This window comes from Pan paniscus, chromosome 19 (assembly GCF_029289425.2).
Source record: "Pan paniscus chromosome 19, NHGRI_mPanPan1-v2.0_pri, whole genome shotgun sequence".
NCBI lineage: Eukaryota > Metazoa > Chordata > Mammalia > Primates > Hominidae > Pan > Pan paniscus.
The window spans coordinates 185,893-330,071 of record NC_073268.2 but is presented as its reverse complement, the minus strand read 5'-3'; positions in this window follow the sequence as shown (position 1 = coordinate 330,071).

Genomic DNA, 144,179 nt, shown 5'->3' with positions numbered 1-144,179 from the left:
ATGTTTATACAGATCATGGTGTAGATATTTCCATGTTTATACAGATAGCGGTGTAGATATTTCCATCTTTTTACACATGGCAGTGTAGGTATTTCCATTTTTTACAGATGTCGGTGTAGTTATTTCCATGTTTATACAGATGTCAGTGTAGGTATTTCCATGTTTATACAGATATTGGTGTAGATATTTCCATGTTTATGCAGATGACTCTGTAGATATTTCCTTGTGTATACAGATGGCACTGTAGATATTTCCATGTTTATAAAAATAGAGGTGTAGATATTTCCATGTTTATACAGATAGCGGTGTGACTGTTTCCATGTTTATATAGATAACTTTGTAGATATTTCCTTGTTTATACAAATGGCTGTGTATATATTTCCATGTTCATAGAGATCACTGTGTAGATATTTCCATGTTAATACAGGTGGCTGTGTAGATATTTCCATGTTAATACAGGTGGCTGTGTAGATACTTGCATGTTTATACACATGGCGGTGTAGATATTTCCATGTTTATAGAAATAGTGGTGTAGATATTTCCACGTTTATACAGATGACTGTGTAGGTATTTCCATGTTTATACAGATGGTGGTGTAGGCATTTCCATGTTTATAGACATAGACATGTGGATATTTCCATGTTTATACAGATAGCGGTATAGACATTTCGATGTTTATAGAGATAGCGGTGTAGATATTTTCACATTTATACAGATAGCCGTGTACATATTTCCATGTTTATAAAAACAGCGGTGTAGATATTTCCTTGTTTATGCAGATTGCAGTGTAGGTATTTCCATGTTTATACTGATAACGGTGCAGATATTTCCATGTTTATACAGATAGCAGTGGAGGTATTTCCATGTTCATATAGATACCGGTGGAGATAATGCCATGTTTATACAGATGGCGGTGTAGATATTTCCAAGTTTATAAAGACAGTGGTGTAGATATTTCCGTGTTTACACAGCTAGCGGTGTAGATATTTCCATGTTTATTCACATTGCGGTGTAGGTATTTCAATGTTTATAGAGATGGCAGTGTAGATATTTACATGTTTATAGAGATGGCTGTGTAGATATTTCCATATATATACAGATGACTGTGTAGTTATTTCCAAGTTTATAGAGATGGCGGTGTAGAGATTTCCATGTTTATACATTTAGCGGTGAAGATATTCCCATGTTTATAAAGATAGAGTTGTAGATATTTCCATGTTTATAGAGATAGCTGTGGAGATATTTCCATGTTTATACAGTTAGCGATGTAGATATTTCCATATTTATACAGATAGAAGTGTAGATATTTCCAGGTCTCTACAGATAGTGGTGTAGATATTTCCATGTTTATACAGGTAGCGGAGTAGATATTTCCATGTTTTTACAGATAGCCGTGTAGACAATTCCATATATATAGAGATAGCGTTGTTGATATTTCCGTATTTATACAGATAGCGGTGTAGATATTTCCTTGTTTATACAGATGACTGAGTAGATATTTCCAGGTTTTTACAGATGGCGGTGTTGATATTTCCATGTTTATACAGATAGTGGTGTAGATATTTCCATGTTTATAGGGATGGCTGTGTAGATATTTCCATGTTTATGCACATGTCTGTGTAGATACTTCCATGTTTATACAGATGGCAGTGTAGATATTTCCATGTTTATACAGATAGTGGTGAAGACGTGTCCATGTTTATAGACATAGCCATGTCGATATTTGCATGTTTATACAGATAGTGGTGTAGACATTTCGATGTTTATAGAGATAGAGGTGTAGATTTTTCCATATTTATACAGATAGCGGTGTAGACATTTCCATGTTTATACAGATAGCAGTGTAGTTATTTCCATGTTTATAAAGATAGCGGTGCAGATATTTCCATGTTTACAGAGATGGCGCTGTAGATATTTCCGTATTTGCACAGATTGCGGGGTAGATATTTCCATCTTTACACAGAAAGCGGAGTATATATTTCCATGTTTACACAGATAGCTGTGTAGATATTTCCATGTTTACTCAGATAGTGTTGCAGATATTTCCATGTTAATACAGATAGCGGTGTAGATATTTCCATGTTTATTAAGATAGCGGTGTAGATATTTCCATCTTTACAGAGATAGCGGTGGAGATATTTCCATGTTTATACAGACAGCTATGTAGATATTTCCATGTTTAAACAGATAGCGGTGTAGGTATTTCCATGTTTATACATATAGGGGTGTAGATATTTCCTTGTTTATACAGATAGCGGTGTAGATATTTCCATGTTTATACACATAGCGTTGGAGTTATTTCCATGTTTGTACACATAGAGGTGGAAATATTTCCATGTTTATAGAATTAGCATTGTAGATATTTCCATGTTTATACACATAGCGGTGGAAATATTTCCATGTTTATAGAATTAGCAGTGTAGATATTTCCATGTTTATACAGATAGCGGTGTGGCTATTTCCATGTTTATACAGAAAGCGATGTATATATTTCCATGTTTATAGAGATGGCTGTGTAGATATTTACATGTTTATAATGATGGCAGTGTAGATATTTCCTTGTTTATACAGATAGTGGTGAAGATATTTCCAGGTTTATACAGATGACTGTGTAGTTATTTCCATCTTTATACAGATGGCGGTGTAGATATTTCCATGTTTATAGAGATAGCCATGTAGATATTTCCATGTTTATACAGATAGCGGTGTAGAAATTTCCATGTTTATAGAGATAGCGGAGTAGATATTTCCATATATATTCAGATAGCGGTGTAGGTATTTCCATGTTTATACAGATAGCTGTGTCGATATTTCCATGTTTATACAGATGGCTGTGTAGATATTTCCATATTTATAGAGATAGCCATGTAGATATTTCCATGTTTATACAGATAGTGTTGTAGCCATTTCCATGTTTATAGAGATAGCGTTGTAGATATTTCCATATTTATACAGATAGCGGTGTAGATATTTCCATGTTTATACAGATAGCGGTGTAGATATTTCCATGCTTATACAGATAGCGGTGTAGTTATTTCCATGTTTATACAGATAGCGGTGTAGACAATTCCATGTATATAGAGATAGCGGTGTAAATATTTCCATGTTTATACAGATGTCAGTGTAGATATTTCCATGTTTATACAGATGGAGGTGTAGATATTTCCATTTTTATACAGATGACTGTAGATATTTCCATGTTTTTACAGATGGCGATGTTGATATTTCCTTGTTTATACAGATAGCGTTGTGGCAATTTCCATGTTTATACAGATAGTGGTGTAGATATTTCCATGTTTATATAGATAGCAGTGTAGGTATTTCCATGTTTATAGAGTTGGCTGTGAAGACATTTTCATGTTTATAGAGATGGCTGTGTAGAAACTTCAATGCTTATACAGATGGCAGAGTACATATTTCCATGTTTATACAGATGGAGGTGTAGATATTTCCAAGTTTATACAGATGATTGTGTAGACATTTCCATGTTTTTACCGATGGCGGTGTTGATATTTCCATGTTTATATAGATAGCAGTGTAGGTATTTCCATGTTTATAGAGTTGGCTGTTAAGACATTTTCATGTTTATAGAGATGGCTGTGTAGAAACTTCAATGCTTATACAGATGGCAGTGTAGATATTTCCATGTTTATACAGATAGTGGTGTAGATATTTCCACGTTTATACAGATGACTGTGTAGTTATTTCCATGATTATACAGATGGCAGTGTAGGAATTTCCATGTTTATAGACATAGCCATGTGGATATTTCCATGTTTATACAGATAGCCGTGTAGAAATTTCGATGTTTATAGAGATAGCGGTGTAGATACTTCCATATTTATACATATAGCAGTGTAGATATTTCCATGTTTATACAGATGGCGGTGTAGATATTTCCATGTTTATGCAGGTAGCGGTGTAGATATTTCCATGTTTATACTGATAGCTGTGGAGATATTTCCATGTTTATACAGAAAGCGATCTAGATATTTCCATGTTTATAGAGATGGCAGTGTATATATTTCCCTGCTTATAGAGATTGCGGTGTAGATATTTCCATGTTAATAGAGATAGCGGTGTAGGTATTTCCATGCTTATAGAGATAGCGGTGTAGATATTTCCATGTTTACAGAGATAGCGGTGAAGATATATCCATCTTTGCACAGATTGCGGTGTAGATACTTCCATCTTTTCACAGAGAGCTATGTAGATATATCCAAGTTTACACAGATAGTTGTGTAGATATTTCCATGTTTACACAGAGAGCGTTGTAGGTATTTCCATGTTTATACAGATAGTGGTGTAGATATTTCCATATTTATAAAGGTAGCGGTGTAGATATTTACATGTTTATACAGATGGCAGTGTAGATATTTCCATGTTTATACATATGATGGTGTAGATATTTCCTTGTTTATACAGATAGCGTTATAGATATTTCCATGTTTATACAGATAGCAGTGGAGATATTTCCACGATAATACAGATAGCGGTGTAGATAATTCCATGTTTATACAGATGGCGGTGTAGATATTTCCTTGTTTATAGGGATAGCGGTGTAGATATTTCCATGTGTATAGAGATAGCGGTGTATATATTTCCATGTTTATAGAGATAGTAGTGGAGATACTTCCAAGTTTATACAGATAGCATTGAAGATAATTCTATGTTTATACAGATGACGGTCTAGATATTTGCATGTTTATACAGATAGCTTTGCAGATATTTCCATGTTCATGCAGACGGAGGTGTAGATATTTCCATGTTTATAGAGATGGTGGTGTAGATATTTCTATGTTTATAGAGATAGCGGTGTAGATATTTCCATGCGTATAGAGATGGCATTGTAGGTATCTCCATGATTATAGACATAGTGGTGAAGGTATTTCCATAGTTATAAAGTTAGCAGTGTCGATATTTCCATGTTTATACAGATGACGGTGAAGATAGTTCCATGTTTATGGAGATGGTGGTGTAGATATTTTCATGTTTATAGAGATGTCGGTGTAGATATTCCCTTGTTTATAGAGATAGCAGTGTAGGTATTTCCTTGTTTTTAGATATAGCCGGGTAGATATTTCCATGTTTATACAGATGGCTTTGTAGATATTTCCATGTGTATACAGATGGGTGTGTAGATATTTCCATGTTTATTGAGATGTTGGTGTGGATATTTCCATGCTTATACAGATGACTGTGTAGATATTTCCTTGTTTATACAGATAGCGGTGTAGATGTTTCCATGTTTATACAGATAGCGGTGTAGATATTTCCATGTTTACGGAGATAGCAGTGTAGATATTTCCATCTTTGCACAGATTGCGGTGTAGATATTTCCATCTTTACACAGATAGCTGTGTGGATATTTCCAAGTTTACACAGATAGCTGTGTAGATATTTCCATGATTACAAAGATAGCGGTGTAGATATTTCCATGTTTATACACATGGCTGTGTAGATATTTCCATGTTTATACAGATGGCTGTGTAGATATGTCCATGTGTATACAGATGGCAGTGTAGATATTTCCTTGTTTATAGAGATGGTGGTGTAGATATTTGCATGTTTATACAGAAAAATGTGCAGATATTTGCATGTTTATATAGATGGCAGTGTAGATATTTCCACGATTATAGAGATAACAGTGTAGATATTTCCATGTTTATATAGATAGCGGTGTAGATATTTCCATGTTTATAGAGATAGCGGTGTAGAAATTTCCATATTTATACAGATAGCGCTGTAGTTATTTCCATGTTTATACAGATGGTGGTGTGGATATTTCCATGTTTATACAGATGATGGTGTAGATATTTCCTTGTTTATACAAATCCCGGTGTAGATATTACAATGTTTACAGAGGTAGCAGTATAGATATTTCCAACTTTGCACAGACTGCGGTGTAGATATTTCCATCTTTACACAGATAGCTATGTAGATATTCCAAGTTTACACAGAGAGCTGTGTAGATATTTCCATGTTTACACAGATAGCATTGTAGATATTTCCATGCTTGTAATGATAGCGGTGTAGATATTTCCATGTTTATACAGATAGCAGTGTACATATTTCCATGTTTATACTGATAGCGGTGGAGATATTTCCAGGTTTATACAGGTAGCGATGTAGATATTTCCATGTTTATAGAGATGGTGGTGTAGTTATTTACAAGTTTATAGAGATTACGGTGTAGATATTTCCATGTTTATACTGATAGCGGTGTAGGTATTTACATGTTCATTGAGATAGCGGTGTAGATATTTGCATGTCTATACAGATAGCGGTATTGTTATGTCCATGTATATACACATAGCGGTCTAGAGATTTCCATGTATATACAGCTCGCGGTGTAGATATTTCCATCTTTATACAGATGGCAGTGTAGGTATTTCCATGTTTATAAAGATAGTGATGTAGATATTTCCCTGTTTATACAGATGGCGGTGTAGATAGTTCCATGTTTCTGGAGATGGCGGTGTAGGTATTTTCAAGTTTATAGAGATGGCGGCGTAGGTATTTCCATGTTTATAGAGATTGCAGTGTAGATATTTCCATGCTCATAGAGATAGTGGTGTAGGTATTTCAATTTTTATAGAGATAGCGGTGTAGATATTTCCATGTTTATACAGATGTCTGTGTAGATATTTCCATGTGTATACAGATGGCAGTGTAGATATTTCCATGTTTATACAGATGGTGGTGTAGATATTTCCATGTTTATACAGATGACTGTGTAGATATTTGCATGTTTATACAGATGGCGGCGTAGATATTTCCATGTTTATAGAGATTACAGTGTAGATATTTCCATGTTTATAAAGATAGGTTTGTTGATATTTCCACATTTATAGAGATAGCGGTGTAGATATTTCCATATTTATACAGATAGTGGTGTAGATATTTAAATGTTTACACAGATGGCGGTGTAGATATTTCCATGTTTATAGAGATGGCGGTGTAGATATTTCCAATTTTATACACCTCGCGGTGTAGATATTTCCAAGTTTATACAGATGACTGTGCAGATATTTGCAGGTTTATAAAGATAGCGGTGTAGATATTCCCATGTTTATACAGATGGCGGTGAAGATATGTCCATGTTTATACTGATAGTGGTGTAGGTATTTCCTCGTTTATACAGATAGCGGTGTAGATATTTCCATGTTTATACAGATAGCGGTGTAGATATTTACATGGTTACAGACACAGTAGTGTAGATATTTACATCTTTGCACAGATTGCGGTGTGGATATTTCCATCTTTACCCAGATAGCTGTGTAGATATTTCCAAGTTTACACAGATAGCTGTGTAGATATTTCCATGTTTACAGATAGCGTTGTAGATATATCCATATTTATACAGATAGCGGTGTAGATATTTGCTCGTTAATACTGATAGCAGTGTAGATATTTCCATGTTTATACAGATAGCGGTGGAGATATTTCCTCGGTTATACAGATATCGTTGTAGATATTTCCACGTTTATACAGATTGTGGTGTAGATATTTCCACGTTTATACAGATAGCGGTGTAGATATTTCCACGTTTTTCCGATAATGGTGTAGATATTTCCATGTTTACACAGATAGCGTTGCAGATATTTACATGTTTATGCGGATAGCGTTGTTAATATTTCCATATTTATAAGGATATCGATATAGATATTTACATGATTATACAGATAGCGGTGTAGGTACTTCCATGTTCATAAAGAGAGCTGTGTAGATATTTCCGTGTTTATAGAGATGGCTGTGTAGTTATTTCCATGTGTATACAGATGGCCGTGTAGATATTTCCATGATTATAGAGATGGTGGTGTAGATATTTCCATGTTTGTACAGATGATTAGGTAGATATTTGCATGTTTATACAGATGGCGGTGTAGATATTTCCATGTTTACACAGATAGCGTTGTAGATATTTCCATGTCTATACATATAGCGTTGTAGATATTTCCATGTTTATACAGATAGCGGTGTAGATATTTCCACGTTTATACTGATAGCTGTGTAGATATTTCCATGTTTACACAGATAGTGGTGGAGATATGTCCACGTTTATAAAGATAGCAATGTTGATATTTCCACGTTTATACAGATAGCGTTGTAGATATTTCCACGTTTATACAGATAGCGGTGTAGATAGTTCCACGTTCATAAGACAGCGGTGTAGATATTTCCACGTTTTACAGATAGCGGTGTAGATATTTCCATGTTTACCAGATAGCGTTGCAGATATTTCCATGTTTATGCGGATAGCGGTGTTAATATTTCCATGTTTATAGGGATATCGGTGTAGATATTTCCATGTTTATACAGATAGCAGTGTAGGTATTTCCATGTTTATACAGGTAGCGGTGTAGATATTTCCGTGTTTATAGAGATGGCTGTGTAGATATTTCCATGTGTATACAGATGGCCGTGTAGATATTTCCATGTTTATAGAGATGGTGGTGTAGATATTTCCATGTTTATACAGATGATTGTGTAGATATTTGCATGCTTATACAGATGGCAGTGTAGATACTTACATGTTTATAGAGATGGCATTGTAGATATTTCCATGTTTATAGAGATAGCGGTGTATATATTTCCAAGTTTATAGAGAAAGCGGTGTACGTATTTCCATGTTTATAGAGAAGGCGCTGGAGATATTTCCATATTTATACAGATAGCGATGTAGATATTTCCATGTTTATGCAGATAGCGGTGTTGCTATTTCCATGTTTATACAGCTCGCGATGCAGATATTTCCATCTTTATAAAGATGGCAGTGTACATATTTCCATGTTTATACAAATAGTGGTGTAGATATTTCCATGTTTATACAGATATCGGTGTAGATAGTTCCATGTTTCTGTCGACGGTTGTGTTGATATTTTCATGTTTATACAGATTGCGGTGTAGATATTTCCATGTATATAGAGATAGCGATGTAGGGATTTCCATGTTTATAGTTATTGCGGTGTAGATATTTCCATGTTTATACAGATGGCTGTGTAGATATTTCCACGTGTACACAGATGGCTGTGTAGATATTTCCAAGTGTATAAAGATGGCCGTGTAGATATTTCCATGGTTATAGAGATGGTGATGTAGATATTTCCATGTTTATACAGATGATTCTGTAGATATTCGTAAGTTTATACTGATGGCGGTGTAGATATTTCCATGTTTATATAAATAACTGTGTAGATATTTACATGTTTATAACGATTACGGTGTAGATATTTCCAAGTTTATAGAGATAGCGGTGTAGATATTTCCATATTTATACAGATAGCGGTGTAGATATTTCCATGTTTGTACAGATGGCAGTGTAGATATTTCCTTGTTTATACTGATAGTGGTGTAGATATTTCCATGTTTATACAGATGGTGGTGTAAATAGTTACATGTTTCTGGAAATGGCGGTGTAGATATTTTGATGTTTATAGAGATGGCAGTGTAGACATTTCCATGTTTATAGAGATAACGTTTTAGATATTTCCATGTTTATAGAGATAACGGTGTAGGTATTTCCATGTTTATAGAGATAGCGGTGTAGATATTTTCATGTTTATACAGACGGCTCTGTAGATATTTCCACGTGTATACAGATGGCATTGTAGATATTTCCATGTTTATAGAGATGGTGGTGTAGATATTTCCATATTTATGCAGATGACTGTGTAGATATTTGCAAGTTTACCAGATGGCCGTATAGGTATTTCCATGTTTATAGAGATATCGGTGTAGATATTTCCATGTTTATAAGGATAGCGGTTTAGATATTTCCATGTTTATAAAGATAGCGGTGCAGATATTTCCATATTTAAACAGATAGCGGTGTAGATATTTTCATGTTTATACAGATTGCAGTGTGGTTATTTCCATGTTTATACAGATGGCAGTGTGGATATTCCCTTGTTTATAAAAATAGCGGTGTAGTTATTTCCATGTTTACAGAGATAGCGGTGTTGATATTTCCATCTTTGCACAGATAGTGGTGTAGATATTTCCATGCTTACACAGATAGCTATGTAGATACTTCCAAGTTTACACAGATTGCTGTGTAGATACTTCCATGTTTACACAGATAGCGTTGAAGTTACTTCCATGTTTATACAGATAGCGGTGTAGATATTTCCATGTTTATACAGATAGCGGTGTAGATATTTCCATGTTTATAGAGGTAGCGGTGTAGGTATTTCCATGTTTATACTGATAGTGGTGTAGATATTTCCATGTTTATACAAATAGCGGTGTAGATATTTCCATGTTTATGTGGATAGCGGTGTTGGTATTTCCAGGCTTATTGGGATAGCGGTTTAGATATTTCCATGTCTATACAGATAGCGATGTAGATATTTCCCTGTTTATACAGATAGCGTTGTAGATATTTCCTTGTTTATACAGATAGCGGTGTAGATATTTCCATGTAAATAGAGATAGCGGTATAGATATTTCTTTATTTATACAGATAGCGGTGTAGATATTTCCATGTTTATACAGATGGCGGTGTATATATTACCATGTTTATAGAGATGGCGGTGTAGATATTTCCATGTTTATACAGATAGCGGTGTAGCTATTTCCATGTTTACAGATGGTGGTGTAGATAATTCCATGTTTACAGAGATAGCGGTGTAGATATTTCCATCTTTGCACAGATAGCGGTGTACATATTTCCATGTTTATACAGTTGTCTCTGTAGATATTTCCATATGTATAGAGATGGCGGTGTAGATATTTCCATGTTTATAGAGATGGTGGTGTAGATATTTCCATGTTTATACAGATGACTGTGTAGATATTTGCATGTTTTTACAGATGGTGATGTAGGTATTTCCATGTTTATATAGATAGTCGTGTATATATTTCCATGTTTACATAGATAGCGGTGTAAGTATTTCCATGTTTATACACATAGCGGTGTAGATATTTCCATGATTATACAGATATTGGTGGAGATATTCCCATGTTTATATAGATAGCGATGTAGATATTTCCATGTTTATACAGATAGCGGTGTAGATATTTCCATGTTTATACACATGGCAGTGTAGATATTTCCATGTTTATAGAGATAGTGGTGTAGATACTTCCATGTTTATAGAGATAACTGTGTAGATATTTCCATGTGTATGGAGATGGCAGTCTAGATATATCCATGTTTATAGAGATGGTTGTGTAGATATTTCCAGGTTTATACAGATGAGTTTGTAGATATTTGCATGTTTATACAGATGGCGGTGTAGATATTTCCATGTTTTTAGAGATAGCGGTGTAGATGTGTCCACGTTTATACAGATAGCGGTGTAGATATTTCCATGTTTATACAGACAGCACTGTAGATATTTCCATGTTTATACAGATAGCGGTATACATATTTCCATGTTTACACAGATAGCGGTGTAGATATTTCCATCTTTGCCTGATTGCGGTGCAGATATATCCATCTTCATGCAGATAGCGGTGTAGATATTTCCAACTTTACACAGATATCTGAGTAGATATTTCCATGTTTACACAGATAGCGTTGTATATATTTCCATATTTATACAGATAGCGGTGCAGATATTTCCATTTTTATACAGATAGCGGTGTAGATATTTCCATGTTTATACAGATAGCGGTGGAGATATTTCCAGGTTTGTACAGATAGCGGTGTGGATATTTAGATATTTATACAGATAGCGGTGGAGATATTTCCATATTTATAGAGATGGCGGTGTAGATTTTTCCATATTCTTAGAGATAGCGAAGTAGATATTTCCATGTTTATACAGATAGCGGTGTAGGTATTTCCCTGTTTATACAGATATCGGTGTTGGTATTTCCATGTTCATACAGATAGCGGTGTAGATATTTCCATGTTTATACAGCTCGCGGTACAGTTATTTCCATCTTCATGCAGAAGACAGTGTAGATATTTCAATGTTTATTCAGATAGCGGTGTAGATATTTCCATGTTTATTCAGATGGCGGTGTAGTTAGTTCTATGTCTAAGGAGATGGCAGTGTAAGTATTTCCATGTTTATGGAAATAGTTGTGTTGATATTTCCATGTTCATACAGATAGCGGTGTAGATATTTCCATGTTTACAGAGATAGCAGTGTAGATATTTCCATCTTTGCACAGATTGCGGTGTAGATATTTCCATCTTTACACAGATAGCTGTGTGGATATTTCCAAGTTTACACAGATAGCTGTGTAGATATTTCCATGATTACAAAGATAGCGGTGTAGATATTTCCATGTTTATACACATGGCTGTGTAGATATTTCCATGTTTATACAGATGGCTGTGTAGATATGTCCATGTGTATACAGATGGCAGTGTAGATATTTCCTTGTTTATAGAGATGGTGGTGTAGATATTTGCATGTTTATACAGAAAAATGTGCAGATATTTGCATGTTTATATAGATGGCAGTGTAGATATTTCCACGATTATAGAGATAACAGTGTAGATATTTCCATGTTTATATAGATAGCGGTGTAGATATTTCCATGTTTATAGAGATAGCGGTGTAGAAATTTCCATATTTATACAGATAGCGCTGTAGTTATTTCCATGTTTATACAGATGGTGGTGTGGATATTTCCATGTTTATACAGATGATGGTGTAGATATTTCCTTGTTTATACAAATCCCGGTGTAGATATTACAATGTTTACAGAGGTAGCAGTATAGATATTTCCAACTTTGCACAGACTGCGGTGTAGATATTTCCATCTTTACACAGATAGCTATGTAGATATTCCAAGTTTACACAGAGAGCTGTGTAGATATTTCCATGTTTACACAGATAGCATTGTAGATATTTCCATGCTTGTAATGATAGCGGTGTAGATATTTCCATGTTTATACAGATAGCAGTGTACATATTTCCATGTTTATACTGATAGCGGTGGAGATATTTCCAGGTTTATACAGGTAGCGATGTAGATATTTCCATGTTTATAGAGATGGTGGTGTAGTTATTTACAAGTTTATAGAGATTACGGTGTAGATATTTCCATGTTTATACTGATAGCGGTGTAGGTATTTACATGTTCATTGAGATAGCGGTGTAGATATTTGCATGTCTATACAGATAGCGGTATTGTTATGTCCATGTATATACACATAGCGGTCTAGAGATTTCCATGTATATACAGCTCGCGGTGTAGATATTTCCATCTTTATACAGATGGCAGTGTAGGTATTTCCATGTTTATAAAGATAGTGATGTAGATATTTCCCTGTTTATACAGATGGCGGTGTAGATAGTTCCATGTTTCTGGAGATGGCGGTGTAGGTATTTTCAAGTTTATAGAGATGGCGGCGTAGGTATTTCCATGTTTATAGAGATTGCGGTGTAGATATTTCCATGCTCATAGAGATAGTGGTGTAGGTATTTCAATTTTTATAGAGATAGCGGTGTAGATATTTCCATATTTATACAGATGTCTGTGTAGATATTTCCATGTGTATACAGATGGCAGTGTAGATATTTCCATGTTTATACAGATGGTGGTGTAGATATTTCCATGTTTATACAGATGACTGTGTAGATATTTGCATGTTTATACAGATGGCGGCGTAGATATTTCCATGTTTATAGAGATTACAGTGTAGATATTTCCATGTTTATAAAGATAGGTTTGTTGATATTTCCACATTTATAGAGATAGCGGTGTAGATATTTCCATATTTATACAGATAGTGGTGTAGATATTTAAATGTTTACACAGATGGCGGTGTAGATATTTCCATGTTTATAGAGATGGCGGTGTAGATATTTCCAATTTTATACACCTCGCGGTGTAGATATTTCCAAGTTTATACAGATGACTGTGCAGATATTTGCAGGTTTATAAAGATAGCGGTGTAGATATTCCCATGTTTATACAGATGGCGGTGAAGATATGTCCATGTTTATACTGATAGTGGTGTAGGTATTTCCTCGTTTATACAGATAGCGGTGTAGATATTTCCATGTTTATACAGATAGCGGTGTAGATATTTACATGGTTACAGACACAGTAGTGTAGATATTTACATCTTTGCACAGATTGCGGTGTGGATATTTCCATCTTTACCCAGATAGCTGTGTAGATATTTCCAAGTTTACACAGATAGCTGTGTAGATATTTCCATGTTTACAGATAGCGTTGTAGATATATCCATATTTATACAGATAGCGGTGTAGATATTTGCTCGTTAATACTGATAGCAGTGTAGATATTTCCATGTTTATACAGATAGCGGTGGAGATATTTCCTCGGTTATACAGATATCGTTGTAGATATTTCCACGTTTATACAGATTGTGGTGTAGATATTTCCACGTTTATACAGATAGCGGTGTAGATATTTCCACGTTTTTCCGATAATGGTGTAGATATTTCCATGTTTACACAGATAGCGTTGCAGATATTTACATGTTTATGCGGATAGCGTTGTTAATATTTCCATATTTATAAGGATATCGATATAGATATTTACATGATTATACAGATAGCGGTGTAGGTACTTCCATGTTCATAAAGAGAGCTGTGTAGATATTTCCGTGTTTATAGAGATGGCTGTGTAGTTATTTCCATGTGTATACAGATGGCCGTGTAGATATTTCCATGATTATAGAGATGGTGGTGTAGATATTTCCATGTTTGTACAGATGATTAGGTAGATATTTGCATGTTTATACAGATGGCGGTGTAGATATTTCCATGTTTACACAGATAGCGTTGTAGATATTTCCATGTCTATACATATAGCGTTGTAGATATTTCCATGTTTATACAGATAGCGGTGTAGATATTTCCACGTTTATACTGATAGCTGTGTAGATATTTCCATGTTTACACAGATAGTGGTGGAGATATGTCCACGTTTATAAAGATAGCAATGTTGATATTTCCACGTTTATACAGATAGCGTTGTAGATATTTCCACGTTTATACAGATAGCGGTGTAGATAGTTCCACGTTCATAAGACAGCGGTGTAGATATTTCCACGTTTTACAGATAGCGGTGTAGATATTTCCATGTTTACCAGATAGCGTTGCAGATATTTCCATGTTTATGCGGATAGCGGTGTTAATATTTCCATGTTTATAGGGATATCGGTGTAGATATTTCCATGTTTATACAGATAGCAGTGTAGGTATTTCCATGTTTATACAGGTAGCGGTGTAGATATTTCCGTGTTTATAGAGATGGCTGTGTAGATATTTCCATGTGTATACAGATGGCCGTGTAGATATTTCCATGTTTATAGAGATGGTGGTGTAGATATTTCCATGTTTATACAGATGATTGTGTAGATATTTGCATGCTTATACAGATGGCAGTGTAGATACTTACATGTTTATAGAGATGGCATTGTAGATATTTCCATGTTTATAGAGATAGCGGTGTATATATTTCCAAGTTTATAGAGAAAGCGGTGTACGTATTTCCATGTTTATAGAGAAGGCGCTGGAGATATTTCCATATTTATACAGATAGCGATGTAGATATTTCCATGTTTATGCAGATAGCGGTGTTGCTATTTCCATGTTTATACAGCTCGCGATGCAGATATTTCCATCTTTATAAAGATGGCAGTGTACATATTTCCATGTTTATACAAATAGTGGTGTAGATATTTCCATGTTTATACAGATATCGGTGTAGATAGTTCCATGTTTCTGTCGACGGTTGTGTTGATATTTTCATGTTTATACAGATTGCGGTGTAGATATTTCCATGTATATAGAGATAGCGATGTAGGGATTTCCATGTTTATAGTTATTGCGGTGTAGATATTTCCATGTTTATACAGATGGCTGTGTAGATATTTCCACGTGTACACAGATGGCTGTGTAGATATTTCCAAGTGTATAAAGATGGCCGTGTAGATATTTCCATGGTTATAGAGATGGTGATGTAGATATTTCCATGTTTATACAGATGATTCTGTAGATATTCGTAAGTTTATACTGATGGCGGTGTAGATATTTCCATGTTTATATAAATAACTGTGTAGATATTTACATGTTTATAACGATTACGGTGTAGATATTTCCAAGTTTATAGAGATAGCGGTGTAGATATTTCCATATTTATACAGATAGCGGTGTAGATATTTCCATGTTTGTACAGATGGCAGTGTAGATATTTCCTTGTTTATACTGATAGTGGTGTAGATATTTCCATGTTTATACAGATGGTGGTGTAAATAGTTACATGTTTCTGGAAATGGCGGTGTAGATATTTTGATGTTTATAGAGATGGCAGTGTAGACATTTCCATGTTTATAGAGATAGCGTTTTAGATATTTCCATGTTTATAGAGATAACGGTGTAGGTATTTCCATGTTTATAGAGATAGCGGTGTAGATATTTTCATGTTTATACAGACGGCTCTGTAGATATTTCCACGTGTATACAGATGGCATTGTAGATATTTCCATGTTTATAGAGATGGTGGTGTAGATATTTCCATATTTATGCAGATGACTGTGTAGATATTTGCAAGTTTACCAGATGGCCGTATAGGTATTTCCATGTTTATAGAGATATCGGTGTAGATATTTCCATGTTTATAAGGATAGCGGTTTAGATATTTCCATGTTTATAAAGATAGCGGTGCAGATATTTCCATATTTAAACAGATAGCGGTGTAGATATTTTCATGTTTATACAGATTGCAGTGTGGTTATTTCCATGTTTATACAGATGGCAGTGTGGATATTCCCTTGTTTATAAAAATAGCGGTGTAGTTATTTCCATGTTTACAGAGATAGCGGTGTTGATATTTCCATCTTTGCACAGATAGTGGTGTAGATATTTCCATGCTTACACAGATAGCTATGTAGATACTTCCAAGTTTACACAGATTGCTGTGTAGATACTTCCATGTTTACACAGATAGCGTTGAAGTTACTTCCATGTTTATACAGATAGCGGTGTAGATATTTCCATGTTTATACAGATAGCGGTGTAGATATTTCCATGTTTATAGAGGTAGCGGTGTAGGTATTTCCATGTTTATACTGATAGTGGTGTAGATATTTCCATGTTTATACAAATAGCGGTGTAGATATTTCCATGTTTATGTGGATAGCGGTGTTGGTATTTCCAGGCTTATTGGGATAGCGGTTTAGATATTTCCATGTCTATACAGATAGCGATGTAGATATTTCCCTGTTTATACAGATAGCGTTGTAGATATTTCCTTGTTTATACAGATAGCGGTGTAGATATTTCCATGTAAATAGAGATAGCGGTATAGATATTTCTTTATTTATACAGATAGCGGTGTAGATATTTCCATGTTTATACAGATGGCGGTGTATATATTACCATGTTTATAGAGATGGCGGTGTAGATATTTCCATGTTTATACAGATAGCGGTGTAGCTATTTCCATGTTTACAGATGGTGGTGTAGATAATTCCATGTTTACAGAGATAGCGGTGTAGATATTTCCATCTTTGCACAGATAGCGGTGTACATATTTCCATGTTTATACAGTTGTCTCTGTAGATATTTCCATATGTATAGAGATGGCGGTGTAGATATTTCCATGTTTATAGAGATGGTGGTGTAGATATTTCCATGTTTATACAGATGACTGTGTAGATATTTGCATGTTTTTACAGATGGTGATGTAGGTATTTCCATGTTTATATAGATAGTCGTGTATATATTTCCATGTTTACATAGATAGCGGTGTAAGTATTTCCATGTTTATACACATAGCGGTGTAGATATTTCCATGATTATACAGATATTGGTGGAGATATTCCCATGTTTATATAGATAGCGATGTAGGTATTTCCATGTTTATACAGATAGCGGTGTAGATATTTCCATGTTTATACACATGGCAGTGTAGATATTTCCATGTTTATAGAGATAGTGGTGTAGATACTTCCATGTTTATAGAGATAACTGTGTAGATATTTCCATGTGTATGGAGATGGCAGTCTAGATATATCCATGTTTATAGAGATGGTTGTGTAGATATTTCCAGGTTTATACAGATGAGTTTGTAGATATTTGCATGTTTATACAGATGGCGGTGTAGATATTTCCATGTTTTTAGAGATAGCGGTGTAGATGTGTCCACGTTTATACAGATAGCGGTGTAGATATTTCCATGTTTATACAGACAGCACTGTAGATATTTCCATGTTTATACAGATAGCGGTATACATATTTCCATGTTTACACAGATAGCGGTGTAGATATTTCCATCTTTGCCTGATTGCGGTGCAGATATATCCATCTTCATGCAGATAGCGGTGTAGATATTTCCAACTTTACACAGATATCTGAGTAGATATTTCCATGTTTACACAGATAGCGTTGTATATATTTCCATATTTATACAGATAGCGGTGCAGATATTTCCATTTTTATACAGATAGCGGTGTAGATATTTCCATGTTTATACAGATAGCGGTGGAGATATTTCCAGGTTTGTACAGATAGCGGTGTGGATATTTAGATATTTATACAGATAGCGGTGGAGATATTTCCATATTTATAGAGATGGCGGTGTAGATTTTTCCATATTCTTAGAGATAGCGAAGTAGATATTTCCATGTTTATACAGATAGCGGTGTAGGTATTTCCCTGTTTATACAGATATCGGTGTTGGTATTTCCATGTTCATACAGATAGCGGTGTAGATATTTCCATGTTTATACAGCTCGCGGTACAGTTATTTCCATCTTCATGCAGAAGACAGTGTAGATATTTCAATGTTTATTCAGATAGCGGTGTAGATATTTCCATGTTTATTCAGATGGCGGTGTAGTTAGTTCTATGTCTAAGGAGATGGCAGTGTAAGTATTTCCATGTTTATGGAAATAGTTGTGTTGATATTTCCATGTTCATACAGACAGCGGTGTAGATATTTCCATATTTGTACAGATAACGGTGTTTCTATTTCCATGTTTATAGAGACAGCGGTGTAGATATTTACATGTTTATAGAGACGGTGTTGTAAATATTTCCATGTTTATACAGATGACTGTGTAGATATTTGCATGTTTATACAGATGGCGGAGTAGATATTTCCATGTTTATAGAGGTAGAAGTGTAGACATTTCCATGTTTATACAGATAGCGGTGTGGATATTTTCATGTTTATAGAGATAGCGGTGTAGACATTTCCATGTTTATACAGCTAGCACTGTAGATATTTCCATGTTTATGCAGATAGTGGTGTAGATATTTCCATGTTTATAGAGATGGCGGTGTAGGTATTTCCATGTGTATAGAGATGGCAATGTAGATATTTCCATGTTTATTCAGATAGCGGTGTAGATACTTCCATGTTTATACAGATAGCGGTGTGGGTTTTTCCATGTTTATACAGATAGCGGTGTAGATATTTCCATATTTATACAGCTCACGGTATATATATTTCCATCTTTTTACAGATAGCGGTGTAGATATATCCATGTTTATATAGATAGCGTTGTAGATATTTCCATGTTTAAATAGATGGCGGTGGAGATATTTCCTTGTTTATAGAAATAGCGGTGTAGATATTTCCATGTTTATACAGATAGCGGTGTAGATATTCCCATGTGTATACAGATGGCTGTGTAGATATTTCCATGTTCATATAGATGGCTGTGTACATATTTCCATGTGTATAGAGATGACTTTGTAGGTATTTCCATGTTTATACAGATGGCGGTGTAGATATTTCCATGTTTACAGAGATAGCTGTGTGGATATTTCCATGTTTATACAGATAGCGATCTAGATATTTCCATGTTTATACAGATCGCGGTGTAGATATTTCCATGTTTATACAGATCGCGGTGTAGATATTTCCATGTTTATACAGATAGCGGTGTAGATATTTCCACTTTTATAGAGATAGCGGTTTAGATATTTCATATTTATAAAGATAGCGGTGTAGATATTTCCATGTTTATACAGATTGCGGTGTAGATATTTCCATGTTTATACAGATAGCGGTGTAGATATTTCCACGTTTATACAGATGGCAGTGTAGATATTTCCATCTTTCTACAAATGGCAGTGTAGATATTTCCATGTTTATAGAGATGGTGGTGTAGATATATCCATGTTTATATAGATGGCAGTGTAGACATTTTCTTGTTCATGTAGATGGCGTTGCAGATACCTCCATGTTTAAAGAGATGGCGGTGTGTATATTTCCATGTTGATGGAGATAGCGGTGTAGATATTTCCATGTTTATAGAGATAGCGGTGTAGATATTTCCATGTTTGTAGAGATGACTTTGTAGATATTTCCATGTTTGTACAGATGGCAGTGTAGATATTTCCATTTTATAGAGATAGCCGTGTAGATATTTTGATGTTTATACTGATTGCGGTGGAGATATGTCCATGTTTATACAGATAGAAATGGAGATATTTCCACGTTAATACACATAGCGGTGTAGATATTTCCATGTTTATACAGATGGCTGTGTAGTTATTTCCATGTTTATACATATAGCGGTGTAGATATTTCCATGTTTATACAGATGGCGGTGTAGATACAGCCATGTTTCTGAAGATGGCAGTGTAGATATTTTCATGTTTACATAGATGGCGGTGTAGATATTTCCATGTTTACAGAGATTGCGGTGTAGATATTTCCATGTTTATAGTGCAAGTGGTGTAGGTATTTCCATGTTTATAGAGATAGCGGTGTAGACATTTCCATATTTATACAGGTAGCGGTGTAGTTATTGCCATGTTTCTACACATGGCGGTGTAGATATTTCCATGTTTCTAAACATGACGGTGTACATATTTCCTTCTTTATACAGATAGCGATGTAGATATTTCCATGTTTATACAGATTGCGGTGTAGATATTTCCATGTTTATAGAGATAGCGGTGTAGATATTTCCATGTTTATACAGATGGCTGTGTAGATATTTCCATGTTTATAGAGATAGCGGTGTAGATATTTCCATGTTTATACAGATGGCTGTGTAGATATTTCCATGTGTATACAGATGGCGGTGTAGATATTTCCATGTTTATACGTATAGCGGTGTAGATATTTCCATGTTTACAGATATAGCGGTAAAGATATTTCCATCTTTGCACAGATTGCGGTGTAGACATTGCAAACTTTACGCTGATAGCGGTGTAGATATTTCCAAGTTTACACAGATACCTGTGACGATATTTCTATGTTTACAGTGATATCATTGTAGATATTTCCATGTTTATAGAGATAGCGGTGTAGATATTTCCATGTTGATAGAGATAGCGGTGTAGGTATTTTCAGGGTTATACAGATAGTGGTGTAGATATTTCCATGCTTATAGAGATAGCGGTGTAGATATTTCCATGTTGATACAGATAGCGGTGTAGATATTTTCAGGGTTATAAAGATAGCGGTGTAAATATTTCCATGTTTATACAGATCGTGGTGTAGGTATTTCCATGTTTATACAGATTCTGGTGTAGATATTTACATGTTTATACAGACCGCAGTGTAGATATTTCCATGTTTATAGAGATAGCGTTGTAGATATTTCCATGATTGTACAGATGGCGGTGCTGATGTTTCCATCTATACAGAGATTGCCGTGTAGGTATTTCCTTTTGTATACAGATGGCATTGTAGATATTTCCATGTTTATACAGATGGTGGTGTAGAAATTTCCATGTTGATACAGATGACTGTGTAGATATTTTCATGTTTATAAAGATAGCGGTGTAGATATTTCCATATTTAAACAGATAACTCTGTAGATATTTCCATGTTTATACAGATAGCGGTGTAAATATTTCCATGTTTATACAGATGATGGTGTAGATATTTCCATGTTTATAGAGATAGCGGTGTAGATATTTCCATGTTTATACTGATCACGGTGTAGATATTTCCATGTTTATACAGATCGTGGTGCAGACATTTCCATGTTTATACAGATCATGGTGTAGATATTTCCATGTTTATACAGATCGTGGTGTTGATATTACCATGTTTATAGGAATGGCGGTGCAAATATTTCCACATTTATACAGATAGCATTGTAGTTATTAGCATGTTTATACAGATAGCGGTGCAGATATTTCCATGTATAAACAGATGTCTGTGTATATATTTCCATGTTTAAACAGATGTCGGTGGAGATATTTCCTTGTTTATAGAAATAGCGGTGTATATATTTCCATGTTTATACAGATAGCGGTATAGATATTTCCATGTGTATACAGATGGCTGTGTATATATTTCCATGTTCATATAGATGGCTTTGTAGATATTTCCATGTTTATAGAGATGACTTTGTAGGTATTTCCATGTTTATACAGATGGCGGTGTAGATATTTCCATGTTTATAGAGATAGCTGTGTAGATATTTCCATGTTTATGCAGATAGCGATCTAGATATTTCTATGTTTATACAGATCGCGGTGTAGATATTTCCATGTTTATACAGATAGCGGTGTAGATATTTCCATGTTTATACAGATGGCGGTGTAGATACATCCATGTTTCTGAAGATGGCGGTGTAGATATTCTCATGTTTATAGAGATGGAGGTTTAGACATTTCCATGTATATAGAGATAGCAGTGTAGATATTTTCATGTTTATAGAGAAAGCGGTGTAGTTATTTCCATGTTTATACAGATGGCACTGTAGATATTTCCATGTTTATACAGATATCGGTGTAGATATTTCCACGTTTACAGAGATAGCGGTGTAGGTATTTCCATTTTTCCACAGATTGCGGTGTAGTTATTGCCAAATTTACACAGATAGCAGTGTAGATATTTCCAAGTTTACACAGATATCTGTGTAGATACTACCATGTTTACAGAGAGAGCATTGCAGATACTTCCATGTTTATACAGATTGCGGTGTAGTTATTTCCATGTTTATACAGATAGCGCTGTAGATATTTCCATGTTTATACAGGTAGCGGTGTAGATATTTCCTTGTCTATAGAGATAGCGGTGTAGTTATTTCCATATTTATACAGATTGCGGTGTAGGTATTTCCATCTTTATACAGATGGCGGTGTAGGTATTTCCATGTTTATACAGATGGCAGTGAAGATATTTCCATGTTTATACAGACAGTGGTGTAGATATTTCCATGTTTATACAGATAGCGGTGTAGATACATCCATGTTTCTGAAGATGGCGGTGTAGATATTTTCATGGTTATAGAGATGGAGGTGTAGATATTTCCATATATATAGAGATAGCAGTGTAGATATTTCCATGTTTAAAGAGAAATCGGTGTAGGTATTTTCATGTTTATAGAGTTAGCGGTGTCGATATTTCCATATTTATACAGATAGCGTTGTAGGTATTTCCATGTTTATACAGATTGCCGTGTAGATATTTCCATGTTTCTACAGATGGCGGTGTAGATATTTCCTTGTTTATACAGGTAGCGGTGTAGATATTCCCATGTTTACAGAGATAGAGGTGTAGATATTTCCATCTTTGCACGGATTGCTGTGTAGATATTTCCATGTTTATGCAGATAGCTGTGTAGATATTTCCAAGTTTACACAGATAGCTGTGTAGATATTTCCATGTTTACACACATAGCGTGGTAGATATTTCCATGTTTATACAGATTGCGGTGTAGATATGTCCATGATCATACAGATAGCGGTGTAGATATTTTCATGTTTATACAGATAGCGGTGGAGATATTTCCATGTTTATAGTGACTGCGGTATTGATATTTCCATGTTTATACAGATAGTGGTGTAGGTATTTCCATGTTTACAGAGATAGCGGTGTAGATATTTCCATCTTTGCACAGATTGCTGTGTAGATATTTCCATTTTTACACACATAGCTGGGTAGATATTTCCAAGTTTACACAGATAGGTGTGTAGATATTTCCATGTTTACACAGATAGCATTCTATATATTTCCATGTTTATACAGATAGCGGTGTAGATATTTCCTTGTTTATGCAGATAACGGTGTAGATATTTCCATGTTTATACAGATAGCGGTGGAGATATTTCCCTGTTTATACAGATAGCGATGTAGATATTTCCATGTTTATACAGCTCGCGGTGTAGATATTTCCATCTTTATACACATCGCGGTATAGATATTTGCATGTTTATACAGATAGCGGTGTAGATATTTCCATGTCTATAGAGATAGCGGTGTAGATATTTCCATATTCATACAGATTGCGGTGTAGTTATTTCCATCTTTATACTGATGGCGGTGTAGATATTTCCATGTTTATACAGATGGCAGTGAAGTTATTTCCATGTTTATACAGATAGTGGTGTAGATATTTCCATGTTTATAGAGATGGAGGTGTAGATATTTCCATGTATATAGAGATAGCATTGTAGATATTTTCATGTTTATAGAGAAAGCGGTGTAGTTATTTCCATGTTTATACAGATGGCACTGTAGATATTTCCATGTTTATACAGATATCGGTGTAGATATTTCCATGTTTACAGAGATAGTGGTGTAGGTATTTCCATTTTTGCAGAGATTGCGGTGTAGTTATTGCCAAATTTACACAGATAGCGGTGTAGATATTTCCAAGTTTACACAAATATCTGTGTAGATATTACCATGTTTACAGAGAGAGCATTGTAGATACATCCATGTTTATACAGATTGCGGTGTAGTTATTTCCACGTTGATACAGATAGCGCTGTATATATTTCCGTGTTTATACAGGTAGCAGTGTAGATATTTCCTTGTCTATAGAGATAGCGGTGTAGATATTTCCATATTTATACAGATTGCGGTGTAGATATTTCCATCTTTATACAGATGGCGGTGTAGATATTTCCATGTTTATACAGATGGCTGTGAAGATATTTCCATGTTTATACAGATAGTGGTGTAGGTATTTCCATGTTTATACAGATGGCGGTGTAGATACATCCATGTTTCTGAAGATGGCGGTGTAGATATTTTCATGTTTATAGAGATGGAGTTTTAGATATTTCCATGTATATAGAGATAGCAGTGTAGATATTTTCATGTTTACAGAGAAAGCGGTGTAGTTATTTCCATGTTTATACAGATGGCACTGTAGATATTTCCATGTTTATACAGATATCAGTGTAGATATTTCCACGTTTACAGAGATACCGGTGTAGGTATTTCCATTTTTCCACAGATTGCGGTGTAGTTATTGCCAAATTTACACAGATAGCAGTGTAGATATTTCCAAGTTTACACAGATATCTGTGTAGATACTACCATGTTTACAGAGAGAGCATTGCAGATACTTCCATGTTTATACAGATTGCGGTGTAGTTATTTCCATGTTTATACAGATAGCGCTGTAGATATTTCCATGTTTATACAGGTAGTAGTGTAGATATTTCCTTGTCTATAGAGATAGTGGTGTAGTTATTTCCATATTTATACAAATTGCGGTGTAGGTATTTCCATCTTTATACAGATGGCGGTGTAGGTATTTCCATGTTTATACAGATGGCAGTGAAGAGATTTCCATGTTTATACAGACAGTGGTGTAGATATTTCCATGTTTATACAGATAGCGGTGTAGATACATCCATGTTTCTGAAGATGGCGGTGTAGATATTTTCATGGTTATAGAGATGGAGGTGTAGATATTTCCATATATATAGAGATAGCAGTGTAGATATTTCCATGTTTATAGAGAAATCGGTGTAGTTATTTTCATGTTTATAGAGTTAGCGGTGTCGATATTTCCATATTTATACAGATAGCGTTGTAGGTATTTCCATGTTTATAGAGATTGCAGTGTAGATATTTCCATGTTTCTACAGATGGCGGTGTAGATATTTCCTTGTTTATACAGGTAGCGGTGTAGATATTCCCATGTTTACAGAGATAGAGGTGTAGATATTTCCATCTTTGCACGGATTGCTGTGTAGATATTTCCATGTTTATGCAGATAGCTGTGTAGATATTTCCAAGTTTACACAGATAGCTGTGTAGATATTTCCATGTTTACACACATAGCGTGGTAGATATTTCCATGTTTATACAGATTGCGGTGCAGATATTTCCATGATCATACAGATAGCGGTGTAGATATTTTCATGTTTATACAGATAGCGGTGGAGATGTTTCCATGTTTATAGTGTCTGCGGTATAGGTATTTCCATGTTTATACAGATAGCGGTGTAGGTATTTCCATGTTTACAGAGATAGGGGTATAGTTATTTCCATCTTTGCACAGATTACTCTGTAGATATTTACATTTTTATACACATAGCTGGGTAGATATTTCCAAGTTTACACAGATAGGTGTGTAGATATTTCCATGTTTACACAGATAGCATTGTGTATATTTCCATGTTTATATATATAGCGGTGTAGATATTTCCTTGTTTATACAGATAACGGTGTAGATATTTCCATGTTTATACAGGTAGCGGTGGAGATATTTCCCTGTTTATACAGATAGCGATGTAGATATTTCCATGTTTATACAGATAGCGGTGTAGATATTTCCATGTTTATAGAGATAGCGGTGTATATATTTCCATGTTTATACAGATGGCTGTGTAGGTATTTCCATGTGTGTACAGATGGCAGTGTAGATATTTCCATGTTTATACAGATGGCAGTGTAGATATTTCCATGTTTATACAGATAGCGGTGTAGATATTTCCATGTTTACAGAGATAGCGGTGTAGATATTTCCATCTTTGCACAGATTGCGGTGTAAGTATTGCCAAATTTACACAGATAGCTGTGTAGATATTTCCAAGTTTACACTGATAGCTGTGTAGATATTTCCATGTTTACAGAGATAGCATTGTAGATATTTCCATGTTTATACAGATTGTGGCATAGATATTTCCATGTTTATACAGCTGGCGGTGTAGATATTAACATCTTTATGCAGATGGCAGTGTAGATATTTCCATGTTTATACAGATAGCGGTGTAGGTATTTACATGTCTATAGAGGTAGCGTTGTAGGTATTTCCATATTTATACAGATGGCGGTGTAGATATTTCCATGTTTGTACAGATGGCAGTGAAGATATTTCCATTTTTATACAGATATTGGTGTAGATATTTCCATGTTTATACAGATGGCGGTGTAGATACATCCATGTTTCTGAAGATGGCGGTGTAGATATTTTCATGTTTATAGAGATGGCGGTGTAGATATTTCCATGTATATAGAGATTGCAGTGTAGATATTTCCATGTTTATAGAGAAATCGGTGTAGGTATTTCCATGTTTATAGAGATATCGGTGTGGATATTTCCATATTTATACAGATACCGGTGTAGGTATTTCCATCTTTATACAGATAGAGGTGCAGATATTTCCATGTTTACACAAATAGCCGTGTGGATATTTCTATGTTTAAACAGATAGAGTTGCAGATATTTCCATGTTTATACAGATAGCGGTGTGGCTATTTCCAGGTTTATACAGATAGCGGTGTGGGTATTTCCATGTTTATACAGATAGCGGTATAGATATTTCCATGTTTATAGAGATGACTGTCTAGATATTTCCATGTTTATACAGCTTTCCTTGTAGATGTTTCCATGTTTATACAGATGGTGGTGTAGATATTTCCATGTTGATACAGATGACTGTGAAGTTATTTCCATGTTTATACATATGTCAGTGTAGATATTTTCATGTTTATAGAGATAACTATGTAGATATTTCCATGTTTATACAGATAGCGGTGTAGACATTTCCATGTTTAGAGAGATAGCGTTGTAGATATTTCCATATTTATACAGATAGCGGTGTAGATCTTTCCAGGTTTATAAAGATAGCGGTGTAGATATTTCCATGTTCATACAGATAGCGGTGTAGATATTTCCATATTTATAGAGGTGGCGTTGTAGGTATTTCCATGTTTATAGAGATAGCGGTGTAGATATTTCCATGTTTATACAACTCGCAGTGCAGATATTTCCATCTTTATACAGATGGCAGTGAAGATTTTTCCATGTTTATACAGATAGTGGTGTAGATATTTCCATGTTTATACAGATGGCGGTGTAGATACAGCCATGTTTCTGAAGATGGCGTTGTAGATATTTTCATGTTTATAGAGATGGCGGTGTAGATAATTCCATGTTTATAGAGATTGCGATGTAGATATTTCCATGTTTATAGAGAAAGCGGTGTTGGTATTTCCATGTTTATAGAGATAGCGGTGTAGATATTTCCATATTTCTACAGATAGCGGTGTAGGTATTTCCATGTTTATACAGATGGGGGTTGATGATATTTCCATGTTTCTACAGATGGCGGTGTAAATATTTCCTTGTTTATAAAGATTGCGGTGTAGATATTTCCATGTTTTCAGAGAAAGCAGTGTAGATATTTCCCTCTTTGCACGGATTGCCTTGTAGATATTTCCAAGTTTACACAGATAGCTGTGTAGGTATTTCCATGTTTACACAGATAGCGTTGTAGATATTTCCATGTTTATACAGATAGCGGTGTAGATATTTCCATGTTTATACAGATAGAGGTGTAGATATTTCCATGTTTGTATAGATGGCAGTGAAGATATTTCCATTTTTATACAGATATTGGTGTAGATATTTCCATGTTTTTACAGATGGCGGTGTAGATACATCCATGTTTCCGAAGATGGCGGTGTAGATATTTTCATGTTTATAGAGATGGCGGTGTAGATATTTCCATGTATATAGATTTGGCAGTGTAGATATTTCCATGTTTATATAGATGGCTGTGAAGATATTTCCATGTTTGTAGAGATTGTGGTGTTGACATTTCCATGTTTATAGAGATAGCGCTGTAGGTATTTCCTTGTTTATACAGATAGTTGTGTAAATACATCCATGTTTATACAGAAGGCTGTGTAGATACTTCCATGTGTATACAGATGACTCTGTAGATATTTGTATCTTTACACAAATGGCGGTGTAGATGTTTCCATGTTTATACAGATAACGGTGTAGATATATCCATGTTTATACAGATAGCGATGTAGATATTTCCATGTTTATACAGATAGTGGTGTAGATATTTCCATGTTTACACAGAGAGCGGTGTAGATATTTCCATCTTTGCACAGATTGCGGTGTAGATATTTCCATCTTTACACAGATAGCGGTGTAGATATTTTATATTTATGCAGATCGTGGTGTAGATATTTCCAACTTTCCACAGATGGCAGTTTAGATATTTCCATGTTTATTCAGATGACAGTGTTGATACTTCCATGTTTATACAGATAGCGGTGTAGATATTTCCATATTCATGCAGATGGCGGTGTAGATATTTCCATGTTTATAGAGATGGCGGTATAGATATTTCTATGTTTATAGAGGTAGCGGTGTAGATATTTCTATGTTTATAGAGATGGCGGTGTAGGTATTTTCATGTTTATAGATATAGTTGTGTAGCTCTTTCCATGTTTATACAGATAGCGGTGTTGGTATTTCCATGTTTATACAACTAGCGTTGTAGATATTTCCATGTTTATACAGCTCGCGTTGTAGATATTTCCATCTGTATATAGATGGCAGTGTAGATATTTCCATGTTTATAGAGATGGCGGTGTAGATATTTTCATGTTTGCACAGATAGCGGTGATAATATTTCCATGTTTTTACAGATAGCGGTGTAGATATTTCCATGTTTACACACATATCATCATAGATATTTCCATGTTTATACAGATTGCGGTGCAGATATGTCCATGATTATACAGATAGCGGTGTAGATATTTTCATGTTTATGCAGATATCGGTGGAGATATTTCCATGTTTATAGAGACTACAGTATAGATATTTCCATGTTTATACAGATATCAATGTAGATATTTCCATGTTTATACAGATAGCGGTGTAGATATTTCCATGTTTATATAGATGGCTGTGTAATATTTCCATGTGTATACAGATGGCGGTGTAGATATTTCCATGTTTATACACACAGCGGTGTAGATATTTCCATGTTTACAGATATAGCGGTAAAAATATTTCCATCTTTGCACAGATTGCGGTGTAGACATTGCAAACTTTACACAGATAGCGGCGTAGATATTTCCAAGTTTACACAGTTACCTGTGTCGATATTTCCATGTTTACAGAGATAGCATTGTAGATATTTCCATGTTTATACAGATAGCGGTGGAGATATTTCCATGTTTATACAGATAGCGCTGTAGATATGAGCATGTTTATGCAGATAGCGGTGTAGATATTTCCATGTTTATACAGATAGCGGTTTAGCTATTTCTATGTTTATACAGATAGCGATGTAGATATTTCCATGTTTATAGAAATGGCTGTGTAGGTATTTCCATGTTTATACAGATGGCAGTGTAGATATTTCTATATTTATAGAAATAGCCATGTAGATATTTCCATGTTTAAACAGATAGCGGTGTAGACATTTCCATGTTTATAGAGATAGCGGTGTATATATTTCCATATTTATACAGACAGCGGTGTAGATATTTCCATGTTTATACAGATAGCGGTGTAGATGTTTCCATGTTTATACAGATAGCGGTGTAGCTATTTCCATGTTTACAGAGATAGAGTTGTAGATATTTCCATATTTGCACTGATTGCCGTGTAGATATTTCCACCTTCAAACAGATAACGGTGTACATATTTGCATGTTTACACAGACAGCTGAATAGATATTTCCATGTTCACACAGATAGTGTTGTAGGTATTTCCATGTTTATACAGATAACGGTGTATACATTTCCAAGTTTTTAGAGATATCGTTGTAGATATTTCCTTGTTTACAGAGATAGTGGTGTAGCTATTTCCATGTTTATACAGATAGCGTTGTAGACATTTCCAAGTTTATACAGATAGCGGTGTTCGTATTTCCAAGTTTATATATATAGCGGTGTAGATATTTCCATGTTTAAACAGCTCACGGTGTAGATATTTACGTCTTTATACAGACGGCACTGTAGATATTTCCATGTTTATACAGATGGTGGTGTACATAGTTCCATATTTATACAGATGGTGGTGTACATAGTTCCATGTTTATGGAAATGGCAGTGTAGATATTTCCTTGTTTATAGAGATAGTGGTGCAGGTATCTCCATGTTTATAGAGATAACGGTGTAGATATTTCCATGATTATACAGATGGTTGTGTAGATATTTCCATGTGTATACAGATGGCAGTGTAGGTATTTCCATGTTTATACAGATGGCAGTGTAGCTATTTCCATGTTTATAAAGATAGCGGTGTAGGCATATCCATGTTTATACAGATCGCAGTGTAGCTATTTCCATGTTCATACAGATAGCGTTGTAGATCTGTATACGGTGAAGATATTTCCTTGTTTTTAGTGATAGCCATGTAGATATTTCCATGTATATACAGATAGCGGTGTTGACATTTCCATGTTTATAGACATAGCGGTGTAGATATTTCCATAATTATACAGATAGCGGAGTAGACACTTCCATGTTTATACAGATAGCAGTGCAGATATTTCCATGTTTATACAGATAGCGGTGTAGAAATATCCATGTTTATACACACTGTGGTGTAGATATTTCCATGTTTATACATATAGTGGTGTAGATATTTCCATGTTTATACAGATATTGGTGTAGATATTTCCATGATTACAGAGACAGAGGTGTAAATATTTCCATCTTCACACAGATTGCGGTGTACATATTTCCATGTTTCCACAGACAGCTGTGTAGGTATTTCCATGTTTACACAGATAGTGTTGTAGATATTTCCATGTTTATAGAGATTGCAGTGTAGATATTTCCAGTTTTATATATATATCGGTGTAGATATTTCCATGTTTATACAGATAGCGGTGTACATATTTCCATGTTTATGGAGATAGCGGTGAAGATATTTCCATATTTATACAGAGAGCAATGTAGATATTTGAATGTTTATACAGATAGCGGTCTAGATATTTCCATGTTTATACAGATAGCGGTGTAGATATTTCCATGTATATACAGATAGCGGTGGAGATATTTTCAAGTTTATACAGATAGCGGTGGACGTATTTTCATGTTTATATTGATGGCAGTGTAGATATTTCCAAGTATATACAGATAGCGGTGTAGATATTTCCGTGTTTGTACAGATAGCGTTGCAGGTATTTCCATGTTTATAGAGATAGCGGTGTAGATATTTCCATGTTTATACAGATGGCTGTGTAGATATTTCCATGTGTATACAGGTGGAAGTGTAGATATTTCCATGTTTATACAGATGGGGGTGTAGATATTTCCATGTTTATACAGATAGCGGTGTAGATATTTCCATATTTACTGAGATAGAGGTGTAGATATTTCCATATTTGCACAGATTGCGGTGTACATATTTCCACGTTTATTCAGATAGCGGTGTAGATATTTCCATGTTTATACAGAAAGCAGTGTAGATATTTCCATGTTTCTACAGATAGCAGTGTAGATATTTCCATGTTTATACAGATAGCAGTGTAGATATTAACATGTTTATACAGATAGCGGTGTAGATATTTCCATGTGTGTACAGATTGTGGTGCAGATATTTCCATGTTTATAAAGATAGCGGTGTAGATATTTCCATGTTTATACAGATAGTGGTGTAGATATTTCCATGTTTACAGAGGCAGAGGTGTAGATATTTCCATATTCACACAAATTGTGGTGTACATATTTCCATGTTTACACAGACAGCTGTGAACATATTTCCATGTTTACACAGGTAGTGTCGTAGATATTTCCATGTTTGTAGAAATTGCAGTGTAGATATTTCCATGTTTATAAAGATAGCGGTGTAGGTATTTCCATGTATATACAGATAGCAGTGGAGATATTTCCATGTTTATATAGATAGCGCTGTAGATATTTGCATGTTTATACAGATAACAATGTAGGTATTTCAATGTTTATACAGATAGTGGTCTAGAGATTTCCATGTTTATACAGATAACGGTGTAGATATTTCCATGTTTATACAGATAGCGGTGTAGATAATTCCATGTTTATGCAGTTAGCTGTGGAGATATTTTCAAGTTTATAAAGATAGCGTTGGACATATTTTCATGTTTATAGACATGGCAGTGTAGATATTACCAACTTTATACAGATAGCGGTGCAGGTATTTCCATGTTTGAAGAGACAGCGGTGTACATATTTCCATGTTTTTACAGATGGTTGTGTAGATATTTCCATGTTTATACAGATGAGTGTGTAGATATTTCCATGTTTTTTACAAATGGAGGTGTAAATATTTCCATGTTACGCAGATAGCGGTGTGGATATTTCCATGTTTATACAGATAGCGATGTAGATATTTCCATGTTTATAGAGATGGCTGTGTAGTTATTTCCATGTTTATACAGATTGCAGTGTAGATATTTCCATGTTTATACAGATAGTGGAGTAGATATTTCCATGTTTACACAGTTGACTTTGTAGGTATTTCCATGTTTACACATATGGCGGTATAGATATTTCCATGTTTAGAGAGATAGCCATGAAGATATTTTCATGTTTATACAGACAGCGGTGTAGACATTTCCATGTTTATAGAGATAGCGGTGTAGATATTTCCATAGTTATACAGATAGCGGTATAGATATTTCAATGTTTATACAGATAGCGGTGTAGATGTTTCCATGTTTATACAGATAGCGGTGTAGGTATATCCATGTTTATACAGATCGTGGTTTACATATTTCCATGTTTATACAGATAGCGGTGTAGATATTTCCATATTTACAGAGATAGAGGTGTAGATATTTCCACATTTGCACAGAATGCGGTGTACATATTTCCACGTTTATACAGATAGCGGTGTAGATATTTCAATGTCTATTGAGATAGCGGTTTAGTTATTTCCATGTTTATACAGATGGCAGTGTAGATATTTCCATGATTATACAGAAGGCGGTGAAGATATTTCCATGTTTTTAGAGATAGCCATGTAGATATTTCCATGTTTATACAGATAGCGGTGTTGACATTTCCACGTTTATAGCGATAGCGATGTAGATATTTCCATATTTATACAGATAGCAGAGTAGATATTTCCATGTTTATTCAGATAGCAGTGTAGACATTACCATCTTTATACAGATAACGGTGTAGATAATTCCATGTTTATACAGATAGCGGTGGAGATATTTTCAAGTTTATACAGATAGCGGTGGACATATTTTCATGTTTATAGAGATGGCAGTCTTGATATTTCCAAGTTTATACAGATAGCGGTGTCGATATTTCCGTGTTTATACACATAGCGGTGCAGGTATTTCCATGTTTGTAGAGACAGCGGTGTAGATATTTCCATGTTTTTACAGATGGGGGTGAAGATATTTCCATGTTTATACAGATGACTGTGTAGATATTTCCATGTTTTTTACAGATGGCGGTGTAAATATTTCCATGTTACGCAGATAGTGGTGTGGATATTTCCATGTTTAGACAGATAGCGGTGGAGATATTTCAATCTTTATACAGATGACTGTGTAGATATTTCCATGTGTATACAGATGGCAGTGTAGATATTTCCATGTTTATACAAATGGCAGTGTAGATATTTCCATGTTTATACAGATTATGGTGTGGCTATTTTCATGTTTATAGAAATAGCGGTGTAGGTATTTCCATGTTTATAGAGATGGCTTTGTAGACATTTCCATGTTTACACAGATGACTGTGTAGGTATTTCCATGTATATTCAGAAGGCAGTGTTGATATTTCAATGTTTATAGAGATAGCAGTTTAGTTATTTCCATGTTTATACAGAAGGCAGTGTAGATATTTCCATGTTTATACAGAAGGCGGTGAAGATATTTCCATGTTTTTAGGGATAGCCATGTAGATATTTCCATGTTTATACAGATAGCGGTGTTGACATTTCCATGTTTATAGAGATAGCAGTGTAGATATTTCCATATTTATGCAGATAGCGTAGTAGATATTTCCATGTTTATACAGACAGCAGTGTAGACATTAACATGTTTATACAGATAGCGGTGTACATATATCCATGTTTATACAGATTGTGGTGTAGTTATTTCCATGTTTATACAGATAGCTGTGTAGATATTTCCGTGTTTATACAGATAGTGGTGTAGATATTTCCATGTTTACAGAGACAGAGGTGTAGATATTTCCATATTCACACAGATTGCGGTGTACATATTTCCATATTTACACCGACAGCTGTGAAGATATTCCCATGTTTACACAGATACTGTTGTAGGTGTTTCCATGTTTATAGAGATTGTAGTGTAGATATTTCCATGTTTATATAGATAGCGCTGTAGATATTTGCTTGTTTATACAGATAGCGGTGTAGATATTTCCATGTTTATACAGATAGCGGTGTAGATATTTCCATGTTTATAGAGATAGCGGAGGAGATATTTCCATGTTTTTACAGATAGCAATGTAGATATTTGAATGTTTATACAGATAGCGGTCTAGATATTTCCATGTTTATACATATAACCATGTAGATGTTTCCATTTTTATACATATAGCGGTGTAGTTATTTCCATGTTTATACAGATGACTGTGTACATATTTCCATGTTTATACAGATGGCGGTGCAGATATTTCCATGTTTTTAGAGATAGCGGTCTAGATATTTCCATGTTTATATAGATAGCGGTCTAGATATTTCCATGTTTATACAGACAGAGGTGTAGATATTTCCATGTTTATAGAGATAGCGGTGGACATATTTTCAAGTTTATACAGATATCGGTGGACATATTTTCATGTTTATACAGGTGGCGGTGTACATATTTCCAAGTTCATACAGATGGCGGTGTACATATTTCCGTGTTTATACAGATAGCGGTGTAGATATTTCCATGTTTATGCAGATAGCGGTATAGGTTTTACATGTTTACAGAGATTGCGGTGTAGATATTTCCATATATATACAGATGACTGTGTAGTATTTCCATGTGTATTCTGATGGCAGTGTAGATATTTCCATGTTTATACAGATGGAGGGGTAGATATTTCCATGTTTATACGGATGACTGTGTAGATATTACCATATTTTTACAGATGGCAGTGTAGATATTTCCATGTTTATGCACATATCGGTGTCATTATTTCCATGTTTATAGGGATAGCGGTGTAGCTATTTCCATGTTTATAGAGATGGCTGTGATGACATTTCCATGTTTATACAGATTGCAGTGTAGATATTTCCATGTTTATACAGATAATCGTGTAGATATTTCCATGTTTATACAGATGACTGTGTAGGTATTTCCATGTATATACGGAAGGCAGTGTAGATATTTCCAAGTTCATACAGATAGCCATGTAGATATTTCCATGTTTATACAGATAGCTGTGTAGACATTTCCATGTTTACAGAGATAGCGGTGTGGATATTTCCATATTTATTCAGATAGCGTTGTAGATATCTGCATGTTCATACAGGAAGAGGTGTAGATATCTCCATGTTTATACAGATCAAGGTGTAGATATTTCCATCTTTCTACAGATGGCAGTGCAGATATTTCTACGTTTATACAGATGGCGGTGTAGATGTTTCCATTTTTACACATATTGCGGTGTAGATATTTCCAAGTTTATGCAGATGGCGGTGTAGATATTTCCATGATTACTGAGATTCGTTGTAGATATTTCTGTCTTTATAGAGATAGTGGTGTAGATAATTCCATGTTTATAGAGATGGCGGTGTAGGTATTTCCATGTTTATAGAGACAGTGGGGTAGATATTTCCATGTTTACAGTCAGCGCTGTAGATATTTCCATGTTTATGCAGATAGTGGTGTTGGTATTTGCATGTTTATACACATAGCTGTGTAGATATTTCCATGTTTGTACAGCTCACGGTGTAGATATTTCCATCTTTATACACATGGCAGTGTAGTTATTCCCATGTTTCTAGAGCTGGCGGTGTAGATATTTCCATGATTATAGAGACGGTGTTGTAGTTATATCCATGTCTATAGAGATGATGTTGTAGATATTTCCATGTATATACAGATGACTGTGTAGATATTTCCATGTCTCTACAGAGGGCGGTGTAGATATTACCATGATTATAGAGATAGCGGTGTAGATATTTCCATGTTTATACAGATAGCGGTGCAGATATTTCCATGTTCATAGAGATAGCGTTGTATATATTTCCATCTTTGCACACATTGTGGTGCAGATATTTCCATGTTTACACAGATAACGGTGTAGATATTTGCATGTTTACACAGATAGCGTTGTAGACATTTCCATGTTTAAACAGATAGCGGTGTAGATAATTCCATGTTTATAGATATAGCTGGGTAGATGTTTCAATGTTTATACAGATAGCGATGGACTTATTTCCTTGTTTATAAAGATAGCTGTGTAGATATTTCCATGCTTATAGAGATACCGGTGTAGATATTTCCATGTTAATAGTGTTAGCAGTGTAGATATTTCCATGTTTATACAGATGGTGGTGTAGATATTTCCAAGTTTTTACAGATGGCGGTGTAGATATTTCCATGTTTATACAGAGAGCAGTGTAGATATTTCCATGCTAATACAGAGAGTGGTGTAGATATTACCATGTTTACACAGATAGCGGTGTAGATATTTCCATCTTTGCACAGATTGCGGTGTAGATATTTCCTACTTTACAAAGATAGCGGTGTAGATATTTCCACCTTTGCACAGATTGCAGTGAAGATATTTCCATCTTTACACAGATAGCATTGTAGATATTTCAATGTTTACACAGATTGCAGTGTAGATATTTCCATGTTTACAGAGATAGCGTTGAAGATATTTGCATGTTTATACAGATAGCGGTGTAGATATTTCCATGTTCATGAAGATAGCGGTGTAGATGTTTCTATGTTTATACAGAAAGTGGTGGAAATATTTCCATGTTTTTACAGATCGTGGTGTAGATATTTCCATGTTTATACAGATAGCAGTGGAGAGAATTCCATGTTTATACAGATAGCGGTGGAGATATTAGCATGTTTATACAGATGGCGGTGTAGATATTTCCATGTTTATAGAGATGACTGTGTTGTTATTTCCATGTTTATACAGAAGGCAGTTTAGGTATTTCCATATTTATAGAGTTAGCCTTGTAGATATTTCCATGTTTAAACAGATAACGGTATCGACATTTCCATGTTTATAGAGATAGCGGTGTAGATATTTCCATATTTATACAGATCTCGGTGTAGATATTTGCATGTTTATACAGTTAGCGGTGTAGATATTTCCATGTTTATACAGATAGCAGTGTAGATATTTCCATTTTTATACAGATCGTGGTGTAGATATTTCCATGTTTATATGGATAGCGGTGTAGATATTTCCATGTTTATACAAGTAGTGGTGTAGATATTTCCAAGTTTATACAGATCGCGGTGTAGACATTTCCATCTTTCCACAGATGGCAGTGTAGATATTTCTATGTTTATACACATGGTGGCATAGATATTTCCATGTTTATACAGATGGCGATGTAGATATTTCCATGTTTATAGAGACAGTGGTGTTCATATTTCCATGTTTATAGAGATGGCGGTGTAGGTATTTCTATGTTCATAGAGATAGTGGTGTAGATAATTCCGTGTTTTTAGGTATGGCAGTGCAGATATTTCCATGTTTATAGAGATAGTGGTGTGGATATTTCCATGTTTACAGATAGTGGTTTAGATATTTCCATGTTTATACAGAGAGCAGTGTTGTTGTTTCCATCTTTATACAGATAGCGTTGTAGATATTTCCATGTTTATACTGCTCACGGGGTAGATATTTCCATCTTTGTACAGATGGCAGTGTAGATATGTCCATGTTTATACAGATAGCGGTTTAGATATTTCCATTTTTACACAGATGTTGCTGTAGATATTTCCATGTTTATGGAGATGGCGGTGTAGATATTTTCATGTTTATAAATATGTCAGTGTAGGTATTTCCAGGTTTATAGAGATGGCGGTGTAGATATGACCATGTTTATAGAGATAGCTGTGTAATTACTTCCATCTGTATAGAGATAGCGGTGTAATAATTTCCATGTTTATGCAGATGGCTGTGTACATATTTCCATGTTTATACAGAGGGCAGTCTAGATATTTCCATGTTTATAGAGATGGTGTTGCAGATATTTCCATGTTTATACAGATGACTGTGTAGATATTTCCATGTTTATACAGATGGCGGCATGGATATTTCCATGTTTGTAGAGATAGCGGTGTATATATTTCCATACTGATAGAGATAGCAGTGTAGATATTTCCATGTTTATTCAGAGGGCGGTGTAGATATTTCCATGTTTATACAGAAAGCGGTGTATTTATTTCCATGTATATACAGAGAGACTTGTAGATATTTCCATGTTTATACAGATCATGGTGTAGACATTTCCACGTTTATACAGATAGCGTTGTTGGTATTTCCCTGTTTATACAGATAGCAGTGCAGATATTTCCATGTTTATACAGCACGGGATGCAGATATTTCCATCTTTATACAGACTGCAGTGTAGAAAACTCCATGTTTACACAGATGGCGATGTAGATAGTTCCATATTTATAGAGATGGCGGTTTAGATATTTCCATGTTTATAGAGTTTGTGATGTAGATATTTCCATGTTTATACAGATTGCAGTGTAGGTATTTCCATGTTTATAGAGATAGCGTTGTAGATATTTTCATGTTTATACAGATTGCGGTGGAGATATGTCCATGTTTATACAGATAGCAATGGAGATATTTCCAAGTTAATACACATAGCGGTGTAGATATTTCCATGTTTATACAGATAGCGGTGTAGATATTTCCATGTTTATACTGATGGCTGTGCCGATATTTCCATGTTTATTCAGAGTTCTCTGTAGATATTTCCATGTTTACAAAGATGACAGTGTAGATAATTCCAGGTTTATACAGTTGACTGTGTAGATATTTCCATGTTAATACAGACGGCGGTGTAGATATTTCCATGATAATAGAAATAGCGGTGTAGATATTTATATGTTTATAGAAACAGCGTTGTAAATATTTCCATATTTATACAGATAGTGGTGTAGATATTATCATGTTTTTACAGATAGCGGTGTAGGTTTTTCGATCTTTATTCAGAGAGTGCTGTACATATTTCCATGTTTATACAGATCACTGTGTAGATATTTCCATGTTTATACAGGTAACGTTGTAGATATTTCCATCTTTATACAAACGGTGGTGTAGACATTTCCATGTTCCTACACATGACTGTGTAGTTATTTCCATGTTTATACATATGGCGTTGTAGATATTTCCATATTTATAGAGATAGTAGTGTAGATATTTCCAGGTTTATACAGATACCGGTGTAGATATTCCCATGTTAATACCGACTGCAGTGTAGATATTTCTATGTTTATACAGATAGCGGTGTAGATATTTCCATGTTTGAACAGATGGCGGTGTTGATATTTCCATCTGTACACAGATTGCCATGTAGATATTTCCATCTTCATACAGATGTCGTTGTAGATATTTCCATGGATATGCAGATGGCGGTGTGGGTATTTCCATGTTTATAGAGATAGCGGTGTAGGTAATTCCATGTTCATAGACATAGCGGTGTAGATATTTCCATGTTTATACCGATAGCGGTGTTGGTATTTCCACGTTTATACAGATAGCGATGTAGATATTTCCATGTTTATACAGATGGCGGTGTAGATATTTCCATGTTTATACAGATGACTGTATAGGTATTTCCATGTTTTTACAGATGGCAGTGCAGATATTTCCATGTTTATGGAGATAGCGGTGTAGATATTTCCATGTTGGTAAAGATGGCAGTGTTGATATTTCCATCTATACACAGATGGCCGTGTAGATATTTCCATGTTTATACAGATGGCGGCATAGATATTTCCGGGGATATGCAGATGGCAGTGTAGATATTTCCATGTTTATACACATAGCGGTGTAGATATTTCCTTGTTTACACAGATGGTGGTGTAGATATTTCCGTGTTTATACACATGGCTGAGTAGATACTTCCATCATTATGGAGATGGAAGTGTAGATAATTTCAAGTTTATAGAGATGGCGGTGTAGATATTTCCATATTTATAGAGATAGCGGTGTAGATATTTCCATGTTTCTACAGATGGCGGTGTAGATATTTCCATATTTATATAGATGTCTGTGTAGATATTTCCATGTGTATACAGATGGTATTGTAGATATTTCCATGTTTATACAGATGGTGGTGAAGATATTTCCATGTTTATTCAGATTACTTTGTAGATATTTCCATTTTTTTACAGATGGCAGTGTAGATATTTCAATGTTTATAGAGATGGCGCTGTAGATATTTCCATGTTTATACAGATAACGGTGGAGATATTTCCATGTTTATACAGACAGCAGTGGAGATATTTCCATGTTTATAAACATAGCGGTGTACATATTTCCATGTTTATAGAGACAGCGGTGTAGGTATTTCCATGTTTATACAGATAGCGGTGCAGATATTTCCATGTTTATACAGATTCCTATGCAGATATTTCCATATTTATAGAGAGGGCTGTGTAGATATTTCCATGTTTATGCAGATACCAGTGTAGAAATTTCCATGTTTATACAGACCGCGGTGTAGATATTTCCATGTTTATTCAGATAGCGGTGTAGATATTTCCATGTTTGTACACATGGCGGTTTTGATGTTTACATCTATACACAGATTGCCATGTAGGTATTTCCATGTGTATACAGATGGCATTGAAGTTATTTCCATGTTTATACAGATGGTGGTGTAGATATTTCCATGTTTACACAGATGACTGTAAAGGTATTTCCACGCTTATACAGATGGCGGTGTAGATATTTCCATGTTTATAGGGATAGCGGTGTAAATATTTCCATATTTATACACATAACGGTGTAGAAATTTCCACGTTTATACAGATATCGGTGTAAATATTTCCATGTTTATACAGATCACGGTGTAAATATTTCCATGTTTATAGAGATAGCGGTGTATATATTTCCATGTTTATACAGATAGCGGTGTAGATATTTCCATGTTTATACAGACCGCGGTGAAGATATTTCCATGTTTATACAGATAGCGGTGCAGATATTTCCATGTTTGTACAGTTGGCGGTGTTGATATTTCCATCTATACACAGATGACCGTGTAGATATTTCCATGTTTATACAGATGGCAGTGCAGATATTTCTATGGTTATGTAGATGGCGGTGTAGATATTTCCATGTATATACGGATATTGCTGTAGTTATTTCCATGTTTATATAGAGAGCGGTGTAGATATTTCCATGTATATACACATAGCTGTGTCGATATTTCCATGTTTATACAGATGGCGGTGTAGATATTTCCATGTTCATACCGATAACTTTGTAAGTATTTCCATGTTTATACAGATGGCGGTGTAGATATTTCCATGTTTATACAGATGGCAGTGAAGATAATTCCATGTTTATACAGATAGCGGTGTAGATAATTCCATGTTTATACAGATGGCGGTGTAGATTCATCCATGTTTCTGAAGATGGCAGTGTAGATATTTTCAAGTTTATTGAGATGGATCTGTAGATATTTCCATGTATATAGAGATAGCAGTGTAGATATTTTCATGTTTATATAGTAAGCGGTGTAGGTATTTCCATGTTTATACATACGGCAGTGTAGATATTTCCATGTTTATACACATATCGGTTTAGATATTTCCATGTTTACAGAGATAGCGGTGTAGGTATTTCCATCTTTGCACAAATTGCGGTGTAGGTATTGCCAAATTTACACAGATAGCGGTGTAGGTTTTTCCAAGTTTACACAGATATCTGTGTAGATATTTCCATGTTTACAGAGATAGCATTGTAGATACTTCCATGTTTATACAGATTGTGGTGTATTTATTTCCAAGTTGATACAGATAGCACTGTAGATATTTCCATGTTTATACAGGTAGCGGTGTAGAAATTCCCATGTTTATACAGATCGCTTTGTAGACATTTCCATCTATCTACAGATGTCAGTGTAGATATTTCCAAGTTTATACAGATGGCAGTGTAGATATTTCCATGTTTATACAGATGTCTGTGTAGATATTTCCGTGTTTATTCAGATGGCGGTGTAGATATTTCCATGTTTATAGAGATGGCGGTGTAGTTATTTCTATGTTTATAGAGATAGCGGTGTAAATATATCCATGTTTATAGAGATGGTGGTGTAAGTATTTTCATGTTTATACAGATAGCGGTGTAGATATTTCCATGTTTATACAGCTCGCTGTGTAGATATTTCCATCTTTATACAGATGGCAGTGTAGATATTTCCATGTTTGTACAGATAGCGGTGTAGATATTTCCATGTCTATCGTGGTAGCGGTGTAGTTATTTCCATATTCATACAGATTGCAGTGTAGATATTTCCATCTTTATACAAATGGCTGTGTAGATATTTCCATGTTTATACAGATGGCAGTGAAGATATTTCCATGTTTATACAGATAGTGGTGTAGATATTTCCATGTTTATACAAATGGCGGTGTAGATACATCCATGTTTCTGAAGTTGGCAGTGTAGGTATTTTCATGTTTAAAGAGATGGCGGTGTAGATATTTCCATGTTTATACAGATGTCTGTGTCGATATTTCCTGGTTTATGCAGATAGCGGTGTAGATATTTCCATGTTTCTAGAGATGTCGGTCTAGTTATTTCTAAGTTTATAGAGATAGCGGTGTAAATATTTCCATGTTTATAGAGATGGTGGTGTAAGTATTTTCATGTTTATAGAGATAGCGGTGTAGATATTTACAGGTTTATACAGGTAGCAGTGTTGGAATTTCCAAGTTTATACAGATAGCGGTGTAGATATTTTCATGTTTATACAGCTCGCGGTGTAGTTATTTCCATCTTTATACACATGGCAATGTAGATATTTCCATGTTTATACAGATAGCGGTGTAGTTATTTCCATGTCTATAGAGATAGCGGTGTAATTATTTCCATATTTATACAGATTGCGGTGTACATATTTCCATCTTTATACAGATGGCGGTGTAGATATTTCCATGTTTCTACTGATGGCAGTGTAGATATTTCCATGTTTATACAGACGGGGATGTATGTATTTTCATGTTTGCACAGATAGCGGTGAAGATATTTCCATGTTTATACAGATAGCGGTGTAGATATTTCCATGTTTATACAGATCGTGGTGTAGATATTTCCATGTTTATACAGATCGTGGTGTAGATATTAACATGTGTATACAGACCGCGGTGTAGATATTTCCATGTTTACACACATAGCATGATAGATATTTCCATATTTATAGAGACTGCGGTGTAGTTATGTCCATGATTATACAGATAGCGGTGTAGATATTTTCATGTTTATACAGATAGCGGTGGAGATATTTCCATGTTTATAGAGACTGCGGTATAGATATTTCCATGTTTATACAGATCGCTTTGTAGGCATTTCCATCTTTCTACAGATGTCAGTGTAGATATTTCCAAGTTTATACAGATGGCAGTGTAGATATTTCCATGTTTATACAGATGTCTGTGTAGATATTTCCATGTTTATACAGATAGCGGTGTAGATATTTCTATGTGTATAGAGATGGCGGTGTAGTTATTTCCATGTTTATAGAGATAGTTGTGCAGATATTTCCATGTTTATACAGATGGCTGTGTCGGTATTTCCATGTTTTTACAGATAGCGGTGTTGGTATTTCCATGTTTATACAACTAGCGTTGTAGGTATTTACATGTTTATGCAGCTCGCGGTGTAGATATTTCCATCTTTATAGAGATGGCAGTGTACATATTTCCATGTTTATACAGACGGCGATGTAGATATTTTCATGTTTGCACAGATAGAGGTGAAGATATTTCCATGTTTATACAGATAGCGGTGTAGATATTTCCATGTTTATACAGATCGCGGTGTAGATATTTCCATGTTTATGCAGATAGTGGTGTAGATATTAACATGTGTATACAGACCACGGTGTAGATATTTCCATGTTTACACACATAGCATGATAGATATTTCCATATTTATAGAGACTGCGGTGTAGTTATGTCCATGGTTATACAGATAGCGGTGTAGATATTTTCATGTTTATACAGATAGCGGTGGAGATATCTCCATGTTTATAGAGACTGCGGTGTAGATATTTCCATGTTTATACAGATAGCGGTGTAGATATTTCCATGTTTACGGAGATAGCGGTGTAGGTATTTCCATCTTTGCACAGATTGCTGTGTAGATATTTCCATTTTTACACAGATAGCTGGGTAGATATTTCCAAGTTTACACAGATAACTGTGTAGATATTTCCATGTTTACACAGGTAGCATTGTATATATTTCCATGTTTATACTGATAGCGGTGTAGATATTTCCATGTTTATACAGATAGCGGTGTAGGTATTTCCATTTTTATACAGATAGCGGTGGAGATATTTCCCTGTTTATACAGATAGCGATGTAGATATTTGAATGTTTATGCAGATAGCGATGTAGATATTTCCATGTTTATACAGATGGCTGTGTAGATATTTCCATGTGTGTACTGATGGCAGTGTGGATATTTCCATGTTTATACATATGGCGCTGTAGATATTTCCATGTTTATACAGATGGCAGAGTAGATATTTCCATGTTTATACACATAGCGGTGTAGATATTTCCATGTTTACAGAGATAGCGGTGTAGATATTTCCATCTATGCACAGATTGCGTTGTAATTATTGCCAAATTTACAGATAGCGGTGTAGTTATTTCCAAGTTTACACAGATAGCTGTGTAGATATTTCCATGTTTACAGAGATAGCATTGTAGATGTTTCCATGTTTATACAGATTGCGGTGTAGTTATTTCCATGTTGATACAGATAGCGGTGTAGATATTTCCAAGTTTATACAGGTAGCGGTGCAGAAATTCCCATGTTTATACAGATCGCTTTGTAGGCATTTCCATCTTTCTACAGATGTCAGTGTAGATATTTCCAAGTTTATACAGATGGCAGTGTAGATATTTCCATGTTTATACAGATGTCTGTGTAGATATTTCCAAGTTTATACAGATGGCGGTGTAGATATTTCCATCTTTATACAGATGGCAGAGTAGATATTTCCATGATTATACAGATAGCGTTGTAGATATTTACATGTCTATAGAGGTAGCGGTGTAGGTATTTCCATATTTATACAGATTGCGGTGTAGATATTTCCATCTTTATACAGATGGCGATGTGGATATTTCCATGTTTATACAGATGGCAGTGAAGGTAGTTCCATGTTTATACAGATAGTGGGGTAGATATTTCCATGTTTATACAGTTGGCGGTGTACATACATCCATGTTTCTGAAGATGGCGGTGTAGATATTTTCATGTTTATAGAGATGTCGGTGTAGGTATTTCCATGTATATAGAGATTGCAGTGTAGTTATTTCCATGTATATAGAGAAATCGGTGTAGGTATTTCCATGTTTATAGAGATAGCGGTGTGGATATTTCCATATTTATACAGATAGCGGTGTAGTTATTTCCGTGTTATACAGATGGCGGTGTAGATATTTCCTTGTTTATACAGATATCGGTGTAGATATTTCCAGGTTTATACAGAGAGCGGTGTAGATATTTCCAAGTTTTACAGATAGTGGTGAAGATATTTCCATCTTTATACAGATAGCGGTGTAGATGTTTCCATGTTTACACAAATAGCCGTGTAGATATTTCTATGTTTACACAGATATATTTGCAGATATTTCCATGTTTATAAAGATAGCGGTGCAGACATTTCCATGTTTATACAGATAGCAGTGTGGCTGTTTCCATGTTTATGCAGATAGCGGTGTGGGTATTTCCATGTTTACACAGATAGTGGTATAGATATTTCCATATTTATAGAGATGACTGTCTAGATATTTCCATGTTTATACAGCTTTCCGTGTAGATATTTCCATGTTTATACTGATAGCGGTGTAGATATTTCCATGTTTATACAGATAGCGGTGGAGGTATTTCCCTGTTTATGCAGATAGCGATGTAGATATTTCCATGTTTATACAGATAGCGGTGTAGATATTTCCATGTTTATAGAGGTAGCAGTGTAGATATTTCCATGTTTATACAGATGGCTGTGTAGATATTTCCATGTTTATAGAGATAGCGGTGTAGATATTTCTATCTTTATACAGATAGTGGTGTAGATATCTCCATGTTTATACAGATGGCGGTGTAGATAGTTCCATGATTATGGAGATGGCGGTGTAGATATTTTCATGTTTATATAGATGGCGGTGTAGATATTTCCATGTTTGTAGAGATTGTGGCGTTGTTGTTTCCATGTTTATAGATATAGCGCTGTAGTTATTTCCTTGTTCATACAGATAGTTGGGTAGATACATCCATGTTTATACAGATGGCTGTGTAGATATTTCCATATGTATACAGATGACTCTGTAGATATTAGTATGTTTACACAAATGGCGGTGCAGATATTTCCATGTTTATGCAGATAGCGGTGTAGATATTTCCATGTTTATACAGATAACGGTGTGGATATATCCATGTTTATACAGATAGCGATGTAGCTATTTCCATGTTTATACAGTTAGTGGGGTAGATATTTCCATGTTTACAGAGATAGCGGTGTAGATATTTCCATCTTTGCACAGATCGTGGTGTAGATATTTCCATCTTTCCACAGATGGCAGTTTAGATATTTCCATGTTTATACAGATGACAGTGTAGATATTTCCATGTTTATACAGATTGCGGTGTAGATATTTCCATGTTCATGCAGATGGCTGTGTAAATATTTCCATGTTTATAGAGATGGCGGTGTAGATATTTCTATATTTATAGAGATAGCAGTGTAGATATTTCTATGTGTATAGAGATGGCGGTGTAGTTATTTCCATGTTTATAGAGATAGTTGTGTAGATATTTCCATGTTTATACAGATGGCTGTGTCGGTATTTCCATGTTTATACAGATAGCGTTGTTGGTATTTCCATGTTTATACAACTAGCGTTGTAGGTATTTACATGTTTATGCAGCTCGCGGTGTATATATTTCCATTTTTATACAGATAGCGGTGGAGATATTTCCCTGTTTATACAGATAGCGATGTAGAGATTTGAATGTTTACAGATAGCGATGTAGATATTTCCATGTTTATACAGATGGCTGTGTAGATATTTCCATGTGTGTACTGATGGCAGTGTGCATATTTCCATGTTTATACAAATGGCGCTGTAGATATTTCCATGTTTATACAGATGGCAGAGTAGATATTTCCTTGTATATACAGATAGCGGTGTAGATATTTCCATGTTTACAGAGATAGCGGTGTAGATATATCCATCTTTGCACAGATTGCGTTTTAATTATTGCCAAATTTACAGATAGCGGTGTAGATATTTCCAAGTTTACACAGATAGCTGTATAGATATTTCCATGTTTACAGAGATAGCATTGTAGGTGTTTCCATGTTTATACAGATTGCGGTGTAGAAATTCCCATGTTTATACAGATCGCTTTGTAGGCATTTCCATCTTTCTACAGATGTCAGTGTAGATATTTCCAAGTTTATACAGATGGCAGTGTAGATATTTCCATGTTTATACAGATGTCTGTGTAGATATTTCCATGTTTATGCAGACGGCGGTGAAGATATTTCCATGTATATAGGGATGGCGGTGTAGTTATTTCTATGTTTATAGAGATAGCGGTGTAAATATTTCCATGCTTATAGAGATGGTGGTGTAAGTATTTTCATGTTTATAGTGATAACGGTGTAGATATTTCCATGTTTATACAGATATCGGTGTTGGTATTTCCATGTTTATACAGATAGCGGTGTAGATATTTCCATGTTTATACAGCTCGCGGTGTAGATATTTCCATCTTTATACAGATGGCAGAGTAGATATTTCCATGTTTATACAGATAGTGGTGTAGATATTTACATGCCTATAGAGGTAGTGGTGTAGGTATTTCCATATTTATACAGATTGCGGTGTAGATATTTCCATCTTTATACAGATGGCAGTGTAGATATTTCCATGTTTATACAGATGGCAGTGAAGATATTTCCATGTTTATATAGCTAGTGGGGTAGATATTTCCATGTTTATACAGTTGGCGGTGTAGATACATCCATGTTTCTGAAGATGGCGGTGTAGATATTTTCATGTTTATAGAGATGGCGGTGTAGATATTTCCATGTATATAGAGATTGCAATGTAGATATTTTCATGTATATAGAGAAATCGGTGTAGGTATTTCCATGTTTATAGAGATAGCGGTGTGTATATTTCCATATTTATACAGATAGCGGTGTAGCTATTTCCATGTTATATAGATGGCGGTGTAGATATTTCCTTGTTTATACAGATATTGGTGTAGATATTTCCAGGTTTATACAGAGAGCGGTGTAGATATTTGCAAGTTTTACAGATAGTGGTGAAGATATTTCCATCTTTATACAGATAGCGGTGCAGATGTTTCCATGTTTACACAAATAGCCGTGTAGATATTTCTATGTTTACACAGATAGATTTGCAGATATTTCCATGTTTATAAATATTGCGGTGCAGACATTTCCATGTTTATACAGATAGCATTGCGGCTGTTTCCATGTTTCTGCAGATAGCGGTGTGGGTATTTCCATGTTTATACAGATAGCGGTATAGATATTTCCATGTTTATAGAGATGACTGTCTAGATATTTCCATGTTTCTACTGCTTTCCGTGTAGATATTTCCATGTTTGTACAGATGGCGGTGTAGATATTTCCATGTTTATGGAGATATCGGTGTAGATATTTCCATATTTATACAGATAACGGTGTAGAAATTTCCATGTTTATACAGATATCGGTGTAAATATTTCCATGTTTATACAGATCACGGTGTAAATATTTCCATGTTCATAGACATAGCAGTGTATATTTCCATGTTTATACAGATAGCGGTGTAGTTATTTCCATGTTTATACAGACTGCGGTGTAGATATTTCCATGTTTATACAGATAGCGGTGCAGATATTTCCATGTTTGTAGAGATGGCGGTGATGATATTTCCATCTATACACAGATGACCGTGTAGATATTTCCATGTTTACACAGATGGCAGCGCAGATATTTCTATGGATATGTAGATGGCGGTGTAGATATTTCCATGTATATAGTGATAGCAGTGTAGTTATTTCCATGTTTATATAGAGAGCGGTGTAGATATTTCCATGTATGTACACATGGCTGTGTAGTTATTTCCATGTTTATACAGATGGCGGTGTAGATATTTCCATGTTTACACAGATAACTTTGTAAGTATTTCCATGTTTATACAGATGGCGGTGTAGATATTTCGATGTTTATAGAGATAGCAGTGGAGACATTTCCATGTGTATACAAATAGCAGTGTAGTTATTTCCATGTTTATATAGATAACGGTGTAGATATTTCCATGTATATACACATCACTGTGTAGATATTTCCTTGTTTATACAGATGGCGGTGTAGATATTTCCATGTTTATACAGATAACTTTGTAAGTATTTCCATGTTTATACAAATGGCGGTGTAGATATTTCGATATTTAAAGAGATAGCAGTGGAGATATTTCCATGTTTATACAGATAGCGGTGTAGATATTTCCATGTTTATACTGATCACGGTGTAGGTATTTCCATGTTTATAGAGATGGCGGTGTAGATATTTCCATGTTCATAGAGTTAGCGGTGTTGATTTTTCCATGTTTATAGAGATAGCTGTGTGTATATTTCCATGTTTATACAGATAGGGGTGTAGATATTTCCATGTTTATAGAGATGGCGGTGTAGATATTTCCATGTTTATACAGATAACAGTGTAGATATTTCCATGTTTTTACAGATCGCGGTGTAGATATTTCCATGTTTATACAGATCATGGAGTAGATATTTCCATGTTTATAAAGATCGCGGTGTTGATTTTACCATGTTTATAGGGATAGCGGTGAAAATATTTCCACATTTATACAGATAGCGGTGTAGTTATTAGCATGTTTATACAGATAGCGGTGTAGATATTTCCATGTATAAACAGATGTCTGTGTATATATTTCCATGTTTAAACAGATGGCAGTGTAGATAATTCCTTGTTTATACAAAAAGCGGTGTAGTTATTTCCATGTTTATACAGATAGCGGTGTAGATATTTCCATGTATATACAGATGGCAGTGTACATATTTCCATGTTTATACAGATGTCGGTGTAGATATTTCCAAATTTATAGAGATGTCTGTGTTTATACAGACCGCAGTGTAGATATTTCCATGTTTATACAGATAGCGGTGTAGACATTTCCATGTGTGTACAGATGGCGGTTTTGGTGTTTCCATCTATACACAGATTGCCGTGTAGGTATTTCCATGTGTATACAGATGGCATTGTAGATATTTCCATGTTTATACAGATGGTGGTGTAGATATTTCCATGTTTATACATATGACTGTACAGGTATATCCATGTTTTTACAGATGGCATTTTAGATATTTCCATGTTTATAGAGATAGCAGTGTAGATATTTCCATGTTTATACAGATGGCGGTGTAGATATTTCCATGTTTATACAGATAGCGGTGTAGATATTGCCATATTTATACAGATAACGGTGTAGATATTTCCATGGTTAAACAGATAGCGGTGTAAGTATTTCCATGTTTATACAGATCACGGTGTAGTTATTTCCATGTTTATAGAGATAGCGGTGTAGATATTTCCATGTTTATACAGATAGCGGTTTAGATATTTCCATGTTTATACAGACCGCGGTGTAGATATTTCCATGTTTATACAGATAGTGGTGCAGATATTTCCATGTTTGTACAGATGGTGGTGTTGATATTTCCATCTATACACATGTGACCGTGTAGATATTTCCATGTTTATACAGATGGTGGTGCAGATATTTCCATGGATATGTAGATGGCGGTGTAGATATTTCCATGTTTATACAGATAGCGGTGTAGTTATTTCCATGTTTATATAGATAGCGGTGTAGATATTTCCATGTATATACTCATGGCTGTGTAGATATTTCCATGTTTATACAGATGACTTTGTAAGTTTTTCCATGTTTATACAGATGGCGGTATAGATATTTCGATGTTTATAGAGATAGCAGTAAAGATATTTCCATGTTTATACAGATAGCCGTGTAGATATTTCCATGTTTATACTGATCACGGTGTAGATATTTCCATGTATATAGAGATGGCGGTGTAGATATTTCCATGTTCATAGAGATAGCGGTGTTGATTTTTCCATGTTTATAGATATAGCGGTGTGGATATTTCCATGTTTATACAGATAGGGGTGTAGATATTTCCATGTTTGTAGAGATGGCGGTGTTGATATTTCCATCTATACACAGATGACCGTGTAGATATTTCCAGGTTTATACAGATGGCAGCGCAGATATTTCTATGGATATGTAGATGGCGCTGTAGATATTTCCATGTATATAGAGATAGCGGTGTAGTTATTTCCATGTTTATATAGAGAGCGGTGTAGATATTTCCATGTATGTACACATGGCTGTGTAGGTATTTCCATGTTTATACAGATGGCGGTGTAGATACTTCCATGTTTATACAGATAACTTTGTAAGTATTTCCATGTTTGTACAGATGGTGGTGTAGATATTTCAATGTTTATAGAGATAGCAGTGGAGATATTTCCATGTTTATACAAATAGCGGTGTAGTTATTTCCATGTTTATATAGATAGCGGTGTAGATATTTCCATGTATATACACATGGCTGTGTAGATATTTCCATGTTTATACAGATGGCGGTGTAGATATTTCCATGTTTATACAGATAACTTTGTAAGTATTTCCAAGTTTATACAGATGGCGGTGTAGATATTTTGATATTTATAGAGATAGCAGTGGAGATATTTCCATGTTTATACAGATAGCGGTGTAGATATTTCCATGTTTATACTGATCATGGTGTAGGTATTTCCATGGTTATAGAGATGGCGGTGTAGATATTTCCATGTTCATAGAGATAGCGGTGTTGATTTTTCCATGTTTATAGAGATAGCTGTGTGTATATTTCCATGTTTATACAGATAGGGGTGTAGATATTTCCATGTTTATAGAGATGGCGGTGTAGATATTTCCATGTTTATACAGATCACGGTGTAGATAATTCCATGTTTTTACAGATCGCGGTGTAGATATTTCCATGTTTATACAGATCATGGAGTAGATATTTCCATGTTTATTCAGATCGCGGTGTTGATTTTACCATGTTTATAGGGATAGCGGTGCAAATATTTCCACATTTATACAGATAGCGGTGTAGTCATTAGCATGTTTATACAGATAGCTGTGTAGATATTTCCATGTTTAAACTGATGTCTGTGTATATATTTTCATGTTTAAACAGATGGCGGTGTAGATAATTCCTTGTTTATACAAATAGCAGTGTAGTTATTTCCATGTTTATGCAGATAGCGGTGTAGATATTTCCATGTATATACAGATGGCAGTGTAGATATTTCCATGTTTATACAGATGGCGGTGTAGATATTTCCAAATTTATAAAGATGTCTGTGTAGATATTTCCATCTGTATACAGATGGTATTGTAGCTATTTCCATGTTTATACAGATGTTGGTGTAGATATTTCCATGTTTATTGAGATGACTGTGTAGATATTTCCATGTATTTACAGATGGCAGTGTAGATATTTCAATGTTTATAGAGATGGCGCTGTAGATATTTCCATGTTTATACAGATAACGATGGAGATATTTCCATGTTTATACAGACCGCAGTGGAGATATTTCCATGTTTATACACATAGCGGTGTACATATTTCCATGTTTATAGAGACAGCGGTGAAGGTATTTCCATGTTTATACTGATAGCGGTGCAGATATTTCCATGTTTATACAGATGCCTATGGAGATATTTCCATATTTATAGAGAGGGCTGTGTAGATATTTCTATGTTTAAACAGATGGCAGTGTAGATATTTCCATGTTCCTACACATGACTGTGTAGGCATTTCCATGTTTATACAGATGGCTTTCTAGGTATTTCCATGTATATAGAGAGAGCGATGCAGATATTTCCATGTTTATACAGATCGTGGTGTAGATATTTCCATGTTTATACAGATACCGGTGTAGAAATTTCCATGTTTATACAGACCGCAGTGGAGATATTTCCGTGTTTATACAGATAGCGGTGTAGATATTTCCATGTTTGTACAGATGGCGGTTTTGGTGTTTCCATCTATACACAGATTGCCGTGTAGTTATTTCCATGTGTATACAGATGGCATTGTAGATATTTCCATGTTTATACAGATGGTGGTGTAGATATTTCCATGTTTATACATATGACTGTACAGGTATATCCATGTTTTTACAGATGGCATTTTAGATATTTCCATGTTTATAGAGATAGCAGTGTAGATATTTCCATGTTTATACAGATGGCGGTGTAAATACTTCCATGTTTATAGAGATAGCGGTGTAAATATTGCCATATTTATACAGATAAGGGTGTAGATATTTCCATGTTTAAACAGATAGCGGTGTAAATATTTCCATGTTTATACAGATCACGGTGTAGTTATTTCCATGTTTATAGAGATAGCGGTGCAGATATTTCCATGTTTATACAGATAGCGGTTTAGATATTTCCATGTTTATACAGACCGTGGTGTAGATATTTCCATGTTTATACCGATAGTGGTGCAGATATTTCCATGTTTATACAGATGGCAGCGTAGGTATTTCCATGGACATGCAGATGGCGGTGTAGTTATTTCCTTGTCTATACAGATAGCGGTGTAGATATTTCCATGTTTTCACATATGGTGGTGTAGATATTTCCGTGTTTATACACATGGCGGAGTAGATACTTCCATCTTTATGGAAATGGCAGTGTAGATATTTTCATGTTTATAGAGATGGCGGTGTAGATATTTCCATATTTATAGAGATAGCGGTGTAGATATTTCCATGTTTCTACAGATGGCGGTGTAGATATTTCCATATTTATATAGATGTCTGTGTAGATATTTCCATGTGTATACAGATGGTATTGTAGATATTTCCATGTTTATACAGATGGTGGTGAAGATATTTCCATGTTTATTCAGATTACTTTGTAGATATTTCCATTTTTTTACAGATGGCAGTGTAGATATTTCAATGTTTATAGAGATGGCGCTGTAGATATTTCCATGTTTATACAGATAACGGTGGAGATATTTCCATGTTTATACAGACAGCAGTGGAGATATTTCCATGTTTATACACATAGCGGTGTACATATTTCCATGTTTATAGAGACAGCGGTGTAGGTATTTCCATGTTTATACAGATAGCGGTGCAGATATTTCCATGTTTATACAGATTCCTATGCAGATATTTCCATATTTATAGAGAGGGCTGTGTAGATATTTCCATGTTTATGCAGATACCAGTGTAGAAATTTCCATGTTTATACAGACCGCGGTGTAGATATTTCCATGTTTATTCAGATAGCGGTGTAGATATTTCCATGTTTGTACAGATGGCGGTTTTGATGTTTACATCTATACACAGATTGCCATGTAGGTATTTCCATGTGTATACAGATGGCATTGAAGTTATTTCCATGTTTATACAGATGGTGGTGTAGATATTTCCATGTTTACACAGATGACTGTAAAGGTATTTCCACGCTTATACAGATGGCGGTGTAGATATTTCCATGTTTATAGGGATAGCGGTGTAAATATTTCCATATTTATACACATAACGGTGTAGAAATTTCCACGTTTATACAGATATCGGTGTAAATATTTCCATGTTTATACAGATCACGGTGTAAATATTTCCATGTTTATAGAGATAGCGGTGTATATATTTCCATGTTTATACAGATAGCGGTGTAGATATTTCCATGTTTATACAGACCGCGGTGAAGATATTTCCATGTTTATACAGATAGCGGTGCAGATATTTCCATGTTTATACAGATTCCTATGCAGATATTTCCATATTTATAGAGAGGGCTGTGTAGATATTTCCATGTTTATGCAGATACCAGTGTAGAAATTTCCATGTTTATACAGACCGCGGTGTAGATATTTCCATGTTTATTCAGATAGCGGTGTAGATATTTCCATGTTTGTACACATGGCGGTTTTGATGTTTACATCTATACACAGATTGCCATGTAGGTATTTCCATGTGTATACAGATGGCATTGAAGTTATTTCCATGTTTATACAGATGGTGGTGTAGATATTTCCATGTTTACACAGATGACTGTAAAGGTATTTCCACGCTTATACAGATGGCGGTGTAGATATTTCCATGTTTATAGGGATAGCGGTGTAAATATTTCCATATTTATACACATAACGGTGTAGAAATTTCCACGTTTATACAGATATCGGTGTAAATATTTCCATGTTTATACAGATCACGGTGTAAATATTTCCATGTTTATAGAGATAGCGGTGTATATATTTCCATGTTTATACAGATAGCGGTGTAGATATTTCCATGTTTATACAGACCGCGGTGAAGATATTTCCATGTTTATACAGATAGCGGTGCAGATATTTCCATGTTTGTACAGTTGGCGGTGTTGATATTTCCATCTATACACAGATGACCGTGTAGATATTTCCATGTTTATACAGATGGCAGTGCAGATATTTCTATGGTTATGTAGATGGCGGTGTAGATATTTCCATGTATATACGGATATTGCTGTAGTTATTTCCATGTTTATATAGAGAGCGGTGTAGATATTTCCATGTATATACACATAGCTGTGTCGATATTTCCATGTTTATACAGATGGCGGTGTAGATATTTCCATGTTCATACCGATAACTTTGTAAGTATTTCCATGTTTATACAGATGGCGGTGTAGATATTTCCATGTTTATACAGATGGCAGTGAAGATAATTCCATGTTTATACAGATAGTGGTGTAGATAATTCCATGTTTATACAGATGGCGGTGTAGATTCATCCATGTTTCTGAAGATGGCAGTGTAGATATTTTCATGTTTATAGAGATGGAGGTGTAGATATTTCCATGTATATAGAGATAGCAGTGTAGATATTTTCATGTTTATATAGTAAGCGGTGTAGGTATTTCCATGTTTATACACATATCGGTTTAGATATTTCCATGTTTACAGAGATAGCGGTATAGGTATTTCCATCTTTGCACAAATTGCGGTGTAGGTATTGCCAAATTTACACAGATAGCGGTGTAGGTTTTTCCAAGTTTACACAGATATCTGTGTAGATATTTCCATGTTTACAGAGATATCATTGTAGATACTTCCATGTTTATACAGATTGTGGTGTATTTATTTCCAAGTTGAAACAGATAGCACTGTAGATATTTCCATCTTTATACAGGTAGCGGTGTAGAAATTCCCATGTTTATACAGATCGCTTTGTAGACATTTCCATCTATCTACAGATGTCAGTGTAGATATTTCCAAGTTTATACAGATGGCAGTGTAGATATTTCCATGTTTATACAGATGTCTGTGTAGATACTTCCGTGTTTATTCAGATGGCGGTGTAGATATTTCCATGTTTATAGAAATGGCGGTGTAGTTATTTCTATGTTGATAGAGATAGCGGTGTAAATATCTCCATGTTTATAGAGATGGTGGTGTAAGTATTATCATGTTTATACAGATAGCGGTGTAGATATTTCCATGTTTATACAGCTCGCGGTGTAGATATTTCCATCTTTATACAGATGGCAGTGTAGATATTTCCATGTTTGTACAGATAGCGGTGTAGATATTTCCATGTCTATCGTGGTAGCGGTGTAGATATTTCCATATTCATACAGATTGCAGTGTAGATATTTCCATCTTTATACAAATGGCAGTGTAGATATTTCCATGTTTATACAGATAGTGGTGTAGATATTTCCATGTTTATACAAATGGCGGTGTAGATACATCCATGTTTCTGAAGTTGGCAGTGTAGGTATTTTCATGTTTAAAGAGATGGCGGTGTAGATATTTCCATGTTTATACAGATGTCTGTGTCGATATTTCCTGGTTTATGCAGATAGCGGTGTAGATATTTCCATGTTTCTAGAGATGTCGGTCTAGTTATTTCTAAGTTTATAGAGATAGCGGTGTAAATATTTCCATGTTTATAGAGATGGTGGTGTAAGTATTTTCATGTTTATAGAGATAGCGGTGTAGATATTTACATGTTTATACAGGTAGCAGTGTTGGAATTTCCAAGTTTATACAGATAGCGGTGTAGATATTTTCATGTTTATACAGCTCGCGGTGTAGTTATTTCCATCTTTATACACATGGCAATGTAGATATTTCCATGTTTATACAGATAGCGGTGTAGATATTTCCATGTCTATAGAGATAGCGGTGTAATTATTTCCATATTTATACAGATTGCGGTGTACATATTTCCATCTTTATACAGATGGCGGTGTAGATATTTCCATGTTTCTACTGATGGCAGTGTAGATATTTCCATGTTTATACAGACGGGGATGTATGTATTTTCATGTTTGCACAGATAGCGGTGAAGATATTTCCATGTTTATACAGATAGCGGTGTAGATATTTCCATGTTTATACAGATCGTGGTGTAGATATTTCCATGTTTATACAGATCGTGGTGTAGATATTAACATGTGTATACAGACCGCGGTGTAGATATTTCCATGTTTACACACATAGCATGATAGATATTTCCATATTTATAGAGACTGCGGTGTAGTTATGTCCATGATTATACAGATAGCGGTGTAGATATTTTCATGTTTATACAGATAGCGGTGGAGATATTTCCATGTTTATAGAGACTGCGGTATAGATATTTCCATGTTTATACAGATCGCTTTGTAGGCATTTCCATCTTTCTACAGATGTCAGTGTAGATATTTCCAAGTTTATACAGATGGCAGTGTAGATATTTCCATGTTTATACAGATGTCTGTGTAGATATTTCCATGTTTATACAGATAGCGGTGTAGATATTTCTATGTGTACAGAGATGGCGGTGTAGTTATTTCCATGATTATAGAGATAGTTGTGTAGATATTTCCATGTTTATACAGATGGCTGTGTCGGTATTTCCATGTTTTTACAGATAGCGGTGTTGGTATTTCCATGTTTATACAACAAGCGTTGTAGGTATTTACATGTTTATGCAGCTCGCGGTGTAGATATTTCCATCTTTATAGAGATGGCAGTGTACATATTTCCATGTTTATACAGACGGCGATGTAGATATTTTCATGTTTGCACAGATAGAGGTGAAGATATTTCCATGTTTATACAGATAGCGGTGTAGATATTTCCATGTTTATACAGATCGCGGTGTAGATATTTCCATGTTTATGCAGATAGTGGTGTAGATATTAACATGTGTATACAGACCGCAGTGTAGATATTTCCATGTTTACACACATAGCATGATAGATATTTCCATATTTATAGAGACTGCGGTGTAGTTATGTCCATGGTTATACAGATAGCGGTGTAGATATTTTCATGTTTATACAGATAGCGGTGGAGATATTTCCATGTTTATAGAGACTGCGGTGTAGATATTTCCATGTTTATACAGATAGCGGTGTAGATATTTCCATGTTTACGGAGATAGCGGTGTAGGTATTTCCATCTTTGCACAGATTGCTGTGTAGATATTTCCATTTTTACACAGATAGCTGGGTAGATATTTCCAAGTTTACACAGATAACTGTGTAGATATCTCCATGTTTACACAGGTAGCATTGTATATATTTCCATGTTTATACTGATAGCGGTGTAGATATTTCCATGTTTATACAGATAGCGGTGTAGGTATTTCCATTTTTATACAGATAGCGGTGGAGATATTTCCCTGTTTATACAGATAGCGATGTAGATATTTGAATGTTTATGCAGATAGCGATGTAGATATTTCCATGTTTATACAGATGGCTGTGTAGATATTTCCATGTGTGTACTGATGGCAGTGTGGATATTTCCATGTTTATACATATGGCGCTGTAGATATTTCCATGTTTATACAGATGGCAGAGTAGATATTTCCATGTTTATACACATAGCGGTGTAGATATTTCCATGTTTACAGAGATAGCGGTGTAGATATTTCCATCTTTGCACAGATTGCGTTGTAATTATTGCCAAATTTACAGATAGCGGTGTAGTTATTTCCAAGTTTACACAGATAGCTGTGTAGATATTTCCATGTTTACAGAGATAGCATTGTAGATATTTCCATGTTTATACAGATTGTGGTGTAGTTATTTCCATGTTGATACAGATAGCGGTGTAGATATTTCCAAGTTTATACAGGTAGCGGTGCAGAAATTCCCATGTTTATACAGATCGCTTTGTAGGCATTTCCATCTTTCTACAGATGTCAGTGTAGATATTTCCAAGTTTATACAGATGGCAGTGTAGATATTTCCATGTTTATACAGATGTCTGTGTAGATATTTCCATGTTTATACAGATGGCGGTGTAGATATTTCCATCTTTATACAGATGGCAGAGTAGATATTTCCATGATTATACAGATAGCGTTGTAGATATTTACATGTCTATAGAGGTAGCGGTGTAGATATTTCCATATTTATACAGATTGCGGTGTAGATATTTCCATCTTTATACAGATGGCGATGTGGATATTTCCATGTTTATACAGATGGCAGTGAAGGTATTTCCATGTTTATACAGATAGTGGGGTAGTTATTTCCATGTTTATACAGTTGGCGGTGTACATACATCCATGTTTCTGAAGATGGCGGTGTAGATATTTTCATGTTTATAGAGGTGGCGGTGTAGGTATTTCCATGTATATAGAGATTGCAGTGTAGTTATTTCCATGAATATAGAGAAATCGGTGTAGGTATTTCCATGTTTATAGAGATAGCGGTATGGATATTTCCATATTTATACAGATAGCGGTGTAGTTATTTCCGTGTTATACAGATGGCGGTGTAGATATTTCCTTGTTTATACAGATATCGGTGTAGATATTTCCAGGTTTATACAGAGAGCGGTGTAGATATTTCCAAGTTTTACAGATAGTGGTGAAGATATTTCCATCTTTATACAGATAGCGGTGTAGATGTTTCCATGTTTACACAAATAGCCGTGTAGATATTTCTATGTTTACACAGATATATTTGCAGATATTTCCATGTTTATAAAGATAGCGGTGCAGACATTTCCATGTTTATACAGATAGCAGTGTGGCTGTTTCCATGTTTATGCAGATAGCGGTGTGGGTATTTCCATGTTTATACTGATAGTGGTATAGATATTTCCATATTTATAGAGATGACTGTCTAGATATTTCCATGTTTATACAGCTTTCCGTGTAGATATTTCCATGTTTATACTGATAGCGGTGTAGATATTTCCATGTTTATACAGATAGCGGTGGAGGTATTTCCCTGTTTATGCAGATAGCGATGTAGATATTTCCATGTTTATACAGATAGCGGTGTAGATATTTCCATGTTTATAGAGGTAGCAGTGTAGATATTTCCATGTTTATACAGATGGCTGTGTAGATATTTCCATGTTTATAGAGATAGCGGTGTAGATATTTCTATCTTTATACAGATAGTGGTGTAGATATCTCCATGTTTATACAGATGGCGGTGTAGATAGTTCCATGATTATGGAGATGGCGGTGTAGATATTTTCATGTTTATATAGATGGCGGTGTAGATATTTCCATGTTTGTAGAGATTGTGGCGTTGTTGTTTCCATGTTTATAGATATAGCGCTGTAGTTATTTCCTTGTTCATACAGATAGTTGGGTAGATACATCCATGTTTATACAGATGGCTGTGTAGATATTTCCATATGTATACAGATGACTCTGTAGATATTTGTATGTTTACACAAATGGCGGTGCAGATATTTCCATGTTTATGCAGATAGCAGTGTAGATATTTCCATGTTTATACAGATAACGGTGTAGATATATCCATGTTTATACAGATAGCGATGTAGCTATTTCCATGTTTATACAGTTAGTGGGGTAGATATTTCCATGTTTACAGAGATAGCGGTGTAGATATTTCCATCTTTGCACAGATCGTGGTGTAGATATTTCCATCTTTCCACAGATGGCAGTTTAGATATTTCCATGTTTATACAGATGACAGTGTAGATATTTCCATGTTTATACAGATTGCGGTGTAGATATTTCCATGTTCATGCAGATGGCTGTGTAGATATTTCCATGTTTATAGAGATGGCGGTGTAGATATTTCTATATTTATAGAGATAGCAGTGTAGATATTTCTATGTGTATAGAGATGGCGGTGTAGTTATTTCCATGTTTATAGAGATAGTTGTGTAGATATTTCCATGTTTATACAGATGGCTGTGTCGGTATTTCCATGTTTATACAGATAGCGTTGTTGGTATTTCCATGTTTATACAACTAGCGTTGTAGGTATTTACATGTTTATGCAGCTCGCGGTGTATATATTTCCATTTTTATACAGATAGCGGTGGAGATATTTCCCTGTTTATACAGATAGCGATGTAGAGATTTGAATGTTTACAGATAGCGATGTAGATATTTCCATGTTTATACAGATGGCTGTGTAGATATTTCCATGTGTGTACTGATGGCAGTGTGCATATTTCCATGTTTATACAAATGGCGCTGTAGATATTTCCATGTTTATACAGATGGCAGAGTAGATATTTCCTTGTATATACAGATAGCGGTGTAGATATTTCCATGTTTACAGAGATAGCGGTGTAGATATATCCATCTTTGCACAGATTGCGTTTTAATTATTGCCAAATTTACAGATAGCGGTGTAGATATTTCCAAGTTTACACAGATAGCGGTGTAGATATTTCCAAGTTTACACAGATAGCTGTATAGATATTTCCATGTTTACAGAGATAGCATTGTAGGTGTTTCCATGTTTATACAGATTGCGGTGTAGAAATTCCCATGTTTATACAGATCGCTTTGTAGGCATTTCCATCTTTCTACAGATGTCAGTGTAGATATTTCCAAGTTTATACAGATGGCAGTGTAGATATTTCCATGTTTATACAGATGTCTGTGTAGATATTTCCATGTTTATGCAGACGGCGGTGAAGATATTTCCATGTATATAGGGATGGCGGTGTAGTTATTTCTATGTTTATAGAGATAGCGGTGTAAATATTTCCATGCTTATAGAGATGGTGGTGTAAGTATTTTCATGTTTATAGTGATAACGGTGTAGATATTTCCATGTTTATACAGATATCGGTGTTGGTATTTCCATGTTTATACAGATAGCGGTGTAGATATTTCCATGTTTATACAGCTCGCGGTGTAGATATTTCCATCTTTATACAGATGGCAGAGTAGATATTTCCATGTTTATACAGATAGTGGTGTAGATATTTACATGCCTATACAGGTAGCGGTGTAGGTATTTCCATATTTATACAGATTGCGGTGTAGATATTTCCATCTTTATACAGATGGCAGTGTAGATATTTCCATGTTTATACAGATGGCAGTGAAGATATTTCCATGTTTATATAGCTAGTGGGGTAGATATTTCCATGTTTATACAGTTGGCGGTGTAGATACATCCATGTTTCTGAAGATGGCGGTGTAGATATTTTCATGTTTATAGAGATGGCGGTGTAGATATTTCCATGTATATAGAGATTGCAATGTAGATATTTCCATGTATATAGAGAAATCGGTGTAGGTATTTCCATGTTTATAGAGATAGCGGTGTGTATATTTCCATATTTATACAGATAGCGGTGTAGCTATTTCCATGTTATATAGATGGCGGTGTAGATATTTCCTTGTTTATACAGATATCGGTGTAGATATTTCCAGGTTTATACAGAGAGCGGTGTAGATATTTGCAAGTTTTACAGATAGTGGTGAAGATATTTCCATCTTTATACAGATAGTGGTGCAGATGTTTCCATGTTTACACAAATAGCCGTGTAGATATTTCTATGTTTACACAGATAGATTTGCAGATATTTCCATGTTTATAAATATTGCGGTGCAGACATTTCCATGTTTATACAGATAGCATTGCGGCTGTTTCCATGTTTCTGCAGATAGCGGTGTGGGTATTTCCATGTTTATACAGATAGCGGTATAGATATTTCCATGTTTATAGAGATGACTGTCTAGATATTTCCATGTTTCTACTGCTTTCCGTGTAGATATTTCCATGTTTGTACAGATGGCGGTGTAGATATTTCCATGTTTATGGAGATAGCGGTGTAGATATTTCCATATTTATACAGATAACGGTGTAGAAATTTCCATGTTTATACAGATATCGGTGTAAATATTTCCATGTTTATACAGATCACGGTGTAAATATTTCCATGTTCATAGGCATAGCAGTGTATATTTCCATGTTTATACAGATAGCGGTGTAGTTATTTCCATGTTTATACAGACTGCGGTGTAGATATTTCCATGTTTATACAGATAGCGGTGCAGATATTTCCATGTTTGTAGAGATGGCGGTGATGATATTTCCATCTATACACAGATGACCGTGTAGATATTTCCATGTTTACACAGATGGCAGCGCAGATATTTCTATGGATATGTAGATGGCGGTGTAGATATTTCCATGTATATAGTGATAGCAGTGTAGTTATTTCCATGTTTATATAGAGAGCGGTGTAGATATTTCCATGTATGTACACATGGCTGTGTAGTTATTTCCATGTTTATACAGATGGCGGTGTAGATATTTCCATGTTTACACAGATAACTTTGTAAGTATTTCCATGTTTATACAGATGGCGGTGTAGATATTTCGATGTTTATAGAGATAGCAGTGGAGACATTTCCATGTGTATACAAATAGCAGTGTAGTTATTTCCATGTTTATATAGATAACGGTGTAGGTATCTCCATGTATATACACATCACTGTGTAGATATTTCCTTGTTTATACAGATGGCGGTGTAGATATTTCCATGTTTATACAGATAACTTTGTAAGTATTTCCATGTTTATACAAATGGCGGTGTAAATATTTCGATATTTAAAGAGATAGCAGTGGAGATATTTCCATGTTTATACAGATAGCGGTGTAGATATTTCCATGTTTATACTGATCACGGTGTAGGTATTTCCATGTTTATAGACATGGCGGTGTAGATATTTCCATGTTCATAGAGATAGCGGTGTTGATTTTTCCATGTTTATAGAGATAGCTGTGTGTATATTTCCATGTTTATACAGATAGGGGTGTAGATATTTCCATGTTTATAGAGATGGCGGTGTAGATATTTCCATGTTTATACAGATAACTTTGTAAGTATTTCCATGTTTATACAAATGGCGGTGTAGATATTTCGATATTTAAAGAGATAGCAGTGGAGATATTTCCATGTTTATACAGATAGCGGTGTAGATATTTCCATGTTTTTACAGATCGCGGTGTAGATATTTCCATGTTTATACAGATCATGGAGTAGATATTTCCATGTTTATAAAGATCGCGGTGTTGATTTTACCATGTTTATAGGGATAGCGGTGAAAATATTTCCACATTTATACAGATAGCGGTGTAGTTATTAGCATGTTTATACAGACAGCGGTGTAGATATTTCCATGTATAAACAGATGTCTGTGTATATATTTCCATGTTTAAACAGATGGCGGTGTAGATAATTCCTTGTTTATACAAATAGCGGTGTAGTTATTTCCATGTTTATACAGATAGCGGTGTAGATATTTCCATGTATATACAGATGGCAGTGTACATATTTCCATGTTTATACAGATGTCGGTGTAGATATTTCCAAATTTATAGAGATGTCTGTGTTTATACAGACCGCAGTGTAGATATTTCCATGTTTATACAGATAGCGGTGTAGACATTTCCATCTGTGTACAGATGGCGGTTTTGGTGTTTCCATCTATACACAGATTGCCGAGTAGGTATTTCCATGTGTATACAGATGGCATTGTAGATATTTCCATGTTTATACAGATGGTGGTGTAGATATTTCCATGTTTATACATATGACTGTACAGGTATATCCATGTTTTTACAGATGGCATTTTAGATATTTCCATGTTTATAGAGATAGCAGTGTAGATATTTCCATGTTTATACAGATGGCGGTGTAGATATTTCCATGTTTATAGAGATAGCGGTGTAGATATTGCCATATTTATACAGATAACGGTGTAGATATTTCCATGGTTAAACAGATAGCGGTGTAAATATTTCCATGTTTATACAGATCACGGTGTAGTTATTTCCATGTTTATAGAGATAGCGGTGTAGATATTTCCATGTTTATACAGATAGCGGTTTAGATATTTCCATGTTTATACAGACCGCGGTGTAGATAGTTCCATGTTTATACAGATAGTGGTGCAGATATTTCCATGTTTGTACAGATGGCGGTGTTGATATTTCCATGTATATAGAGATGGCGGTGTAGATATTTCCATGTTCATAGAGATAGCGGTGTTGATTTTTCCATGTTTATAGAGATAGCGGTGTGGATATTTCCATGTTTATACAGATAGGGGTGTAGATATTTCCATGTTTGTAGAGATGGCGGTGTTGATATTTCCATCTATACACAGATGACCGTGTAGATATTTCCAGGTTTATACAGATGGCAGCGCAGATATTTCTATGGATATGTAGATGGCGCTGTAGATATTTCCATGTATATAGAGATAGCGGTGTAGTTATTTCCATGTTTATATAGAGAGCGGTGTAGATATTTCCATGTATGTACACATGGCTGTGTAGGTATTTCCATGTTTATACAGATGGCGGTGTAGATACTTCCATGTTTATACAGATAACTTTGTAAGTATTTCCATGTTTGTACAGATGGTGGTGTAGATATTTCAATGTTTATAGAGATAGCAGTGGAGATATTTCCATGTTTATACAAATAGCGGTGTAGTTATTTCCATGTTTATATAGATAGCGGTGTAGATATTTCCATGTATATACACATGGCTGTGTAGATATTTCCATGTTTATACAGATGGCGGTGTAGATATTTCCATGTTTATACAGATAAATTTGTAAGTATTTCCAAGTTTATACAGATGGCGGTGTAGATATTTTGATATTTATAGAGATAGCAGTGGAGATATTTCCATGTTTATACAGATATCGGTGTAGATATTTCCATGTTTTTACAGATATTGGTGTAGATATTTCCATGTTTACACAGATTGCGGTGTAGATATTTCCATCTTTCTACAGATGGCATTGTAGATATTTCCATGTTTATACAGATGGCGGTGTAGATATCTCCATGTTTATATAGATGGTGGTGTAGATATTACCATGTTTATACAGAGAGCGGTGTAGATATTTTCATGTTTATACAGATAGCGGTGCAGATATTTCCATGTTTATATAGATAGCGGTGTAGGTATTTCCATGTTTATAGACATAGCGGTGTAGATATTTCCATGTTTATATAGATGCCGTTGTAGATATTTCCATGTTTATACCGATTGCGGTGTTGGTATTTCCACGTTTATACAGATAGCGATGTAGATATTTCCATGTTTATACAGCTCACGGTGCAGATATTTATAACTTTATACAGATGACATTGTAGATATTTCCTTATTCACACTGATGGCGGTGAAGATGTTTCCATGTTTATACAGAAGGCGGAGTAGTTACTTCCATCTTTATGGAGATGGCAGTGTAGATATTTTCATGTTTATAGAGATGGCGCTGTAGATATTTCCATGTTTATAGAGATAGCAGTGTAGTTGTTTACATGTTTCTACAGATGGCTGTGTAGATATTTCCATGTGTATACAGATGGCATTGTAGATATTTCCATGTTTATACAGATGACTGTATAGGTAATTCCATGTTTTTACAGATGGCAGTGCAGATATTTCCATGTTTATAGAGATAGCGATGTATATATTTCCATGTTTGTACAGATGGCGGTGTTGATATTTCCATCTATACACAGATGGCCGTGTAGATATTTCCATGTTTATACAGATGGCAGCGTAGTTATTTCCATGGACATGCAGATGGCGGTGTAGATATTTCCTTGTTTATACAGATAGCGGTGTAGATATTTCCATGTTTTCACATATGGTGGTGAAGATATTTCCGTGTTTATACACATGGCGGAGTAGATACTTCCATCTTTATGGAGATGGCAGTGTAGATAATTTCATGTTTATAGAGATGGCGGTGAAGATATTTCCATATTTATAGAGATAGCGGTGTAGATACTTCCATTTTTCTACAGATGGCAGTGTAGATATTTCCATGTTTATACAGATGGCCGTGTAGATATTTCCATATTTATACAGATGTCTGTGTAGATATTTCCATGTGTATACAGACCGTATTGTAGGTATTTCCATGTTTATACAGATGGTGGTGTAGATATTTCCATGTTTATTAAGATGACTGTGTAGATATTTCCATGTTTATACAGATGGCAGTGTAGATATTTCCATGTTCCTACACATGACTGTGGAGGTATTTCCATGTTTATACAGATGGCTTTGTAGCTATTTCCATGTTTATAGAGATAGCGGTGCAGATATTTCCATGATTATACAGATAGCGGTGTATATATTTCCATGTTTATACAGATCATGGTGTAGATATTTCCATGTTTATACAGACCGCAGTGTAGATATTTCCATGTATATAGAGATAGCAGTGTAGATATTTCCAAGCTTTTGCAGATGGCGGTGTTGATGTTTCCATCTATACACAGATTGCCGTGTAGTTATTTCCATGTGTATACAGATGGCATTGTAGATATTTCCATGTTTATACAGATGGTGGTGTAGATATTTCCATGTTTACACAGAAGACTGTATAGGTATTTCCATGTTTATACAGATGGCGGTGTAGCTATTTCCATGTTTATAGAGATAGCGGTGTAGATATTTCCATATTTATACACATAACGGTGTAGAAATTTCCATGTTTATACAGATAGCGGTGTAAACATTTCCATGTTGATACAGATCACTGTGTAGATATTTCCTTGTTTATACAAACAGCGGTGTAGATATTTCCATGTTTATACAGATAGCGGTGTAGATATTTCCATGTATATACAGATGGCTTTGTGGATATTTCCATGTTTATACAGATGGCTTTGTAGATATTTCCATGTTTATACAGATGACTTTGTAGGTATTTCCATGTTTATACAGATGGCGGTGTAGATATTTCCATGTTTATAGAGATAGCTGTGTAGATATTTCCATGTTTATACAGATAGCAGTGTAGATATTTCCATGTTTATACGGATCGCGCTGTAGTTACTTCCATGTTTATACAGATAGCGGTGTTGATATTTCCATGTTTTTACAGATATCGGTGTAGATATTTCCATGTTTACACAGATTGCGGTGTAGATATTTCCATCTTTCTACAGATGGCAGTGTAGATATTTCCAGGTTTATACACATGGCGGTGTAGATACTTCCATATTTATACAGATGTCTGTGTAGATATTTCCATGTGTATACAGATGGTATTGTAGATATTTCCATGTTTATACAGATGGTGGTGTAGATATTTCCCTGTTTACTCAGATGTCTGTGTAGATATTTCCATGTTTTAACAGATGGCAGTGTAGATATTTCAATGTTTATAGAGATGGCACTGTAGATATTTCCATGTTTATACAGATCGCGGTGAAGATATTTCCATGTTTATACAGATAGCGGTGTAGATATTTCCATGTCTTTACAGATATCGGTGTAGATATTTCCATGTTTACACAGATTGCGGTGTAGATATTTCCATCTTTCTACAGATGGCATTGTAGATATTTCCATGTTTATACAGATGGCGGTGTAGATATTTCCATGTTTATATAGATGGTGGTGTAGATATTACCATGTTTATACAGAGAGCGCTGTAGATATTTCCATGTTTATACAGATAGCAGTGTAGATATTTCCATGTTTATATAGGTAGCGGTGTAGGTATTTCCATGTTTATAGACATAGCGGTGTAGATATTTCCATGTTTATATAGACGTCGTTGTAGATATTTCCATGTTTATACCGATAGCGGTGTTGGTATTTCCACGTTTATACTGATAGCGGTGTAGATATTTCCATGTTTATACAGCTCGCGGTGCAGATATTTATATCTTTATACAGATGGCATTGTAGATATTTCCTTATTCACACTGATGGCGGTGAAGATGTTTCCATGTTTATACTGATGGCGGAGTAGTTACTTCCATGTTTATGGAGATGGCAGTGTAGATATTTTCATGTTTATAGAGATGGCGGTGTAGATAATTCCATGTTTATAGAGATAGCAGTGTAGATATTTACATGTTTATACAGATGTCTGTGTAGATATTTCCATGTGTATACAGATGGCATTGTAAATATTTCCATGTTTATACAGATGACTGTATAGGTATTTCCATGTTTTTACAGATGGCAGTGCAGATATTTCCATGTTTATAGAGATAGCGATGTAGATATTTCCATGTTTGTACAGATGGCGGTGTTGATATTTCCATCTATACACAGATGGCCGTGTAGATATTTCCATGTTTAAACAGATGGCAGCGTAGGTATTTCCATGGACATGCAGATGGCGGTGTAGATATTTCCTTGTTTATACAGATAGCGGTGTAGATATTTCCATTTTTTCACATATGGTGTTGTAGATATTTCCATGTTTATACACATGGCGGAGTAGATACTTCCATCCTTATGGAGATGGCAGTGCAGATATTTTCATGTTTATAGAGATGGCGGTGTAGATATTTCCATATTTATAGAGATAGCGGTGTAGATATTTCCATCTTTCTACAGATGGCAGTGTAGATATTTCCATGTTTATACAGATGGCGGTGTAGATATTTCCATATTTATACAGATGTCTGTGTAGATATTTCCACGTGTATACAGATGGTATTTTAGTTACTTCCATGTTTATACAGATGGTGGTGTAGATATTTCCATGTTTATTCAGATGACTGTGTAGATATTTCCATGTTTATACAGATGGCAGTGTAGATATTTCCATGTTCCTACACATGACTGTGTAGGTATTTCCATGTTTATACAGATGGCTTTGTAGATATTTCCATGTCTACAGAGATAGCGGTGCAGATATTTCCATGATTATAGAGATAGCGGTGTATGTATTTCCATGTTTATACAGATCGTGGTGTAGATATTTCCATGTTTATACAGATACCGGTGTAGATATTTCCATGTTTATACAGACCGCAGTGTAGATATTTCCATGTTTATAGAGATAGCAGTGTAGATATTTACATGTTTATACAGATGGCTGTGTAGATATTTCCATGTGTATACGGATGGCATTGTAAATATTTCCGTGTTTATACAGATGACTGTATAGGTATTTCCATGTTTTTGCTAATGGCAGTGCAGATATTTCCATGTTTACAGAGATAGCGATGTAGACATTTCCATGTTTGTACAGATGGCGGTGTTGATATTTCCATCTATACACAGATGGCCGTGTAGATATTTCCATGTTTATACAGATGGCAGCGTAGGTATTTCCATGGACATGCAGATGGCGGTGTAGATATTTCCATGTTTTCACATATGGTGGTGAAGATATTTCCGTGTTTATACACATGGCGGAGTAGATACTTCCATCTTTATGGAGATGGCAGTGTAGATAATTTCATGTTTATAGAGATGGCGGTGAAGATATTTCCATATTTATAGAGATAGCGGTGTAGATACTTCCATTTTTCTACAGATGGCAGTGTAGATATTTCCATGTTTATACAGATGGCCGTGTAGATATTTCCATATTTATACAGATGTCTGTGTAGATATTTCCATGTGTATACAGACCGTATTGTAGGTATTTCCATGTTTATACAGATGGTGGTGTAGATATTTCCATGTTTATTAAGATGACTGTGTAGATATTTCCATGTTTATACAGATGGCAGTGTAGATATTTCCATGTTCCTACACATGACTGTGGAGGTATTTCCATGTTTATACAGATGGCTTTGTAGCTATTTCCATGTTTATAGAGATAGCGGTGCAGATATTTCCATGATTATACAGATAGCGGTGTATATATTTCCATGTTTATACAGATCATGGTGTAGATATTTCCATGTTTATACAGACCGCAGTGTAGATATTTCCATGTATATAGAGATAGCAGTGTAGATATTTCCAAGCTTTTGCAGATGGCGGTGTTGATGTTTCCATCTATACACAGATTGCCGTGTAGTTATTTCCATGTGTATACAGATGGCATTGTAGATATTTCCATGTTTATACAGATGGTGGTGTAGATATTTCCATGTTTACACAGAAGACTGTATAGGTATTTCCATGTTTATACAGATGGCGGTGTAGCTATTTCCATGTTTATAGAGATAGCGGTGTAGATATTTCCATATTTATACACATAACGGTGTAGAAATTTCCATGTTTATACAGATAGCGGTGTAAACATTTCCATGTTGATACAGATCACTGTGTAGATATTTCCTTGTTTATACAAACAGCGGTGTAGATATTTCCATGTTTATACAGATAGCGGTGTAGATATTTCCATGTATATACAGATGGCTTTGTGGATATTTCCATGTTTATACAGATGGCTTTGTAGATATTTCCATGTTTATACAGATGACTTTGTAGGTATTTCCATGTTTATACAGATGGCGGTGTAGATATTTCCATGTTTATAGAGATAGCTGTGTAGATATTTCCATGTTTATACAGATAGCAGTGTAGATATTTCCATGTTTATACGGATCGCGCTGTAGTTACTTCCATGTTTATACAGATAGCGGTGTTGATATTTCCATGTTTTTACAGATATCGGTGTAGATATTTCCATGTTTACACAGATTGCGGTGTAGATATTTCCATCTTTCTACAGATGGCAGTGTAGATATTTCCAGGTTTATACACATGGCGGTGTAGATACTTCCATATTTATACAGATGTCTGTGTAGATATTTCCATGTGTATACAGATGGTATTGTAGATATTTCCATGTTTATACAGATGGTGGTGTAGATATTTCCCTGTTTACTCAGATGTCTGTGTAGATATTTCCATGTTTTAACAGATGGCAGTGTAGATATTTCAATGTTTATAGAGATGGCACTGTAGATATTTCCATGTTTATACAGATCGCGGTGAAGATATTTCCATGTTTATACAGATAGCGGTGTAGATATTTCCATGTCTTTACAGATATCGGTGTAGATATTTCCATGTTTACACAGATTGCGGTGTAGATATTTCCATCTTTCTACAGATGGCATTGTAGATATTTCCATGTTTATACAGATGGCGGTGTAGATATTTCCATGTTTATATAGATGGTGGTGTAGATATTACCATGTTTATACAGAGAGCGCTGTAGATATTTCCATGTTTATACAGATAGCAGTGTAGATATTTCCATGTTTATATAGGTAGCGGTGTAGGTATTTCCATGTTTATAGACATAGCGGTGTAGATATTTCCATGTTTATATAGACGTCGTTGTAGATATTTCCATGTTTATACCGATAGCGGTGTTGGTATTTCCACGTTTATACTGATAGCGGTGTAGATATTTCCATGTTTATACAGCTCGCGGTGCAGATATTTATATCTTTATACAGATGGCATTGTAGATATTTCCTTATTCACACTGATGGCGGTGAAGATGTTTCCATGTTTATACTGATGGCGGAGTAGTTACTTCCATGTTTATGGAGATGGCAGTGTAGATATTTTCATGTTTATAGAGATGGCGGTGTAGATAATTCCATGTTTATAGAGATAGCAGTGTAGATATTTACATGTTTATACAGATGTCTGTGTAGATATTTCCATGTGTATACAGATGGCATTGTAAATATTTCCATGTTTATACAGATGACTGTATAGGTATTTCCATGTTTTTACAGATGGCAGTGCAGATATTTCCATGTTTATAGAGATAGCGATGTAGATATTTCCATGTTTGTACAGATGGCGGTGTTGATATTTCCATCTATACACAGATGGCCGTGTAGATATTTCCATGTTTAAACAGATGGCAGCGTAGGTATTTCCATGGACATGCAGATGGCGGTGTAGATATTTCCTTGTTTATACAGATAGCGGTGTAGATATTTCCATTTTTTCACATATGGTGTTGTAGATATTTCCATGTTTATACACATGGCGGAGTAGATACTTCCATCCTTATGGAGATGGCAGTGCAGATATTTTCATGTTTATAGAGATGGCGGTGTAGATATTTCCATATTTATAGAGATAGCGGTGTAGATATTTCCATCTTTCTACAGATGGCAGTGTAGATATTTCCATGTTTATACAGATGGCGGTGTAGATATTTCCATATTTATACAGATGTCTGTGTAGATATTTCCACGTGTATACAGATGGTATTTTAGTTACTTCCATGTTTATACAGATGGTGGTGTAGATATTTCCATGTTTATTCAGATGACTGTGTAGATATTTCCATGTTTATACAGATGGCAGTGTAGATATTTCCATGTTCCTACACATGACTGTGTAGGTATTTCCATGTTTATACAGATGGCTTTGTAGATATTTCCATGTCTACAGAGATAGCGGTGCAGATATTTCCATGATTATAGAGATAGCGGTGTATGTATTTCCATGTTTATACAGATCGTGGTGTAGATATTTCCATGTTTATACAGATACCGGTGTAGATATTTCCATGTTTATACAGACCGCAGTGTAGATATTTCCATGTTTATAGAGATAGCAGTGTAGATATTTACATGTTTATACAGATGGCTGTGTAGATATTTCCATGTGTATACGGATGGCATTGTAAATATTTCCGTGTTTATACAGATGACTGTATAGGTATTTCCATGTTTTTGCTAATGGCAGTGCAGATATTTCCATGTTTACAGAGATAGCGATGTAGACATTTCCATGTTTGTACAGATGGCGGTGTTGATATTTCCATCTATACACAGATGGCCGTGTAGATATTTCCATGTTTATACAGATGGCAGCGTAGGTATTTCCATGGACATGCAGATGGCGGTGTAGATATTTCCATGTTTTCACATATTTTGGTGTAGATATTTCCGTGTTTATACACATGGCGGAGTAGATACTTCCATCCTTATCGAGATGGCAGTGTAGATATTTTCATGTTTATAGAGATGGCGGTGTAGATATTTCCATATTTATAGAGATAGCGGTGTAGATATTTCCATCTTTCTAGAGATGGCAGTGTAGATATTTCCATGTTTATACAGATGGCGGTGTAGATATTTCCATATTTATACAGATGTCTGTGTAGATATTTCCATGTGTATACAGATGGTATTTTAGTTATTTCCATGTTTATACACATGGTGGTGTAGATATTTCCATGTTTATTCAGATGACTGTGTAGGTATTTCCATGTTTATACAGATGGCAGTGTAGATATTTCCATGTTCCTACACATGACTGTGTAGGTATTTCCATGTTTATACAGATGGCTTTGTAGGTATTTCCATGTATATAGAGATAGCGGTGCAGATATTTACATGATTATACAGATAGCGGTGTATATATTTCCATGTTTATACAGATCGTGTTGCAGATAATTCCATGTTTATACAGATACCGGTGTAGATATTTCCATGTTTATGCAGACCGCAGTGTAGATATTTCCATGTTTATAGAGATAGCAGTGTAGATATTTCCAAGTTTGTGCAGATGGCGGTGTTGATGTTTCCATCTATACACAGATTGCCGTGTAGGTATTTCCAGGTGTATACAGATGGGATTGTAGATATTTCCATGTTTATACAGATGGTGGTGTAGATATTTCCATGTTTACAAAGAAGACTGTATAGGTATTTCCATGTTTATACAGATGGCGGTGTAGCTATTTCCACGTTTATAGAGATAGCGGTGTAGATATTTCCATATTTATACAGATAACGGTGTAGAAATTTCCATGTTTATACAGATAGCGGTGTAAATATTTCCATGTTTATACAGATCACGGTGTAGATATTTCCTTGTTAATACAAATAGCGGTGTACTTATTTCCATGTTTGTACAGATAGCGGTGTAGATATTTCCATGTATTTACAGATGGCTGTGTAGATATTTCCATGTTTATACAGATGGCTTTGTAGATATTTCCATGTTTATACAGATGACTTTGTAGGTATTTCCATGCTTATACAGATGGCGTTGTAGACATTTCCATGTTTATAGAGATAGCTGTGTAGATATTTCCATGTTTATACAGGTAGCATTGTAGATATTTCCATGTTTATACAGATCGCGGTGTAGTTACTTCCATGTTTATACAGATAGCGGTGTTGATATTTCCATGTTTTTACAGATATCGGTGTAGATATTTCCATGTTTACACAGATTGCGGTGTAGATATTTCCATCTTTCTTCAGATGGCATTGTAGATATTTCCATGTTTATACAGATGGTGGTGTAGATATTTCCATGTTTATATAGATGGTAGTGTAGATATTACCATGTTTATACAGAGAGCGGTGTAGATATTTCCATGTTTATACAGATAGCGGTGTAGATATTTCCATTTTTATATAGACAGAAGTGTAGGTATTTCCATGTTTATAGACATAGCGGTGTAAATATTTCCATGTTTATATAGATGTCGTTGTAGATATTTCCATGTTTATACCGATAGCGGTGTTGGTATTTCCACGTTTATACAGATAGCGATGTAGATATTTCCATGTTTATACAGCTCACGGTGCAGATATTTATATCTTTATACAGATGGCATTGTAGATATTTCCTTATTCACACTGATGGCGGTGAAGATGTTTCCATGTTTATACAGATGGCGGAGTAGTTACTTCCATGTTTATGGAGATGGCAGTGTAGATATTTTCATGCTTATAGAGATGTCGGAGTAGATATTTCCATGTTTATAGAGATAGCAGTGTAGATATTTACATGTTTATACAGATGGCTGTGTAGATATATCCATGTGCATACAGATGGCATTGTAAATATTTCCATGTTTATACAGATGACTGTATAGGTATTTCCATGTTTTTACAGATGGCAGTGCAGATATTTCCATGTTTATAGAGATAGCGATGTAGATATTTCCATGTTTGTACAGATGGCGGTGTTGATATTTCCATCTATACACAGATGGCCGTGTAGATATTTCCATGTTTATACAGATGGCAGCGTAGGTATTTCCATGGACATGCAGATGGCGGTGTAGATATTTCCTTGTTTATACAGATAGCGGTGTAGATATTTCCATCTGTTCACATATGGTGGTGTAGATATTTCCGTGTTTATACACATGGCGGAGTAGATACTTCCATCCTTATGGAGATGGCAGTGTAGATATTTTCATGTTTATAGAGATGGCGGTGTAGATATTTCCATATTTATAGAGATAGCGGTGTAGATATTTCCATCTTTCTACAGATGGCAATGTAGATATTTCCATGTTTATACAGATGGCGGTGTAGATATTTCCATATTTATACAGATGTCTGTGTAGATATTTCCACGTGTATACAGATGGTATTTTAGTTATTTCCATGTTTATACAGATGGTGGTGTAGATATTTCCATGTTTATTCAGATGACTGTGTAGATATTTCCATGTTTATACAGATGGCAGTGTAGATATTTACATGTTCCTACACATGACTGTGTAGGTATTTCCATGTTTATACAGATGGCTTTGTAGATATTTCCATATGTATAGAGATAGCGGTGCAGATATTTCCATGATTATACAGATAGCGGTGTATATATTTCCATGTTTATACAGATCGTGGTGTAGATATTTCCATGTTTATACAGATACCGGTGTAGATATTTCCATGTTTATACAGACCGCAGTGTAGATATTTCCATGTTTATAGAGATAGCAGTGTAGATATTTACATGTTTATACAGATGGCTGTGTAGATATTTCCATGTGTATACAGATGGCATTGTAAGTATTTCCATGTTTATACAGATGACTGTATAGGTATTTCCATGTTTTTCTGATGGTAGTGCTGATATTTCCATGTTTATAGAGATAGCGATGTAGATATTTCCATGTTTGCACAGATGGCGGTGTTGATATTTCCATCTATACACAGATGGCCGTGTAGATATTTCCATGTTTATACAGATGGCAGCGTAGATATTTCCATGGACATGCAGATGGCGGTGTAGATATTTCCTTGTTTATACAGATAGCGGTGTAGATATTTCCATGTTTTCACATATGGTTGTGTAGATATTTCCGTGTTTATACACATGGCGGAGTAGATACTTCCATCCTTAAGGAGATGGCAGTGTAGATATTTTCATGTTTATAGAGATGGCGGTGTAGATATTTCCATATTTATAGAGATAGCGGTGTAGATATTTCCATCTTTCTACAGATGGCAGTGTAGATATTTCCATGTTTATACAGATGGCGGTGTAGATATTTCCATATTTATACAGATGTCTGTGTAGATATTTCCACGTGTATACAGATGGTATTTTACTTATTTCCATGTTTATACAGATGGTGGTGTAGATATTTCCATGTTTATTCAGATGACTGTGTAGATATTTCCATGTTTATACAGATGGCAGTGTAGATATTTACATGTTCCTACACATGACTGTGTAGGTATTTCCATGTTTATACAGATGGCTTTGTAGATATTTCCATATGTATAGAGATAGCGGTGCAGATATTTCCATGATTATACAGATAGCGGTGTATATATTTCCATGTTTATACAGATCGTGGTGTAGATATTTCCATGTTTATACAGATACCGGTGTAGATATTTCCATGTTTATACAGACCGCAGTGTAGATATTTCCATGTTTATAGAGATAGCAGTGTAGATATTTACATGTTTATACAGATGGCTGTGTAGATATTTCCATGTGTATACAGATGGCATTGTAAGTATTTCCATGTTTATACAGATGACTGTATAGGTATTTCCATGTTTTTCTGATGGTAGTGCTGATATTTCCATGTTTATAGAGATAGCGATGTAGATATTTCCATGTTTGCACAGATGGCGGTGTTGATATTTCCATCTATACACAGATGGCCGTGTAGATATTTCCATGTTTATACAGATGGCAGCGTAGATATTTCCATGGACATGCAGATGGCGGTGTAGATATTTCCTTGTTTATACAGATAGCGGTGTAGATATTTCCATGTTTTCACATATGGTGGTGTAGATATTTCCGTGTTTATACACATGGCGGAGTAGATACTTCCATCCTTAAGGAGATGGCAGTGTAGATATTTTCATGTTTATAGAGATGGCGGTGTAGATATTTCCATATTTATAGAGATAGCGGTGTAGATATTTCCATCTTTCTAGAGATGGCATTGTAGATATTTCCATGTTTATACAGATGGCGGTGTAGATATTTCCATATTTATACAGATGTCTGTGTAGATATTTCCATGTGTATACAGATGGTATTTTAGTTATTTCCATGTTTATACAGATGGTGGTGTAGATATTTCCATGTTTATTCAGATGACTGTGTAGATATTTCCATGTTTATAGAGATGGCAGTGTAGATATTTCCATGTTCCTACACATGACTGTGTAGGTATTTCCATGTTTATACAGATGGCTTTGTAGATATTTCAATGTCTATAGAAATAGCGGTGCAGATATTTCCATGATTATACAGATAGCGGTGTATATATTTCCATGTTTATACAGATCGTGTTGTAGATATTTCCATGTTTATACAGATACCGGTGTAGATATTTCCATGTTTATACAGACCGCAGTGTAGATATTTCCATGTTTATAGAGATAGCAGTGTAGATATTTCCAAGTTTCTGCAGATGGCGGTGTTGATGTTTCCATCTATACACAGATTGCCGTGTAGGTATTTCCATGTGTATACAGATGGCATTGTAGATATTTCCATGTTTATACAGATGGTGGTGTAGATATTTCCATGTTTACACAGAAGACTGTATAGGTATTTCCATGTTTATACAGATGGCGGTGTAGCTATTTCCACGTTTATAGAGATAGCGGTGTAGATATTTCCATATTTATACAGATAACGGTGTAGAAATTTCCATGTTTATACAGATAGCGGTGTAAATATTTCCATGTTTATACAGATCACGGTGTAGATATTTCCTTGTTAATACAAATAGCGGTGTAGTTATTTCCATGTTTGTACAGATAGCGGTGTAGATATTTCCATGTATTTACAGATGGCTGTGTAGATATTTCCATGTTTATACAGATGGCTTTGTAGATATTTCCATGTTTATACAGATGACTTTGTAGGTATTTCCATGTTTATACAGATGGCGGTGTAGACATTTCCATGTTTATAGAGATAGCTGTGTAGATATTTCCATGTTTATACAGGTAGCATTGTAGATATTTCCATGTTTATACAGATCGCGGTGTAGTTACTTCCATGTTTATACAGATAGCGGTGTTGTTATTTCCATGTTTTTACAGATATCGGTGTAGATATTTCCATGTTTACACAGATTGCAGTGTAGATATTTCCATCTTTCTTCAGATGGCATTGTAGATATTTCCATGTTTATACAGATGGCGGTGTAGATATTTCCATGTTTATATAGAAGGTGGTGTAGATATTACCATGTTTATACAGAGAGCGGTGTAGATATTTCCAGGTTTATACAGATCGTGGTGAAGATATTTCCATGTTTATACAGATCTCGGTGTAGATATTTCCATGTTTATACAGATCGCGGTGTAGATATTTCCATGTTTTCACATATGGTGTTGTAGATATTTCCGTGTTTATACACATGGCGGAGTAGATACTTCCATCTTTATGGAGATGGCAGTGTAGATATTTTCATGTTTATAGAGATGGCGGTGTAGATAATTCCATATTTACAGAGATAGCGGTGTAGATACTTCCATCTTTCTAGAGATGGCAGTGTAGATATTTCCATGTTTATACAGATGGCCGTGTAGATATTTCCATATTTATACAGATGTCTGTGTAGATATTTCCATGTGAATACAGATGGTATTTTAGTTATTTCCATGTTTATACAGATGGTGGTGTAGATATTTCCATGTTTATTCAGATGACTGTGTAGATATTTCCATGTTTATACAGATGGCAGAGTAGATATATCCATGTTCCTACACATGACTGTGTAGGTATTTCCATGTTTATACAGATGGCTTTGTAGCTATTTCCATGTCTATAGAGATAGCGGTGCAGATATTTCCATGATTATACAGATAGCGGTGTATATATTTCCATGTGTATACAGATCGTGGTGTAGATATTTCCAAGTTTATACAGATACCGGTGTAGATATTTCCATGTTTATACAGACCGCAGTGTAGATATTTCCATGTTTATAGAGATAGCAGTGTAGTTATTTCCAAGTTTGTGCAGATGGCGGTGTTGATGTTTCCATCTATACACAGATTGCCGTGTAGGTATTTCCATGTGTATAAAGATGGCATTGTAGATATTTCCATGTTTATACAGATGGCGGTGTAGATATTTCCATCTTTCTACAGATGGCGGTGTAGATATTTCCATGTTTATATAGATGGTGGTGTAGATATTACCATGTTTATACAGAGAGCGGTGTAGATATTTCCATGTTTATACAGATATCAGTGTAGATATTTCCATGTTTATATAGATAGCGGTGTAGGTATTTCCATGTTTATAGACATAGCGGTGTAGATATTTCCATGTTAATATAGACGTCGTTGTAGATATTTCCATGTTTATACCGATAGCGGTGTTGGTATTTCCACGTTTATACTGATAGCGGTGTAGATATTTCCATGTTTATACAGCTCGCGGTGCAGATATTTATATCTTTATACAGATGGCATTGTAGATATTTCCTTATTCACACTGATGGCGGTGAAGATGTTTCCATGTTTATACTGATGACGGAGTAGTTACTTCCATGTTTATGGAGATGGCAGTGTAGATATTTTCATGTTTATAGAGATGGCGGTGTAGATAATACCATGTTTATAGAGATAGCAGTGTAGATATTTACATGTTTATACAGATGTCTGTGTAGATATTTCCATGTGTATACAGATGGCATTGTAAATATTTCCATGTTTATACAGATGACTGTATAGGTATTTCCATGTTTTTACAGATGGCAGTGCAGATATTTCCATGTTTATAGAGATAGCGATGTAGATATTTCCATGTTTGTACAGATGGCGGTGTTGATATTTCCATCTATACACAGATGGCCGTGTAGATATTTCCATGTTTAAACAGATGGCAGCGTAGGTATTTCCATGGACATGCAGATGGCGGTGTAGATATTTCCTTGTTTATACAGATAGCGGTGTAGATATTTCCATTTTTTCACATATGGTGTTGTAGATATTTCCATGTTTATACACATGGCGGAGTAGATACTTCCATCCTTATGGAGATGGCAGTGCAGATATTTTCATGTTTATAGAGATGGCGGTGTAGATATTTCCATATTTATAGAGATAGCGGTGTAGATATTTCCATCTTTCTACAGATGGCAGTGTAGATATTTCCATGTTTATACAGATGGCGGTGTAGATATTTCCATATTTATACAGATGTCTGTGTAGATATTTCCACGTGTATACAGATGGTATTTTAGTTATTTCCATGTTTATACAGATGGTGGTGTAGATATTTCCATGTTTATTCAGATGACTGTGTAGATATTTCCATGTTTATACAGATGGCAGTGTAGATATTTCCATGTTCCTACACATGACTGTGTAGGTATTTCCATGTTTATACAGATGGCTTTGTAGATATTTCCATGTCTACAGAGATAGCGGTGCAGATATTTCCATGATTATACAGATAGCGGTGTATATATTTCCATGTTTATACAGATCGTGGTGTAGATATTTCCATGTTTATACAGATACCGGTGTAGATATTTCCATGTTTATACAGACCGCAGTGTAGATATTTCCATGTTTATAGAGATAGCAGTGTAGATATTTACATGTTTATACAGATGGCTGTGTAGATATTTCCATGTGTATACAGATGGCATTGTAAATATTTCCGTGTTTATACAGATGACTGTATAGGTATTTCCATGTTTTTGCTAATGGCAGTGCAGATATTTCCATGTTTACAGAGATAGCGATGTAGACATTTCCATGTTTGTACAGATGGCGGTGTTGATATTTCCATCTATACACAGATGGCCGTGTAGATATTTCCATGTTTATACAGATGGCAGCGTAGGTATTTCCATGGACATGCAGATGGCGGTGTAGATATTTCCTTGTTTATACAGATAGCGGTGTAGATAATTCCATGTTTTCACATATGGTGGTGTAGATATTTCCGTGTTTATACACATGGCGGAGTAGATACTTCCATCCTTATGGAGATGGCAGTGTAGATATTTTCATGTTTATAGAGATGGCAGTGTAGATATTTCCATATTTATAGAGATAGCGGTGTAGATATTTCCATCTTTCTAGAGATGGCAGTGTAGATATTTCCATGTTTATACAGATGGCGGTGTAGATATTTCCATATTTATACAGATGTCTGTGTAGATATTTCCATGTGTATACAGATGGTATTTTAGTTATTTCCATGTTTATACACATGGTGGTGTAGATATTTCCATGTTTATTCAGATGACTGTGTAGATATTTCCATGTTTATACAGATGGCAGTGTAGATATTTCCATGTTCCTACACATTACTGTGTAGGTATTTCCATGTTTATACAGATGGCTTTGTAGATATTTCCATGTCTATAGAGATAGCGGTGCAGACATTTACATGATTATACAGATAGCGGTGTATATATTTCCATGTTTATACAGATCGTGTTGCAGATAATTCCATGTTTATACAGATACCGGTGTAGATATTTCCATGTTTATGCAGACCGCAGTGTAGATATTTCCATGTTTATAGAGATAGCAGTGTAGATATTTCCAAGTTTGTGCAGATGGCGGTGTTGATGTTTCCATCTATACACAGATTGCCGTGTAGGTATTTCCAGGTGTATACAGATGGGATTGTAGATATTTCCATGTTTATACAGATGGTGGTGTAGATATTTCCATGTTTACACAGAAGACTGTATAGGTATTTCCATGTTTATACAGATGGCGGTGTAGCTATTTCCACGTTTATAGAGATAGCGGTGTAGATATTTCCATATTTATACAGATAACGGTGTAGAAATTTCCATGTTTATACAGATAGCGGTGTAAATATTTCCATATTTATACAGATCACGGTGTAGATATTTCCTTGTTAATACAAATAGCGGTGTACTTATTTCCATGTTTGTACAGATAGCGGTGTAGATATTTCCATGTATTTACAGATGGCTGTGTAGATATTTCCATGTTTATACAGATGGCTTTGTAGATATTTCCATGTTTATACAGATGACTTTGTAGGTATTTCCATGCTTATACAGATGGCGTTGTAGACATTTCCATGTTTATAGAGATAGCTGTGTAGATATTTCCATGTTTATACAGGTAGCATTGTAGATATTTCCATGTTTATACAGATCGCGGTGTAGTTACTTCCATGTTTATACAGATAGCGGTGTTGATATTTCCATGTTTTTACAGATATCGGTGTAGATATTTCCATGTTTACACAGATTGCGGTGTAGATATTTCCATCTTTCTTCAGATGGCATTGTAGATATTTCCATGTTTATACAGATGGTGGTGTAGATATTTCCATGTTTATATAGATGGTAGTGTAGATATTACCATGTTTATACAGAGAGCGGTGTAGATATTTCCATGTTTATACAGATAGCGGTGTAGATATTTCCATTTTTATATAGACAGAGGTGTAGGTATTTCCATGTTTATAGACATAGCGGTGTAGATATTTCCATGTTTATATAGATGTCGTTGTAGATATTTCCATGTTTATACCGATAGCGGTGTTGGTATTTCCACGTTTATACAGATAGCGATGTAGATATTTCCATGTTTATACAGCTCACGGTGCAGATATTTATATCTTTATACAGATGGCATTGTAGATATTTCCTTATTCACACTGATGGCGGTGAAGATGTTTCCATGTTTATACAGATGGCGGAGTAGTTACTTCCATGTTTATGGAGATGGCAGTGTAGATATTTTCATGCTTATAGAGATGTCGGAGTAGATATTTCCATGTTTATAGAGATAGCAGTGTAGATATTTACATGTTTATACAGATGGCTGTGTAGATATGTCCATGTGCATACAGATGGCATTGTAAATATTTCCATGTTTATACAGATGACTGTATAGGTATTTCCATGTTTTTACAGGTGGCAGTGCAGATATTTCCATGTTTATAGAGATAGCGATGTAGATATTTCCATGTTTGTACAGATGGCGGTGTTGATATTTCCATCTATACACAGATGGCCGTGTAGATATTTCCATGTTTATACAGATGGCAGCGTAGGTATTTCCATGGACATGCAGATGGCGGTGTAGATATTTCCTTGTTTATACAGATAGCGGTGTAGATATTTCCATCTGTTCACATATGGTGGTGTAGATATTTCCGTGTTTATACACATGGCGGAGTAGATACTTCCATCCTTATGGAGATGGCAGTGTAGATATTTTCATGTTTATAGAGATGGCGGTGTAGATATTTCCATATTTATAGAGATAGCGGTGTAGATATTTCCATCTTTCTAAAGATGGCAGTGTAGATATTTCCATGTTTATACAGATGGCGGTGTAGATATTTCCATATTTATACAGATGTCTGTGTAGATATTTCCACGTGTATACAGATGGTATTTTAGTTATTTCCATGTTTATACAGATGGTGGTGTAGATATTTCCATGTTTATTCAGATGACTGTGTAGATATTTCCATGTTTATACAGATGGCAGTGTAGATATTTACATGTTCCTACACATGACTGTGTAGGTATTTCCATGTTTATACAGATGGCTTTGTAGATATTTCCATATGTATAGAGATAGCGGTGCAGATATTTCCATGATTATACAGATAGCGGTGTATATATTTCCATGTTTATACAGATCGTGGTGTAGATATTTCCATGTTTATACAGATACCGGTGTAGATATTTCCATGTTTATACAGACCGCAGTGTAGATATTTCCATGTTTATAGAGATAGCAGTGTAGATATTTACATGTTTATACAGATGGCTGTGTAGATATTTCCATGTGTATACAGATGGCATTGTAAGTATTTCCATGTTTATACAGATGACTGTATAGGTATTTCCATGTTTTTCTGATGGTAGTGCTGATATTTCCATGTTTATAGAGATAGCGATGTAGATATTTCCATGTTTGCACAGATGGCGGTGTTGATATTTCCATCTATACACAGATGGCCGTGTAGATATTTCCATGTTTATACAGATGGCAGCGTAGATATTTCCATGGACATGCAGATGGCGGTGTAGATATTTCCTTGTTTATACAGATAGCGGTGTAGATATTTCCATGTTTTCACATATGGTGGTGTAGATATTTCCGTGTTTATACACATGGCGGAGTAGATACTTCCATCCTTAAGGAGATGGCAGTGTAGATATTTTCATGTTTATAGAGATGGCGGTGTAGATATTTCCATATTTATAGAGATAGCGGTGTAGATATTTCCATCTTTCTAGAGATGGCAGTGTAGATATTTCCATGTTTATACAGATGGCGGTGTAGATATTTCCATATTTATACAGATGTCTGTGTAGATATTTCCATGTGTATACAGATGGTATTTTAGTTATTTCCATGTTTATACAGATGGTGGTGTAGATATTTCCATGTTTATTCAGATGACTGTGTAGATATTTCCATGTTTATACAGATGGCAGTGTAGATATTTCCATGTTCCTACACATGACTGTGTAGGTATTTCCATGTTTATACAGATGGCTTTGTAGATATTTCAATGTCTATAGAGATAGCGGTGCAGATATTTCCATGATTATACAGATAGCGGTGTATATATTTCCATGTTTATACAGATCGTGTTGTAGATATTTCCATGTTTATACAGATACCGGTGTAGATATTTCCATGTTTATACAGACCGCAGTGTAGATATTTCCATGTTTATAGAGATAGCAGTGTAGATATTTCCAGGTTTGTGCAGATGGCGGTGTTGATGTTTCCATCTATACACAGATTGCCGTGTAGGTATTTCCATGTGTATACAGATGGCATTGTATATATTTCCATGTTTATACAGATGGTGGTGTAGATATTTCCATGTTTACACAGAAGACTGTATAGGTATTTCCATGTTTATACAGATGGCGGTGTAGCTATTTCCACGTTTATAGAGATAGCGGTGTAGATATTTCCATATTTATACAGATAACGGTGTAGAAATTTCCATGTTTATACAGATAGCGGTGTAAATATTTCCATGTTTATACAGATCATGGTGTAGATATTTCCTTGTTAATACAAATAGCGGTGTAGTTATTTCCATGTTTGTACAGATAGCGGTGTAGATATTTCCATGTATTTACAGATGGCTGTGTAGATATTTCCATGTTTATACAGATGGTGGTGTAGATATTTCCATGTTTACACAGAAGACTGTATAGGTATTTCCATGTTTATACAGATGGCGGTGTAGCTATTTCCACGTTTATAGAGATAGCGGTGTAGATATTTCCATATTTATACAGATAACGGTGTAGAAATTTCCATGTTTATACAGATAGCGGTGTAAATATTTCCATATTTATACAGATCACGGTGTAGATATTTCCTTGTTAATACAAATAGCGGTGTACTTATTTCCATATTTGTACAGATAGCGGTGTAGATATTTCCATGTATTTACAGATGGCTGTGTAGATATTTCCATGTTTATACAGATGGCTTTGTAGATATTTCCATGTTTATACAGATGACTTTGTAGGTATTTCCATGCTTATACAGATGGCGTTGTAGACATTTCCATGTTTATAGAGATAGCTGTGTAGATATTTCCATGTTTATACAGGTAGCATTGTAGATATTTCCATGTTTATACAGATCGCGGTGTAGTTACTTCCATGTTTATACAGATAGCGGTGTTGATATTTCCATGTTTTTACAGATATCGGTGTAGATATTTCCATGTTTACACAGATTGCGGTGTAGATATTTCCATCTTTCTTCAGATGGCATTGTAGATATTTCCATGTTTATACAGATGGTGGTGTAGATATTTCCATGTTTATATAGATGGTAGTGTAGATATTACCATGTTTATACAGAGAGCGGTGTAGATATTTCCATGTTTATACAGATAGCGGTGTAGATATTTCCATTTTTATATAGACAGAGGTGTAGGTATTTCCATGTTTATAGACATAGCGGTGTAGATATTTCCATGTTTATATAGATGTCGTTGTAGATATTTCCATGTTTATACCGATAGCGGTGTTGGTATTTCCACGTTTATACAGATAGCGATGTAGATATTTCCATGTTTATACAGCTCACGGTGCAGATATTTATATCTTTATACAGATGGCATTGTAGATATTTCCTTATTCACACTGATGGCGGTGAAGATGTTTCCATGTTTATACAGATGGCGGAGTAGTTACTTCCATGTTTATGGAGATGGCAGTGTAGATATTTTCATGCTTATAGAGATGTCGGAGTAGATATTTCCATGTTTATAGAGATAGCAGTGTAGATATTTACATGTTTATACAGATGGCTGTGTAGATATGTCCATGTGCATACAGATGGCATTGTAAATATTTCCATGTTTATACAGATGACTGTATAGGTATTTCCATGTTTTTACAGGTGGCAGTGCAGATATTTCCATGTTTATAGAGATAGCGATGTAGATATTTCCATGTTTGTACAGATGGCGGTGTTGATATTTCCATCTATACACAGATGGCCGTGTAGATATTTCCATGTTTAAACAGATGGCAGCGTAGGTATTTCCATGGACATGCAGATGGCGGTGTAGATATTTCCTTGTTTATACAGATAGCGGTGTAGATATTTCCATCTGTTCACATATGGTGGTGTAGATATTTCCGTGTTTATACACATGGCGGAGTAGATACTTCCATCCTTATGGAGATGGCAGTGTAGATATTTTCATGTTTATAGAGATGGCGGTGTAGATATTTCCATATTTATAGAGATAGCGGTGTAGATATTTCCATCTTTCTACAGATGGCAGTGTAGATATTTCCATGTTTATACAGATGGCGGTGTAGATATTTCCATATTTATACAGATGTCTGTGTAGATATTTCCACGTGTATACAGATGGTATTTTAGTTATTTCCATGTTTATACAGATGGTGGTGTAGATATTTCCATGTTTATTCAGATGACTGTGTAGATATTTCCATGTTTATACAGATGGCAGTGTAGATATTTACATGTTCCTACACATGACTGTGTAGGTATTTCCATGTTTATACAGATGGCTTTGTAGATATTTCCATATGTATAGAGATAGCGGTGCAGATATTTCCATGATTATACAGATAGCGGTGTATATATTTCCATGTTTATACAGATCGTGGTGTAGATATTTCCATGTTTATACAGATACCGGTGTAGATATTTCCATGTTTATACAGACCGCAGTGTAGATATTTCCATGTTTATAGAGATAGCAGTGTAGATATTTACATGTTTATACAGATGGCTGTGTAGATATTTCCATGTGTATACAGATGGCATTGTAAGTATTTCCATGTTTATACAGATGACTGTATAGGTATTTCCATGTTTTTCTGATGGTAGTGCTGATATTTCCATGTTTATAGAGATAGCGATGTAGATATTTCCATGTTTGCACAGATGGCGGTGTTGATATTTCCATCTATACACAGATGGCCGTGTAGATATTTCCATGTTTATACAGATGGCAGCGTAGATATTTCCATGGACATGCAGATGGCGGTGTAGATATTTCCTTGTTTATACAGATAGCGGTGTAGATATTTCCATGTTTTCACATATGGTGGTGTAGATATTTCCGTGTTTATACACATGGCGGAGTAGATACTTCCATCCTTAAGGAGATGGCAGTGTAGATATTTTCATGTTTATAGAGATGGCGGTGTAGATATTTCCATATTTATAGAGATAGCGGTGTAGATATTTCCATCTTTCTAGAGATGGCAGTGTAGATATTTCCATGTTTATACAGATGGCGGTGTAGATATTTCCATATTTATACAGATGTCTGTGTAGATATTTCCATGTGTATACAGATGGTATTTTAGTTATTTCCATGTTTATACAGATGGTGGTGTAGATATTTCCATGTTTATTCAGATGACTGTGTAGATATTTCCATGTTTATACAGATGGCAGTGTAGATATTTCCATGTTCCTACACATGACTGTGTAGGTATTTCCATGTTTATACAGATGGCTTTGTAGATATTTCAATGTCTATAGAGATAGCGGTGCAGATATTTCCATGATTATACAGATAGCGGTGTATATATTTCCATGTTTATACAGATCGTGTTGTAGATATTTCCATGTTTATACAGATACCGGTGTAGATATTTCCATGTTTATACAGACCGCAGTGTAGATATTTCCATGTTTATAGAGATAGCAGTGTAGATATTTCCAAGTTTGTGCAGATGGCGGTGTTGATGTTTCCATCTATACACAGATTGCCGTGTAGGTATTTCCATGTGTATACAGATGGCATTGTATATATTTCCATGTTTATACAGATGGTGGTGTAGATATTTCCATGTTTACACAGAAGACTGTATAGGTATTTCCATGTTTATACAGATGGCGGTGTAGCTATTTCCACGTTTATAGAGATAGCGGTGTAGATATTTCCATATTTATACAGATAACGGTGTAGAAATTTCCATGTTTATACAGATAGCGGTGTAAATATTTCCATGTTTATACAGATCATGGTGTAGATATTTCCTTCTTAATACAAATAGCGGTGTAGTTATTTCCATGTTTGTACAGATAGCGGTGTAGATATTTCCATGTATTTACAGATGGCTGTGTAGATATTTCCATGTTTATACAGATGGCTTTGTAGATATTTCCATGTTTATACAGATGACTTTGTAGGTATTTCCATGTTTATACAGATGGCGGTGTAGACATTTCCATGTTTATAGAGATAGCTGTGTAGATATTTCCATGTTTATACAGGTAGCATTGTAGATATTTCCATGTTTATACAGATCGCGGTGTAGTTACTTCTATGTTTATACAGATAGCGGTGTTGTTATTTCCATGTTTTTACAGATATCGGTGTAGATATTTCCATGTTTACACAGATTGCGGTGTAGATATTTCCATCTTTCTTCAGATGGCATTGTAGATATTTCCATGTTTATACAGCTGGCGGTGTAGATATTTCCATGTTAATATAGAAGGTGGTGTAGATATTACCATGTTTATACAGATAGCGGTGTAGATATTTCCAGGTTTATACAGATCGTGGTGAAGATATTTCCATGTTTATACAGATCTCGGTGTAGATATTTCCATGTTTATACAGATCGCGGTGTAGATATTTCCATGTTTTCACATATGGTGTTGTAGATATTTCCGTGTTTATACACATGGCGGAGTAGATACTTCCATCTTTATGGAGATGGCAGTGTAGATATTTCCATGTTTATACAGATGGCAGAGTAGATATTTCCATGTTCCTACACATGACTGTGTAGGTATTTCCATGTTTATACAGATGGCTTTGTAGCTATTTCCATGTCTATAGAGATAGCGTTGCAGATATTTCCATGATTATACAGATAGCGGTGTATATATTTCCATGTGTATACAGATCGTGGTGTAGATATTTCCAAGTTTATACAGATACCGGTGTAGATATTTCCATGTTTATACAGAACGCAGTGTAGATATTTCCATGTTTATAGAGATAGCAGTGTAGTTATTTCCAAGTTTGTGCAGATGGCGGTGTTGATGTTTCCATCTATACACAGATTGCCGTGTAGGTATTTCCATGTGTATAAAGATGGCATTGTAGATATTTCCATGTTTATACAGATGGCGGTGTAGATATTTCCATGTTTATAGAGATGGCGGTGTAGATATTTCCATATTTATACAGATAACGGTATAGAAATTTCCATGTTTATACAGATAGCGGTGTAGATATTTCCATGTATATACAGATGGCTGTGTAGATATTTCCATGTTTATACAGATGGCTTTGTAGATATTTCCATGTTTATACAGATGACTTTGTAGATATTTCCATGTTTATACAGATGGCGGTGAAGATATTTCCATGTTTATAGAGATAGATGTGTAGATATTTCCATGTTTATACAGATAGCGTTGTAGATATTTCCATGTTTATACACATCGCGGTGTAGTTACTTCCATGTTTATACTGATAGCGGTGTTGATATTTCCATGTTTTTACAGATATCGGTGTAGATATTTCCATGTTTACACAGATTGCGGTGTAGATATTTCCATCTTTCTACAGATGGCATTGTAGATATTTCCATGTTTATACAGATGGCGGTGTAGATATTTCCATGTTTATATAGATGGTGGTGTAGGTATTACCATGTTTATACAGATAGCGGTGTAGTTATTTCCATGTGTATACAGATGGTATTGTAGATATTTCCATGTTTATACAGATGGTGGTGTAGATAGTTCCCTGTTTACTCAGATGACTGTGTAGCTATTTCCATGTTTTAACAGATGGCAGTGTAGATATTTCAATGTTTATAGAGATGGCACTGTAGATATTTCCATGTTTTTACAGATATCGGTGTAGATATTTCCATGTTTACACAGATTGCGGTGTAGATATTTCCATGTTTCTACAGATGGCATTGTAGATATTTCCATGTTTATACAGATGGCGGTGTAGATATTTCCATGTTTATATAGATGGTGGTGTAGATATTACCATGTTTATACAGAGAGCGGTGTAGATATTTCCATGTTTATACAGATAGCGGTGTAGATATTTCCATGTTTATATAGATAGCGGTGTAGGTATTTCCATGTTTATAGACATAGCGGTGTAGATATTTCCATGTTTATATAGATGCCGTTGTAGATATTTCCATGTTTATACTGATAGCGGTGTTGGTATTTCCACGTTTATACAGATAGCGATGTAGATATTTCCATGTTTATACAGCTCGCGGTGCAGGTATTTATATCTTTATACAGATGACATTGTAGATATTTCCTTATTCACACTGATGGCGGTGAAGATGTTTCCATGTTTATACAGATGGCGGAGTAGTTACTTCCATGTTTATGGAGATGGCAGTTTAGATATTTTCATGTTTATAGAGATGGCGGTGTAGATATTTCCGTGTTTTTAGAGATAGCAGTGTAGATATTTACATGTTTATACAGATGGCTGTTTAGATATTTCCATGTGTATACAGATGGCATTGTAGATATTTCCATGTTTATACAGATGACTGTATAGGTATTTCCATGTTTTTACAGATGGCAGTGCAGATATTTCCATGTTTATAGAGATAGCGATGTAGATATTTCCATGTTTGTACTGATGGCGGTGTTGATATTTCCATCTCTACACAGATGGCCGTGTAGATATTTCCATGTTTATACAGATGGCAGCGTAGTTATTTCCATGGACATGCAGATGGCGGTGTAGATATTTCCTTGTTTATACAGATAGCGATGTAGATATTTCCATCTTTTCACATATGGTGGTGTAGATATTTCCTTGTTTATACACATGGCGGAGTAGATACTTCCATCTTTATGGAGATGGCAGTGTAGATATTTTCATGTTTATAGAGATGGCGGTGTAGATATTTCCATATTTATAGAGATAGCGGTGTAGATACTTCCATCTTTCCACAGATGGCAGTGTAGATATTTCCATGTTTATACAGATGGCCTTGTGGATATTTCCATATTTATACAGATGTCTGTGGAGATATTTCCATGTGTATACAGATGGAATTGTAGTTATTTCCATGTTTATACAGATGGTGGTGTAGATATTTCCATGTTTATTCAGATGACTGTGTAGATATTTCCATGTTTATACAGATGGCAGTGTAGATATTTCCATGTTCCTACACATGACTGTGTAGGTAATTCCATGTTCCTACACATGACTGTGTAGGTAATTCCATGTTTATACAGATGGCTTTGTAGCTATTTCCATGTCTATAGAGATAGCGGTGCAGATATTTCCATGATTATACAGTTAGTGGTGTATATATTTCCATGTTTATACAGATCGTGGTGTAGATGTTTCCATGTTTATACATATACCGGTGTAGATATTTCCATGCTTATACAGACCGCAGTGTAGATATTTCCATGTTTATAGAGATAGCAGTGTAGATATTTCCAAGTTTGTGCAGATGGCGGTGTTGATGTTTCCATCTATACACAGATTGCCGTGTAGGTATTTCCATGTGTATACAGATGGCATTGTAGATATTTCCATGTTTATACAGATGGTGGTGAAGATATTTCCATGTTTATACAGATGGTGGTGTAGATATTTCCATGTTTACACAGAAGAATGTATAAGTATTTCCATGTTTATACAGATGGCGGTGTAGCTATTTCCATGTTTATAGAGATAGCGGTGTAGGTATTTCCATATTTACAGATAACGGTGTAGAAATTTCCATGTTTATACAGATAGCGGTGTAAATATTTCCATCTTTGTACAGATCACGGTGTAGATATTTCCTTGTTTATACAAATAGCGGTGTTGTTGTTTCCATGTTTATACAGATAGCGGTGTAGATATTTCCATGTATATACAGATGGCTGTGTAGATATTTCCATGTTTATACAGATGGCTTTGTAAATATTTCCATGTTTATACAGATGACTTTGTAGGTATTTCCATGTTTATACAGATGGCGGTGTAGATATTTCCATGTTTATAGAGATAGCTGTGTAGATATTTCCATGTTTATACAGATAGTGGTGTAGATAATTCCATGTTTATACAGATCGCGGTGTAGTTACATCCATGTTTATACAGATAGCGGTGTTGTTATTTCCATGTTTTTACAGATATCGGTGTAGATATTTCCATGTTTACACAGATTGCGGTGTAGATATTTCCATCTTTCTACAGATGGCAGTGTAGATATTTCCATGTTTATACAGATGACGGTGTAGATATTTCCATATTTATACAGATGTCTGTGTAGATATTTCCATGTGTATACAGATGGTATTGTAGATATTTCCATGTTTATACAGATGGTGGTGTAGATAGTTCCCTGTTTACTCAGATGACTGTGTAGATATTTCCATGTTTTAACAGATGGCAGTGTAGATATTTCAATGTTTATAGAGATGGCACTGTAGATATTTCCATGTTTATACAGATAGCGGTGTAGATATTTCCATGTTTATACAGATAGCGGTGTAGATATTTCCATGTTTTTACAGATATTGGTGTAGATATTTCCATGTTTATACAGATGGCGGTGTAGATATTTCCATATTTATACAGATGTCTGTGTAGATATTTCCATGTGTATACAGATGGTATTGTAGTTATCTCCATGTTTATACAGATGGTTGTGTAGATATTTCCATGTTTATTCAGATGACTGTGTAGATATTTCCATGTTTATACAGATGGCAGTGTAGATATTTCCATGTTCCTACACATGACTGTGTAGGTATTTCCATGTTTATACAGATGGCTTTGTAGATATTTCCATGTCTATAGAGATAGCGGTGCAGATATTTCCATGATTATACAGATAGCGGTGTATATATTTCCATGTTTATACAGATCGTGGTGTAGATATTTCCATGTTTATACAGATACCGGTGTAGATATTTCCATGTTTATACAGACCGCAGTGTAGATATTTCCATGTTTATAGAGATAGCAGTGTAGATATTTCCAAGCTTGTGCAGATGGCGGTGTTGATGTTTCCATCTATACACAGATTGCCGTGTAGGTATTTCCATGTGTATACAGATGGCATTGTAGATATTTCCATATTTATACAGATGGTGGTGTAGATATTTCCAAGTTTACACAGAAGACTGTATAGGTATTTCCATGTTTATACAGATGGCGGTGTAGCTATTTCCATGTTTATAGAGATAGCGGTGTAGATACTTCCATATTTATACAGATAACGGTGTAGAAATTTCCATGTTTATACAGATAGCGGTGTAAATATTTCCATGTTTATGCAGATCACGGTGTAGACATTTCCTTGTTAATACAAATAGCGGTGTAGTTATTTCCATGTTTGTACAGATAGCGGTGTAGATATTTCCATGTATATACAGATGGATGTGTAGATATTTCCATGTTTATACAGATGGCTTTGTAGGTATTTCCAAGTTTATACAGATGGCGGTGTAGATATTTCCATGTTTATAGAGATAGCTGTGTAGATATTTCCATGTTTATACAGATAGCGTTGTAGATATTTCCATGTTTATACAGATCACGGTGTAGTTACTTCCATGTTTATACAGATAACGGTGTAAATATTTCCATGTTTTTACAGATATCGGTGTAGATATTTCCATGTTTACACAGATTGCGGTGTAGATATTTCCATCTTTCTACAGATGGCATTGTAGATATTTCCATGTTTATACAGATGACGGTGTAGATATTTCCATGTTTATATAGATGGTGGTGTAGATATTACCATGTTTATACAGATAGCAGTGTAGATATTTCCATGTTTATACAGATGGCCATGTAGATATTTCCATATTTATACAGATGTCTGTGTAGATATTTCCATATGTATACAGATGGTATTGTAGTTATTTCCATGTTTATACAGATGGTGGTGTAGATATTTCCATGTTTATTCAGATGACTGTGTAGATATTTCCATGTTTATACAGATGGCAGTGTAGATATTTCCATGTTCCTACACATGACTGTGTAAGTATTTCCATGTTTATACAGATGGCTTTGTAGATATTTCCATGTCAATAGAGATATCGTTGCATATATTTCCATGATTATACAGATAGCGGTGTATATATTTCCATGTTTATACAGATCGTGGTGTAGATATTTCCATGTTTATACATATACCGGTGTAGATATTTCCATGTTTATACAGACCGCAGTGTAGATATTTCCATGTTTATAGAGATAGCAGTGTAGATATTTCCAAGTTTGTGCAGATGGCGGTGTTGATGTTTCCATTTATACACAGATTGCCGTGTAGGTATTTCCATGTGTATACACATGGCATTGTAGATATTTCCATGTTTATACAGATGGTGGTGTAGATATTTCCATGTTTACACAGAAGACTGTATAGGTATTTCCATGTTTATACAGATGGCGGTGTAGCTATTTCCATGTTTATAGAGATAGCGGTGTAGATATTTCCATATTTATACAGATAACGGTGTAGAAATTTCCATGTTTATACAGATAGCGGTGTAAATATTTCCATGTTTATACAGATCACGGTGTAGATATTTCCTTGTTTATACAAATAGCGGTGTAGTTATTTCCATGTTTATACAATAGCGGTGTAGATATTTCCATGTATATACAGATGGCTGTGTAGATATTTCCATGTTTATACAGATGGCTTTGTAGATATTTCCATGTTTATACAGATGACTTTGTAGGTATTTCCATGTTTATACAGATGGCGGTGTAGATATTTCCATGTTTATAGAGATAGCTGTGTAGATATTTCCATGTTTATACAGATAGCGGTGTAGATATTTCCATGTTTATACAGATCGCGGTGTAGTTATTCCATGTTTATACAGATAGCGGTGTTGATATTTCCATGTTTCTACAGATATCGGTGTAGATATTTCCATGTTTACACAGATTGCGGTGTAGATATTTCCATCTTTCTACAGATGGCAGTGTAGATATTACCATGTTTATACACATGGCGGTGTAGATACTTCCATATTTATAGAGATGTCTGTGTAGATATTTCCATGTGTATACAGATGGTATTGTAGATATTTCCATGTTTATACAGATGGTGGTGTAGATATTTCACTGTTTTCTCAGATGACTGTGTAGATATTTCCATGTTTTAACAGATGGCAGTGAAGATATTTCAATGTTTATAGAGATGGCACTGTAGATATTTCCATGTTTATACAGATCGCGTCGTAGATATTTCCATGTTAATAAAATAGCCGTGTAGATATTTCCATGTTTTTACAGATATTGGTGTAGATATTTCCATGTTTACACAGATTGCGGTGTAGATATTTCCATCTTTCTACAGATGGCATTGTAGATATTTCCATGTTTATACAGATGGCGGAGTAGATATTTCCATGTTTATATTGATGGTGGTGTAGATATTACCATGTTTATAGAGAGAGCGGTGTAGATTTTTCCATGTTTATACAGATAGCGGTGTAGATATTTCCATGTTTATATAGATAGCGGTGTAGGTATTTCCATGTTTATAGACATAGCGGTGTAGATATTTCCATGTTTATATAGATGGCGTTGTAGATATTTCCATGTTGATACTGATCGCGGTGTTGGTATTTCCACGTTTATACAGATAGCGATGTAGATATTTCCATGTTTATACAGCTCGCGGTGCAGATATTTATATCTTTATACAGATGGCATTGTAGATATTTCCTTATTCACACTGATGGCAGTGAAGATGTTTCCATGTTTATACAGATGGCGGAGTAGTTACTTCCATGTTTATGGAGATGGCAGTGTAGATATTTTCATGTTTATAGAGATGGCGGTGTAGATATTTCCATGTTTATAGAGATAGCAGCGTAGATATTTACATGTTTATTCAGATGGCTGTGTAGATATTTCCATGTGTATACAGATGGCATTGTAAATATTTCCATGTTTATACACATGACTGTATAGGTATTTCCAAGTTTTTACAGATGGCAGTGCAGATATTTCCATGTTTATAGAGATAGCGATGTAGATATTTCCATGTTTGTACAGATGGCGGTGTTGATATTTCCATCTATACACAGATGGCCGTGTAGATATTTCCATGTTTATACAGATGGGAGCGTAGGTATTTCCATGTACATGCAGATGGCGGTGTAGTTATTTCCTTGTTTATACAGATAGCTGTGTAGATATTTCCATGTTTTCACATATGGTGGTGTAGATATTTCCGTGTTTATACACATGGCGGAGTAGATTCTTCCATCTTTATGGAGATGGCAGTGTAGATATTTTCATGTTTATAGAGATGGCGGTGTAGGTATTCCATATTTATAGAGATAGCGGTGTAGATATTTCCATCTTTCTACAGATGGCAGTGTAGATATTTCCATGTTTATACAGATGGCGGTGTAGATATTTCCATATTTATACAGATGTCTGTGTAGATATTTCCATGTGTATACAGATGGTATTGTAGTTATCTCCATGTTTATACAGATGGTGGTGTAGATAATTCCATGTTTATTCAGATGACTGTGTAGATATTTCCATGTTTATACAGATGGCAGTGTAGATATTTCCATGTTCCTACACATGACTTTGTAGGTATTTCCATGTTTATACAGATGGCTTTGTAGATATTTCCATGTCTATAGAGATAGCGGTGCAGATATTTCCATGATTATACAGATAGCGGTGTATATATTTCCATGTTTATACAGATCGTGGTGTAGATATTTCCATGTTTATACAGATACCGGTGTAGATATTTCCATGTTTATACAGACCGCAGTGTAGATATTTCCATGTTTATAGAGATAGCAGTGTAGATATTTCCAAGTTTTTGCAGATGGCGGTGTTGATGTTTCCATCTATACACAGATTGCCGTGTAGGTATTTCCATGTGTATACAGATGGCATTGTAGATATTTACATATTTATACAGATGGTGGTGTAGATATTTCCATGTTTACACAGAAGACTCTAAAGGTATTTCCATGTTTATACAGATGGCGGTGTAGCTATTTCCATGTTTATAGAGATAGCGGTGTAGATATTTCCATATTTACAGATAACGGTGTAGAAATTTCCATGTTTATACAGATAGCTGTGTAAATATTTCCATGTTTATGCAGATCACGGTGTAGACATTTCCTTGTTACTACAGATAGCGGTGTAGATATTTCCATGTATATACAGATGGCTGTGTAGATATTTCCATGTTTATACAGATGGCTTTGGAGATATTTCCATGTTTATACTGATGACTTTGTAGGTATTTCCATGTTTATACAGATGGCGGTGTAGATATTTCCATGTTTATAGAGATAGCTGTGTAGATATTTCCATGTTTATACAGATAGCGTTGTAGATATTTCCATGTTTATACAGATCACGGTGTAGTTACTTCCATGTTTATACAGATAGCGGTGTTGATATTTCCATGTTTTTACAGATATCGGTGTAGATATTTCCATGTTTACACAGATTGCGGTGTAGATATTTCCATCTTTCTACAGATGGCATTGTAGATATTTCCATGTTTATACAGATGACGGTGTAGATATTTCCATGTTTACATAGATGGTGGTGTAGATATTACCATGTTTATACAGATAGCGGTGTAGATATTGCCATGTTTATACAGATCGTGGTGAAGACATTTCCATGTTTATACAGATCTCAGTGTAGATATTTCCGTTTATACAGATTGAGGTGTAGATATTTCCATGTTTTCACATATGGTGTTGTAGATATTTCCATGTTTATACACATGGCGGAGTAGATACTTCCATCTTTATGGAGATGGCAGTGTAGATATTTTCATGTTTATAGAGATGGCGGTGTAGATATTTCCATATTTATAGAGATAGCGGTGTAGATACTTCCATCTTTCTACAGATGGCAGTTTAGATATTTCCATGTTTATACAGATGGCCGTGTAGATATTTCCATATTTATACAGATGTCTGTGTAGATATTTCCATGTGTATACAGATGGTATTGTAGTTATTTCCGTGTTTATACAGATGGTGGTGTAGATATTTCCATGTTTATTCAGATGACTGTGTAGATATTTCCATGTTTATACAGATGGCAGTGTAGATATTTCCATGTTCCTACACATGACTGTGTAGGTATTTCCATGTTTATACAGATGGCTTTGTAGCTATTTCCATGTCTATAGAGATAGCGGTGCAGATATTTCCATGATTATACAGATAGCGGTGTATATATTTCCATGTTTATACAGATCGTGGTGTAGATATTTCCATGTTTATACAGATACCGGTGTAGATATTTCCATGTTTATACAGACCGCAGTGTAGATATTTCCATGTTTATAGAGATAGCAGTGTAGATATTTCCAAGTTTGTGCAGATGGCGGTGTTGATATTTCCATCTATACAGAGATTGCCGTGTAGGTATTTCCATGTGTATACAGATGGCATTGTAGATATTTCCATGTTTATACAGATGGTGGTGTAGATATTTCCATGTTTACACAGAAGACTGTATAGCTATTTCCATGTTTATACAGATGGCGGTGTAGCTATTTCCATGTTTATAGAGATAGCAGTGTAGATATTTCCATATTTATACAGATAACGGTGTAGAAATTTCCATGTTTATAGAGACAGCGGTGTAAATATTTCCATGTTTATACAGATCACGGTGTAGAGATTTCCTTGTTAATACAAATAGCGGTGTAGTTATTTCCATGTTTGTACAGATAGCGGTGTAGATATTTCCATGTATATACAGATGGCTGTGTAGATATTTCCATGTTTATCCAGATGGCTTTGTAGATATTTCCATGTTTATACAGATGACTTTGTAGGTATTTCCATGTTTATACAGATGGCGGTGTAGATATTTCCATGTTTATAGAGATAGCTGTGTAGATATTTCCATGTTTATACAGATAGCGTTGTAGTTATTTCCATGTTTATACAGATCGCGGTGTAGTTACTTCCATGTTTATACAGATAGCGGTGTTGACATTTCCATGTTTTTACAGATATCGGTGTAGATATTTCCATGTTTACACAGATTGCGGTGTAGATATTTCCATCTTTCTACAGATTTCATTGTAGATATTTCCATGTTTATACACATGGCGGTGTAGATACTTCCATATTTATACAGATGTCTGTGTAGGTATTTCCATGTGTATACAGATGGTATTGTAGGTATTTCCATGTTTATACAAATGGTGGTGTAGATATTTCCCTGTTTACTCAGATGACTGTGTAGATATTTCCATGTTTTAACAGATGGCAGTGTAGATATTTCAATGTTTATAGAGATGGCCCTGTAGGTATTTCCATGTTTATACAGATCGCGGTGTAGATATTTCCATGTTTATACAGATAGCGGTGTAGATATTTCCATGTTTTTAAAGATATTGGTGTAGATATTTCCATGTTTACACAGATTGCGGTGTAGATATTTCCATCTTTCTACAGATGGCATTGTAGATATTTCCATGTTTATACAGATGGCGGTGTAGATATTTCCATGTTTATATAGATGGTGGTGTAGATATTACCTTGTTTATACAGAGAGCGGTGTAGATATTTCCATGTTTATACAGATAGCTCTGTAGATAATTCCATGTTTATATAGATTGCGGTGTAGGTATTTCCATGTTTCTAGACATAGCGGTGTAGATATTTCCTTGTTTATATAGATGCCGTTGTAGATATTTCCATGTTTATACCGATAGCGGTGTTGGTATTTCCACGTTTATACAGATAGCGATGTAGATATTTCCATGTTTATACAGCTTGCGGTGCAGATATTTATATCTTTATACAGATGGCATTGTAGATATTTCCTTATTCACACTGATGGCGGTGAAGATGTTTCCATGTTATACATGGATGGCGGAGTAGTTACTTCCATGTTTATGGAGATGGCAGTGTAGATATTTTCATGTTTATAGAGATGGCGGTGTAGATATTTCCATGTTTATAGAGATAGCAGTGTAGATATTTACATGTTTATACAGATGTCTGTGTAGATATTTCCATGTGTATGCAGATGGCATTGTAAATATTCCCATGTTTATACAGATGACTGTATAGGTATTTCCATGTTTTTACAGATGGCAGTGCAGATATTACAATGTTTATAGAGATAGCGATGTAGATATTTCCATGTTTGTGCAGATGGCGGTGTTGATATTTCCATCTATACACAGATGGCCGTGTAGATATTTCCATGTTTATACAGATGGCAGCGTAGGTATTTCCATGGACATGCAGATGGCGGTGTAGTTATTTCCTTGTTTATACAGATAGCGGTGTAGATATTTCCATGTTTTCACATATGGTGGTGTAGATATTTCAGTGTGTATACACATGGCGGAGTAGATACTTCCATCTTTATGGAGATGGCTGTGTGGATATTTTCATGTTTATAGAGATGGCGGTGTAGATATTTCCATATTTATAGAGATAGCGGTGTAGATATTTCCATCTTTCTACAGATCGCAGTGTAGATATTTCCATGTTTATACAGATGGCGGTGTAGATATTTCCATATTTATACAGATGTCTGTGTAGATATTTCCATGTGTATACAGATGGTATTGTAGTTATTTCCATGTTTATACAGATGGTGGTGTAGATATTTCCATGTTTATTCAGATGACTGTGTAGATATTTCCATGTTTATACAGATGGCAGTGTAGATATTTCCATGTTCCTACACATGACTGTGTAGGTATTTCCATGTTTATACAGATGGCTTTGTAGCTATTTCCATGTCTATAGAGATAGCGGTGCAGATATTTCCATGATTATACAGATAGCGGTGTATATATTTCCATGTTTATACAGATCGTGGTGTAGATATTTCCATGTTTATACAGATACCGGTGTAGATATTTCCATGTTTATACAGACCGCAGTGTAGATATTTCCATGTTTATAGAGATAGCAGTGTAGATATTTCCAAGTTTGTGCAGATGGAGGTGTTGATATTTCCATCTATACACAGATTGCCGTGTAGGTATTTCCATGTGTATACAGATGGCATTGTAGATATTTCCATGTTTATACAGATGGTGGTGTAGATATTTCCATGTTTACACAGAAGACTGTATAGCTATTTCCATGTTTATACAGATGGCGGTGTAGCTATTTCCATGTTTATAGAGATAGCAGTGTAGATATTTCCATATTTATACAGATAACGGTGTAGAAATTTCCATGTTTATAGAGATAGCGGTGTAAATATTTCCATGTTTATACAGATCACGGTGTAGAGATTTCCTTGTTAATACAAATAGCGGTGTAGTTATTTCCATGTTTGTACAGATAGCGGTGTAGATATTTCCATGTATATACAGATGGCTGTGTAGATATTTCCATGTTTATCCAGATGGCTTTGTAGATATTTCCATGTTTATACAGATGACTTTGTAGGTATTTCCATGTTTATACAGATGGCGGTGTAGATATTTCCATGTTTATAGAGATAGCTGTGTAGATATTTCCATGTTTATACAGATAGCGTTGTAGTTATTTCCATGTTTATACAGATCGCGGTGTAGTTACTTCCATGTTTATACAGATAGCGGTGTTGACATTTCCATGTTTTTACAGATATCGGTGTAGATATTTCCATGTTTACACAGATTGCGGTGTAGATATTTCCATCTTTCTACAGATGGCATTGTAGATATTTCCATGTTTATACACATGGCGGTGTAGATACTTCCATATTTATACAGATGTCTGTGTAGGTATTTCCATGTGTATACAGATGGTATTGTAGGTATTTCCATGTTTATACAAATGGTGGTGTAGATATTTCCCTGTTTACTCAGATGACTGTGTAGATATTTCCATGTTTTAACAGATGGCAGTGTAGATATTTCAATGTTTATAGAGATGGCCCTGTAGGTATTTCCATGTTTATACAGATCGCGGTGTAGATATTTCCATGTTTATACAGATAGCGGTGTAGATATTTCCATGTTTTTAAAGATATTGGTGTAGATATTTCCATGTTTACACAGATTGCGGTGTAGATATTTCCATCTTTCTACAGATGGCATTGTAGATATTTCCATGTTTATACAGATGGCGGTGTAGATATTTCCATGTTTATACAGATAGCTCTGTAGATAATTCCATGTTTATATAGATTGCGGTGTAGGTATTTCCATGTTTATAGACATAGCGGTGTAGATATTTCCATGTTTATATAGATGCCGTTGTAGATATTTCCATGTTTATACCGATAGCGGTGTTGGTATTTCCACGTTTATACAGATAGCGATGTAGATATTTCCACGTTTATACAGCTTGCGGTGCAGATATTTATATCTTTATACAGATGGCATTGTAGATATTTCCTTATTCACACTGATGGCGGTGAAGATGTTTCCATGTTATACATGGATGGCGGAGTAGTTACTTCCATGTTTATGGAGATGGCAGTGTAGATATTTTCATGTTTATAGAGATGGCGGTGTAGATATTTCCATGTTTATAGAGATAGCAGTGTAGATATTTACATGTTTATACAGATGTCTGTGTAGATATTTCCATGTGTATACAGATGGCATTGTAAATATTCCCATGTTTATACAGATGACTGTATAGGTATTTCCATGTTTTTACAGATGGCAGTGCAGATATTACAATGTTTATAGAGATAGCGATGTAGATATTTCCATGTTTGTACAGATGGCGGTGTTGATATTTCCATCTATACACAGATGGCCGTGTAGATATTTCCATGTTTATACAGATGGCAGCGTAGGTATTTCCATGGACATGCAGATGGCGGTGTAGTTATTTCCTTGTTTATACAGATAGCGGTGTAGATATTTCCATGTTTTCACATATGGTGGTGTAGATATTTCAGTGTGTATACACATGGCGGAGTAGATACTTCCATCTTTATGGAGATGGCTGTGTGGATATTTTCATGTTTATAGAGATGGCGGTGTAGATATTTCCATATTTATAGAGATAGCGGTGTAGATATTTCCATCTTTCTACAGATCGCAGTGTAGATATTTCCATGTTTATACAGATGGCGGTGTAGATATTTCCATATTTATACAGATGTCTGTGTAGATATTTCCATGTGTATACAGATGGTATTGTAGTTATTTCCATGTTTATACAGATGGTGGTGTAGATATTTACATGTTTATTCAGATGACTGTGTAGATATTTCCATGTTTATACAGATGGCAGTGTAGATATTTCCATGTTCCTACACATGACTGTGTAGGTATTTCCATGTTTATACAGATGGCTTTGTAGATATTTCCATGTCTATAGAGATAGCGGTGCAGATATTTCCATGATTATACAGATAGCGGTGTATATATTTCCATGTTTATACAGATCGTGGTGTAGATATTTCCATGTTTATACAGATACCGGTGTAGATATTTCCATGTTTATACAGACCGCAGTGTAGATATTTCCATGTTTATAGAGATAGCAGTGTAGATATTTCCAAGTTTGTGCAGATGGTGGTGTTGACGTTTCCATCTATACACAGATTGCCGTGTAGGTATTTCCATGTGTATACAGATGGCATTGTAGATATTTCCATGTTTATACAGATGGTGGTGTAGATATTTCCATGTTTACACAGAAGACTGTATAGGTATTTCCATGTTTATACAGATGGCGGTGTAGCTATTTCCATGTTTATAGAGATAGCGGTGTAGATATTTCCATATTTATACAGATAACGGTGTAGAAATTTCCATGTTTATACAGATAGCGTTGTAAATATTTCCATGTTTATACAGATCACGGTGTAGATATTTCCTTGTTAATACAAATAGCGGTGTAGTTATTTCCATGTTTGTACAGATAGCGGTGTAGATATTTCCATGTATATACACATGGCTGTGTAGATATTTCCATGTTTATACAGATGGCTTTGTAGATATTTCCATGTTTATACAGATGACTTTGGAGGTATTTCCATGTTTATACAGATGGCGGTGTAGATATTTCCATGTTTATAGAGATAGCTGTGTAGATATTTCCATATTTTTACAGATAGCGTTGTAGATATTTCCATGTTTATACAGATCGCGGTGTAGTTACATCCATGTTTATACAGATAGCGGTGTTGATATTTCCATGTTTTTACAGATATCGGTGTAGATATTTCCATGTTTACACAGATTGCGGTGTAGATATTTCCATCTTTCTACAGATGGCATTGTAGATATCTCCATGTTTATACAGAAGGCGGTGTAGATGTTTCCATGTTTATGTAGATGGTGGTGTAGATATTACCAGGTTTATACAGATAGCGGTGTAGATATTTCCATGTTTATACAGATCGTGGTGAAGATATTTCCATGTTTATACAGATCTCGGTGTAGATATTTCAATGTTTATACAGATCGCGGTGTTGATATTTCCATGTTTTCACATATGGTGGTGTAGATATTTCCGTGTTTATACACATGGCGGAGTAGATACTTCCATCTTTATGGAGATGGCAGTGTAGATATTTTCATGTTTATAGAGATGGCGGTGTAGATATTTCCATATTTATAGAGATAGCGGTGTAGATACTTCCATCTTTCTACAAATGGCAGTGTAGATATTTCCATGTTTATACAGATGGCCTTGTAGATATTTCCATATTTATACAGATGTCTGTGTAGATATTTCCATGTGTATACAGATGGTATTGTAGTTATTTCCATGTTTATACAGATGGTGGTGTAGATATTTCCATGTTTATTCAGATGACTGTGTAGATATTTCCATGTTTATACAGATGGCAGTGTAGATATTTCCATGTTCCTACACATGACTGTGTAGGTATTTCCATGTTTATACAGATGGTTTTGTAGATATTTCCATGTCTATAGAGATAGCGGTGCAGATATTTCCAGGATTATACAGATAGCGGTGTATATATTTCCATGTTTATACAGATCGTGTTGTAGATGTTTCCATGTTTATACATATACCGGTGTAGATATTTCCATGTTTATACAGACCGCAGTGTAGATATTTCCATGTTTATACAGATCGCGGTGTAGATATTTCCATGTTTTCACATATGGTGTTGTAGGTATTTCCGTGTTTATACACATGGCGTGGTAGATACTTCCATCTTTATGGAGATGGCAGTGTAGATATTTTCATGTTTATAGAGATGGCGGTGTAGATATTTCCATATTTATAGAGATAGCGGTGTAGATACTTCCATCTTTCTACAGATGGCAGTGTAGATATTTCCATGTTTACACAGATTGCGGTGTAGATATTTCCATCTTTTTACAGATGGCATTGTAGATATTTCCATGTTTATACAGATGGCGGTGTAGATATTTCCATGTTTATATTGATGGTGGTGTAGATATTACCATGTTTATACAGAGAGCGGTGTAGATATTTCCATGTTTACACAGATAGCGGTGTAGATATTTCCATGTTTATATAGATAGCGGTGTAGGTATTTCCATGTTTATAGACATAGCGGTGTAGATATTTCCATGTTTATATAGATGGCGTTGTAGATATTTCCATGTTTATACCGATAGCGGTGTTGGTATTTCCACGTTTATACAGATAGCGATGTAGATATTTCCATGTTTTTACAGCTCGCGGTGCAGACATTTATATCTTTATTCAGATGGCATTGTAGATATTTCCTTATTCACACTGATGGCGGTGAAGATGTTTCCATGTTTATACAGATGGCGGAGTAGTTACTTCCATGTTTATGGAGATGGCAGTGTAGATATTTTCATGTTTATAGAGATGGCGGTGTAGATATTTCCATGTTTATAGAGATAGCAGTGTAGATATTTATATGTTTATACAGATGGCTCTGTAGATATTTCCATGTGTATACAGACGGCATTGTAAATATTTCCATGTTTATACAGATGACTGTATAGGTATTTCCATGTTTTTACAGATGGCAATGCAGATATTTCCATGTTTATAGAGATAGCGATGTAGATATTTCCATGTTTGTACAGATGGCGGTGTTGATATTTCCATCTCTACACAGATGGCCGTGTAGATATTTCCATGTTTATACAGATGGCAGCGTAGGTATTTCCATGGACATGCAGATGGTGGTGTAGTTATTTCCTTGTTTATACAGATAGCGGTGTAGATATTTCCATGTTTTCACATATGGTGGGGTAGATATTTCCGTGTTTATACACATGGCGGTGTAGATACTTCCATCTTTATGGAGATGGCAGTGTAGATATTTTCATGTTTACAGAGATGGCGGTGTAGATATTTCCATATTTATAGAGATAGCGGTGTAGATATTTCCATCTTTCTACAGATGGCAGTGTAGATATTTCCATGTTTATACAGATGGCGGTGTAAATATTTCCATGTTTATACAGATCATGGTGTAGACATTTCCTTGTTAATACAAATTGCGGTGTAGTTATTTCCATGTTTGTACAGATAGCGATGTAGATATTTCCATGTATATACAGATGGCTGTCTAGATATTTCCATGTTTATACAGATGGCTTTGTAGATATTTCCATGTTTATACAGATGACTTTGTAGGTATTTGCATGTTTATACAGATGGCGGTGTAGATATTTCCATGTTTATAGAGATAGCGGTGTAGATATTTCCATGTTTATACAGATAGCATTGTAGATATTTCCATGTTTATACAGATCGCGGTGTAGTTACTTCCATGTTTATACAGATAGCGGTGTTGATATTTCCATGTTTTTACAGATATCGGTGTAGATATTTCCATGTTTACACAGATTGCGGTGTAGATATTTCCATCTTTCTACAGATGGCATTGTAGATATTTCCATGTTTATACAGATGGCGGTGTAGATATTTCCATGTTTATATAGATGGTGGTGTAGATATTACCATGTTTATACAGATAGCAGTGTAGATATTTCCATGTTTATACAGATCGTGGTGAAGATATTTCCATGTTTATACAGATCTCGGTGTAGATATTTCCATGTTTATACAGATCGCGGTGTAGATATTTCCATGTTTTCACATATGGTTGTGTAGATATTTCCGTGTTTATACACATGGCGGAGTAGATACTTCCATCTTTAAGGAGATGGCAGTGTAGATATTTTCATGTTTATAGAGATGGCGGTGTAGATATTTCCATATTTATAGAGATAGCGGTGTAGATACTTCCATCTTTCTACAGATCGCAGTGTAGATATTTCCATGTTTATACAGATGGCCGTGTAGATATTTCCATATTTATAGAGATGTCTGTGTAGATATTTCCATGTGTATACAGATGGTATTGTAGTTATTTCCATGTTTATACAGATGGTGGTGTAGATATTTCCATGTTTATTCAGATGACTGTGTAGATATTTCCATGTTTATACAGATGGCAGTGTAGATATTTCCATGTTCATACACATGACTGTGTAGGTATTTCCATGTTTATACAGATGGCATTGTAGCTATTTCCATGTCTATAGAGATAGTGGTGCAGATATTTCCGTGATTATACAGATAGCGGTGTATATATTTCCATGTTTATACAGATCGTGGTGTAGATATTTCCATGTTTATACATATACCGGTGTAGATATTTCCATGTTTATACAGACCGCAGTGTAGATATTTCCATGTTTATAGAGATAGCAGTGTAGATATTTCCAACTTTGTGCAGATGGCGGTGTTGATGTTTCCATCTATACACAGATTGCCGTGTAGGTATTTCCATGAGCGTACAGATGGCATTGTAGATATTTCCATGTTTATACAGATAGCGGTGTTGATATTTCCATGTTTTTACAGATATCAGTGTAGATATTTCCATGTTTACACAGATTGCGGTGTAGATATTTCCATCTTTCTACAGATGGCAGTGTAGATATTTCCATGTTTATACACATGGCGGTGTAGATACTTCCATATTTATACAGATGTCTGTGTAGATATTTCCATGTGTATACAGATGGTATTGTAGATATTTCCATGTTTATACAGATGGTGGTGTAGATATTTCCCTGTTTACTCAGATGACTGTGTAGGTATTTCCATGTTTTAACAGATGGTGGTGTAGATATTTCAATGTTTATAGAGATGGCACTGTAGATATTTCCATGTTTATACAGATCGCGGTGTAGATATTTCCATGTTTATACAGATAGCGGTGTAGACATTTCCATGTTTTTACAGATATTGGTGTAGATATTTCCATGTTTACACAGATTGCGGTGTAGATATTTCCATCTTTCTACAGATGGCATTGTAGATATTTCCATGTTTATACAGATGGCGGTGTAGATATTTCCATGTTTATATAGATGGTGGTGTAGATATTACCATGTTTATACAGAGAGCGCTGTAGATATTTCCATGTTTATACAGATAGCGGTGTAGATATTTCCATGTTTATATAGATGGCGTTGTAGATATTTCCATGTTTATACCGATAGCGGTGTTGGTATTTCCACGTTTATACAGATAGCGATGTAGATATTTCCACGTTTATACAGCTCGCGGTGCAGATATTTATATCTTTATACAGATGGCATTGTAGATGTTTCCTTATTCACTCTGATGGCAGTGAAGATGTTTCCATGTTTATACAGATGGCGGAGTAGTTACTTACATGTTTATGGAGATGGCAGTGAAGATATTTTCATGTTTATAGAGATGGCGGTGTAGATATTTCCATGTTTATACAGATGGCAGTGTAGATATTTCCATGTTCCTACACATGACTGTGTAGGTATTTCCATGTTTATACAGATGGCTTTGTAGCTATTTCCATGTCTATAGAGATAGCGGTGCAGATATTTCCATGATTATAGAGATATCGGTGTATATATTTCCATGTTTATACAGATCGTGGTGTAGATATTTCCATGTTTATACATATACCGGTGTAGATATTTCCATGTTTATACAGACCGCAGTGTAGATATTTCCATGTTTATAGAGATAGCAGTGTAGATATTTCCAAGTTTGTGCAGATGGCGGTGTTGATGTTTCCATCTATACACAGATTGCCGTGTAGGTATTTCCATGTGTATACAGATGGCATTGTAGATATTTCCATGTTTATATAGATTGCGATGTTGATATTTCCATGTTTTTACAGATATCGGTGTAGATATTTCCATGTTTACACAGATTGCGGTGTAGATATTTCCATCTTTCTACAGATGGCAGTGTAGATATTTCCATGTTTATACACATGGCGGTGTAGATACTTCCATATTTATACAGATATCTGTGTAGATATTTCCATGTGTATACAGATGGTATTGTAGATATTTCCATGTTTATACAGATGGTGGTGTAGATATTTCCCTGTTTACTCAGATGACTGTGTAGATATTTCCATGTTTTAACAGATGGCAGTGTAGATATTTCAATGTTTATATTGATGACACTGTAGATATTTCCATGTTTATACAGATCGCGGTGTAGATATTTCCATGTTCATACAGATAGCGGTATAGATATTTCCATGTTTTTACAGATATTGGTGTAGATATTTCCAGGTTTACACAGATTGCGGTGTAGATATTTCCATCTTTCTACAGATGGCATTGTAGATATTTCCATGTTTATACAGATGGCGGTGTAGATATTTCCATGTTTATATAGATGGTGGTGTAGATATTACCATGTTTATACAGAGAGCGGTGTAGATATTTCCATGTTTATACAGATAGCGGTGTAGATATTTCCATGTTTATATAGATAGCGGTGTAGGTATTTCCATGTTTATAGACATAGCGGTGTAGATATTTCCATGTTTATATAGATGGCGTTGTAGATATTTCCATGTTTATACCGATAGCGGTGTTGGTATTTCCACGTTTATACAGATAGCGATGTAGATATTTCCATGTTTTTACAGCTCGCGGTGCAGACATTTATATCTTTATTCAGATGGCATTGTAGATATTTCCTTATTCACACTGATGGCGGTGAAGATGTTTCCATGTTTATACAGATGGCGGAGTAGATACTTCCATGTTTATGGAGATGGCAGTGTAGATATTTTCATGTTTATAGAGATGGCGGTGTAGATATTTCCATGTTTATAGAGATAGCAGTGTGGATATTTATATGTTTATACAGATGGCTCTGTAGATATTTCCATGTGTATACAGACGGCATTGTAAATATTTCCATGTTTATACAGATGACTGTATAGGTATTTCCATGTTTTTACAGATGGCAGTGCAGATATTTCCATGTTTATAGAGATAGCGATGTAGATATTTCCATGTTTGTACAGATGGCGGTGTTGATATTTCCATCTCTACACAGATGGCCGTGTAGATATTTCCATGTTTATACAGATGGCAGCGTAGGTATTTCCATGGACATGCAGATGGTGGTGTAGTTATTTCCTTGTTTATACAGATAGCGGTGTAGATATTTCCATGTTTTCACATATGGTGGGGTAGATATTTCCGTGTTTATACACATGGCGGTGTAGATACTTCCATCTTTATGGAGATGGCAGTGTAGATATTTTCATATTTACAGAGACAGCGGTGTAGATATTTCCATATTTATAGAGATAGCGGTGTAGATATTTCCATCTTTCTACAGATGGCAGTGTAGATATTTCCATGTTTATACAGATGGCGGTGTAGAAATTTCCATGTTTATACAGATAGCGGTGTAAATATTTCCATGTTTATACAGGTCATGGTGTAGACATTTCCTTGTTAATACAAATTGCCGTGTAGTTATTTCCATGTTTGTACAGATAGCGGTGTAGATATTTCCATGTATATACAGATGGCTGTGTAGATATTTCCATGTTTATACAGATGGCTTTGTAGATATTTCCATGTTTATACAGATGACTTTGTAGGTATTTCCATGTTTATACAGATGGCGGTGTAGATATTTCCATGTTTATAGAGATAGCTGTGTAGATATTTCCATGTTTATACAGATAGCATTGTAGATATTCCCATGTTTATACAGATCGCGGTGTAGTTACTTCCATGTTTATACAGATAGCGGTGTTGATATTTCCATGTTTTTACAGATATCGGTGTAGATATTTCCATGTTTACACAGATTGCGGTGTAGATATTTCCATCTTTCTACAGATGGCATTGTAGATATTTCCATGTTTATACAGATGGCGGTGTAGATATTTCCATGTTTATATAGATGGTGGTGTAGATATTACCATGTTTATACAGAGAGCGGTGTAGATATTTCCATGTTTATACAGATAGCGGTGTAGATATTTCCATGTTTATATAGATAGCGGTGTAGGTATTTCCATGTTTATAGACATAGCGGTGTAGATATTTCCATGTTTATATAGATGGCGTTGTAGATATTTCCATGTTTATACCGATAGCGGTGTTGGTATTTCCACGTTTATACAGATAGCGATGTAGATATTTCCATGTTTATACAGCTCGCGTTGCAGATATTTATATCTTTATACAGATGGCATTGTAGATATTTCCTTATTCACACTGATGGCAGTGAAGATGTTTCCATGTTATACATGGATGGCGGAGTAGTTACTTCCATGTTTATGGAGATGGCAGTGTAGATATTTTCATGTTTATAGATATGGCGGTGTAGATATTTCCATGTTTATAGAGATAGCAGTGTAGATATTTACATGTTTATACAGATGGCTGTGTAGATAGTTCCATGTGTATACAGATGGCATTGTAAATATTTCCATGTTTATACAGATGACTGTATAGGTATTTCCAAGTTTTTACAGATGGCAGTGCAGATATTACAATGTTTATAGAGATAGCGATGTAGATATTTCCATGTTTGTACAGATGGCGGTGTTGATATTTCCATCTATACACAGATGGCCGTGTAGATATTTCCATGTTTATACAGATGGCAGCGTAGGTATTTCCATGGACATGCAGATGGCGGTGTAGTTATTTCCTTGTTTATACAGATAGCGGTGTAGATATTTCCATGTTTTCACATATGGTGGTGTAGATATTTCAGTGTGTATACACATGGCGGAGTAGATACTTCCATCTTTATGGAGATGGCTGTGTGGATATTTTCATGTTTATAGAGATGGCGGTGTAGATATTTCCATATTTATAGAGATAGCGGTGTAGATATTTCCATCTTTCTACAGATGGCAGTGTAGATATTTCCATGTTTATACAGATGGCGGTGTAGATATTTCCATATTTATACAGATGTCTGTGTAGATATTTCCATGTGTATACAGATGGTATTGTAGTTATTTCCATGTTTATACAGATGGTGGTGTAGATATTTCCATGCTTATTCAGATGACTGTGTAGATATTTCCATGTTTATACAGATGGCAGTGTAGATATTTCCATGTTCCTACACATGACTGTGTAGGTATTTCCATGTTTATACAGATGGCTTTGTAGATATTTCCATGTCTATAGAGATAGCGGTGCAGATATTTCCATGATTATACAGATAGCGGTGTATATATTTCCATGTTTATACAGATCGTGGTGTAGATATTTCCATGTTTATACAGATACCGGTGTAGATATTTCCATGTTTATACAGACCGCAGTGTAGATATTTCCATGTTTATAGAGATAGCAGTGTAGATATTTCCAAGTTTGTGCAGATGGCGGTGTTGACGTTTCCATCTATACACAGATTGCCGTGTAGGTATTTCCATGTGTATACAGATGGCATTGTAGATATTTCCATGTTTATACAGATGGTGGTGTAGATATTTCCATGTTTACACAGAAGACTGTATAGGTATTTCCATGTTTATACAGATGGCGGTGTAGCTATTTCCATGTTTATAGAGATAGCGGTGTAGATATTTCCATATTTATACAGATAACGGTGTAGAAATTTCCAGGTTTATACAGATAGCGGTGTAAATATTTCCATGTTTATGCAGATCACTGTGTAGATATTTCCTTGTTAATACAAATAGCGGTGTAATTATTTCCATGTTTGTACAGATAGCGGTGTAGATATTTCCATGTATATACAAATGGCTGTGTAGATATTTCCATGTTTACACAGATGGCTTTGTAGATATTTCCATGTTTATACAGATGACTTTGGAGGTATTTCCATGTTTATACAGATGGCGGTGTAGATATTTCCATGTTTGTAGAGATAGCTGTGTAGATATTTCCATATTTTTACAGATAGCGTTGTAGATATTTCCATGTTTATACAGATCGCGGTGTAGTTACATCCATGTTTATACAGATAGCGGTGTTGATATTTCCATGTTTTTACAGATATTGGTGTAGATATTTCCATGTTTACACAGATTGCGGTGTAGATATTTCCATCTTTCTACAGATGGCATTGTAGATATTTCCATGTTTATACAGATGTCGGTGTAGATATTTCCATGTTTATATAGATGGTGGTGTAGATATTACCAGGTTTATACAGATAGCGGTGTAGATATTTCCATGTTTATACAGATCGTGGTGAAGATATTTCCATGTTTATACAGATCTCGGTGTAGATATTTCAATGTTTATACAGATCGCGGTGTTGATATTTCCATGTTTTCACATATGGTGGTGTAGATATTTCCGTGTTTATACACATGGCGGAGTAGATACTTCCATCTTTATGGAGATGGCAGTGTAGATATTTTCATGTTTATAGAGATGGCGGTGTAGATATTTCCATATTTATAGAGATAGCGGTGTAGATACTTCCATCTTTCTACAGATGGCGGTGTAGATATTTCCATGTTTATACAGATGGCCGTGTAGATATTTCCATATTTATACAGATGTCTGTGTAGATATTTCCATGTGTATACAGATGGTATTGTAGTTATTTCCATGTTTATACAGATGGTGGTGTAGATATTTCCATGTTTATTCAGATGACTGTGTAGATATTTCCATGTTTATACAGATGGCAGTGTAGATATTTCCATGTTCCTACACATGACTGTGTAGGTATTTCCATGTTTATACAGATGGCTTTGTAGATATTTCCATGTCTATAGAGGTAGCGGTGCAGATATTTGCAGGATTATACAGATAGCGGTGTATATATTTCCATGTTTATACAGATCGTGTTGTAGATATTTCCATGTTTATACATATACCGGTGTAGATATTTCCATGTTTATGCAGACCGCAGGTAGATATTTCCATGTTTATACAGATCGCGGTGTAGATATTTCCATGTTTTCACATTTGGTGTTGTAGATATTTCCGTGTTTATACACATGGCGGGGTAGATACTTCCATCTTTATGGAGATGGCAGTGTAGATATTTTCATGTTTATAGAGATGGCGGTGTAGATATTTCCATATTTATAGAGATAGCGGTGTAGATACTTCCATCTTTCTACAGATGGCAGTGTAGATATTTCCATGTTTACACAGATTGCAGTGTAGATATTTCCATCTTTCTACAGATGGCATTGTAGATATTTCCATGTTTATACAGATGGCGGTGTAGATATTTCCATGTTTATATTGATGGTGGTGTAGATATTACCATGTTTATACAGAGAGCGGTGTAGATATTTCCATGTTTATACAGATAGCGGTGTAGATATTTCCATGTTTATATAGATAGCGGTGTAGGTATTTCCATGTTTATAGACATAGCGGTGTAGATATTTCCATGTTTATATAGATGGCGTTGTAGATATTTCCGTTTATACCGATAGCGGTGTTGGTATTTCCACGTTTATACAGATAGCGATGTAGATATTTCCATGTTTATACAGCTCGCGGTGCAGACATTTATATCTTTATTCAGATGGAATTGTAGATATTTCCTTATTCACACTGATGGCGGTGAAGATGTTTCCATGTTTATACAGATGGCGGAGTAGTTACTTCCATGTTTATGGAGATGGCAGTGTAGATATTTTCATGTTTATAGAGATGGCGGTGTAGATATTTCCATGTTTATAGAGATAGCAGTGTAGATATTTACATGTTTATACAGATGGCTCTGTAGATATTTCCATGTGTATACAGACGGCATTGTAAATATTTCCATGTTTATACAGAAGACTGTATAGTTATTTCCATGTTTTTACAGATGGCAGTGCAGATATTTCCATGTTTATAGAGATAGCGATGTAGATATTTCCATGTTTGTACAGATGGCGGTGTTGATATTTCCATCTCTACACAGATGGCCGTGTAGATATTTCCATGTTTATACAGATGGCAGCGTAGGTATTTCCATGGACATGCAGATGGTGGTGTAGTTATTTCCTTGTTTATACAGATAGCGGTGTAGATATTTCCATGTTTTCACATATGGTGGTGTAGATATTTCCGTGTTTATACACATGGCGGTGTAGATACTTCCATCTTTATGGAGATGGCAGTGTAGATATTTTCATGTTTACAGAGATGGCGGTGTAGATATTTCCATATTTATAGAGATAGCGGTGTAGATACTCACATATTTCTACAGATGGCAGTGTAGATATTTCCATGTTTATACAGATGGCCGTGTAAATATGTCCATATTTATACAGATGTCTGTGTAGATATTTCCATGTGTATACAGATGGTATTGTAGTTATTTCCATGTTTATACAGATGGTGGTGTAGATATTTCCATGTTTATTCAGATGACTGTGTAGATATTTCCATGTTTATACAGATGGCAGTGTACATATTTCCATGTTCCTACACATGACTGTGTAGGTATTTCCATGTTTATACAGATGGCTTTGTAGCTATTTCCATGTCTATAGAGATCCGGTGCATATATTTCCATGATTATACAGATTGCGGTGTATATATTTCCATGTTTATACAGATCGTGGTGTAGATATTTCCATGTTTATACATATACCGGTGTAGATATTTCCATGTTTATAGAGATAGCAGTGTAGATATTTCCAAGTTTGTGCAGATGGCGGTATTGATGTTTCCATCTATACACAGATTGCCGTGTAGGTATTTCCATGTGTATACAGATGGCATTGTAGATATTTCCATGTTTATACAGATGGTGGTGTAGATATTTCCATGTTTACACAGAAGACTGTATAGGTATTTCCATGTTTATACAGATGACGGTGTAGGTATTTCCATGTTTATAGAGATAGCGGTGTAGATATTTCCATATTTATACAGATAACGGTGTAGAAATTTCCATGTTTATACAGATAGCGGTGTAAATATTTCCATGTTTATACAGATCACGGTGTAGATATTTCCTTGTTTATACAAATAGCAGTGTAGTTATTTCCATGTTTATACAATAGCGGTGTAGATATTTCCATGTATATACAGATGGCTGTGTAGATATTTCCATGTTTATACAGATGGCTTTGTAGATATTTCCATGTTTATACAGATGACTTTGTAGGTATTTCCATGTTTATACAGATGGCGGTGTAGATATTTCCATGTTTATAGAGATAGCTGTGTAGATATTTCCATGTTTATACAGATAGCGTTGTAGATATTTCCATGTTTATACAGATCGCGGTGTAGTTACTTCCATGTTTAGACAGATAGCGGTGTTGATATTTCCATGTTTTTACAGATATCGGTGTAGATATTTCCATGTTTACACAGATTGCGGTGTAGGTATTTCCATCTTTCTACAGATGGCATTGTAGATATTTCCATGTTTATACAGATGGCGGTGTAGATATTTCCATGTTTATATAGATGGTGGTGTAGATATTACCAGGTTTATACAGATAGCGGTGTAGATATTTCCATGTTTATACAGATCGTGGTGAAGGTATTTCCATGTTTATACAGATCTCGGTGTAGGTATTTCCATGTTTATACAGATCGCGGTGTAGATATTTCCATGTTTTCACATATGGTGTTGTAGATATTTCCGTGTTTATACACATGGCGGAGTAGATACTTCCATCTTTATGGAGATGGCAGTGTAGATATTTTCATGGTTATAGAGATGGCGGTGTAGATATTTCCATATTTATAGAGATAGCGGTGTAGATACTTCCATCTTTCTACAGATGGCAGTGTAGATATTTCCATGTTTATACAGATGGCGGTGTAGATATTTCCATATTTATACAGATGTCTGTGTAGATATTTCCATGTGTATACAGATGGTATTGTAGTTATTTCCATGTTTATACAGATGGTGGTGTAGATATTTCCATGTTTATTCAGATGACTGTGTAGATATTTCCATGTTTATACAGATGGCAGTGTAGATATTTCCATGTTTATACACATGGCGGTGTAGATACTTCCATATTTATACAGATGTCTGTGTAGATATTTCCATGTGTATACAGATGGTATTGTAGATATTTCCATGTTTATACAGATGTTGGTGTAGATATTTCCCTGTTTACTCAGATGACTGTGTAGATATTTCTATGTTTTAACGGAAGGCAGTGTAGATATTTCAATGTTTATAGAGATGGCACTGTAGATATTTCCATGTTTATACAGATCGCGGTGTAGATATTTCCATGTTTATACAGATAGCGTTGTAGATATTTCCATGTTTATACAGATCGCGGTGTAGTTACTTCCATGTTTAGACAGATAGCGGTGTTGATATTTCCATGCTTTTACAGATATCGGTGTAGATATTTCCATGTTTACACAGATTGCGGTGTAGGTATTTCCATCTTTCTACAGATGGCATTGTAGATATTTCCATGTTTATACAGATGGCGGTGTAGATATTTCCATGTTTATATAGATGGTGGTGTAGATATTACCAGGTTTATACAGATAGCGGTGTAGATATTTCCATGTTTATACAGATCGTGGTGAAGATATTTCCATGTTTATACACATCTCGGTGTAGGTATTTCCATGTTTATACAGATCGCGGTGTAGATATTTCCATGTTTTCACATATGGTGTTGTAGATATTTCCGTGTTTATACACATGGCGGAGTAGATACTTCCATCTTTATGGAGATGGCAGTGTAGATATTTTCATGGTTATAGAGATGGCGGTGTAGATATTTCCATATTTATAGAGATAGCGGTGTAGATACTTCCATCTTTCTACAGATGGCAGTGTAGATATTTCCATGTTTATACAGATGGCGGTGTAGATATTTCCATATTTATACAGATATCTGTGTAGATATTTCCATGTGTATACAGATGGTATTGTAGTTATTTCCATGTTTATACAGATGGTGGTGTAGATATTTCCATGTTTATTCAGATGACTGTGTAGATATTTCCATGTTTATACAGATGGCAGTGTAGATATTTCCATGTTTATACACATGGCGGTGTAGATACTTCCATATTTATACAGATGTCTGTGTAGATATTTCCATGTGTATACAGATGGTATTGTAGATATTTCCATGTTTATACAGATGTTGGTGTAGATATTTCCCTGTTTACTCAGATGACTGTGTAGATATTTCCATGTTTTAACGGAAGGCAGTGTAGATATTTCAATGTTTATAGAGATGGCACTGTAGATATTTCCATGTTTATACAGATCGCGGTGTGGATATTTCCATGTTTATACAGATAGCGGTGTAGATATTTCCATGTTTTTACAGATATCGGTGTAGATATTTCCATGTTTACACAGATTGCGGTGTAGATATTTCCATCTTTCTACAGATGGCATTGTAGATATTTCCATGTTTATACAGATGGCGGTGTAGATATTTCCATGTTTATATAGATGGTGGTGTAGGTATTACCATGTTTATACAGAGAGCGGTGTTGATATTTCCATGTTTATTCAGATAGCGGTGTAGATATTTCCATGTTTATATAGATAGCGGTGTAGGTATTTCCATGTTTATAGACATAGCGGTGTAGATATTTCCATGTTTATATAGATGGCGTTGTAGATATTTCCATGTTTATACCGATAGTGATGTAGATATTTCCATGTTTATACAGCTCGCGGTGCAGATATTTATATCTTTATACAGATGGCATTGTAGATATTTCCTTATTAACACTGATGGCGGTGAAGATGTTTCCATGTTTATACAGATGGCGGAGTAGTTACTTCCATGTTTATGGAGATGGCAGTGTAGATATTTTCATGTTTATAGAGATGGCGGTGTAGATATTTCCATGTTTATAGAGATAGCAGTGTAGATATTTACATATTTATACAGATGGCTGTGTAGATATTTCCATGTGTATACAGATGGCATTGTAAATATTTCCATGTTTATACAGATGACTGTATAGGTATTTCCATGTTTTTACAGATGGCAGTGCAGATATTTCCATGTTTATAGAGATAGCGATGTAGATATTTCCATGTTTGTACAGATGGCGGTGTTGATATTTCCATGTTTATACAGATGGCAGCGTAGGTATTTCCATGGACATGCAGATGGCGGTGTAGTTATTTCCTTGTTTATACAGATAGCGGTGTAGATATTTCCATGTTTTCACATATGGTGGTGTAGATATTTCCGTGTTTATACACATGGCGGAGTAGATACTTCCATCTTTATGGAGATGGCAGTGTAGATATTTTCATGTTTATAGAGATGGCGGTGTAGATATTTCCATATTTATAGAGATAGCGGTGTAGATATTTCCATCTTTCTACAGATGGCAGTGTAGATATTTCCATGTTTATACAGATGGCGGTGTAGATATTTCCATATTTATACAGATGTCTGTGTAGATATTTCCATGTGTATACAGATGGTATTGTAGTTATTTCCATGTTTATACAGATGGTGGTGTAGATATTTCCATGTTTATTCAGATGACTGTGTAGATATTTCCATGTTTATACAGATGGCAGTGTAGATATTTCCATGTTCCTACACATGACTGTGTAGGTATTTCCATGTTTATACAGATGGCTTTGTAGATATTTCCATGTCTATAGAGATAGCGGTGCAGATATTTCCATGATTATACAGATAGCGGTGTATATATTTCCATGTTTATACAGATCGTGGTGTAGATATTTCCATGTTTATACAGATACCGGTGTAGATATTTCCATGTTTATACAGATCGCAGTGTAGATATTTCCATGTTTATAGAGATAACAGTGTAGATATTTCCAAGTTGGTGCAGATGGCGGTGTTGACGTTTCCATCTATACACAGATTGCCGTGTAGGTATTTCCATGTGTATACAGATGGCATTGTAGATATTTCCATGTTTATACAGATGGTGGTGTAGATATTTCCATGTTTACACAGAAGACTGTATAGGTATTTCCATGTTTATACAGATGGCGGTGTAGCTATTTCCATGTTTATAGAGATAGCGGTGTAGATATTTCCATATTTATACAGATAACGGTGTAGAAATTTCCATGTTTATACAGAGAGTGGTGTAAATATTTCCATGTTTATGCTGATAACGGTGTAGATATTTCCTTGTTAATACAAATAGCGGTGTAGTTATTTCCATGTTTGTACAGATAGCGGTGTAGATATTTCCATGTATATACAGATGGCTGTGTAGATATTTCCATGTTTATACAGATGGCTTTGTAGATATTTCCATGTTTATACAGATGACTTTGGCGGTATTTCCATGTTTATACAGATGGCGGTGTAGATATTTCCATGTTTATAGAGATAGCTGTGTAGATATTTCCATGTTTATACGGATAGCGTTGTAGATATTTCCATGTTTATACAGATCGCGGTGTAGTTACTTCCATGTTTAGACAGATAGCGGTGTTGATATTTCCATGTTTTTACAGATATCGGTGTAGATATTTCCATGTTTACACAGATTGCGGTGTAGGTATTTCCATCTTTCTACAGATGGCATTGTAGATATTTCCATGTTTATACAGATGGCGGTGTAGATATTTCCATGTTTATATAGATGGTGGTGTAGATATTACCAGGTTTATACAGATAGCGGTGTAGATATTTCCATGTTTATACAGATCGTGGTGAAGATATTTCCATGTTTATACAGATCTCGGTGTAGGTATTTCCATGTTTATACAGATCGTGGTGTAGATATTTCCATGTTTTCACATATGGTGTTGTAGATATTTCCGTGTTTATACACATGTCGGAGTAGATACTTCCATCTTTATGGAGATGGCAGTGTAGATATTTTCATGTTTATAGAGATGGCGGTGTAGATATTTCCATATTTATAGAGATAGCGCTGTAGATACTTCCATTTTTCTACAGATGGCAGTGTAGATATTTCCATGTTTATACAGATGGCCGTGTAGATATTTCCATATTTATACAGATGTCTGTGTAGATATTTCCATGTGTATACAGATGGTATTGTAGTTATTTCCATGTTTATACAGATGGTGGTGTAGATATTTCCATGTATATTCAGATGACTGTGTAGATATTTCCATGTTTATACAGATGGCAGTGTAGATATTTCCATGTTCCTACACATGACTGTGTAGGTATTTCCATGTTTATACAGATGGCTTTGTAGATATTTCCATGTCTATAGAGATAGCGGTGCAGATATTTCCAGGATTATACAGATAGCGGTGTATATATTTCCATGTTTATACAGATCGTGTTGTAGATGTTTCCATGTTTATACATATACCGGTGTAGATATTTCCATGTTTATACAGACCGCAGTGTAGATATTTCCATGTTTATACAGATCGCGGTGTAGATATTTCCATGTTTTCACGTATGGTGTTGTAGATATTTCCGTGTTTATACACATGGCGTGGTAGATACTTCCATCTTTATGGAGATGGCAGTGTAGATATTTTCATGTTTATAGAGATGGCGGTGTAGATATTTCCATATTTATAGAGATAGCGGTGTAGATACTTCCATCTTTCTACAGATGGCAGTGTAGATATTTCCATGTTTACACAGATTGCGGTGTAGATATTTCCATGTTTCTACAGATGGCATTGTAGATATTTCCATGTTTATACAGATGGCGGTGTAGATATTTCCATGTTTATATTGATGGTGGTGTAGATATTACCATGTTTATACAGAGAGCGGTGTAGATATTTCCATGTTTATACAGATAGCGGTGTAGATATTTCCATGTTTATATAGATAGCGGTGTAGGTATTTCCATGTTTATAGACATAGCGGTGTAGATATTTCCATGTTTATATAGATGGCGTTGTAGATATTTCCATGTTTATACCGATAGCGGTGTTGGTATTTCCACGTTTATACAGATAGCGATGTAGATATTTCCATGTTTATACAGCTCGCGGTGCAGACATTTATATCTTTATTTAGATGGAATTGTAGATATTTCCTTATTCACACTGATGGCGGTGAAGATGTTTCCATGTTTATACAGATGGCGGAGTAGTTACTTCCATGTTTATGGAGATGGCAGTGTAGATATTTTCATGTTTATAGAGATGGCGGTGTAGATATTTCCATGTTTATAGAGATAGCAGTGTAGATATTTACATGTTTATACAGATGGCTCTGTAGATATTTCCATGTGTATACAGACGGCATTGTAAATATTTCCATGTTTATACAGATGACTGTATAGATATTTCCATGTTTTTACAGATGGCAGTGCAGATATTTCCATGTTTATAGAGATAGCGATGTAGATATTTCCATGTTTGTACAGATGGCGGTGTTGATATTTCCATGTATACACAGATGGGCGTTTAGATATTTCCATGTTTATACAGATGGCAGCGTAGGTATTTCCATGGACATGCAGATGGCGGTGTAGTTATTTCCTTGTTTATACAGATAGCGGTGTAGATATTTCCATGTTTTCACATATGGTGGTGTAGATATTTCCGTGTTTATACACATGGCGGAGTAGATACTTAAATCTTTATGGAGATGGCAGTGTAGATATTTTCATGGTTATAGAGATGGCGGTGTAGATATTTCCATATTTATAGAGATAGCGGTGTAGATATTTCCATCTTTGTACAGATGGCAGTGTAGATATTTCCATGTTTATACAGATGGCGATGTAGGTATTTCCATATTTATACAGATGTCTGTGTACATATTTCCATGTGTCTACAGATGGTATTGTAGTTATTTCCATGTTTATACAGATGGTGGTGTAGATATTTCCATGTTTATAGAGATAGCAGTGTAGATATTTCCAAGTTTGTGCAGATGGCGGTGTTGACGTTTCCATCTATACACAGATTGCCGTGTAGGTATTTCCATGTGTATACAGATGGCATTGTAGATATTTCCATGTTTATACAGATGGTGGTGTAGATATTTCCATGTTTACACAGAAGACTGTATAGGTATTTCCATGTTTATACAGATGGCGGTGTAGCTATTTCCATGTTTATAGAGATAGCGGTGTAGATATTTCCATATTTATACAGATAACGGTGTAGAAATTTCCATGTTTATACAGAGAGTGGTGTAAATATTTCCATGTTTATGCTGATAACGGTGTAGATATTTCCTTGTTAATACAAATAGCGGTGTAGTTATTTCCATGTTTGTACAGATAGCGGTGTAGATATTTCCATGTATATACAGATGGCTGTGTAGATATTTCCATGTTTATACAGATGGCTTTGTAGATATTTCCATGTTTATACAGATGACTTTGGAGGTATTTCCATGTTTATACAGATGGCGTTGTAGATATTTCCATGTTTATAGAGATAGCTGTGTAGATATTTCCATGTTTATACAGATAGCGTTGTAGATATTTCCATGTTTATACAGATCGCGGTGTAGTTACTTCCATGTTTAGACAGATAGCGGTGTTGATATTTCCATGCTTTTACAGATATCGGTGTAGATATTTCCATGTTTACACAGATTGCGGTGTAGGTATTTCCATCTTTCTACAGATGGCATTGTAGATATTTCCATGTTTATACAGATGGCGGTGTAGATATTTCCATTTTTATGCAGATAGCGGTGTCACTATTTCCATGTTTATACTGATAGCGGTGTAGATATTTCCATGTTTATACAGATCGTGGTGAAGATATTTCCATGTTTATACAGATCTCGGTGTAGGTATTTCCATGTTTATACAGATCGCGGTGTAGATATTTCCATGTTTATACAGATAGCGGTGTAGATATTTCCATTTTTATACAGACCGCGGTGTAGATATTTCCATGGTTATACAGATAGCGGTGCAGATATTTCCATGTTTGTACAGATGGCAGTGTTGATATTTCCATCTATACACAGATGACCGTGTAGATATTTCCATGTTTATACAGATGGCGGCGCAGATATTTCCATGGATATGTAGATGGCTGTGTAGATATTTCCATGTTTATACTGATAGCGGTTTAGTTATTTCCATGTTTATATAGATAGCGGTGTAGATATTTCCATGTATATACACATGGCTGTGTAGATATTTCCATGTTTAAACAGATAACTTTGTCAGTATTTCCATGTTTATACAGATGGCGGTGTAGATATTTCGATGTTTATAGAGATAGCAGTGGAGATATTTCCATGTTTATACACATGGCGCTGTAGATATTTCCATGTTTATACAGATAGAATTGAAGATATTTCCATGTTTATACAGATAGCAGTGGAGATATTTCCACTTTTATAGAGATAGCGGTTTAGATATTTCATATTTACACAGATAGCGGTGTAGATATTTCCATGTTTATACAGATTGTGGTGTAGATATGTCCATGTATATACAGATGGATCTGTAGATATTTCCATGTTTATACAGATGGCTTTGTAGATATTTCCATGTTTATACAGATGACTTTGTAGGTATTTCCATGTTTATACAGATGGCGGTGTAGATATTTCCATGTTTATAGAGATAGCTGTGTAGGTATTTCCATGTTTATACAGATAGCATTGTAGATATTTCCATGTTTATACAGATCGCGGTGTAGTTACTTCCATGTTTATACAGATAGCGGTGTTGATATTTCCATGTTTTTACAGATATCGGTGTAGATATTTCCATGTTTACACAGATTGCGGTGTAGATATTTCCATCTTTCTACAGATGGCATTGTAGATATTTCCATGTTTATACAGATGGCGGTGTAGATATTTCCATGTTTATATAGATGGTGGTGTAGATATTACCATGTTTATACAGAGAGCGGTGTAGATATTTCCATGTTTATACAGATAGCGGTGTAGATATTTCCATGTTTATATAGATAGCGGTGTAGGTATTTCCATGTTTATAGACATAGCGGTGTAGATATTTCCATGTTTATATAGATGGCGTTGTAGATATTTCCATGTTTATACCGATAGCGGTGTTGGTATTTCCACGTTTATACAGATAGCGATGTAGATATTTCCATGTTTATACAGCTCGCGTTGCAGATATTTATATCTTTATACAGATGGCATTGTAGATATTTCCTTATTCACACTGATGGCAGTGAAGATGTTTCCATGTTATACATGGATGGCGGAGTAATTACTTCCATGTTTATGGAGATGGCAGTGTAGATATTTTCATGTTTATAGATATGGCGGTGTAGATATTTCCATGTTTCTAGAGATAGCAGTGTAGATATTTACATGTTTATACAGATGGCTGTGTAGATAGTTCCATGTGTATACAGATGGCATTGTAAATATTTCCATGTTTATACAGATGACTGTATAGGTATTTCCAAGTTTTTACAGATGGCAGTGCAGATATTACAATGTTTATAGAGATAGCGATGTAGATATTTCCATGTTTGTACAGATGGCGGTGTTGATATTTCCATCTATACACAGATGGCCGTGTAGATATTTCCATGTTTATACAGATGGCAGCGTAGGTATTTCCATGGACATGCAGATGGCGGTGTAGTTATTTCCTTGTTTATACAGATAGCGGTGTAGATATTTCCATGTTTTCACATATGGTGGTATAGATATTTCAGTGTGTATACACATGGCGGAGTAGATACTTCCATCTTTATGGAGATGGCTGTGTGGATATTTTCATGTTTATAGAGATGGCGGTGTAGATATTTCCATATTTATAGAGATAGCGGTGTAGATATTTCCATCTTTCTACAGATCGCAGTGTAGATATTTCCATGTTTATACAGATGGCGGTGTAGATATTTCCATATTTATACAGATGTCTGTGTAGATATTTCCATGTGTATACAGATGGTATTGTAGTTATTTCCATGTTTATACAGATGGTGGTGTAGATATTTCCATGTTTATTCAGATGACTGTGTAGATATTTCCATGTTTATACAGATGGCAGTGTAGATATTTCCATGTTCCTACACATGACTGTGTAGGTATTTCCATGTTTATACAGATGGCTTTGTAGATATTTCCATGTCTATAGAGATAGCGGTGCAGATATTTCCATGATTATACAGATAGCGGTGTATATATTTCCATGTTTATACAGATCGTGGTGTAGATATTTCCATGTTTATACAGATACCGGTGTAGATATTTCCATGTTTATACAGACCGCAGTGTAGATATTTCCATGTTTATAGAGATAGCAGTGTAGATATTTCCAAGTTTGTGCAGATGGCGGTGTTGACGTTTCCATCTATACACAGATTGCCGTGTAGGTATTTCCATGTGTATACAGATGGCATTGTAGATATTTCCATGTTTATACAGATGGTGGTGTAGATATTTCCATGTTTACACAGAAGACTGTATAGGTATTTCCATGTTTATACAGATGGCGGTGTAGCTATTTCCATGTTTATAGAGATAGCGGTGTAGATATTTCCATATTTATACAGATAACGGTGTAGAAATTTCCAGGTTTATACAGGTAGCGGTGTAAATATTTCCATGTTTATGCAGATCACGGTGTAGATATTTCCTTGTTAATACAAATAGCGGTGTAGTTATTTCCATGTTTGTACAGATAGCGGTGTAGATATTTCCATGTATATACAAATGGCTGTGTAGATATTTCCATGTTTACACAGATGGCTTTGTAGATATTTCCATGTTTATACAGATGACTTTGGAGGTATTTCCATGTTTATACAGATGGCGGTGTAGATATTTCCATGTTTGTAGAGATAGCTGTGTAGATATTTCCATATTTTTACAGATAGCGTTGTAGATATTTCCATGTTTATACAGATCGCGGTGTAGTTACATCCATGTTTATACAGATAGCGGTGTTGATATTTCCATGTTTTTACAGATATTGGTGTAGATATTTCCATGTTTACACAGATTGCGGTGTAGATATTTCCATCTTTCTACAGATGGCATTGTAGATATTTCCATGTTTATACAGATGTCGGTGTAGATATTTCCATGTTTATATAGATGGTGGTGTAGATATTACCAGGTTTATACAGATAGCGGTGTAGATATTTCCATGTTTATACAGATTGTGGTGAAGATATTTCCATGTTTATACAGATCTCGGTGTAGATATTTCAATGTTTATACAGATCGCGGTGTTGATATTTCCATGTTTTCACATATGGTGGTGTAGATATTTCCGTGTTTATACACATGGCGGAGTAGATACTTCCATCTTTATGGAGATGGCAGTGTAGATATTTTCATGTTTATAGAGATGGCGGTGTAGATATTTCCATATTTATAGAGATAGCGGTGTAGATACTTCCATCTTTCTACAGATGGCAGTGTAGATATTTCCATGTTTATACAGATGGCCGTGTAGATATTTCCATATTTATACAGATGTCTGTGTAGATATTTCCATGTGTATACAGATGGTATTGTAGTTATTTCCATGTTTATACAGATGGTGGTGTAGATATTTCCATGTTTATTCAGATGACTGTGTAGATATTTCCATGTTTATACAGATGGCAGTGTAGATATTTCCATGTTCCTACACATGACTGTGTAGGTATTTCCATGTTTATACAGATGGCTTTGTAGATATTTCCATGTCTATAGAGGTAGCGGTGCAGATATTTGCAGGATTATACAGATAGCGGTGTATATATTTCCATGTTTATACAGATCGTGTTGTAGATATTTCCATGTTTATACATATACCGGTGTAGATATTTCCATGTTTATGCAGACCGCAGGTAGATATTTCCATGTTTATACAGATCGCGGTGTAGATATTTCCATGTTTTCACATTTGGTGTTGTAGATATTTCCGTGTTTATACACATGGCGGGGTAGATACTTCCATCTTTATGGAGATGGCAGTGTAGATATTTTCATGTTTATAGAGATGGCGGTGTAGATATTTCCATATTTATAGAGATAGCGGTGTAGATACTTCCATCTTTCTACAGATGGCAGTGTAGATATTTCCATGTTTACACAGATTGCAGTGTAGATATTTCCATCTTTCTACAGATGGCATTGTAGATATTTCCATGTTTATACAGATGGCGGTGTAGATATTTCCATGTTTATATTGATGGTGGTGTAGATATTACCATGTTTATACAGAGAGCGGTGTAGATATTTCCATGTTTATACAGATAGCGGTGTAGATATTTCCATGTTTATATAGATAGCGGTGTAGGTATTTCCATGTTTATAGACATAGCGGTGTAGATATTTCCATGTTTATATAGATGGCGTTGTAGATATTTCCATGTTTATACCGATAGCGGTGTTGGTATTTCCACGTTTATACAGATAGCGATGTAGATATTTCCATGTTTATACAGCTCGCGGTGCAGACATTTATATCTTTATTCAGATGGAATTGTAGATATTTCCTTATTCACACTGATGGCGGTGAAGATGTTTCCATGTTTATACAGATGGCGGAGTAGTTACTTCCATGTTTATGGAGATGGCAGTGTAGATATTTTCATGTTTATAGAGATGGCGGTGTAGATATTTCCATGTTTATAGAGATAGCAGTGTAGATATTTACATGTTTATACAGATGGCTCTGTAGATATTTCCATGTGTATACAGACGGCATTGTAAATATTTCCATGTTTATACAGATGACTGTATAGGTATTTCCATGTTTTTACAGATGGCAGTGCAGATATTTCCATGTTTATAGAGATAGCGATGTAGATATTTCCATGTTTGTACAGATGGCGGTGTTGATATTTCCATCTATACACAGATGACCGTGTAGATATTTCCATGTTTATACAGATGGCGGCGCAGATATTTCCATGGATATGTAGATGGCTGTGTAGATATTTCCATGTTTATACTGATAGCGGTTTAGTTATTTCCATGTTTATATAGATAGCGGTGTAGATATTTCCATGTATATACACATGGCTGTGTAGATATTTCCATGTTTAAACAGATAACTTTGTCAGTATTTCCATGTTTATACAGATGGCGGTGTAGATATTTCGATGTTTATAGAGATAGCAGTGGAGATATTTCCATGTTTATACAGATGGCGCTGTAGATATTTCCATGTTTATACAGATAGAATTGAAGATATTTCCATGTTTATACAGATAGCAGTGGAGATATTTCCACTTTTATAGAGATAGCGGTTTAGATATTTCATATTTGCACAGATAGCGGTGTAGATATTTCCATGTTTATACAGATTGTGGTGTAGATATTTCCATGTATATACAGATGGCTGTGTAGATATTTCCATGTTTATACAGATGGCTTTGTAGATATTTCCATGTTTATACAGATGACTTTGTAGGTATTTCCATGTTTATACAGATGGCGGTGTAGATATTTCCATGTTTATAGAGATAGCTGTGTAGATATTTCCATGTTTATACAGATAGCATTGTAGATATTTCCATGTTTATACAGATCGCGGTGTAGTTACTTCCATGTTTATACAGATAGCGGTGTTGATATTTCCATGTTTTTACAGATATCGGTGTAGATATTTCCATGTTTACACAGATTGCGGTGTAGATATTTCCATCTTTCTACAGATGGCATTGTAGATATTTCCATGTTTATACAGATGGCGGTGTAGATATTTCCATGTTTATATAGATGGTGGTGTAGATATTACCATGTTTATACAGAGAGCGGTGTAGATATTTCCATGTTTATACAGATAGCGGTGTAGATATTTCCATGTTTATATAGATAGCGGTGTAGGTATTTCCATGTTTATAGACATAGCGGTGTAGATATTTCCATGTTTATATAGATGGCGTTGTAGATATTTCCATGTTTATACCGATAGCGGTGTTGGTATTTCCACGTTTATACAGATAGCGATGTAGATATTTCCATGTTTATACAGCTCGCGTTGCAGATATTTATATCTTTATACAGATGACATTGTAGATATTTCCTTATTCACACTGATGGCAGTGAAGATGTTTCCATGTTATACATGGATGGCGGAGTAGTTACTTCCATGTTTATGGAGATGGCAGTGTAGATATTTTCATGTTTATAGATATGGCGGTGTAGATATTTCCATGTTTATAGAGATAGCAGTGTAGATATTTACATGTTTATACAGATGGCTGTGTAGATAGTTCCATGTGTATACAGATGGCATTGTAAATATTTCCATGTTTATACAGATGACTGTATAGGTATTTCCAAGTTTTTACAGATGGCAGTGCAGATATTACAATGTTTATAGAGATAGCGATGTAGATATTTCCATGTTTGTACAGATGGCGGTGTTGATATTTCCATCTATACACAGATGGCCGTGTAGATATTTCCATGTTTATACAGATGGCAGCGTAGGTATTTCCATGGACATGCAGATGGCGGTGTAGTTATTTCCTTGTTTATACAGATAGCGGTGTAGATATTTCCATGTTTTCACATATGGTGGTGTAGATATTTCAGTGTGTATACACATGGCGGAGTAGATACTTCCATCTTTATGGAGATGGCTGTGTGGATATTTTCATGTTTATAGAGATGGCGGTGTAGATATTTCCATATTTATAGAGATAGCGGTGTAGATATTTCCATCTTTCTACAGATGGCAGTGTAGATATTTCCATGTTTATACAGATGGCGGTGTAGATATTTCCATATTTATACAGATGTCTGTGTATATATTTCCATGTGTATACAGATGGTATTGTAGTTATTTCCATGTTTATACAGATGGTGGTGTAGATATTTCCATGTTTATTCAGATGACTGTGTAGATATTTCCATGTTTATACAGATGGCAGTGTAGATATTTCCATGTTCCTACACATGACTGTGTAGGTATTTCCATGTTTATACAGATGGCTTTGTAGATATTTCCATGTCTATAGAGATAGCGGTGCAGATATTTCCATGATTATACAGATAGCGGTGTATATATTTCCATGTTTATACAGATCGTGGTGTAGATATTTCCATGTTTATACAGATACCGGTGTAGATATTTCCATGTTTATACAGACCGCAGTGTAGATATTTCCATGTTTATAGAGATAGCAGTGTAGATATTTCCAAGTTTGTGCAGATGGCGGTGTTGACGTTTCCATCTATACACAGATTGCCGTGTAGGTATTTCCATGTGTATACAGATGGCATTGTAGATATTTCCATGTTTATACAGATGGTGGTGTAGATATTTCCATGTTTACACAGAAGACTGTATAGGTATTTCCATGTTTATACAGACGGCGGTGTAGCTATTTCCATGTTTATAGAGATAGCGGTGTAGATATTTCCATATTTATACAGATAACGGTGTAGAAATTTCCAGGTTTATACAGATAGCGGTGTAAATATTTCCATGTTTATGCAGATCACGGTGTAGATATTTCCTTGTTAATACAAATAGCGGTGTAGTTATTTCCATGTTTGTACAGATAGCGGTGTAGATATTTCCATGTATATACAAATGGCTGTGTAGATATTTCCATGTTTACACAGATGGCTTTGTAGATATTTCCATGTTTATACAGATGACTTTGGAGGTATTTCCATGTTTATACAGATGGCGGTGTAGATATTTCCATGTTTGTAGAGATAGCTGTGTAGATATTTCCATATTTTTACAGATAGCGTTGTAGATATTTCCATGTTTATACAGATCGCGGTGTAGTTACATCCATGTTTATACAGATAGCGGTGTTGATATTTCCATGTTTTTACAGATATTGGTGTAGATATTTCCATGTTTACACAGATTGCGGTGTAGATATTTCCATCTTTCTACAGATGGCATTGTAGATATTTCCATGTTTATACAGATGTCGGTGTAGATATTTCCATGTTTATATAGATGGTGGTGTAGATATTACCAGGTTTATACAGATAGCGGTGTAGATATTTCCATGTTTATACAGATCGTGGTGAAGATATTTCCATGTTTATACAGATCTCGGTGTAGATATTTCAATGTTTATACAGATCGCGGTGTTGATATTTCCATGTTTTCACATATGGTGGTGTAGATATTTCCGTGTTTATACACATGGCGGAGTAGATACTTCCATCTTTATGGAGATGGCAGTGTAGATATTTTCATGTTTATAGAGATGGCGGTGTAGATATTTCCATATTTATAGAGATAGCGGTGTAGATACTTCCATCTTTCTACAGATGGCAGTGTAGATATTTCCATGTTTATACAGATGGCCGTGTAGATATTTCCATATTTATACAGATGTCTGTGTAGATATTTCCATGTGTATACAGATGGTATTGTAGTTATTTCCATGTTTATACAGATGGTGGTGTAGATATTTCCATGTTTATTCAGATGACTGTGTAGATATTTCCATGTTTATACAGATGGCAGTGTAGATATTTCCATGTTCCTACACATGACTGTGTAGGTATTTCCATGTTTATACAGATGGCTTTGTAGATATTTCCATGTCTATAGAGGTAGCGGTGCAGATATTTGCAGGATTATACAGATAGCGGTGTATATATTTCCATGTTTATACAGATCGTGTTGTAGATATTTCCATGTTTATACATATACCGGTGTAGATATTTCCATGTTTATGCAGACCGCAGGTAGATATTTCCATGTTTATACAGATCGCGGTGTAGATATTTCCATGTTTTCACATTTGGTGTTGTAGATATTTCCGTGTTTATACACATGGCGGGGTAGATACTTCCATCTTTATGGAGATGGCAGTGTAGATATTTTCATGTTTATAGAGATGGCGGTGTAGATATTTCCATATTTATAGAGATAGCGGTGTAGATACTTCCATCTTTCTACAGATGGCAGTGTAGATATTTCCATGTTTACACAGATTGCAGTGTAGATATTTCCATCTTTCTACAGATGGCATTGTAGATATTTCCATGTTTATACAGATGGCGGTGTAGATATTTCCATGTTTATATTGATGGTGGTGTAGATATTACCATGTTTATACAGAGAGCGGTGTAGATATTTCCATGTTTATACAGATAGCGGTGTAGATATTTCCATGTTTATATAGATAGCGGTGTAGGTATTTCCATGTTTATAGACATAGCGGTGTAGAGATTTCCATGTTTATATAGATGGCGTTGTAGATATTTCCAAGTTTCTACCGATAGCGGTGTTGGTATTTCCACGTTTATACAGATAGCGATGTAGATATTTCCATGTTTATACAGCTCGCGGTGCAGACATTTATATCTTTATTCAGATGGAATTGTAGATATTTCCTTATTCACACTGATGGCGGTGAAGATGTTTCCATGTTTATACAGATGGCGGAGTAGTTACTTCCATGTTTATGGAGATGGCAGTGTAGATATTTTCATGTTTATAGAGATGGCGGTGTAGATATTTCCATGTTTATAGAGATAGCAGTGTAGATATTTCCATGTGTATACAGACGGCATTGTAAATATTTCCATGTTTATACAGATGACTGTATAGGTATTTCCATGTTTTTACAGATGGCAGTGCAGATATTTCCATGTTTATAGAGATAGCGATGTAGATATTTCCATGTTTGTACAGATGGCGGTGTTGATATTTCCATCTCTACACAGATGGCCGTGTAGATATTTCCATGTTTATACAGATGGCAGCGTAGGTATTTCCATGGACATGCAGATGGTGGTGTAGTTATTTCCTTGTTTATACAGATAGCGGTGTAGATATTTCCATGTTTTCACATATGGTGGTGTAGATATTTCCGTGTTTATACACATGGCGGTGTAGATACTTCCATCTTTATGGAGATGGCAGTGTAGATATTTTCATGTTTACAGAGATGGCGGTGTAGATATTTCCATATTTATAGAGATAGCGGTGTAGATACTCACATATTTCTACAGATGGCAGTGTAGATATTTCCATGTTTATACAGATGGCCGTGTAGATATTTCCATATTTATACAGATGTCTGTGTAGATATTTCCATGTGTATACAGATGGTATTGTAGTTATTTCCATGTTTATACAGATGGTGGTGTAGATATTTCCATGTTTATTCAGATGACTGTGTAGATATTTCCATGTTTATACAGATGGCAGTGTACATATTTCCATGTTCCTACACATGACTGTGTAGGTATTTCCATGTTTATACAGATGGCTTTGTAGCTATTTCCATGTCTATAGAGATCCGGTGCATATATTTCCATGATTATACAGATTGCGGTGTATATATTTCCATGTTTATACAGATCGTGGTGTAGATATTTCCATGTTTATACATATATCGGTGTAGATATTTCCATGTTTATAGAGATAGCAGTGTAGATATTTCCAAGTTTGTGCAGATGGCGGTATTGATGTTTCCATCTATACACAGATTGCCGTGTAGGTATTTCCATGTGTATACAGATGGCATTGTAGATATTTCCATGTTTATACAGATGGTGGTGTAGATATTTCCATGTTTACACAGAAGACTGTATAGGTATTTCCATGTTTATACAGATGACGGTGTAGGTATTTCCATGTTTATAGAGATAGCGGTGTAGATATTTCCATATTTATACAGATAACGGTGTAGAAATTTCCATGTTTATACAGATAGCGGTGTAAATATTTCCATGTTTATACAGATCACGGTGTAGATATTTCCTTGTTTATACAAATAGCGGTGTAGTTATTTCCATGTTTATACAATAGCGGTGTAGATATTTCCATGTATATACAGATGGCTGTGTAGATATTTCCATGTTTATACAGATGGCTTTGTAGATATTTCCATGTTTATACAGATGACTTTGTAGGTATTTCCATGTTTATACAGATGGCGGTGTAGATATTTCCATGTTTATAGAGATAGCTGTGTAGATATTTCCATGTTTATACAGATAGCGTTGTAGATATTTCCATGTTTATACAGATCGCGGTGTAGTTACTTCCATGTTTAGACAGATAGCGGTGTTGATATTTCCATGTTTTTACAGATATCGGTGTAGATATTTCCATGTTTACACAGATTGCGGTGTAGGTATTTCCATCTTTCTACAGATGGCATTGTAGATATTTCCATGTTTATACAGATGGCGGTGTAGATATTTCCATGTTTATATAGATGGTGGTGTAGATATTACCAGGTTTATACAGATAGCGGTGTAGATATTTCCATGTTTATACAGATCGTGGTGAAGGTATTTCCATGTTTATACAGATCTCGGTGTAGGTATTTCCATGTTTATACAGATCGCGGTGTAGATATTTCCATGTTTTCACATATGGTGTTGTAGATATTTCCGTGTTTATACACATGGCGGAGTAGATACTTCCATCTTTATGGAGATGGCAGTGTAGATATTTTCATGGTTATAGAGATGGCGGTGTAGATATTTCCATATTTATAGAGATAGCGGTGTAGATACTTCCATCTTTCTACAGATGGCAGTGTAGATATTTCCATGTTTATACAGATGGCGGTGTAGATATTTCCATATTTATACAGATGTCTGTGTAGATATTTCCATGTGTATACAGATGGTATTGTAGTTATTTCCATGTTTATACAGATGGTGGTGTAGATATTTCCATGTTTATTCAGATGACTGTGTAGATATTTCCATGTTTATACAGATGGCAGTGTAGATATTTCCATGTTTATACACATGGCGGTGTAGATACTTCCATATTTATACAGATGTCTGTGTAGATATTTCCATGTGTATACAGATGGTATTGTAGATATTTCCATGTTTATACAGATGTTGGTGTAGATATTTCCCTGTTTACTCAGATGACTGTGTAGATATTTCTATGTTTTAACGGAAGGCAGTGTAGATATTTCAATGTTTATAGAGATGGCACTGTAGATATTTCCATGTTTATACAGATCGCGGTGTAGATATTTCCATGTTTATACAGATAGCGTTGTAGATATTTCCATGTTTATACAGATCGCGGTGTAGTTACTTCCATGTTTAGACAGATAGCGGTGTTGATATTTCCATGCTTTTACAGATATCGGTGTAGATATTTCCATGTTTACACAGATTGCGGTGTAGGTATTTCCATCTTTCTACAGATGGCATTGTAGATATTTCCATGTTTATACAGATGGCGGTGTAGATATTTCCATGTTTATATAGATGGTGGTGTAGATATTACCAGGTTTATACAGATAGCGGTGTAGATATTTCCATGTTTATACAGATCGTGGTGAAGATATTTCCATGTTTATACAGATCTCGGTGTAGATATTTCAATGTTTATACAGATCGCGGTGTTGATATTTCCATGTTTTCACATATGGTGGTGTAGATATTTCCGTGTTTATACACATGGCGGAGTAGATACTTCCATCTTTATGGAGATGGCAGTGTAGATATTTTCATGTTTATAGAGATGGCGGTGTAGATATTTCCATATTTATAGAGATAGCGGTGTAGATACTTCCATCTTTCTACAGATGGCAGTGTAGATATTTCCATGTTTATACAGATGGCCGTGTAGATATTTCCATATTTATACAGATGTCTGTGTAGATATTTCCATGTGTATACAGATGGTATTGTAGTTATTTCCATGTTTATACAGATGGTGGTGTAGATATTTCCATGTTTATTCAGATGACTGTGTAGATATTTCCATGTTTATACAGATGGCATTGTAGATATTTCCATGTTCCTACACATGACTGTGTAGGTATTTCCATGTTTATACAGATGGCTTTGTAGATATTTCCATGTCTATAGAGGTAGCGGTGCAGATATTTGCAGGATTATACAGATAGCGGTGTATATATTTCCATGTTTATACAGATCGTGTTGTAGATATTTCCAGGTTTATACATATACCGGTGTAGATATTTCCATGTTTATGCAGACCGCACGTAGATATTTCCATGTTAATACAGATCGCGGTGTAGATATTTCCATGTTTTCACATTTGGTGTTGTAGATATTTCCGTGTTTATACACATGGCGGGGTAGATACTTCCATCTTTATGGAGATGGCAGTGTAGATATTTTCATGTTTATAGAGATGGCGGTGTAGATATTTCCATATTTATAGAGATAGCGGTGTAGATACTTCCATCTTTCTACAGATGGCAGTGTAGATATTTCCATGTTTACACAGATTGCAGTGTAGATATTTCCATCTTTCTACAGATGGCATTGTAGATATTTCCATGTTTATACAGATGGCGGTGTAGATATTTCCATGTTTATATTGATGGTGGTGTAGATATTACCATGTTTATACAGAGAGCGGTGTAGATATTTCCATGTTTATACAGATAGCGGTGTAGATATTTCCATGTTTATATAGATAGCGGTGTAGGTATTTCCATGTTTATAGACATAGCGGTGTAGATATTTCCATGTTTATATAGATGGCGTTGTAGATATTTCCAAGTTTATACCGATAGCGGTGTTGGTATTTCCACGTTTATACAGATAGCGATGTAGATATTTCCATGTTTATACAGCTCGCGGTGCAGACATTTATATCTTTATTCAGATGGAATTGTAGATATTTCCTTATTCACACTGATGGCGGTGAAGATGTTTCCATGTTTATACAGATGGCGGAGTAGTTACTTCCATGATTATGGAGATGGCAGTGTACATATTTTCATGTTTATAGAGATGGCGGTGTAGATATTTCCATGTTTATAGAGATAGCAGTGTAGATATTTACATGTTTATACAGATGGCTCTGTAGATATTTCCATGTGTATACAGACGGCATTGTAAATATTTCCATGTTTATACAGATGACTGTATAGGTATTTCCATGTTTTTACAGATGGCAGTGCAGATATTTCCATGTTTATGGAGATAGCGATGTAGATATTTCCATGTTTGTACAGATGGCGGTGTTGATATTTCCATCTCTACACAGATGGCCGTGTAGATATTTCCATGTTTATACAGATGGCAGCGTAGGTATTTCCATGGACATGCAGATGGTGGTGTAGTTATTTCCTTGTTTATACAGATAGCGGTGTAGATATTTCCCTGTTTTCACATATGGTGGTGTAGATATTTCCGTGTTTATACACATGGCGGTGTAGATACTTCCATCTTTATGGAGATGGCAGTGTAGATATTTTCATGTTTACAGAGATGGCGGTGTAGATATTTCCATATTTATAGAGATAGCGGTGTAGATACTCACATATTTCTACAGATGGCAGTGTAGATATTTCCATGTTTATACAGATGACCGTGTAGATATTTCCATATTTATACAGATGTCTGTGTAGATATTTCCATGTGTATACAGATGGTATTGTAGTTATTTCCATGTTTATACAGATGGTGGTGTAGATATTTCCATGTTTATTCAGATGACTGTGTAGATATTTCCATGTTTATACAGATGGCAGTGTACATATTTCCATGTTCCTACACATGACTGTGTAGGTATTTCCATGTTTATACAGATGGCTTTGTAGATATTTCCATGTCTATAGAGATAGCGGTGCATATATTTCCATGATTATACAGATTGCGGTGTATATATTTCCATGTTTATACAGATCGTGGTGTAGATATTTCCATGTTTATACATATACCGGTGTAGATATTTCCATGTTTATAGAGATAGCAGTGTAGATATTTCCAAGTTTGTGCAGATGGCGGTATTGATGTTTCCATCTATACACAGATTGCCGTGTAGGTATTTCCATGTGTATACAGATGGCATTGTAGATATTTCCATGTTTATACAGATGGTGGTGTAGATATTTCCATGTTTACACAGAAGACTGTATAGGTATTTCCATGTTTATACAGATGACGGTGTAGGTATTTCCATGTTTATAGAGATAGCGGTGTAGATATTTCCATATTTATACAGATAACGGTGTAGAAATTTCCATGTTTATACAGATAGCAGTGTAAATATTTCCATGTTTATACAGATCACGGTGTAGATATTTCCTTGTTTATACAAATAGCGGTGTAGTTATTTCCATGTTTATACAATAGCGGTGTAGATATTTCCATGTATATACAGATGGCTGTGTAGATATTTCCATGTTTATACAGATGGCTTTGTAGATATTTCCATGTTTATACAGATGACTTTGTAGGTATTTCCATGTTTATACAGATGGCGGTGTAGATATTTCCATGTTTATAGAGATAGCTGTGTAGATATTTCCATGTTTATACAGATAGCGTTGTAGATATTTCCATGTTTATACAGATCGCGGTGTAGTTACTTCCATGTTTAGACAGATAGCGGTGTTGATATTTCCATGTTTTTACAGATATCGGTGTAGATATTTCCATGTTTACACAGATTGCGGTGTAGGTATTTCCATCTTTCTACAGATGGCATTGTAGATATTTCCATGTTTATACAGATGGCGGTGTAGATATTTCCATGTTTATATAGATGGTGGTGTAGATATTACCAGGTTTATACAGATAGCGGTGTAGATATTTCCATGTTTATACAGATCGTGGTGAAGGTATTTCCATGTTTATACAGATCTCGGTGTAGGTATTTCCATGTTTATACAGATCGTGGTGTAGATATTTCCATGTTTTCACATATGGTGTTGTAGATATTTCCGTGTTTATACACATGGCGGAGTAGATACTTCCATCTTTATGGAGATGGCAGTGTAGATATTTTCATGGTTATAGAGATGGCGGTGTAGATATTTCCATATTTATAGAGATAGCGGTGTAGATACTTCCATCTTTCTACAGATGGCAGTGTAGATATTTCCATGTTTATACAGACGGCGGTGTAGATATTTCCATATTTATACAGATGTCTGTGTAGATATTTCCATGTGTATACAGATGGTATTGTAGTTATTTCCATGTTTATACAGATGGTGGTGTAGATACTTCCATGTTTATTCAGATGACTGTGTAGATATTTCCATGTTTATACAGATGGCAGTGTAGATATTTCCATGTTTATACACATGGCGGTGTAGATACTTCCATATTTATACAGATGTCTGTGTAGATATTTCCATGTGTATACAGATGGTATTGTAGATATTTCCATGTTTATACAGATGTTGGTGTAGATATTTCCCTGTTTACTCAGATGACTGTGTAGATATTTCTATGTTTTAACGGAAGGCAGTGTAGATATTTCAATGTTTATAGAGATGGCACTGTAGATATTTCCATGTTTATACAGATCGCGGTGTAGATATTTCCATGCTTATACAGATAGCGTTGTAGATATTTCCATGTTTATACAGATCGCGGTGTAGTTACTTCCATGTTTAGACAGATAGCGGTGTTGATATTTCCATGCTTTTACAGATATCGGTGTAGATATTTCCATGTTTACACAGATTGCGGTGTAGGTATTTCCATCTTTCTACAGATGGCATTGTAGATATTTCCATGTTTATACAGATGGCGGTGTAGATATTTCCATGTTTATATAGATGGTGGTGTAGATATTACCAGGTTTATACAGATAGCGGTGTAGATATTTCCATGTTTATACAGATCGTGGTGAAGATATTTCCATGTTTATACAGATCTCGGTGTAGGTATTTCCATGTTTATACAGATCGCGGTGTAGATATTTCAATGTTTTCACATATGGTGTTGTAGATATTTCCGTGTTTGTACACATGGCGGAGTAGATACTTCCATCTTTATGGAGATGGCAGTGTAGATATTTTCATGGTTATAGAGATGGCGGTGTAGATATTTCCATATTTATAGAGATAGCGGTGTAGATACTTCCATCTTTCTACAGATGGCAGTGTAGATATTTCCATGTTTATACAGATGGCGGTGTAGATATTTCCATATTTATACAGATATCTGTGTAGATATTTCCATGTGTATACAGATGGTATTGTAGTTATTTCCATGTTTATACAGATGGTCGTGTAGATATTTCCATGTTTATTCAGATGACTGTGTAGATATTTCCATGTTTATACAGATGGCAGTGTAGATATTTCCATGTTTATACACATGGCGGTGTAGATACTTCCATATTTATACAGATGTCTGTGTAGATATTTCCATGTGTATACAGATGGTATTGTAGATATTTCCATGTTTATACAGATGTTGGTGTAGATATTTCCCTGTTTACTCAGATGACTGTGTAGATATTTCCATGTTTTAACGGAAGGCAGTGTAGATATTTCAATGTTTATAGAGATGGCACTGTAGATATTTCCATGTTTATACAGATCGCGGTGTGGATATTTCCATGTTTATACAGATA